At 36.6% G+C, this 144,179-nt stretch overlaps 7 protein-coding genes and 1 long non-coding RNA gene across 11 annotated transcripts; 4 read left to right on the forward strand and 4 right to left on the reverse strand.

Moving 5' to 3' along the window:
* Positions 1 to 6,943: 6,943 nt before the first annotated feature.
* Positions 6,944 to 45,105, reverse strand: sty (sprouty signaling antagonist). 3 transcript variants are annotated; one of them, XM_089732448.1, is made up of 2 exons: positions 44,990 to 45,105; positions 6,944 to 8,114 (listed from the first exon to the last, which is right to left on the reverse strand). In XM_089732448.1, exon 2 carries the CDS (start codon positions 8,055 to 8,057, stop codon positions 7,416 to 7,418), a length of 642 nt encoding a protein of 213 aa, XP_089588574.1. In that variant the 5' UTR covers positions 8,058 to 8,114; positions 44,990 to 45,105; the 3' UTR covers positions 6,944 to 7,415. The 3 variants fall into 3 exon arrangements, with proteins under 3 accessions (XP_089588574.1, XP_089588573.1, XP_028028562.1); XM_089732447.1 differs by lacking the exon at positions 44,990 to 45,105 and adding an exon at positions 13,143 to 13,712; XM_028172761.2 differs by lacking the exon at positions 44,990 to 45,105 and adding an exon at positions 13,460 to 13,711.
* On the forward strand, positions 23,926 to 26,205 carry LOC149501658 (uncharacterized). The gene is made up of 2 exons (XR_016324097.1): positions 23,926 to 25,245; positions 25,345 to 26,205. It is a non-coding gene; the product is annotated as an uncharacterized LOC149501658 (long non-coding RNA).
* Positions 45,106 to 48,453: 3,348 nt separating the features above from the next.
* LOC149501659 (uncharacterized) lies at positions 48,454 to 52,914 on the reverse strand. Its single transcript, XM_089732542.1, has 4 exons — positions 52,900 to 52,914; positions 49,612 to 49,665; positions 49,333 to 49,507; positions 48,454 to 49,253 (listed from the first exon to the last, which is right to left on the reverse strand). Exons 1-4 carry the CDS (start codon positions 52,912 to 52,914, stop codon positions 49,180 to 49,182), a joined length of 318 nt encoding a protein of 105 aa, XP_089588668.1. The 3' UTR covers positions 48,454 to 49,179.
* eIF5B (eukaryotic translation initiation factor 5B) lies at positions 52,472 to 84,505 on the reverse strand. Its single transcript, XM_028172642.2, has 18 exons — positions 84,388 to 84,505; positions 84,243 to 84,302; positions 83,851 to 84,008; positions 81,361 to 82,511; positions 80,960 to 81,127; positions 80,385 to 80,522; positions 78,012 to 78,230; positions 77,329 to 77,442; positions 76,827 to 77,054; positions 74,932 to 75,114; positions 74,315 to 74,476; positions 72,987 to 73,117; positions 70,899 to 71,031; positions 70,071 to 70,178; positions 68,456 to 68,620; positions 67,236 to 67,343; positions 66,914 to 67,075; positions 52,472 to 53,674 (listed from the first exon to the last, which is right to left on the reverse strand). The coding sequence occupies exons 1-18, from the start codon at positions 84,432 to 84,434 to the stop codon at positions 53,567 to 53,569; spliced, it is 3,543 nt and encodes a 1,180-aa protein (XP_028028443.2). The 5' UTR covers positions 84,435 to 84,505; the 3' UTR covers positions 52,472 to 53,566.
* Positions 84,506 to 85,720: 1,215 nt separating this feature from the next.
* Suv3 (Suv3 RNA helicase) lies at positions 85,721 to 101,321 on the forward strand. Its single transcript, XM_028172737.2, has 15 exons — positions 85,721 to 86,244; positions 86,827 to 86,947; positions 87,791 to 87,959; positions 88,570 to 88,759; positions 88,926 to 89,003; positions 89,342 to 89,433; positions 89,519 to 89,658; positions 90,749 to 90,883; positions 92,992 to 93,098; positions 94,322 to 94,515; positions 96,114 to 96,293; positions 98,077 to 98,225; positions 99,290 to 99,388; positions 100,177 to 100,321; positions 101,151 to 101,321. Exons 1-15 carry the CDS (start codon positions 85,824 to 85,826, stop codon positions 101,247 to 101,249), a joined length of 2,319 nt encoding a protein of 772 aa, XP_028028538.2. The 5' UTR covers positions 85,721 to 85,823; the 3' UTR covers positions 101,250 to 101,321.
* Positions 101,322 to 104,264: 2,943 nt separating this feature from the next.
* On the forward strand, positions 104,265 to 108,719 carry LOC114241776 (uncharacterized). 2 transcript variants are annotated; one of them, XM_028172739.2, is made up of 5 exons: positions 104,265 to 104,474; positions 104,551 to 104,692; positions 105,957 to 106,259; positions 107,221 to 107,387; positions 108,345 to 108,719. In XM_028172739.2, the coding sequence occupies exons 1-5, from the start codon at positions 104,405 to 104,407 to the stop codon at positions 108,587 to 108,589; spliced, it is 927 nt and encodes a 308-aa protein (XP_028028540.2). In that variant the 5' UTR covers positions 104,265 to 104,404; the 3' UTR covers positions 108,590 to 108,719. The 2 variants fall into 2 exon arrangements, with proteins under 2 accessions (XP_028028540.2, XP_089588457.1); XM_089732331.1 differs by having other exon boundaries at positions 104,343 to 104,474; positions 105,965 to 106,259.
* Positions 108,720 to 110,057: 1,338 nt separating this feature from the next.
* On the reverse strand, positions 110,058 to 113,179 carry LOC114241755 (transcriptional adapter 1-2). Its single transcript, XM_028172711.2, has 3 exons — positions 112,501 to 113,179; positions 111,877 to 112,241; positions 110,058 to 111,182 (listed from the first exon to the last, which is right to left on the reverse strand). Exons 1-3 carry the CDS (start codon positions 112,894 to 112,896, stop codon positions 111,032 to 111,034), a joined length of 912 nt encoding a protein of 303 aa, XP_028028512.1. The 5' UTR covers positions 112,897 to 113,179; the 3' UTR covers positions 110,058 to 111,031.
* Positions 113,180 to 113,700: 521 nt separating this feature from the next.
* Positions 113,701 to 118,258, forward strand: mRpL27 (mitochondrial ribosomal protein L27). The gene is made up of 3 exons (XM_028172741.2): positions 113,701 to 113,878; positions 113,950 to 114,113; positions 114,579 to 118,258. The coding sequence occupies exons 1-3, from the start codon at positions 113,827 to 113,829 to the stop codon at positions 114,780 to 114,782; spliced, it is 420 nt and encodes a 139-aa protein (XP_028028542.1). The 5' UTR covers positions 113,701 to 113,826; the 3' UTR covers positions 114,783 to 118,258.
* The last annotated feature ends 25,921 nt before the right edge of the window (positions 118,259 to 144,179 follow it).

Here is a 144,179-nt window from a genome sequence, read left to right on the forward strand (position 1 = left end):
TCTACGAAATTTAATATTTTAATCAACATTTAACATCCAAACAACATTTTAATTTAACATCCAAAAGCTTACTTCGCTAACTAAATCGACTTAGACAATAAATTCACCACCCAGAAAACTATGAATACATTTATTAAGCAAGTGCCCTCTCAGAATGCATACCTTAATAATTTACAGTCAAATAATATGAAAATCAATGTGCTTAAAGCAGCAGGTACATTTATCTATTGACGAAGAGACGTTGAATTTTAAAACTTTCAATTTTTTATTATAATGAGACGAATAAAAAGGTGTTGTGCCATTGTAAATGACGTCAGAATTCGTCGTGGAAGTCACTTCCTCTGTGGCATTTCATCTTTTATTTATGCTTTTGATTGATGAAGCGAAACGTCGTATGTGAATGAATCGATTTATGATTAAGCGGACACTGTTTATGTGGCTACTTGACGTCAAGAATTCCAAATAGGATATGTATTTAGATGACTGAATTTTATTTCAATGCCGATCTGTTAGTGGTCACGTTATCTAAGTCCGCACTTTATTTGTCAACGTTAAAATTCTGGCCATTAAATATTAATGGACGGGGGTCAATTTATTTAGCTGTGAGTCGCGAGTGGATATCGCAATTGTATGTTGTGTATTTTATTTGTTGATCTGTCAAATGTGATGTATATTTCACGCAAGCGGCTCTGATTAAGAATTTAACATATTAAGGGACCGGTTATATTCTTGTTTATTTTATTTTTATTGCTTAGATGGGTGGACCAGCTCACAGCCCACCTGGTGTTAAGTGGGGCCCATAGACATCTACAACGTAAATGCACCACCCACCTTGAGATACATGTTCTAAGATCTCAGTATATTTACAACGGCTGCCCCACCCTTCAAACCGAAACGCATTACTGCTTCACGGCAGAAATAACCAGGGCGGTGGTACCTACCCGCGCGGACTCATAAGAGGTCCTACCACCAGTAATGTTTGGCACTTGGTAGCCGGCGATTACGCAACAGCTGGTGTTTAGCTCAGCAGGACGTTTCGTTTGTAGACCCGCTTCCTGCGCTATGATGTCTATTCAGTCTTTTTCTAAACTTAGCTCCTAACCTAACCGCGTTATTAATTATATTGTAACTTGACATATTTATTTGACACCGTAGCTAATTCCCAGGCTGAAGCTATAGGAAACTTTGTAAATACCGAATTGAATAATGGTATTCTAAAAGTAATTTTGTTATGAAAATTACATTCCAATACTGTGTAGCAATCCTTGCGATAATGATGCCATTAGAAAATTTGATATCAGTGAAATGAGTTTAATGTATTGATTTTTTTAATTCAAAAGTTAAAGAATGAAGGATTTATTTGAAACACCAACTTCATTATTTGTATTCCCTACCTATTCGCTGGTAACCTAAAGGGCTATTACAGCTACGCGCGGACGTGCAACTTAATATTGAGTTATCTTCAAGTAGCGCAGACGATATTTGAGGACGGTAACCACTCACCATCAGGTGGGCCGTATGCTCGTCTGCCTACAAGGGCAATAAAAAAAAATAAAAAAATGCCTGAATCGCACTAACAATATTCTCAAGATAGGCGTGCTTTTTTTTCCTACCTATGCTGATAGCCTTTAGAGGCTATTTCAAGTTCGCCCTAATGTGTCGGTGAGCTCACAGGGCTCAAACCGGAGTGCTGCTAGCACTGACCCTAGCAAGAGCAGTGTTTCGGAGAATCTACCACCGGATCGGAAATGCGACCCACTGAGAAGATCCGGCGAGATCAGTGGACTGTGTCTATGGGTTAATTCGCTCGTCGAGCCCTTCGTCGCAAGCGACGGGTTCGACGAGGACGGTGACAAGGCATGCGTTAATATAAGTTCTATAGCACTGTCGGACTGTCGAGAAGCTCCACCCGCTCGATGGAAGATCATCTCTTTGTCGATTCCTCCTCGAATTTATTTAATATATTTTTAGCGGTATTCATGATCCAATATACCTGGAATTTCTGGCTCCTTCAAACGAGGCTTGTGGAGAGTATTAAGCGGCAGACAGCGCCTTAGCTGTGCCCCTGGCATTGCTGAAGTCCATGGGCAACGGTAACCACTCACCTTCAGGTGGGCCGTATGGTCATCAGCCTACAAGGGCAATAAAAAAATTAAAAAACTCCTCTTAGACACTTCTACGTAGTGTTCAGAATTATCAGCGGGCTGCTACAATAGAAATCTTGAAAGTGTTGGAAAACTATCAACTGTAATGAGCATCGACTGTTTAACGAATACGTTGATTCGAAATTTCACAGAACTGACCATTTCGATACTTAAACGCTTTGTGTACACAGGTTTATGCATATATCGACGCTGGACATGCAAATGTCCATTCTTCATTGTTTGATAATCTCACTCGAATGAACGTATCAATATTTCAATTGTTAATTCCCGAGTCTCGGTATATTTTAATGTGTTAGAAATACAATAGCGTGTGTCACGGCATCGGAATGTACGACTGAACGAAAGTTCGCCGTTGTGTATTTTTTTTATTTTAAGGGGTTCTTGCTGTTTACTATATTTTTATACTTAATGTTTTAAATTGCTGATTTATCTCATGGCGTTTGTTTGAAGTGTCGACCGCGACTAAAGAGATGTCTTGTGTTATCTTAACACTTTTTTTTCTTTTTGTCTAGATTAGCAGACGCGCTCACGATCCACATGGCTGCCATGGCTTTTACTGGTGGTAGGACCACTTGTGAGTTCGCGCGGGTAGGTACCACCGCCTTACCTATTTCTGTCGTGAAGCAGTAATGCGTTTCGGTCTGAAGGGTAGGGCAGCCGTCGTAACTATACTGAGATCTTAGAACTTATATCTCAAGGTGGGTGGCGTATTTACGTTGTAGATGTCTATGGGCTCCAGTAACCACTTAACACCAGGTGGGCTGTGAGCTAGTCCACCCAGCTAAGCAATAAAAAAATACCTATAGATTTATTGCGATTTCCTCCTTGAAGCAAGAATTCAATATTTCAATTTTATTTCTAAATCGCTTATCAAACTCATAGAAGGATTCCTTCGACATTGACAACCCCAAAGAAAAGGAAGTTTTTTAAGATCATCATCATTATTATCACTAACGGGTTCGCAGGCTGATAATCTTTCGTTATCATTGCCTGTCTCTGTGTAGTTTTAACGCAAAAAAATACGAAATACATTAATTTTTCTTACAATCACACTACCATATAATTATGAACATTTGTTTTAAATCTAAAATGACAAAATGTCGACCAACAAAACATTGGAAATATTAGAAGATAGGGTCTCAACGTTGCGCTGAGTAGATTCCAGACCTTGTAGTTTCCTGGGCAACACCTATCTATGCCCAAAACGTTTTTGTGGGCATCCTTATTGAGATCGGAGTGCAATCGGGTTGAATTACAAAGCAAATTTAAAATTAATCCAAACTTTTTCTGCCCATTTTCAAATGTTTACATCTACATTCGATTTTATTTTTCTCCTTTATTCCTATCATTTACACCAATATTGCTACTAGTAAGTATTATTCAAAATGTATTTTTTTTTGCCATACGAAAGCTCGAGTTTGTATGCTCGGTCACACTTAGATACTTTCCCATTATTTGTGTCTAGTAATCATATCTTAACTTATTTGACTTCTAGTATGTGAGATAATATGCTATTAATGATCTAACTACTTTTAATTATTCACTAAAATACAATGACGTAAACATTTTTCTCATCAAACAAGATTGTGTAATGCATCGCGGGCAGTATAATGTTTCGCGGTCATAAATTCTTAGAAGGTTGAACGCAATCCAAAGAATATCGAACTGGCCACGCGAGATGCATATCGGGCCAGAGGTCAAGGAATGTGCTTGATAACTGGACAGATTTGACAGTGAAATAGCGAGCTGATGCAGTATACCTACATCAATACGGAAGACTGGACTCCGGTATCGTACATAAAGTACCTACTTCTCTTAAGATTATGTTTTTAAAATACATAATTATATATGTAGGTATATATATATGTAGATATATGTAGGTAGGTAATTATTATGTAATAAATAACAAAAACACCGTTTGTATTTTTGTTATTTCTTACATTTTAATATATTTTTTTGTTACACACTAGTTGTTGTGCCGTTTCGGATATCATGATATCTAATGCTAAAGTGGGAACATTTTAAGCATCCAACCTTAGCTTTTCTGACTTAAGTGCCTAATTTAAAAAGCGTTCGCGTTAAAATGACACCAAGGTATGCTGCTTGTAAAACCTGCCTTACAAAATAAAAGTAATGATTTATAATGAAAAGATTGACTTGTGTTAGCATAGAATAAATACCTACTACCTACTTAACTAAGATTCAAAACGTGTTCCTTAAAATACTGTATAGAGTGCTGGGTAACGTCCCACAATGGCAGGTTTGGTCACAAATCAACTTCACAAAGCTAGGAATGATCAATCTCTTTCGTATCATAGGTCAAAACGGAGCTCACGTATTTTATAAGGTGCATTTTTTATCTTAAAACATCACCTTTCTATGAACCGAATGCGTTCGTCTGGTTATACATCACGGTTGACACAATACAGACGTAAGTATCTAATTTGAAATAATGTGGCTTCTCTATTGGATTCTTCCTTTACAAAATATCTCGCTGGAACTATTTTTAATAAAATAGAAATTCAAAATGTATTGAACATTATGCATATGAATACGGATTGAAGAAAAGCTATGATCATAACTGAAAAAGTCCATAATAGCGAACTTGCCGAATAGTTTTAATGCTTGACATGACTGGATTTAAAAAAAAAACAGTATATTTTTACTTCTTCCAAACTAAAACCTGGATTATTTTCAGAGATTATTATTATTAGTGTATTTTTTTGGTAGTAGTAACCAAAACAAAACTAAAGTATTTAGCTCATTCTGCTTATAACAAATTTCTAATACTAATCTCTGGCAGGCCTCATCCGGTCATCAAACAATGCTGCCGACAGCTTGTCAACATCTGTTGTCCTAATTTAAAACGATCTTCCAGCTCACACTGCCCTGAGTATGTAATGTTATAGCAATAAGTAGACAGTTAGAACGTACAGATGCTATTATCTTTTGTTATTTACTGAGACTAATTTAGTTACATACTAATTATTTGCCTCATGTCACTATATTTAAATTTACATTTTATTGATAGATACATAACTCAAAAAACGACTTTCTGGTGTTTAAAAACATTATAACTGAATTACTGTACTGGTTTAAAACCATAAATAGAATCATAGAAGAATATTAAGCTTCCCTGAGAACAAGATACCGAGCGCAAGAATTCAGGAAACTTAAATCAACTAAAGATCATCAGCTATCGAAAAAATATCTTAAAATTTAAGCTATAAGGTTGATATTTCCAGTCAACGATAAACGGCCGCAGTAATTTTTGTTGTCAGCCATGCGTAGTACATCCCGGATGTAGGCGAAAGGAAACAAGCGCGAGGCTCACTGACGACTCCACGGCGCGCATCGATAGTTATTTCCTCTGAATTATTGTTCTTTTGATTATTATTTAATGGTGATTTTTAACTTCTGAATATAAGTAAAATTATATGCAATGTGTTTGCTTTAAGGTAGGTAGAATGTTTGTTATCTTTCTAGTTTGATGTGGTAAAATTTGAAATGTCAACTAATGTTGCGTGGCTGTTAACAAATGGTTATCATTGCCAAGATAATTGTGATATTAATTACCTACTTAGCCGTAAGGTGATTTCAGTTTATATTATTCGGTAAGGCAGTAAAGGTATGTAATCTTACGAACAACGTGGGTAGGTATGGTTTCTGAAGTAAGCGTATTTATAAATTAATTTTTCATTACAAGATCATTACGTTTTGTGAAAATTTGTGGAGATTGTCGCAATATGAATTTGTGGTTTTCAAATAATAAAATGTATTTCAAAAACGTGGTAGGTTTTCGTTGTAAGAGTTCAAAAGATCGATTAAAAAATTTGTTTTTTGTGGTGCGACTGCGTTCTTTTTGTCATGGCGAATGACAGATGAAATAGTGAAACAAATTAACGATTGTGTTTTATTCACAGGAAGTTGTTAGATTTATTTTGAACAATTAGTTCTGAGTACATCCTCTTGTATACTCTTGGGTATTTTACGGAGCAGATTATAATAGACGATTTTAAGGATGCATTGTTTGGAAATGATATTTCATAATTGAAAATATATTTTCTATTTGTGTATGTATTAGGTTATCTTTTACTACTAGCTACCTTTGTGCTTAGTGCGAGTTTCTTAACGTTCTCGATAGCGTAAAAGTTAACCCAATTTTGTATGCAGTTGGAACAGCGCCCCTAACGGCAAAGGAAGGATCGCATTCCATACAAACATAAGCTAACTTTTACGCTATCAAGCGCACTAAGCACACTTACCCTAACAGATGACGGTTACGATTTTTGGAATATTTCTAATCAGTCCACTTGCACAAGACAGTCCGGGTTTGATTCTTGATCGGAATAAATGTCTACGTTTAAGATATTTTCAATCTTATTTCAAATCCGAAATGTTGTAATACAAATGTCTATGAATCTGGCACCCGCAACACAGTTGATAATCTCAGAACTAGTTTGGTGCCATTGAATGTCGAACATTTAACTTCAACTTAATTTCCATAACGTAGTAAATGGACATGTGTTGTATACTCTTAAAATTTCATAATTGTAATAATTCATTGACAAGTTTGGAATTGTTAATTCTACAAATTTATAGACAGTTGTGAATTACTTCACGTAGGTATGTACCTAGCGATGAATGTTTGTCTTTATCTTGACTTGAACAATGCCTGTTTTTGTATGAAAATCATGTTTCTTCCATATTCAGATAAGACTGATAAAACTGCGTATTATATATGATATAATGGTCAAGGAAAAAGAAAACAAGAACAATGTAGTAAACATTCGTATTTATAATATAATGTTGTCGTTTTATTTACAAATAAATACAAATTCAGTTAATAAATAAATGGTAAATTATCTACATCTTAATAAGTATGCTTTATATCTCATTTCTTAATCTTCTCTGGATTTGCGTAGAATCCAAAATACTAACGTTAACGTTTTTTTTATGACACGTTACGGTCTCAAGAAAATTTGAGACTTTCGACGTTCGGGCGACACGTTCACATACATTCACACTATAAAACTATATTTACAAGGTACTCGTAGACGATTCACACAGCGAGCGCGGGGCGCACGTCCGACGCCGGCCCCGCGCCACCACACTCCACGGACAGGCACAGCGATCACTGAGTCCACCCCCGCGCGGTCCGAAGCCTGCCGCTCGCCAATAAATATTTGTACAACGCGGTCGCGCCGCTCGACTCGGCGCTTCGGAGGGCGCGGGCGGCGCGCGGCGGGACTAGATAATACTGGAGAGCCGCGGCTGAGGGTCCGGACAACGACAGCCGGAGCGGCGACACCGCGCGTACAGCGCCGCTCCCGCCGCCGCACATCCACGCAGCGGCCAGTACAGCCACAGGCACGGCAGCGGCACCGCCAGCGCACCCACACATGCGAGCCGCGGTCCGCACGCACACGGCTCGCCGGCTTCCTCCTCGCCGCTCCCGCAGTGGTAGAACAGCGCCTTCACGCAGCACATGCACGACGCGTAGTCAACGCATGCTTCCGCGCTGCATAGACAGGAGCCGCACAGCCAGCGCGAGGGTAGCGGCCGAGGTCGAGCGCACTGCTCGCAGCGACATCGCCCGCACGTTTCGCACACTATAGAATCGGCCTGGAGGGCGCCGGCGCGCCGCTTGTCGGCCGCGGCGGCCGGCTGCGTCGTCACCGGCTTGAGAGGTTGGTGCGCGCCCGCGTGTGCCGCTGCGGGTGACACGTGAGTTCGCCGAGGAGCCTCCACGTAGGCGTTGCGCTCGCGCTCGGCTTCAGGGCGCGGCCGCAGCAATGATACGGTGGGCTGGCGCGCGCCCGACGGCCTGTGGACGCGCGCCGCCGGCTTGGGCGGCCGGGGCGGCGCCGCCGGCCCGCCATACTCATCCATCGAGTCCGGCTAACGGCTCTCCGGGCCGTCGCCTTCCTGTTCCCTCATCGTCCCCACCTGCCAAGTAAAATAAAAAACATGAAAATAATGAATCTTGTTCATAAAATCCACATAAAAAAAATATTAGTCTACCCTCAAAATATTGAATTTTAAATATTATAATGACTAGTTTTCGCTTTTTGAAAACAACATGAAATGTTATTATTTTAATAAATGCTCGAGGTTCACATAGTGACATTAGCGACGATTGCTTTAAACCAGTTCTCTGTTTACTGGGATCATCTAATTAAAATAATAATAATCCGTCTGTATTATTATCAAAAAATTTCACCGGAAATTAAAAAAAACACGATGTTTGCATAAAGTGATACAAACACGTATGATTGGCTGAAACGTGAAATCTATGATCTAGCAAAAACATAATATGAACTTTGCTTATTGTGCACTTAGAACAACTTATTACAGTGTTTACTCATACACTGTATAGTAATATATAATTACCGTTCCTAATATTACTTCACACAATATTAAAAAAAAATCGAAATCGAATGTACTGGTTACAGTGGTCTTATGTTTTTACGACATGCCGAGCGTGAGCGAGGTGCTAATTATGGAAGTTAAGCGTATGGGTAAAGGGTAGTGACGTTGTGAACACCGTGACAGACGGGTTTAATAGTAAAATGCACTCTCCATTACATTTGTTGACCTTACCGATTTAAAAATCTGGACTTAGGTTTGTACTTTTAAGCAATACGAAAACATCTCACAGGAACGCTTTTTATATCAATATGTGTTTAAATAGATAGTAGTACTTTTGTAGTCCTTGTAAATAAGAATTTATATTGGAACTCAATTTAATGTTCTCATAAAACACAAATATTGAGCATTACAACGAGTCTCTATAATTCCAAAAAACAGTAAAAGATGAATACAATGTTTAATCTTATCATTGTCAAATTATTTAAACAAAAACCCTTCAGTACGCTTTCTTCCCACTATTTTGTAAATACGTGTCTAGCTTACGATAATTGTAACAAAGTCGTTCACTCAGTAAACACGTACCGTCTAAGTCGAACGCCTTCGCAAAATAGAGTCTGGATCTATTTATTTACGTTACTTTAAAAATCTCGTCTATAAATTCAGTCAGGTCAATAGTCATTACAAATTTAAATATGTTTTATCTCTTATTTAAGATGATAGCAGACACTAAACGTACTGGTTTAACCTGCTCACGTCTGAAATGTATTCAAAATTATTCCCATTAAACTAATTAAATATTTGTCTTCCATGTAAAAGACAATCGCGTTGAGTTTTTCAATTTAGAAGTCTAGGTTTTATATACATAAGGCAAAACATGATATTAACACATTTTTTCTGGTCTCACCCGTTAATAGCTATGGTGTATTGTTTAAATGATTTTTTTTTCTTAGATCGCAAGACGAGGTCACAGCCCACCTGTTATTAAGTGGTTACTGGAGCCCATAGACATCTACAGCGTAAATGCGCCACCCACCTTGAGATATAAGTTCTAAGGTCTCAAGTATAATTATAACGGCTGCCCCACCCTTCAAACCGAATGCATTAATGCTTCACGGCAGAAATAGGCGGGGTAGTGGTACCTACCCGCGCGGACTTACGGTCCTACCACCAGTAAATTACCGCTCGTTTATGAAATTTCAAGTGATAGCATAGGCTTACGTTTTTTATAATTTTTTGTAGAGGATTGCTAGCGTAGGACGATGTATAAAATAATGTTTGTTTCATTACTTAACAGTTACGATTATTATAATAGATACAAGAAAACGGCAACCGAACTGTGTCGTTACTAGCGCAATGGCCGGAATGTTTTTCTTAGGAACTTGTATATGTGGACATGTATGTGCTAATCTTGTAAATGTTATTACGCAACTCAGGTATCAAATATCATCCATTTTATGATAACTGCCACTACAATGGCTGGGTTTAACTATTCCTGTGGTACTAAGTTTTGTCGGTAAAATGTTTTGAAAGTTTCTGTTTATTTCGAAGTTAATAACATAGTTGTGGTGTTTATATTAAAACAATACTGTGATAATTTTATTCAAAAGTACCATCGATATATTAAGTTTTCATCGTGGTTACAACAATGACTGGATTTATTATTTTCCGTAAAAATACGATAAAATTCTTAAAACCGTGGATGTATTTTTACGCATACGCATTACAATGTGTTTTAAAGAATTTAGAATTTTTTTTTATTGCTTAGATGGGTGGACGATCTCACAGCCCACCTGGTGTTAAGTGGTTGCTGGAGCCCATAGACATCTACAACGTAAATGCGCCACCCAGCTTGAGATATAAGTTCGAAGGTCTCAAGTATAGTTACAACGGCTGCCCCACCCTTCAAACCGAACTTTACTAGTTCTTTGTTAATTCCATATCTACTAATACAGTTAAGATTACATTCCTGCTTTTATTATTCGCTAAATACAATGTCGTGGTAGTATGTTCGGGTATTAACAAAACATATGAGTCCTCAGTCCTTTTTTTAGTATGCTTATACTAAGCTATCATTCGTTTCCGAGAAACTACTGTATTTCATCGAATTTTCTTACTTAACTCAAACTTAACCTAGTTTATGCAGTCATCTAAGCTGTAGGCTTATATCGTATTATTCTCAAGAAGGTCGTTGATAAAACCGAAAGTCATATCTAAGTACTAAATCGATTCCAGTTGTCCCAATACCACCTAGTATATGCAAACAATTTGAACTCATCGGATCTCATGTTGCAAACGGAACCATTCTTTAATTTCCTACCTAACGCAACTCATTCTTTCATGTTTTGGCAGAGAACGGATTAATATACCTAGTTGAAACTTTCACTGTTTAATAGTGATATGTTATGTGTATATGAACGCCAGTTAGATATTAATCAAGTAGGCCGTGAATTCCTCTATCTATTGAAGGTAGTGAAAAAATTCTGAAAGATCAGAAACTTTCCATTTTGCATCGTAAATTCTCGTGTACTTTATATCAACTTCTTCTTCCTCTCCTTCAAACTTTTTCTTCAAAAGACCATCAAATTTGAGATCCATAGCTTTTTTTTACTATGCCATCCTTTTCAGTTCTTCTCAATGATTGTGTTAAATTTAATGGTGTCTGTTTAAGGAACCACCTTATATGTCCTAATCTAAATCTACTACCATTGCGAGTAGTATAGTATTTTTCTTGATAGTAATTACTTATTTCCTCTTACGATAAAAATCCGTTGAGTTCTTTGGATTCAAAGGTTATCGAGGGTCGATTAACGCCACAGCATGTCTGTCACCAGCTTTTCTAATGATAAAATCCATAATTTTTATTTCACGCAAAATATTACGAATCGATTTATCCATAAAGTTAACTCAATGATTAGTGCTACTTTTTGTAATTCCATAGATATAAGTTTAGTATAGCAGCTCACGGCATAATTGGCCGATAACCACTGCGGTTACCGATGCGTATTGACATCAGAAACGTGATTGCCGTCACCTATCTTGAAAGAAGTCGAAGTTTACGGCTTTTCTACCGTTCAAACCGATACGCACGGTGCTTCGCGGCAAAATCGTGGTAGCTACACTCTAACGCTACGAAGCTTTAATCAGACAGGCTTCTTTTAATGCTATACCTATACTAATGAACCCAAGATTATGAACATATAAAGAATTCTAATTGGGGTAAATACATTTGGAAAACAAACATGCAAATCATTACGCACTAAGATTCTGCAGGTTTAACAGGCATTCACAGAAAAAAAATATTGTTAATGACAAAAAGTTGGGTAAAAAAAAGAGAAACCGCTTTCTGGATAGTATTCGCAGAGACAAATTCAATGAGCCCAAACACGATCTATTTACTAGTCATGCAAGAGATACACCATCCAAATTTCAGTCATTCTGTCAATCAGTCGTTATCTGATTGAGTTTGACGATATAGAAAAAGGGTTCGTTCATATTTAGTTTCCCTTATTCACCTCTTCATGCATAATTATTAACTACTTGAAAGCTTGTAAGTTATACTATTTTTCAAAATTAATCAACTATATCTCATTTAAACTAAGTACTTTTCATCAGAAGTTGTTCTTAAAATCAATTGTCAAATAAAGACTCACGACTTGAAAAGTTTATATTATTATTAGTAATTATTGAATAAAATTATAGAAGTTTTGTAGACTCATTAAATCCAATCTGAAAATAAGTTAACCCACAAATAATTTCGATACATGTATCTTGCGTGAATTAGTTTCACGCATACCTTCCAAATGTTGTAAATAGATCTGCGGCATAGTATGGTCAGTATGGAATTAAAAGGATATTCTTTTTTGCTACTTGACTACGGAAACATTGATAAAAAGAGCAGTTTATTAAGTTTTAAAGTATTTTGGTATGTTTTAAGTAATTAGATAAAAATAACCACACTTTATAATATAAATTAAAAATTAAGTATTTAGATATACGTATTTATTTTTCATTCCGATTTTTTCGTGTTATCTTTGAAAGTTCGTTAAAATATTACGAGTTTATGTTGAAGCATTGTTTAAAAAAATATTCTTTATCTGCGTTGACTGTTTGTTATCAAGAATTATTGTCGAAATTCGTTCCACTGTTGCTATAATAAACTCATAACGTTTAAATTTCTCCTGTTATTTATTATTTACTTATTGTAACGTTGTATATTATACACGTTTTGTAAATTTATTTACGAATCGTGTTAGTTAAATGCAAATGAATAGTTTCATTCTTTTGTAACCTTTATGATATCAACATTACAATTGAAAGTGTTTTGGAATCTGTATTGTTTACGAAAATAAATGAGAGATGTGGTAGTATTATTAACGAGTTAGTTTAGAACGTTCTCGCGTTGCGCTGTTCGCTGCACGTGTGCCCGTCGCCAAGCGGCGAGGCGAGGCGTCGTTTCTCGTCATTCATCTTAAAGTGACTTCTTTGTAAATAATGTTAACCCTTTCGTAAATAATTTAGTGACCCGCCTAGTCCTAGCTTCTCGTAAGTTTGGTTTCCCTGACAAGACTACAGATTTTCGCTGTGGGACGTCGTTTATGTACTTACGAAACAAACGTTCCACGGTCACATCTCTACACAAGGACACTCGGACCAGGCGGTCCCACACACAACACTGATCTACAGAGGATTTATGATCGGATCTAATTGCCGATCGTGCCGCTACGAATCCACGCCGGAAGACTCACTTCCCCACAAAAATACGGTGGAATCACCGATTTTTGGTCGCGCAAATCCACGGGAAGGTTCATGAGACCGGCGCGGTCCGGAGCGGCACCTGGTGCGGGCGGGGGACGGCCCACGCACCGGCCTCGATTCTCGTCCGCCCGCCGCGCGGTTATCACTGCAATATGGCCGCTACTCACTTCCTCGCTGAAGTTCTTCGTTGATTTCTACTTCTGATCTCGACGACGGCGTTTTTTGTGACCGTTCCGAACTCGTGCGGATTCACTGCACTTATTCTTATACACATTTTAATGGAAAACCGGGAGCGCTAGCGCTACGCTCCAACGAAACGACCGTTCCGTTCGCTGGCACATTCCGCACTGGCTTCGGGTGCGGGTGCGGGTCGGCGGGAGACGCTGCGCCCTCACCGCCGCACACCACACCGCCCGCACCTCGCCTTTTTATGAATGGAAGGCGGCCATACTGAATGAACCGCGTACACAGAGCGGTTGGCCGCTATTTTCGCGGGCGAGAGCGACGTTAGGGGTCCGGGGGACGGAGGCCGGAAGCGGGCTGCGAGCGCTCACGGTGCCAAATTTTGCGGCGCGGGCGGCAGTAGCGGATGTGCTCGTTTACCAAGCTTCCGGTGAGATCCCCCCGCGCAACCACATCCGGGAATTAGGTTTCCGGTTGGCGAGAGTCGTGCCGTGAGGCTGCCATCCACATGCGTCTTTAAAAACTGTACAAAAAATATAATCCTTAAAGGCATATGTACTCGTAAAAATGAATCAATTAAATAAATTATTTTACAATAATTAATTAGTAAAGATCTGAAAACAAATATTTAAAGTAAGTACGCAACAGCCGAAGGGTGTGCTGTACTGATTAGTCGACAACTATGGCGTTTGTTATCGGTAGCGGTAATTTTCGCAAGGTTGCAGCGACAATAAAAGCGTTGTGCACGCGGCGTCTCTGTGTCAAGGACAAGCGATAACGCAACCATACGATGACAAAATTAAATGTCACAGTACCCATCGAAGCAGGCATCACAAATTCTATAAAACATGTCCGCCTAGTTATCAAACTATTCTCAAAGTAAGTAAAAACAAAATGTTGTTAATTGATATGCACTTTAGTTTTCTTTCGCAAGAAGGAGTCTAATTAGCAAATGAATAAAGTTTGTCAAAAGCAAGTTTTGAAATTAGCCTTTGAATAACAATTATATTTACATAACTTTGTTTTGTACAAATGTTGTACGTACATTATTGCTTTTTTAAGTTGGTAACGGTAATGTCGTAGTAGATACAACTATTGAATTCTGAACATAATAATACTTCGCCGCAGATGTTGGTATCTACATATTATTATCTACTCTGCAGGCTCACACACAGTCATAATAACTACGCTTTTTATTTTCTAATCTGAATAGTCTGAATGATCTGAATAATCTGAATTTAAACAAATTAATCATGTTGTTTATAACCTTATTTATTAAAGTTATCATATCTCCTTGTTTTGTAATTTTGATTTTAAATATAATTTTTTTCGATTTAATCGATTTGAGACTTTTGACGATTTTGAGGTCGAATAATCTAATAGATAATAATTACTCGTACCAACCAAGACATAACTTACATAATAATTCAATTAATTACAATTTCAATTAACGATTTGAAAAAAAAAAACGGATAGTAGTAAACCGGACAGTAGCTAAATTGTAATTTCATGAAGCCATAAATGAAATGCAGCCCGGTAAAATACAAAAACATCGTAGTTTTACCGAAGATACAAAATTTTGAGAAACCATTCGAAATCCGTAGTAGTTAAATAAGTACATTTTTAATTTAAAAAAAAAAAAGATGTTCGAGTGATTGTCTCCGTTATTAACTAAACAATACACTGAGATACAGTAGGCACAACTTCGAAGAATATACAAGACTCAAGTTATCACGTACTGCATACCCCATTGTCTATTGTTGGTTCGTGTCTACCTAACTTTCGTGAAATCGTAAATTGATGCTTCTGTAAATACAGGTACCGTGAATCAAGTTGAGTGAACACAGAATAAAATTTTAGTGCATTACATCTTCAACAATGAGATAGTTACGAAAAGATATGAATTTGAAACAAAAATCACTTATTGGCCTAACAGGAGCTACTAATCGCACCTGTGCTCATAGACTTCTTCTTATAGGTACTTTGAGACGAGATCGAATTTTTTACTGTGTATCGGCTGCCCTACATTGCTAAAGTATTTTCTATTTCGGAACATGGTAGATGAGATGGTAGTACCTACACGTGCGGGACTACACCACTTCCTATCACAATTAAAAATCCCACCCCTGTGTCTTTGTTCAATCCTATTCCTGTAATTATGCGTAGAAGACTTCTCATAGTCGAGTAGGCGTTTTAAACGATAGCCCACTCGATAGAAATCAGGTTCCGTTTGTTATTCTGGAGGCGGCGCAAGGCTAGCCAGGCCGGAAGTCTCTGCCGCCCGCACTTTCCATCCGCTATCGCCAGCACTGCATCTACGTAGCTAAATTGGTCCCATCTCTTACAAAATTACACTATTAATAAGACGAGTTTCTATTTTCTAAGTTAGTATTTAAATATTACCGTTTAAACGAATCGTTTTGTAAATTCGCTTAGATTAAATAAAGAATTTGATTCAGTAATACGATATACGATTATACGCGTCGAATTTAAATCTGCATTTTAGTTGACCTAGTAGACAAAATAAGACACTGCTAGACCAATATTTAAATAAATTTCTGAAGAATAAATTTTTTTGTTGGCTGGTAACATTTCCTACTATTTCTGTTTAGATTAACGTGTTATGACGCCATTTTTAAATCTTACGTATTAAAAAAAGACGCGTACCTACGTATTACGAACAATAAATGTACTTACACTATTTAAAAAAAAACATTACTTTATTGGCACAGAATAAACCATGAATCTCAAGAATCTTGGAATACATATATTCACTATGATCGAACAAAACGAATCACTGTTCAAATGATACCTCCCAGTAAAAATCAAACAGTCAAATCTCTTGTCGCATTTTAGGCAAACGGTACATCTTGAACTCGTTTATTAAGCTACTGTTACACGTTGATATTACGAAATAAAGCGTCTAGTTACCCAACAACGATAAACTATATTGTTTTGAACATTAATATTATCTTTCGCGAGCTTTAACAGCCGATAAACAGTTCATTTAAGAGTGCTGTTTGTCTAAAATTCTTATCTTTTAATATAATAGTCGTTTGAATTTGATATATTCGTTTGATACTGGCGTACGGGGCGGACGCGTCTACTAATAATACCGGATGTTTGCTACAGATAAAAGAAACGTGAACGAATACGTCGTGATTGTGAAGAGACGTGCGTATATTTCGCGCACATTCGATGGCGCGTTGATGTGTTTATGGCGAAACAATATTTTACTTTTTATTTTTTTATTGCTTAGATGGGTGGACGAGCTCACAGCCCACCTGGCGTTAAGTGGTTACTGGAGCCCATAGACATCTACAACGTAAATGCGCCACTCAACTTGAGATATAAGTTCTAAGGTCTCAAGTATAGTTACAACGGCTTCACGGCAGAAACAGGCGGAGTGGTGGTACCTACCCGCGCGGACTCAGAAAAGGTCCTACCACCAGTAAAACATGGTCCAAAGAGCCTTTACATATATTAATATATTAATATATCGTAGAAGTTTCCATGATAATAATGTATCAAGTTCTCTCTGTTTCGAGCTATTTATTGATTCTGTTTCCTCCTTCATAAGACCTATCTCCGCGTAATTGCTAACATTTTTGAATACCATAGATCCGTGGATCATCTCACGGTTTATTGTTAAGTGGTCAAAAAGGCCATAGACATTAAAACGCGGTTACCTCCATCTAACACGAGGTATGAGGTCGAAGTCTCATTTGTATCGTAAATCGGCTGTTTCACCTTTGGAACCAGAGTACACGACTAACTGCGGGCATACCTACATTACGGCCCACCATTAGTAATTGCGTGTTTCAGTATCTCAGCTATTGGATGTCTTTGAACGTGGAAAACCTTCGTCAACACACACTGGTAGGCGGTTGTGAGTTAACGCAATTGAACCACCGTCCTACATATTTCTACCACGAAACGATCAGTGGGCTTAGTGCGAGTTTTTTAACGTTCTCGATAGCGTAAAAGTTAACCCAATGTTGTATGCAGTTGGAACAGCGCCCCTAACGGCAAAGGAAAGCAAACGATCGCATTCCATACAAATATGGGCTAACTTTTACGCTATCGAGAACGTTAAAAAACTCGCACTAAGCACACTGGATAGTTATTTCAATGCAACCGATTTTCCAAAGTTAACGGCTGCATTCACTAGTTATAGTGGTATATGGACTATCCATAGTTAAAAAAAGAGTATGAACTAGCCATATGGCTAGTTAAAAAAAAGCTATGAACTCGAACTCAGCTAAATAAAGAGTTTCAAAGTACACAGTATCTTTAATTTTGTTCGCAGTTGTTCAAACTGCCATGTGGGGCCGAGTGAGGCGTTGTTAACACGACGAATAATGCATCGTTTTTTTTGTTTTTCGCATTCATTATTCGAGCCAATCTAAATACAATAGCAAAGTATCGTGAATGACACTTAAATCATCGTATGACTACACGCACACTACAACCGGCGTCATAACTACGAACACAGTCGCCGTCAGAAGATGAAACAACATTATTATTTTTAATTAATAAAAAAAATATATGAATTAAGCGTTACGTAATAACAACGCTATAATCAAGGATGAGCGAGCCGGTGACCGTGTACGATTGGGTCCATTCATGGCACTCACTCATCGACGATGACCTTAGTCGTGTAAACCATGTGGATTCCAATTCAGTTCAGTACAAGCGCGGCCGATGTGTGTAGTAGCGAATATTTGTCCACGCGCAATAAGAAACATTAAGCTGCTAATTCGACATGCGCTGCCATTTAAAAATTGTTTTACAACGGCATTCGTTTATAAACAAAGAATATATATTCGTGTATTCTTGTTTTAATTGAAGGCAATTATATAAATTCCACATAGCGGTTGGTTGAGGGCGAGCACGGGGTGCGGGCGGCGGGGCGAGCGAGGCAGTCGACCTTCCGTGAGGTCGTCCGTCCGGAGGCAACCGCGGCCCTCCCTACTTCGTGCGATCGTGGCACTCTAATGCCAACCGTCACGACCATTACATCTCCCTCTCACTACTCGACTGTTACAACATCACTACTGCTCACCTACAATCGAAAAACTTGATTCGTCAACCGTTTGTTAAATTAATACTTCCATCAAAGAGTAGGTATCCAACCACACTGAGAAATACATTTGACAAATTTTAATAAAATACGAATAAATATTTCATATTGAATATTGTTTAGGAAGCGAGATTTAAATGGCATGTTTTGAAGATTTGTGTGGAACGATTACAACTGTACACAGCAACTGTACCTACATATTCAAAAGTATTTTTGTCAAGATAATTCTTGACGAATGCATAGTTTTTATTTCAACCATAAAACGAATTGTGTTTGACAAAATTATTGGTCGTAATAAACGTGTCGAGACTCCAATTTTCAAGTTCCAGGTACGTTGTTAGTGATTAGAAAATACCAAAGTAATGACGTGCGCCTCCAGGATGTACGATGTTCACTCAAAAAGCAAAAGTAGCTGCGACAGAGAGCTAGTGGAGCGTCCACCGTCCACTGGCAGGCCAATGACACCTCCTCGCCTTGATTAAGTCTTAACAGTCCTCGCTTTGTCGTTCTAAAATGAACTTTAACGCTTAGGCAACAGAATTAAAATCAAAACTAAGTACAGTTCAACAACATTGCTTGCATCAACGGTTTTCTATTATTTTTGTAATCCTATTACGTACAATGTTTAAAATAAAAAGTTCCAAAAAGAAATACTTTCGATAGTACTGATAAGATTTGTTGTTGACGGACGGATCCTTAAAGGTTTTTAGTAGTATATTTCGGAGTGTCGTTTAGTAAAATATATTCAAAAAACATTTACACATCGTGAAATTTTGAATAATATTTATAGTCCACTTTTCACTAACAATCTGCTTTTAGTGATAACCGTTTTATTGTCAAGTGCATCACAAAATAGAGTTATCCGATACTAAAAATTTTAAGTGTTCTTTTTAGAGCATCATTTTTTATATTGCTTTTGTAGACTAACGAGCATACGGCCCACCTGATGGTAAGTGGTTACCGTCGCTCATGGACGTCAAATGCATAGAGCCAAGCCGCTGCCTACCGAAAATATCCTTTAAAAGTTTTTTTTAATGACATTCCATAGCACTTTATCGTCTATTAGTATTGGATGCCGTGAAAATGTCATAATATTATCGTGACGCTTGCAACAGTCCGGAAATATCGGTTCTTCACTAAACCTAATAATTTTAGTAAGAACTCACTAAATAATACTGTTTATAACGTAGATAGCCGCAAAAGTTTAAAGCAATTCGTAAAATCAAATAGCTCTCCTGTGTTGTAAAACGATACGCGCTCATGTGTATTCTCAAGTCAGAAATAAAAATATTCTGTGGCCGTCATAATGAACGAATATAATCTGATTGTCGCAGCTGGCAGCTAGTGGTAACTAGTGACAATAGAAGTTTTGATTTACACTATCGGCGGCGATGTGGCTAGGTGCGGCGCCGTGGGCGAACGAACTGTCCTCGCCCACGCTTGTGACCACGCATTGACGCGAATTCCGAGCCCACTAGAACCGCCTTGTCAACTCACCTGAGAACATAACAGCTCGAGTATCGACGCTAACTCACTCGCTTTCGTCTTCATTTAATACACGTATTTAACGTAAATTGTCTGGTTGAATAATCGATATTCAGTATCGATATGATATCGAGTAAAATTGTCATTAGATCATAATACTTCAAGTGTGTAAAGATCATAGGTATTAATAATAGTATTTAGTATATACGTGTTATAAGGAACGAACTGCGATGAATTATTTGTGTGCCAAAACTGTTTGAATTACATTAAACGACTTTAATTTGACTACTTAAAAATGCTTCGAAACTTAGCTTCCATTAATAAATGTAGATAACAACAACCAATACCGAAATCAGGCAGGCAAAAATATGATGCCTGCTACTATCACCAGATCGACCAGAGACTGATATTCTTTCTAATATGTACTGTTAAATATACATACATATTAGGTATTTACCTATGAAGTTGCCGTTTTACAATACTGGCTATTTGAAACGTAATTTATGCATGGTTGGTAATAAATTTAAAATTTCAAGGAATTTTACTATTATCAGATATGGAATTCAATTTTCAAATTCAATAATTTGTTTATTGATTCGTGTTTTGTTTTACTACATTTGTGTCTTTTTCATCAAAGTAGACACGACAAAGATACGAGTAATTGGTAATACGAGTTCCATTGCGGGGCTCCGAAGAGCTCGGGAATCTCCGGCGAGCCTTGGTTAATCGCCCGTCCCCACTGCTTCAGCACGAGAACGCTCGACCTCATACCACGCAACAGACAGGTTCGACACTACGAAAGCTAGGGTTGGAAGTTTTGCATCGTCCACTGTACTCGCCAGACAGACCTTGCGATGACAGTCTTCTACTTTTTCCAAAGCTTGGACAGCTTTATGACAGATTAAATACCTGAGAAGCAGCATGAAATGCTTTCGAAGAATTTGCTGGCTCCCATACAACTGACTTCTTCAAAAAGGGCATTGAAAAATTACCACCGCGCTGGCGATGCGTCTGCATCGATACCTTAACTTTAATATGAAGTATTTCAAAAAATTCTCAATGTTGACATTTTGTACCTTTTACGTAAAAAAAAATTAAATTCAACCGTATTCTTGATAAATAATTTAAATAATAAGATGGAAACTAGCTAAAAAATAAAACAATAGCTAGTCAAAATTAACATAATTGCACTTCTCAACACGTCGGTGGCTGTAACCATGAGGTTTATTTGAATAAATAATAAAGAGACAGTAAAAGACTTTACTTACTTAATTTTGAAATGACTATACATTTAATAATATTAAAAAAGCGATTCGCAGTTTGTGACACGCCTACGCCTGGGATATGCGAGGTCCCAATGGGGGGACCATGAAAATTATAATGATAATGACGGAAATACTGACAAGTTGAAACGTTTATCTTCTATACAAATTATTTTAATGTATTATGTCTAGGGTAGTTTAAAATTGACCTTATAACTAATAACTTACCAAGGTAAGGACTGGAGGTAAGGACGAGCTGGATGGATTGGACTTTTTTTATTACTTAGTAGGGTGGATGAGCTCACAGCCCACCTGGTGTTAAGTGGTTAGTGGAGCCCATAGACATCTACAACGTAAATACGCCACCCACCTTGAGATATAAGTTGTAAGGTCTCAAGTATAGTTACAACGGCCCCAACCTTTAAACCGAGAAACATTACTGCTTCACGGCAGAAATAGGCAGGGTGGTGGTACCTACCCGCGTGGACTCACAAGAGGTCCTACCACCAGAGGAATAATATAGTATATTGGTTTGTATATCGCTTGTTACAACGCCACAGTCGCATATTATGAGGCAGTATGTAAGTTTTGTAAAGTGGGCTAACTAGCTAGGAGTTAGTTTATTCCGCCTGCAAATCATGGAACAGAGCTTGTTTAGGATCAACGGGGTTCGGTCATGCATTTACCTAATGTGAGCACGGAAGAAACTATCTAGGATGACTCCTAGAAACGTTACGTTCCTATCCTAGGGCATTTATTGGTTGAAGAAGGTGGTCGAGGGGAAATCTAATTAGGTATAATTTGTTCATTTTACAGCTTACAGTTACCTTTTTTTTGTCCTTACAATAAGGGCTTTAGTGTTATCATTAAACAAAACCGAAACAGTTACTTTTTTATCAAGAAAAAAATATAACTAAACAAAAGAGAAATTATAAAATATAAAACGAATCTAAATCTTCTGGTAGTCGTGATTATAGTCGAATTTAGACCACTGCTGCATTGGCCGACAGCAGTAACAATAAAACCACATTTCTCATTCATGTTAGGTGAGCTCTCATTTCTAATTATTCCAAAAAAGTGAATAGAGCTGCCGGCACACATATATATTTTCTTCATTCAGCATAAGTAGGTTAGGTTAGCAAATAAATACTGCTTTCTGTTTATGTCAAAGTTATCAAAATTAACATATCGTAGTACTTTAGATTGGTCGCATATACTTATGTGATTTATTTTTATTGCAATGGCATCATTATTATTTCGTATTATTTAATTTAATTGATAATGTTTTAAGATTTTGAAATTATTATATACTTAATTAATTTGTGAATACCTATAGTATAATTAGTTGAACAAAAATTCTTAATAACGATTTAAAATAATTGAGTGTCTTTTTGGAGAACTTTATTTTACACCCTGTATCCAACTCCAGTAGTTCACTCACATACAGGGTGTATCCGAAAACAAATTGTGTCGACGATAGAATACGTGTGATTCCTCAAACAATTACACTAAAAACTAAAAAGTCACGATCAAAATATTATTTTAGTGCTGCTTTTTACATTGCACGCAGATTTACGTATTTCTTATTCGCGTTAAAAATTACTAGTACACAATCAGATGCTTCATTTAATGAACGAATTATATTTTCTATTAACATTACGAGACTAGTTTATTAGTCGTTGTTTTGAAAAAGGTCCTTACAATATGGTCTTACACTATCTATTTAATAAAAATACACTATATTTTGATGTTGTGCAAAATAGTATGAAAACCGAAATAAGCCTGTTGATCGATATCATTATTGTATTTTTTTTTTAAATCAAACATTCCTTGATAATTTACTGACATAATCATAAAAAGAATACCCAGAACCAAAAATAACCGAATTTTGCTTTTAAACATAATATTAAATGCATCCAAGATAATACCCATGTTATGTAACATTATTAAATAATTGTGTTTCTGTATTTTTAATACTCGGTTATGTTTATCATCTTAATTCGAATACATATCTCGGAATTTAATTATGGAGACAAATTAAAGCATAACAGCTTTTTAAAATATTATTTTTGAATTAACTTTACCTACGTGGTTCTGTAGTGTGCATTGTAGAATTTTCCCAACACTCAAAACTTCGTTTTTATTTAGTGTGATTATACGATGAGTTTTTGATGTATTGTGGCTTAGACCTAAGATATTATAGGTATTGTAAAATGCACCTACATTACATGTGGAATTTGGTAATACATATCTGTATCTGTGAATGAAAATAATTAAATTTTAAAATGTTCATTACTAACGTTTAATATTGAGCAGTGCCTAATGCCGTTACATTAATGAACTAATACGTATGTAGGTATAGTACGTAGTGAAATTCTTAAATTAAAAAGAAAGGAAAAAAAGTTTTTTTTCTTGGTAAGAACACACGTCAGTTACATACTTTAAACGGCTAAAATTGTAAAGCAATTATTCTCTAATAGTATAATAGTACGAGATTGATTGATACGTTCAATTTCATCATATCATTCTTCCCTGTTACCTATACAGTTCGCTCAGATCTATACTATAGTGAAGATCAATGTGTTTTTTTTCCTTAATTATAACTAATACTTGAGTTTTAAAAGAAAATTATTCATTATGAATGAATAAACAATCCCACGTTCATAGCGTTAATCAATGAGTTGCATGCAGGAAAGAGTCGAGCCGATGTCGAGCTCATTGATCGATCGGCTCGATAGAATACACACAGCCGCGTCTCGCTGTGTGCGCACGCGGGCGCGGCGAGCTCACACGCGCACAGAACCGGATGGCACACACTCGCCGCGGCCGACGCGCGTCTGTGTGCGTGCGCAAAGGATTTCCTACCGCCCCGCGCCCGCGCTCGTGCCGCCCGCCGCAGACCTGTTGCGCCGCTACCGGAGTTACGCCGCATAGTTACAGACTCGATATGCCTGCTCCACGCCGCACTGCGCGGGCCCACGCACACCACAACATCACGTTCCAATACTTAATTATCGTGGCGCACCACTCGTGAAATTGCCGTGCACCTCGGCCGCTCTCATCGACATCTTTTATTAATCTGATATCTTCCATTACCGGTTGCGCTAAGGTAAAATATCTAACTGGTTCGATTTATAGCCCCCCCTTATGGATGCAGCCGGATACATGACATCATGTGATGCTAATTCAATGAGCCGGTGCCATCGTTCAAGTTTATATATCGTTTCAAGTACCTATCTGATATATCGTTGTTTTAAAAATATGATCAACGCATAATTCACCTATATGCATGTACGTTTAGCTACATCGATGTAATTATTATTTTCCACAACAAGCAAACATAGCGAGCTTTTTGAATAAAGATTTATGCAATTTATACACTATCATCCAATCCAGTGATTAAATTTCAATTTCGACCACATACAGGAATATTTAAAGTTTATTTATTTAAGTACGTCGCCTTCGAGCAACTTAACTAAACTAGTTATATCTAAGTAGAGTCTTGACATAAATAAAGCCGTAGTACCTATATTTATTATACGAGGACAGAGCAGAGAAGCGCGCTGGCCACTGGAGCTCTAAGTACGACGAAAAAACAGGTAGCGCCGTCCCGCCGTATCGATTTTTATGTTATTTTTCTTATTTATCTTTTTTATCTGGGGCTTCGCTCCGAGACTCGGACTCGAACGGAAGTTGTAACGATTTTTAATCGTAGCAAGTATCTCGGCCGGCCGGTTCGTATGGCCGCTTTGGACATCGAGTTTAAAATATATAAATACGTTTTTTTTTCTTTTCTTTTTTTTTTTTGTAAACAACCACCGGAAACGAGCCAGAAAACGTACTGCTCTGGAACACACATATTCCATTACGTCTGTCTCTTGGTACGTGGTAGATGATAACGGAGCCAGATAACGTTTATTGTTAAAAGGATTACAAGAGGGTTCGTTTTAATTTAAAAGGAAATTTGAGTGTCGCATTTCCTGAGTTATCGCTTTCATCTACCAATCAGTTGGTTGTGCTAATGAAAAATTTTTTTTAGGATTGAAGGATTATTGGTGGCCCGGAGACTTTTCCAGTTTCACCAGGACAGGTGGGCGAGCAAAGGCTCAGCCACTCAACAAGCCAGCTCAACAACTCAAGAGCAGCTGCTTCGCGAATGAATCTACTACCGGATCGAAATCGCGACCCGCTGAGAAGATCAGGCGAGAAACTCAGCAAGCTGATGCATGGGTTGGGTTGCACGTCGAACTCTTTGTCGAGTTCGACGAGTACGGTTACCGGGGTCCCTAAGCCTGCTCCTAGAGTTAGAGCTGAAGGCGTCACTAATGAAACAATCGAATCATTGGATATAGGAGAGAGTCTGAAAACAATCACATCAGAATATTGAGATACTGAAGTGTCCACTTTCTCAACGACATCGCACGATCAATGTCATGGTCTAATCCCGACCAAAAAGTAGTATAATTTACGACAATGTATTTTTGAACATTTTTCTGCCAATAGCGTGGCGTGTGTGCGTGATGATATTCCGAAACATCCACGCTCTGTACACCCACACTTGCGACTAGAATGTTTTTCTACATACACAAATAAAAATATTTAAGTAACTGGATTAAATTATACTGAATGACAAAACAACTTATATTGAAACCCGTCTATATATTCGCATCTACAACGGAGTCAATAATGAATGCATTTGATCATCAAGGAATATTTTTTATCTGAATTATGTAATCCAATCAATAAGCATGTTTGTTTTTTTAAATTAGTATCACGATAGATCTCATAATTATTTTATATAGTATTATAAATATTATAAAGGAAGAAATAATGTAAAATACATTAAACGTAGACATTAAATATGTATCTCAATTTTTAAATATAGTAATTGGAAGAAATTCTTCAAAAGTTTTTTTTTTAGTTCATAACAATTTTCATCCGTCATAATCCTCAACTATTTTTCTATACAGGCATTAACCAGAAAATTTAGTAATAAGTATAGATTATACAAAAACTAAATGTTCATTACACAGACTGCGCTATGAAATTAATTTATTACGGTCTGCTCTACAGATTAAGAACTCGTAAAATGATGTTGATGATTACTTTCATAGAGTAATTAAATCTTATGTGGACGCTAATATTTCTTAATAAATAATCATATTGTTGTTTACTACTAAATGTAATTGACATTTTTTATTTGAAAACTAGCTTTTGCCCGCGACATCGTCCGCGTGGAATAGTTACTTTGGCATAACGCTAAATTTTACCTGCGACTTAATTTACAGTACTCAGGATTGGAACTTCATTACTGAACCGGTAGATGGCGTTGAAGAAGCTAGATTTTGAGATTTATTGACAAACAATTTCTTAATTTTCCGAAAAAAAAATTTTTTTTCTTTTCTTAATAAAAAGTATCCTATATTACTAATACCTCCAAGAATACGTGTACAAAGTTTCATGATGATCGGTTGAGTAGTTTTCGCGTGAAAGCGTAACAAACAAACTTACATTCACATTTATATATTAGTAGGGATATGCATGTGAAGCTCGTTTCTGAGGCGAACACAAAATTGTCCTATTGTTGAGTTCCTGGAAGACGGACCAAACCTTTATTTACAGAAGGCAGCAAACAACGTACATCTTGTATGAACAGCTGACTTCAAACAGAAAAAAAAAAAGCTTCAAGGATATATGATAATGTGGCAAATGAAAACCTTGTTTTGTATTAAACACAGTATACTCATTGTTCATAATCGTGCGAATCAGCCTTGATACTGTGGCTAATTTCGTGAAAATATTGACTCCTGCTTTTGAACTTTTACCAGGTCTCGTTAAAACAATAATTGGAGCAAGAATATTTTACGAAAGAAAAGATATTTTACTTTAAGAAAAAGAAAAAAAACAAATAAATCCGTCCTTTTTAGTAACGATAGTAAAACATATTTAATCCGTATTTTCTTTACATTAAACAATAAAAGAAAACATTCGTTGTATCTAAATGATGAGATAACAAAATTACATTTTATTACATAGTGAGATTAGAAAGATTATCGAGTGAGTTACATTCGAATGTGGGCAGCACGCAGCCCATCCGTGTTGTCGCTATATTCTTTCTAACAATATTACCTTTACAACGGATTCTGATTTGAGTCTTCATAGGATTTTCAACTCTAAGCCGCCAGAGTTAGAAGACATTCGATGTTTGATCAAGTGAATGTGGGTACATCGACATCCCGACAGGCGGACGGTGGAGAACCAGTTTCATTTAATCATCATAATTGCGTCCTCCGTTAAACCTATCCCGTGTATGTAGAAAGCACACTTAAACGTACACTTTGTACTACAAAATTAATGCCTTTTTATATGTACTAGAGGTCGCGCAGTAGTCGAAATTCGACTATAATTAATTGGAATTGTAAGTTTGTACACTATTATTATTGTATTTTTTCTTCTATAATCACAAATTTCGCCAAGACCACATTATAATAAAATTTTAACAAAGACAAACAATATTTAATGTATTCTCAATTTGACAACAGACGTCAAGAACCAAAGTTTGACAATAAATAGTATGCATGCGTGTGTGCGTCAAATACATGGTATGTAGTGTGTGTAATGTTTTCTTTATTGATTTAATGTATCTTTTATGCATTATTTTTAAAAAAATATTAGCATTGTGCACTTCTTCTCTATATTCTCTATAAGTGTGGAAAATTTCACACTCCTCCGTCCGCGCAGTTTTCGTAAAAAGGGATATAAGGTTAAAGAAAAAAAATAATAATAATATAATATTATTATATTAATACGTAAAGCAAAAACTTATTATAATATAGATATGGTCAATAAAAATATTGAAACTTGTAATAGTAAAGATATTATTATACAAACACACAATTTTAAATTTGATTATTTTATATGCTTCTGAATCCAATAATATTTGGTATATGCTGACTAAATTTATTCATTAAAATTCAATCTCTGAACAACCAGATTTAAAGTATAACTACCTCTTTCCATGAAACGACTCAACTTATTTTCCAATAAGAAAATAATCACAAAGACGTTATAATCAGTAATCACACTCTAATATTATGTTGTTTGTCCAATATTATTATGTCACAAAATATAGGTAATTAAAAATTGTATCACATTTTCAAATATAATCTACACGTTGTTGGTAGTTAAGATAAGATGACAATGCGTTATCTGTCTGGTGTACGAGGAGAAAAAAAAAACGTCATACTAAATACTTCAAGGCCATACGGAACTCTCAATTCGACAATAACATTTTTTGAAATACAAATTCGAAGGCAAGAGGACTGAGCAATGTCAAAAGAGTCACAAAGGACATTTGAATAATATTTGACACCTTATTTGACGTATCGATAAAACATTCCAAAAGGGTTCGCGTTTTTAATATCTCCTACGTTGTCCGGACACTGACTTTAATTTTTTATTTATTTTCAGAATGAAAAGTAACTCAATTAGTAAAATGTTCGAAAAAATAAAAGCTCTTTGTGAAACGTTTACATTGTTATTGGTATAATATTAACTTTATCAATTGGTTAAAAATATTATAAACATAACATGATAAAAAAATATTAAATCAAAGTTTACATATAACAAACATTCTAGAACAAAAAAAACAACTTCGTTTTTTTTAGTTTGTTTTTTCTTGATTTTTTTCAGGGCAAGCCTCGGATTTGTTAAAGAATTGACACCTTTAAAGGATTTTTCACTTTGAATTCAAAGGTTACCACTGGAAAATTATTAGATTCTACCGTTCACATCAACCATTGTTCATTATTCACTTGATAAGGAATAGTCTGGTAAAAACTCGTGCTCAGGATGTCGGACTACGAGGGCTAGTCACGACTTAATACTGTTCGTGTTATTTCCAGCTGCGTTTCGGGTTTCCCATGAATTACAATTTGGAATTTTGGAATTCTCTTTTTTAGGGTAAAGTTTCTGAATAACAAAAATCTCGCAAATCGGCCAAGTCCAGTTATTTACAAATAACATTTTGAAAACGACTAGTGAATACTATTGAATTCACGTAAAAAAAATTAGACATAACACTCTATGTAGGTAACGGTGTGATCATAAAATGCACTGCACATAATTGCGTGTCTAGATATGTCTTCGAGAGCGGATAGAGGCTTTAGAATGACTTTTGTTAAGTTCAAAGACTGTACGAAAAATTCTGAATAATACGAGGTATGTAGCAGAACTTTAAAGAAACCGTGAGGCTTATTAATCTTTTGGACTTGATTTGACAAACACCTGTCTAATACCTTATAATTTTATAATTTAAACTAAAAATGCAAGGTAGTTTAATAAAAAGTACATATTATTATCCGCAACATGCTTCGTCAAAAAGTACAATACCTACTTACTTTCAGCTGCAAGCGTCGTCATAACTGTCTAACTTGTCTGTTATACAAAGTATAGATTACCTACTGTTATGTGATTTACATTAAGATTCTTAAAATTAATTCGTATCAATGATCCAAATTTTATTTGAATAAATAATCAAAATTGATATATAATATTGCACCACAGTGGAAACATTTTGAAACGTTCCACATATGGTATTACGCGTGTAAATAGTTTTTGTTATTCGGATGGCCTCCTCTGTTGGCAGACAGCGGGGTAAACAGGAAGTGAAGCAAGCGCTGGCAACTCCTCAATTGCTCACCACGTGCTCGCGATGAGCGAATCAATGGTGCCTGCCACCTATAGGAAAATAGTGCAAACAACCTAAGTTCGGACTTATTATTTCATTCAAAAAAAAACAGTACCTACTTGATAGTATTTGAATCGAGATAAGATTTTCCAAGAATAGTTTGATTCAAAATCCCCTAATACCAATAGATAACAAAATACCAAACCAAAACTTTTACGCGTTAAAATCTACAAAAACTACATCACTTTTTTTAAATGTACCAAACATTAATTACTATTTGACGTGATCTGGTATCGGAATGTTTCATACATATATTTTGTGTTAAAAAACCGCGACAAAAACGTGTTAGTTTCGCTCGCAAGACACATGGTCAGGGTTCGAACAAAAGGCGCATCTGAATATGCTGTACAGATGTGTTATGTGGTCCACATGTCGCAAACAATGGGTGCCTTCACCGTCCGCGAGACATCACCGCTCTCAAGCACTAATGGCTCATTTTGCCTTATTATATAAAATCTAACGGCTATTTATAATGTTATTCCTGGACATATCATTAATATAGGCGTTTATCATCGCTCGTAAATGTGTACCTCCAATACATTTTATATATATACTTACTCGTATTTATTTATAAGGTTAGAAGTTTATCACTCGAATTAAGTTGAATATGTTTTATGTAAGAGAAGTTTTCGTTGGCTGTGATCAATTGATCATAAACGACTTTTAAATCTGTCGTGTGGGCACGTACCTATGTATCAACTTGAAAGTGATAATAGAAGGTTCCAATCAGTATGAGCATAAAGCCTTATATTTTTATTACTACTACCTACTTATGATGGTTTCCCGAGAATATATACACATATTTTCTTTTATTAAAACGATACACGCCTATGTTTCTGATGAAAGCTACCATAACGTGGGTAAATTAGATAGCTGATACGGTTCTCAGTATTCTTAATTTAGCTGTACAATCATTACGATCCTCGTAGTGACGTCAGCCGGTTTGTCATGTTTAATAACATAATACCTATACGGTCTACGAAACCGTTTCTTTAAAACGTCAATGTAGTTATAGGATGTAACGACTGCCGAGATAATGAGTTTAGGTCACTTTGTCAAATACAATAATCGCTTATGAATGAATTAGTGAATGACAGTTCGGCCATGTTGTTTGTTTACGCGTACGCGGGAGATCGGGACACGTCGGACGCGCTCGTTGCCTTTCGGCGCTCGCTGACTCGAAATAGCGCGACACCGACATCCAACAGTTCGGTCGACGACCCTGCGCCCTGCCACACCGAAATATTGGAACTTTACTCTGATTCAATCCTTTCTTTGATATGATACAGGTCATTAATGCTTCCACACTCGCTTCCTTTTTGATATACGCAGAGTTGTAGTCATAACAATATTTTATAATGTCGCGATTAATCGAGCTTGTAACGAATTAAGATATGTTGGGTGGGCTCTGCCTAATAAAAGCAAATGATATTTTATAAAATCAATTTTCTTAATATTTTCATTATTTTTTAACCTGCGCATTAAGATTTTATATTGATTGCTTCTAATAAACGATTTAAACATAAAATGGAATAGAAGAAAAAATGTTATTACTGGTGGTAGAACGTCTTGTGAGTCCGCACGAGTAGGTACCACCATCCTGTCTATTTAACCTCCGGTAACCACTTAACACCAGGTGGGCCGTGAGCTCATCCACCCATTTAATTTCAAACAAACAACAACTTCCGGAAGTACAACGAGGATAAAAAAACGAGCACTTATTAGTTTCATTTTATGCCAAATAATAAACTAAATGGCTAAAAATATGTCGTTTAATCGAGAACAATAATGTTCATCTCTTCCATCATAAATTGTACCTGCATATTTCGCATCAAGTGGCAGGCAAGCAAAGACAAATAATACAAATAAATGACAATGGGCTAATTTATTTATTGTATAAAAGAAATCACGATCTGAATAATTATGTAGAGATATTTTACTATTTAAGTGTTATTGCATTGCACGTAATGTAGCACAAAGAAATTAGCTGACACTCAACAGTCTTGTGGGACGCGGTCTGCGTCCATCAGCTGTTTTTGCTGTAGATTGCGGGTTCACCAAATATAAAGACAATACGATATGCTTGACTTACATACATTTCTCGTTTTTGTTATGCTAGTACATTCTGAGGAAGCGATCTCGTAATAAGCAATTTACGAATATTTTGTACCGTTTCTGCTTCGCAAAATTTTTCATACACTATATTAATAAGTGAAAAACTAGTGGATTTACTAAATGCTTCGAATTTTATTTAGAATTCATAATATGTTTTAAGTATTCAATTTTAGTTAGTGCTCTATCCAATTTTATGTTTCCAGAGAACTATTAATTATAATAACAACTAAGCAATTAGTGACAGTTTTGAGATAGAGATATTAATTTAATTAAATATAAGATAATCGTTTTGGATAAAAAAACTTATAGTTACAAGGCGATTGACGATTTCATTTCTGAACGAAATACATTCTTATAGCATTTTAATCTATTTTTATTTTTTAATTAATTAATGTTTTCATGATATTTATTGTTCAAGTAATTTCAATCTCATCGAACTTCTCGCCCGATCTCAGCGGCCGCGATTTAGATCCGGTGGTAGATAAAGCGAAAATTAGCTTTTGCTAAGGCAGAGGTTAGCAAATTCTTGAGCCCCGTGAGGACGCACACCATTCATGGTGAAGGTAAAACAACCCCTCAAGGTTACTAGCAGACCAATAGGAAAAATAGTATAGTACTACTTATTATACGTGCGATTGAACTTTATAATCGGATAATCAATTACATTTTATCAGTCATAATGACAATTTAGGACCTATTTTTTACCCTACTATACCCGTTGGGGGGTGATAGCCGTAAATTTTCTTTGCTTTTTTTATTATTATTATTTTTATTTTTTTATTGCTTGGATTGATGGACGAGCTCACAGCCCACCTGGCGTTAAGTGGTTACTGGAGCCCATAGATATCTACAACGTAAATGCGCCACCCACCTCGAGATATAAGTTCTAAGATCTCAGTATAGTTACAACGGCTACCCCACCCTTCGAACCGAAACGCATTACTGCTTCACGGCGGAAATAGGCGGGGTGGTGGTACCTACCCGTGCGGACTCACAAGAGGTCCTACCACCAGTAAAAAATTAGTTTGAAATGGGTAGACGAGCTCACGGCACTCCCGATTTTTAGTCGTTACAGCAGGCCATAGACATGACCTAGGGTCATGTCGAAATTTTATCATACTGTGTTAGGGCTGTCCCACCTGACAAACCTGAATGCCTATCGTGGCGGATCTAGGCACGATGGTCACGAGGGTCACAATCACTATTTATTAAAACAATTGATGAAAACAATACAACTGTTTGTAATAAGTACCCACATGTGATGTCTATAACAGCATATAACACATTAGGTGGTATATTTCGTACAATTTTGGGTCCATCACATTTTAAACTGTATATAAAGCTATTGTAGATGCGATAATGAAATCTTTACTATACATTATTATACAGAACTCTGTCTGATAGTATGCCGATGCACGATTGACGACATGACACACATTATCATACGATGTCATCATTGTATCGATGTTTTAGTGCACGCGGAACACATGGTCTCACAACTTCGAAAGCGAGTCTTAACAGAGTCGGTTAAGGATTCCCTCTATTTATTTCATTGTACCCGCAAACTCTTGTCAATACCGATAACGAATTATTTGCTTTGGTACGGTTACAGAACAAACAGTAAATCGAACGTGGTGTTCTCGTAGATAAACGAATAACATCTCAAATTCGAACTTATGTAACTAATCGCGTTCATTGAATCAAGTCTACATAATTTCCTAATAGATAAATAATAAATCGGTACAAACGTGTATCATCACAACAGCGCAGTTGTAACAAAACAAAACAAAAGTATCGCGCGAGATTAGTCACACGCACTAGTCATATCGAGTGCGTACCCATAATTAGCTTAACTACCTATTGTATTCATATAACGAATTCAATCCGATAGAATTAAACTACGATAACTTCAAAGCTTTAAGACCTAGATTGCTACGATGACCTGGGCTTTGAATCGATCCGAAAATATATGAAGTCAGCGTCGGAATGGTACTTCGATAAAGCTATGCGTCATGATAATCGCCTTATTGTTCCCACCGCTGACTACTCCCCGAATCCTGATCACGCAGGTGCCAGTCACCGTCGACGCCCTAGACACGTTCTTACGGATCCATCAGATCCAATAACCTTTGCATTAGACGGCTTCAGCTCTAGCACTAGGAGCAGGTTTAGGGACCCCGGTAACCGTACTCGTCGAACTCGACAAAGAGTTCCCTAACCTAACCCGTGCATCACTCTGCTGAGTTTCTCGCCGAATCTTCTCAGCGAGTCGCGATTCCGATCCGGTAGTAGATTCATTCGCGAAGCAATTGCTCTTGAGTTGTTAGGTCTCCTTCGGAGGCGCTCGGGTAGCTGTTAGCAAATCCCACCCCTCCTGGCTGAGCCTTTGCTCGCCCACTTGTTCTGGTGAAACTGGAAAGGTCTCAGGGTCACCAGTAATACTTCAAACATAAAAAAAACCTAGATTGCTATTTCACACTCTTTCATTCGACATCCATTTTATCAGGTACACGTTTCCTGGTATGGAGTATGAAATATCGAAAAGATACTCGATTACGGTCCTGGTATTGATGGGGGCGCACCCACATGTCTTTACCCACCTACCGAGTACTGTTAACTTATCCCTATTCAGAGAATGTGACTCCACCTACGACAACGAGTTGCACAAGCATCGATATTCAATTCACAGGTAAATTACTATCATAACTATTTTATATATATATAAGACCATTTTCTATTTTTGTACTAGGAATTGTAAGTTTGAAATAAACAATGGCGTTGCTCTGAAATTACAATTACACTGTAAACTTAAAATAGGTATCTCACCTGAAAACAAAGAAACGACATTAATTAAAGTCTATTCAATTCCTTTTTATAATAACTCTCCTATCTTATTTAATTTAGTAACATCTAGCAGCTCAGTATTTTTCTTTTTTTTGATAAATTGTGTTTTTTAGAAATTATATTCTTAATACAAATTACATATTGATAAAATGATGAAATATGAATATTATATTTTTGGATCTTACCGACAGAATAATGAAAAAATATTAACTGTATAAATAATTAAAGAAAAATTCAAAATCATCGATACAGTTGATTATTAAAAACACGAATAAAACAACATTTTCTGAAAATAAATAGTAGCTAGATCGATTTATCGCCTCCGAAATCCCCTGTATACTAAATTTTATGAAAATCGTTGGAGCCGTTTTCGAGATTCAGATTATATATACATATTTATATACAAGAATTGCTCGTTTATAGATATAAGATATGCACGAACATGTGTCGCCATTACCGAAAGCGTCATCTATATGATTATTTAACAGCCATAGAGTGCTGTACAAATGTACTCTAAAGAGGTAAAGTTTCTTTACATATTATTATACATAGTTTGTATATTGTCCATTATAGAGCGGAATGTTGAGGCTTAGCTCGAACGTTTTGTTTACAGGGCCGTAGGTAGATTTCTGAATATTTATGAAGGAACTACACCGCTCTCGTAGTTGTGGGTTTCATAAAACAAGTTAATGCATGTTATTTACTGTCAATGATATTTTACTACGTCGTTCACTTGTTCATGAAGTTAAGATAGTTATATTTTTAAATTAGATTAGTCAAAGCAGGCTCGCTTTGCTGGCCGAACTTTAACTTTGATCCAATCCCTACCAAACAAGGCGGAATCGGACATGCGTTATCGAAGTCTATGGAAGAACATACATACATATATAAATCGACTTTTGTCGTGTACAGAGACAATTAACAAAAACATGTTAACGTTTTATTAATAATACTATATTGAGCAGACAAGTTACGGGCCACTTGTTGCTAAGCGGTTACTAAAGACTACATCACACTGGGGAAGCCGCCCTGGTGGAGTTCTCGGACTAATTGGAATATCCTACCAGTCAAACGGAAACATAGGATTGTTTCCAGATAAAAATACACAAAATAGAACGACAGGGTTATTTTTCTTTAGAGACATTACAAAAAGTCCTTTTTTTAATGGACGTGGCACTACTTAATTAATGTACAAATACGGATTCCTTTATTTTAGAAATTCAACACAGTTCCTATATTAACTATGAAATTAAGAATGAACTACGAACTATTATTGTTCATGAAATAAACTTTTACGTTGAACATTACTTAGTAGATAAATCTGAAAATCTTGTTTTTTTACTTCGTACTACCCCCGTAATGTAATGTGAGTCAACTCAGGAAACTACATTAACTAAGTTTACACATTTGCGTACACTTGAACTTTGCAACTATTTAACGTAAATCCTCATTTAGATCGTCATAGAGTTTCACAAGACACGGATTAACATTTCTTAAGCGCCAATGAACAGAGTGGCAATAGCACGGATTGATTATTAAACAAGCCGTGGGTGCGGGCTGGTCGCGGCACCTACGTACCACAGTGCCTCCAATTTGGTCGCATTGTTTCGCAACTTGATTGGTACCAAATTCTTAACCCACAGACACCTTAGCCCGTGGGCAGGTGGAAAGTGGACTAATAACTGGTGATTATGCAACCAATCTATATGGTATGCACCTTATTTGATGCGAAAGCTGGCGTTGTCCTCCATACTAAGGCGATTGTTCGTAGCCTCATCGTTAAAGTTCAAACTAAAATAGCGCTAACTGATGATTATAGATAGTGAGTTACGACTACTATATTGGGAAACGCACATGTTCTATTTACACGTTTGAATTTTGTTATATGAAGCTACGGATATCATTCGTGGGAGTGTAAGCGCATGGTCAGCGTCTGTAATATTAAGCAAACTGTTTCCAAAGTTGGAACGGACATGATGTAGGTATTAAATCTAACATAAGCGAGTAATGTTAGTAGGAAATGTGCAATGTAAATGAATTGGCAGAGGTAAAGACGGTTCGTACAAACTTATCCAGGGCCGCTCAAGGTCGCGAATACCGCGCATTAGCTGCTTTACATTGCGTGCTGTATTTGTAGGTACCTACCGAAAAAATTTTAAATGTAATTTTTCAATTGAAGTACAATCTTTTAATCCAGTCATCTCTCGTTTCCCGTGAACAGTTTCTAGTAATTAATTAATTAACACACATTAATATAAAAAAATCATTTTCAATGAAATTTAATTCAAAATAGCTTATTATTGCCTTATCATAAAATATATAAATAATATCATTATTTCCTAAAGCAAATATGTACAGTTAAAACATAAGCAGTAGCTACAGTTATAAAGAGTTTTCAATACAATAAAGTATGTGCGAGCTTAATATGTTCTTCGGTTTTTTCGAGTCGTAGTGTGGCGGGTAGCCATCATACAACGCAAGATATTTGACAGATACCTGAATTTCGCTTATGACATTTTCAAGATAAGTTCGCATATATACAAGTTTCGAACGTAGGTATGTTAGGTAGTTGTAGGTATATAAGACAAAGGGAAGATCTTCCACCGAGCGGGTGATATTGCTCGGTAGACCGACGGTCCGAACGTTGTTGTTCGGAACTTGTATATTATATGCGAACTTATCTTGAAAATGTCGTAAGCGAGATTCAGGTATCTGTCGAATATCTTGCGTTGTATGATGGCTACCCGCCACACGTACATATAATTAAAAATACTTTTTCAATTTAACCTAGCTTTTATTATTTTCATTTTATTAATTCCGATGTGTCGGATATGTAGTTTATAGTTAGTTTTCGTCGGCGACTTCACGATCTCACTACGAACGACGAACGAAATGAAATCTGACAGGGTAACTAAATTGAAAATATTTGAAAATGTTTCGAAATCGAAAAATTACATAATCGTTGTTAAAAACATTGACAAGCTCAATACTACATTCGAATTTCCTTAGTCTACTTGTGTTACGGTGCTCGAATGAATCTATATTATTATATTAATACGTGAAGCAAAAAATTTGTATCCCTTTTTACGAAAATTGCGCGGATGGAGGAGTATGACATTTACCACGCTTATAGAGAATGTAGAGAAGAAGTGCACAATGCTAATACTTTTTTAAAAGAATGCATATAAGATACATTAAATCAATAACGAAAACATTACACAGACTACATACCATGTATTTGATGCACACAAGCACGCATATTATTTATTGTCAAACTTTTGTTCTTGACGCCTGTGGTCAAATTTAGAATAGATTAAATATTGTTTGTCTTTATTAATATTTTTTTATAGTGTAGCCTTGGCGAAATTTGTGATCATAGAAGTATAAAATACAATCATAATAGTGTGCAAACTTACAATTCCAATTAATTATAGTCGAATTTCGACTACTGCGGGACCTCTAGTTATAATTAGTACGACGAATATAAATGCATCTTTTTAAGTTTACAATTTGTATTTAATCGGTTGCAGAGAACTATGCCTTTGGAGGAACCATTTGCCGACACCTACGTACATATGTGTGCCGGCATTTGTTATATTATTACACTAGCTTTTGCCCGCGACTTCTTCCGCGTGGAATAGTTACTTTGGTGGCAAAACGCTAAATTTTATCCGCCTCTTCATTTACGTAGAAAGTGAAAATATTTTTGAATAATAGAATGTTAAGGAGCTATTTAAGGTACCAAAATCATGCTTTTTAACCGATTCCAAAAGAGGAAGTTATCAATTCGATCATAATTTTTTATCTATGTATGTTCACCAATTTCTCGAGAACGCTTGAAGCGATTCTGATAATTCTTTATTCTTTTTTTTGTTCCAAAGGGTTGACTTCCCGAATGGTCCTGTAATCATCAAGATCTGATGATGGGATCCTGGAGAAATCTAGAAAAATCTATAATTGTCAAAGCCTATCTTGAAGTGATTTGAGTGTTTCAATGCTGTAATGAATAACGTATTTATTTGGATAGGGATTCATATCATCTTTATAAAAACACCTTCATAAATAATGTTTTATTTTAGAACAATTTTGGTTAGCATAAAAAACGTTAAGTGGTTAGTAAGCCAACCTTTAAATATAGGTCAGACATATGCTGTCGCGGACTATTTTTTAAAACTTTTAAAGGAGAATGTTATACATTATTTTAGCGAAACTTTGACCGTTTCCGCAGCGCACGCAGCGGAAAATCTCAAAAGGGAAAAATACCCCTATTTTGAAACATTCTTTATTGGTGCTCCGCTTGTATTAGTCTTAGCGTCTTTAGTCTTTTCTACTGGTGGTAGGACCTTTCTACTGGTGGTAGGACCTCTTGTGAGTCCGCACGGGTAGGTACCACCGCCCCGCCTATTTCTGCCGTGAAGCAGTAATGCGTTTCGGTTTGAAGGGTGGGGCAGCCGTTGTGACTATACCGAGACTTTAGAACTATATCTCAAGGTGTGTGGCGCATTTACGTTGTAGATGTCTATTGGCTCCAGTAATCACTTAACACCAGGTGGGCTGTGAGCTCGTCCACACATCAAAGCAATAAAAAAAAAAAAAAAAAAAAAAAAGCGTGATGTTATATAGCGTATAGCCTTCCTCAATAAATGAGCTATCTGACACTGAAAGAATTTTTCAAATCGGACCAGTAAGTAGCTCCTTAGATTAGCGCATTCAAATAAACAAACAAACTTTTCAGCCTTATAATATTAGTATAGATTAGTATAGATTTAAAGCTGCTAACGATTTTTGTTATCCTTGTATGTTTCGGTAAATATATAGACGACCTACGCACCGCCTTTTAAGGATAATTTACATTCAATTTTCAGCAAGGCAAAGGTGACAAGTCACGTTTGAGTATTATACGTAGATACATTATTTGAACCACTTTTAACATCAAACCATATTTATCACGGACATATTAGAGCGAATTCGAGGAATTTCGATACCGATTTTAAGCGTTTTTTTACCAAATAACAGAGACGTTTAAAGACAACTGTCATAAAAAATGCTTACATAGATGATTCAAATCACAGTCCTTTTAGTGTTTAGTGGTTACCGGAATCCATAGATATCACAACATTAATACCGTCATCCATCTTGATGCATAATCTCCATTTTAATTTAACACTCTTTTATTAGCTCCGTGATTATGTATATATGAATGAATATGTGTAACGGAATCTTTGAACTTCATTTTCACCGACTTCAAGAAATCCGATTATCTTGAAAATTTTCTCAAACATAATTGAAGGTACAATAAATTTGTAACTTCGCTCTAATATCCTGAGCAGTATTAAGAAAAAGCTAAAATCAATTGTAAGTTGGGCTTAATTCAAGCGTGTTTTTCTAAGAATATATTTATATAAGGAACCCTCCAAATCAGAAATCACAGCAAATAGGCAAACGGTGTAAACCTTGATTGAATCAAAATTATATCCAAAACAATGATTAGGAGTGATGCCCACACAGAGCATAATGATATGTAACCTTGAGATTAAGAGATTCGCATACCAATAAACGTGTCTTGTAAAGGTAACTCAAGTTTGGAAAATTATATGAACACGTTGTTTGTAACTTACTTCAAGTTAAATGAACAAAATCCGAAATACTAAGCATACAAAATTTACATTGAACATTAGTTCGAGCCGGTTAAAGATAGGTATATCGAATATTTATCTTAAATATTAGATAAATGCTGCTTAGAATTAAACTACAAAAAAAATTAATTTAACCTTGAACATTCATCACAATTAATCACATAGAATATACATGTGCAAAGTCAAATTTTAGTTTAACTATAGGAGTATGTATAGCTGTCAAATAGTTGCAACATGAAAATTGCACGGGACACATCGTCTTTCCGCATTAAAAGTGTACAATTTCCAAAAATATTCGAAATTGAGTTAATATGCGGAATCATTTGGTATCTATCACCAGTATTTTTCTCATAAATACTGTCAAAAGAGCGTAGTTTAGTTTTAGTTTACCTATGTTTTGACGACTATTAACAAAATTAATACATAATTTTATCTTACTTTAAAAGATAGATAATGTTTTGGTTTTTGTTTTTTTTTATTGCTTAGATGGGTGGGCGAGCTCACAGCCCACCTGGTGTTAAGTGGTAGCGTAACTGGTAAAAAATAAATGTTGCAAAGATTATTAATATTAAAAATATCAAATATTAAACTTTTAAAACACTCTCCTGTGAAATTAGTAAGTTTTGAGATTATATTATAGTTTTAATACGAGAAGACGACATGTTCCGCGCGATCGACGTCAAAGCCAAAGCCTCAAAGATGTATTGCGAACGATATATGGATGGTTGGCATAGTCGCCGGTCGAGGCCAGAGTGCAGGAGGTGCTTCCTGTGCTTGTCCGACACGCGCTCCCCTTATCAGCTTCATTGATAGATTTATCTAGACGAACGAGGTCGACTCCGCACTAGTTACGAGCGTCTCCGCGCCAAAACTCACGTCCGTTACATCTTTAAACATACCTGTCCTATTTTAAATCGTGTTACATGTAACATTTTGTATATATAATATTATAATACTTATAACGGTTTTATTCGAATTCATTGATTCGATATTGTAAGCCAAATAGATTGGGCTACGTAAAAAAAATGTATTTAATTTTTTGTGAAAAATTGTTGATGTCAATCGATAATTGTTCGAAAATTTTATTGTGAATTTTCTAAATGCTGTTTTCTTTAATATAAATCTCGTCCTGGCCATAACGGACATTATGAAACATAAATATATGTGGTTTAAAAACTAAAAAAACACGCTTAGACAGCAAACCGAACTAACAATTAATTTCATCATTTTTTAGCCTGTTGATACTTGTAAATATATTAGAGCGAGGTTAAAAAAATATTGTATTATCATCAGTCCTTGACTATTTTGCAAATGCAGATTGCTTCCCTGCAGTGGTTTTGAAAACATGCGCCCCTAAGCTGACACCTGCGCTAACGCGTTTTTATCACCTCTCGTATAGTACTAATAGGGTTCCGTCTTCATGGAAGACTGCCCATATTCACCCTATCCCTAAAAAGGGTGATCGGTTGCACCCATCGACTTATAGGTCTATCCCTCTAGCTTCCTTGCTTTCCAAGGTGATAGAGCGAATAATAAACACGCAAATCCTGAAGTATCTCTAGGATCGCCAGCTGATCAGTGACCAACAGTACGGTTTCCGTCATGGTCGCTCAGGTGGCGATCTTCTTACCTATCTTACCTTACTCACAGGGGGGTTGAAGCCTTGGAGAACAAGGGCGAGACTCACGCTGTAAGCCTTAATGTCGTGAAGGCTTTCAACATGGTCTGACATAGGGCACTTCTTTCGAAATTACCATCTTACAAAATCCCCGAGAGACTCTGCAAGTGGATCGCTAGCTTTTTGGATGGGCGGAGCATCAATGTCGTTGTAGACGGTTGTTGCTCCGATATTATGACCATTAACTCTGGCATTCCACAAGGTTAGGAGCGCTCCTCCCCCATCCTGTGCTTTTCATCATCAATGACATGCTATCTATTGATGGCATGCAATGCTATGCGGATGTACGGGGGATGCGCGATATATCGACCATCAGTCTTTCTCGGAGCGTGGTGTAGGAGAGCCGATCTAAGCTTGAGTCTGAAGTGGAGAACTGATCGAGTTGAAGACACAAGTTTGCGCGTTTATTGCGAAGAAGGACCCCTTTGTCATGGTGCCGCAATTCCAAGGAGTAACCCTGCAACCTTCCAAGAGTATTGGGATACTTGGGGTCGACATTTCGAGCGATTTCCAATTTTTTTTTTTTTTTATTGCTTAGATGAGTGGACGAGCTCACAGCCCACCTGGTGTTAAGTGGTTACTGGAGCCCATAGAAATCTACAACGTAAATGCGCCACCCACCTTGAGATATAAGTTCTAAGGTCTCAATTATAGTTACAACGGCTGCCCCACCCTTCAAACCGAAACGCATTACTGCTTCACGGCAGAAATAGGCAGGGTGGTGGTACCTACCCGTGCGGACTCACAAGAGGTCCTACCACCAGTAATTACGCAAATTATAATTTTGCGGGTTTCATTTTTATTACACGATGTTATTCCTTCACCGTGGAAATCAATCGTGAACATTTGTTGAGTACGTATTTCATTAGAAAAATTGGTACCCACCTGCGGGATTCGAACACCGGTGCATCGCTCAACACGAATGCACCGGACGTCTTATCTGTTAGGCCACGACGTAGTCATTTAGAGGGCAAAGCCAAGTTGTCGTCCAAAATGCTAGTAGTCCTTAACAAAGCGAAGCGGTACTTCACGCCTATACAAAGACTTTTGCTTTACAAAGCACAGTGTCGCGTGGAGTACGGCTCCCACCTCTGGGTCGGGGTTCCCAAATATCACTACCATCCATTCCATTTGACTCCATACAGAAGAGAGCTGTTCGGGTTTTCGATAATCCCATTCGCACGGAGAGTTTGAAACCTCTGGGTCTGCGGAGGGACTTCGGTTCCCTCTGTATTTTGTACCGTATGTTCCATGGACTTCCCATTTGAGAAATTGTTTGAGAAGAATTTGTGAGAAAGAAAGAAAAAAAAAATAAGTAGGAAAAAAAATAAGAAAAAATTAAGGTTCGCAACAAGAATACACGAACGTTAATAGAATAATATTTCCACTAAAGAAGATAAACTGTACGGTATAATTTAATTTATGTAAACTTTCTTTCTTGGTGTAACAATGCAAGCTATTTAATAAAATCGGGTGTTTTATATATAATTCTTCGAGACGAACATTACCCGGACAAACAGATGGAAATAAGAACGACATTTTCATCAACCGAATTATAGATTTAAATAGCCTTTACTTCGAAATCAGAGAACACCACATTAATTTCGTTTATTAATACAGGCGATTACATCGTTTTTTAATTCTTATCAAGATTTTTAATGGTCGCAAAATAAATAATTAATTACGCGTTCTGACACCAATTAAAATGCATAATTTAATTTTGTGATAAATGTTAACGACGAACTGTTTGAATCTTTTAATCTATAGATAAATTTGTAAAAATAAATATATATGTTACTCTTAAAAGGTTTTGTTCCGCTTTAGAGACTAGTCCTTTGTCTGATACATTGGAATATTTTTGAGGCTGCACTGAATTATCTTAGCGGGAAAAAAACCGGCGCCACGTCGATATCTGTTTTAAACGTTAAAAGCCCGTCATATTGGTTTTAAGAAGATAACAAACGTTTTTAACGCATTCATGTCTTACTGGAAGCTCTTAAAATGATTCTTATCGTTTGCAACTGTATCCGGATGGCCAACTTTTCCTGTATTCGTCTGGGATTTGTTTTTTAAATAGATTACTCATTATTTAGCTACTTAATTAATTGTAATTTAATATAATTAATAGGTGAGTCGTTTTTACAATCAATTTTGAATAAATCAAAGAGGAAAATAACCTGATATTTGGAATGGCGGCATGAAACTTGGCCACTAGCGTCGGAGATTGCAACGGGACACCACTATTGCTAGCTCACTGACTCCGCTCGACGACAAACGACTTCCTGTCTATTTGATACCCGTCCGATCACATTCGTGTGACACTGTACATTGAATGCTATGTAGTTCGGATTGTTTTCTCATTGTCATTTGCTCAATTACAACATACAAATTAGGTATATTAGTTTGGCACGCAAAAGAAACGACAGATGTTCAACGGCAGAATTGGGTGCTAGTCACCCAATTAATATCGTCTTAACAACCGTTATAGATCTAATGAATTATCTTCAATCAACGTAACGTCCTTCGTCGTGCATTTAGCCGGGAGATTGCGATCGGTTTGAAAGCGATAATAATATTTTAATGAATGAAACCGCAGCACATCTATTCAAGGTCGGCGGCGTTCGAGAGATTTTTAAATAGTGATTATAAATAGATGACGCACCGAGTGAAGATCCGGTGGTGTGATGTGTCGTAGAGGTCGGACGCGGCGGCTGAGTCGCGCGCGCTAGGCGGGGCGCGAGCGACCACCGACTGTTTCAGTGGCCGATTCCCGCCTCATTCATTCGCGCTCATCAATGAACCACGTTCACAGCGCGCCCGAAAATTATACTGAAACTATCCTCGAACACCGCGGCCAGAGGAAAACCTAAACTTCCGCATCTACGCGTCTAGACTGCGTACAGACTTTGACGGCATTACATTCACATTATCTATTTAAATCTATAGTCTGTACATCTGTTCGCGAGAAATACCTATTAAGGCTTATTTATGACACATTTTAGCCAGATACAAAAAAAAGTCTTGTGCTATATACATATTGGTATTTTTCTTTTAGTAGATAGATCATAAGTCTAGATGTTATTTTAAAATCAAAATGTATTCGAAAAGAAATTATGACTTAGGAATATAACTGATTACAAGTAAATAAAAAAAAATATACTCAACATCGAATCAGTTAGTTGTCGTCTTCCTAAAACTTCCTAATAATTTACTAGCTAATAATTATTCTGTTTTCCTCGTGTCACAAGCAAAGATAATTAGACAATTTAAAATAAAATTTCCGTTTTAGCATGGTTATAGTACACCTTATTAAAATGTAAATAAGTATTTAATAATTTAAAACATGTAATATTTATTTATCCTGATTTTTACGACATGTAAATTTGTTTTAGTCGTCCACATATAGTTACTTGTTAAAACAGATTTATTAACTACCTAATAATATTATATTCAGATATTATTATATAATCTTATATAAATAAAGTTTAATAAATTATCTTTTTTTTTAAATAATATATTCATTTTAATTCGTAACTCTTCAATTATTATTTGCATTTGGCAATATTCTTCAAAATTTGAAGATGGTCAAAAGATCGGTTCAGTAAAATTAATGAGATAATTATTTCGATAAAAATTTAAACGCGATTCAAATGTTATGGTGACTTTAGATTAAGAATTTGAGTAAGTTATCTAAGTAAGGCCTATCTGCTATTTACAAAAATGACAAAAATGTGTATCTACATTGCTATATACATATGATATGTTATGATGTAGGTACATGGAGTCGTGACTCTTTTAATGAATTTATTATCAGCTTATAATTGAAATGTAGAACAAAGTAAGATTTGAAAGACTAATTTACCAATACGTAAGTCATTATTATTGTTTTTTTTTTGCATCCCTGTTAGATTAAAAAAAGATACCATAGAAGTATAGCAGATTTTTTTCACAATTAAGTGTATATAATCAGAATATTACTAGTATTCTTAAGAAGTTAAAATTACACTTTACAGAGCACAAATAATATTTCACCGACAAAATATATAATAACGACGGCCGCAACCGACGGTTAATATCATTTCTAGTTAGAAATTAAACATTAAAACTTCCGGCAAATAGCTGATTCACCGTATCCGCGGCAAAGAAAGCGACGGGAAACGTCACGTAAGCCTATCCTGTATGAAATGACCATTCGCTCGGAAATTTACTAGTTAATATTTAATAGATACATCTATAAATATGATATCCGGAAGTACTTACGAATTCTTCAGATTTTCGCGACTACCTTTGCGACTATCTCCGAAGTATTAACTCAGAAACAACACTCACGTTGTTACCACAAAACACGATCACTTTTAAAACCCACTGTTGAGATTTGGACGGTTTAAGCACTTGTTTCACGCGCACGGCTGCAGCTTCTTAACTTGAGGAAGGTTCCGACGGGCTCTGAACGGGGACTATTTCCTGAACGAGGCTCCTCGCGGTCCGCGCACGCGCCCCTCGTCCCGGGGCGTGACCTAGACCCTGAAAACAACACCCCCGCGCCCACGCTTACAGCGTTTCCATGGTTACGAACTGAGGATGCACTCGCAAACCTTCCTGAAGCCCGGAAATGAGAATTGAATTACATGAAAAATCTCCAACAAACAAATCTTTACCGCTTTTTGTTGCCAGAAAAATAAAAAAAAATGTTTTGTTCGCGGAAGTTTTGTTAATTTGTCTGTGTCATACGGAATCGCATTTGAAGAAAGAGGAGCGGTAGGTACTGAACGGCCTCATCCAATCAACGACAGAGCCTACTCCGCATTGGTGTTCCTAAGGCATGGTGTGCGATATTGTGACCTTCATAAGAGCTTATTGATGATAAACAAGACATAGATGGGCTTAACACATTACCGTATAATGTGAGTGAATATATTTGATAAAATGATTTTATTTTTATTTCCTATTTTTATTGCCGTATAGGCAGACGAGCATACGACCCACCTGATGGTGAGTGGTTACCGTCGCTCATGGACGTCAGCAATGCCAGGGGTAGAGCCAAGCCGCTGCCTACCGTTTAATACTCACCACAAGTCTCGTTTAAAGAAGGACTTGTCATAGCGCTCGAGAAACACCGTGAAAGGGAGCTCATTCCAAAGCCGGATGGTACGTGGCAAATATGTGTATGTGTGTAACTTAAAAAAACATGGTATGGACATGTGATGAGACGAAATGAAAATGAGGTTGTTAAGAGAGTGTTAACTATGAATGTGGAAGGATTTAGAGGAAGAGGTAGACCTAAGAAGAAATGGATGGATTGTGTGAAAGACGATATGGGTAGGAGGGGAGTGAGCGAAGAAATGGTATATGATAGACGAGTATGGAAGGAGAAAACATGTTGCGCCGACCCCATGTGACTGGGAGAAGGGCAGGATAATGATGATGATGATGTGTGTAACTTAAAAAAGTGAAATTATTGTCATTTTCAATGTATCATAGCTAACTGTATCAGTTACCTATCAGAAATTGTGACTGCGTGTTTTTTCTGTGCATCTGTTATTCGGCAACATATTAATGAAATAAATTAAAATTCTTTTCTTTATTGCCTAGAAGGGTGGAAGAGCTCACGGCCTATCAGAGTTTAAGTGATTGCCGGAGGCGACAGCCATCAACAGCGTAGGTACCTAAATGTTGATTCATCTTGAGACATGAGTTCTAAATCCCAACTTACGGTACAACGGCTGCCTCACTTGTCAAACCGAAACTTCATCTGCTTCACGGCAGAAACAGACAGGGTGATGGCACCTATCCGTGCGGGCGTAAAAGACGCCCTACCTATTGGTATTACCTACGCAAATTAAAATTTTTCGGGTTTTTATTTTTCTTACACGATATTATTGTTTTGAAGGTATTTGTGAACATGCCTGCCTTCTTATTGGATATTCTAGGAGCACAAAGAAGCAGCTATCTACAGCAAGAAGCCTCGTGTGATCCCATTCTAAAAGTACGTGTGCTGCGGTGCTATATAAAATGTAAATTGCTTCATCTCTTCGGAGCTATCTCACGGAATAAACGGGATGGAATATGTCCATTATACCGACGTTCATAGATGACGGTGTCACCCTTATAGCCCAGGAGCCCGTGGGCTCTACCTGTATGTATTTGACCAGACCTGAATTTTCGTACATTGAGACCCCTATACCTACCATGCATGAGGTGGGGACTCACTAAGCTCAAAGTGGTCGACGCGCCGAGCACTCAGGTAGGACAGGTACCGATTTTGACGGATTTTAAATCCATTTGACCACGTCTGCCGTTTTGAAATTTTGAAAATATATGATTATTATTATCGAAAAATAAGAATGGCAGACCATTATCGCGCATTTTACTTTGTGGCAGACCACTTTGAAAATGCTAAAAAAATAAAATTTTGTAAGTAATTGACCAGATCTGCCATTGATATAATAATATGTTGTTTATTATATATAGTCTTAAAAACTTATATTGATCACGGCAGACCTCTACATTGCGTACACACATCAACATATAATAAAATCTTAGCTACTACCCGGCCAGATGTATATTATGTTTTCCGTTCACTGTTTTAGAGGAATATAATTTACTTGCGATTTACTTTAGCAATGTATTTACCGAAATAAATATTTTTTTATATTCTATATACTAAACTTCATTAGTTAGACAATAAAGAAGTGAATTTTTTATGGAATAATTATAAATAATACGGTATAATGCTGATCAAAAAATAATTCAATTCCTCATTTTTATTTCGTCAAAACAAAATTTAAAAGTGTTAAATCAGTTAAAAAAATATATCATGCATGCATTACATATATATATATATATCAATCTTCATTCATCATCATCATCATCGGAGTCATCTTTATCGTTAGGCGACTCGTCTTCATCATCCATTGAATCGAATGCTGCAAAAATGAAACATAAATTGTAAAATGAACGTAAATTCATCTGAACATGTTCGAGAAAGAATTGTTATCAACTTACCAGGAACATTGGTGATTAAGTCACTCACAAAATATGGAAGTTGGTCACCTTCGAACCCTTTGAAGGCATATATGTTGTCCTGCTCAATCCAACCATACTCCAATGGGTCTAAAGTTGTGGGTTGCTTTTTGTAAGCATTTCTCCAAATAGAAGAAATATAGTGGGCCCTCAAAAGCTGTTGATAAAGCTCACTCTTACGCGGTTGATTGAGCTTGCCTCAAAATTTTGAATTTTTTTTCTATAATTTTCATTGATGTCTGAATCTTTATAGTTGCTTACGAATAGCTGGAACCTTCCATCATCTACATCACTAGATTTTTTGGCATTGTATAGCTGGCAAGTTAAATGTTGAATGACAAAAATGAGGAATTGAATTATTTTTTGATCAGCATTATACCGTATTATTTATAATTATTCCATAAAAAAATCACTTCTTTATTGTCTACCTAATGAAGTTTAGTATATAGAATACAAAAAAATATTAATTTCGGTAAATACATTGCTAAAGTAAATCGCAAGTAAATTATACTCCTCTAAAACAGTGAACCGAAAACATAATATACATCTGGCCGGGTAGTAGCTAAGATTTTATTATATGTTGATGTGTGTACGCAATGTAGAGGTCTGCCGTGATCAATAAAAGTTTTTAAGACTATAATAAACAACATATTATTATATCAATGGCAAATCTGGTCAATTACTTTCAAAATTTTATTTTTTTAGCATTTTCAAAGTGGTCTGCCACAAAGTAAAATGCGCGATAATGGTCTGCCATTCTTATTTTCCGATAATCATAATCATATATTTTCAAAATTTCAAAACGGCAGACGTGGTCAAATGGATTTAAAATCCGTCAAAATCGGTACCTGTCCTACCTGAGCGCTCGGCGCGTCGACCACTTTGAGCTTAGTGAGTTCCCACCTCATGCATGGTAGGTATAGGGGTCTCAATGTACGAAAATTCAGGTCTGGTCAAATACATACAGGTAGAGCCCACGGGCTCTTGGGCTATTAGGTGAGCCGTATGGTCGGCTGCTTAGTGACAATAACAAAAATACCTAAGGATTGGTTGTGACGGGCTGTTCGCAATGCCCGGGCCAAAAACAAAAGAAAAGCTTCGATACTTCTAACCGTCTACCGATAAATAGTTTGTAAATAAGTATTAGTTTCCCATTATCAGTAGAATATAGAATTGTGTTTCTATCTTACTTTATACCACGAATCTATGCATTTACGCACTGTTTCCAATATGTAATGTATGTAACAGTATTTATGGCCAGACTAGTTATATCCAGAACGATTCTCAAACGAGCCTCATGTCACACATTATAGTGTAGAGGTAGACATGGTACTCGTGAAAGAGATCCGATGCATGTAGGAACTATTCCTTTTTTTATGGTAGTCATAATATTGAATTCTGTTAACAAGTACTCGCTCAACCTAATAAGTATTTGCGTGAAGAGGAAACATGCGAAGCAAGGAATTAGGAAGAATAAATATTTTTTTATTACATTTTCTTTTATTAATAATGGGTTGATGACGTCACGACCCACCTGGTGTTATATAGTTGCCGGAGCCCATAGACATCTACAACGTAAATCGGATACCCACCTTGAAACATGAGTTCTAAAGTCTCAAATTTTACAGTAGGTACAAAGGCTTTTGCGGTAGGCAGCGGCTTGGCTCTGCCCCTGGCATTGCTGAATTCCATGGGCGACGGTAACCACTCACCATCAGGTGGGCCGTATGCTGCTCGTCTGCCTAAAAGGGCAATAAAAAAAAAATGGCTGCCCCACCCTTCAAACCGAAAAGCATTACTGCTTCACGACAGAAGTATGCAGGGTGGTGATACCTACCCGTGCGGACTCACAAGAGGTCCAACCACCAGTACTTACGCAAATTACGAGATATACAGAAAGATAGGGGCAACTATAACTTGGATTAATATCCAGTAACATTTTGTTTTCTCAAGCCACATCCAACAAAACTGGACGAATACTTTCTCCAAAATAACATTTTCTTTCTTAATCAGAGCTTGACTGTAAGTCTTAATGACTGTTAGTCTTATTTTATAATAAGCACTCATGAAATGTTGGCTAAATTTCAGAAAACGACGGAATATCATAAGTTATACAACTGAAAAGCACGATTTAATAGCAAGCCGAAGTGAAAAGTAAAAAAAATGAATAATTCAATGGATTTGGAATCGGGGACCCGTTGACAAGATTCGACGAGAAACACAGTGGCCTCTTGTTATGTGCCGACTCGTTCGTCTAACAGCAATAAGAGTGGATCAGGTGGCTCCCTTTTTTTATTCCATAGCAGAAAATCGCCGGATCCCCACCCGCGCGGCAGGTGAGGTATGTGGGAGTTAAACCTCACTAAAAACTCCTGCCGCTCACAGTCGGCGCCGTACCTGGGCGCCGGAGCCCAGTTGGGGCTATTGAGACGGCGAGACAGGGTTGACGCAGAGCACATTACATACATCCCAGGTGGCTCCCTTAGAACGTGTCTAGGGTGTCGACAGTTGCTGGCTGCTGCTAAGGTAAGATAAGGTTACCATGTCGCGAAATAGTGCTCCGACGCTGATTTCATTAATAATGAAATTGTACAGAGAATCGCGTAAAATTATTCTACTACCATCAGCCCACGGGGGTCCACTGCTGGACAAGGTCTTCCCCCAATAGTCTTAGGTACCATTACATGCATAATAATATCTTATATCCTCCAACGATTTTAATAAATATTAGTATATTTAGATTTCGGGGGCGATAAATCGATCTAGCTCCGATTTATTTTCAGAAAGTGTTATTTTATTCGTGTTTCCAATAATCAACTTTATCGATAATCAACTTAAACATAAACTTTTTTTTATTGAAAGAAAATAACAAATAATATAATATAATATAATATCAACATGTAATTCGTATTTGAATATAATTTATCAAAAACACAATTTATCAACAAAAAAAATACCGATCTAGAACCTTTTTTAAATAAAACACGCTTTTATTTTGGACTCCTCTTTTCTTATGCCATTGTACCAAATTAATAATTAAAAATTGTACAAATCACCCAAATGTCTTTAACTTACACCTTCACACCTCAATAAGCTACTTAACGGCAAATGAAACACATAATTGAATTTTATAATTTAATAAAACTTCTTCATTATAAGAATATGTCTGATTCCATCTATATAATACAAAGCTTTTCGAAAAAGGAAATATCTACGATACAAAATTACAACCTCGCATTGCTATTGACGCCGCACGCGCTCACGTCAGGCTGGCCGGACGTTGAATCCCGAGAAAGATATTTTTAGTGCGAGTTTTTTAACATTCTCGATAGCGTAAAAGTTAAGTCAAATTTGTATGGAGCTGGAACAGTGCCCCTAGCGGCAAACATAGGCAAACGTTCCAACTCCATACAAATTTGACTTAACTTTTACGCTATCGAGAGCGTTAAAAAACTCGCACTAAGCACACAGATCTCAACTAAATTACACCGTTCCTGTACAATACACGACCTCCACACGCCGAAGAAGAAAACACCGAACGAAGCTAACCTCATCCGAACACATCACTAGTCGTCAACTGATTGACAATATATCCAAGTTAGATATTCTTCAATATACACCCCTAATAAATAAACTTTTCAAATTACGTCACAACGCAATTCAGGCGAGATCGTTTATTGCACAATGACATTTTTTTTATTCAAACACACAGAGACAGAGAAGCTTTTAATATATTTACATTAGTCAAATTTATTGTAAATTCATTCGAGTCGTATTTACAAACGATATAATAATTTATATTAATGATGCTGGGAGACGTTGTTGTTTCGTATTCAAAAGAGTTTTCCATCAAAATCGATCGAACAAAACACGAATTAAACGAAAAAAAAACATTAACTAAATTTAAAGATGACTTTTCATTAACCGATAAAACTTGTTTGTATTTGATATTTACAAATTATTAGAAATACAAATGGAATTGTTGTGAAGATATCTCTCTACGGGAGTGCCGACACTCAATAGCATTCTCACGTTATTCAAATGTACAAAACGGTAACTGAATTAGGGATTATGATGTATATAAAACTTGAGATTCTATATTACAACGGATTAAGGTCTGCTGGTAGATGGAATAGACAAGATTTCTTGTGGAGAGGCCACGTGGCGTGGCGGCGCGGAGAGCGTTACATGAGATCCAACGGCGCGAAGGGACCTCTTAGAGGATCTGGAAGAGTTTTTTCAGTTCCACCATCAACTGCCAGTCGGTCTTGATGAGGTCGTCACGGAAGTAATCCTTGCACGCGTCGATACTGGCACGCGATATCTGAAACAAAACGCTTTTGTTGATCACCAATCCGGTATAGAGATTTTCTATCCTAGTAACCTCGAGGGGTTACTCTAGATTCGCCGAATTAGTACGTGAGCTCGCGAGGCTCAAGCCTGATGACGTTGCTAACACGAACTCTAGCAAGAGCCGTGCTTCGCGGAATCTATCATCGGATCGGAAACACGACCCACTCAGAAGGTCCGGCGAGAAACTCAGTGGGCTGTGTCTGTGGGCCGGTATAGATATATAACGCAATCACGAGGCAGCAAGTTATCAAATGGAACCTTCAAATGTAATATCATAAGTGCACATCGTATCTATACATGAAATAAATAAAAAAACAGGTGCAATTGAAATTGGGATATGATCGTCAATAAGGTAGATGGTAGGACCTCTTGAGTCCGCACGGGTAGGTAAAACCGCCCTGCCTATTTCTGCCATGAAGCATAAATGTATTTCGGTTTGATGGGTGGGGCAGCCGTTGTAACTATACTGAGACCTTAGAAATTATATCTCAAGGTGGGTGGCACATTTAAGTTGTAGATGTCTATGGGTTCCAGTAACCACTAAACACCAGGTGGGCTATGATCTCGTCCACCCATCTAAGCAATAAAAAAAGGGATATCTTTCAATCTATAAATAGAATATAATAAATGTAGGAGGGGATTTCATTCAGATTGACCTAGTTTTGCTCGCATCGATTCAGCAGAACGAGGTGAATGGAGGGTTGACGTCAGAGTGCAGGTCCAAAACTGGGTCGCGAACCCTCCGTGACCCGTAACTGTGCAGGCTCATCCCTCGTGGCCTTGTTAGCAACGAAGAGATGGGTAACAAATGGCGTTTCGATTCAGGGAAACTACGTCTATTTTTAGACAAAAGGACCAGAACTTAATAGGCTCAAGGTGAGTACGCTTAGGAAGGATTCGTTTGATTTAATCTCCTTACATTTAATCTCTTATTGAATAAATAAATATTGAAGCTAAATATTTTATACTTCTAAACAGAAATTATATTGGTATTCTTATCGACTCTCGCGAGGGCAATAAAATAAAAGTCGTAGAACTAATGAAAATTATTTTTACAACCTCATTCCGAGACTACATTGTCGTGTCAGAGTGACCATGAAGATTGTAGAGTATTCGAAGCATCGGAAACAATATAATCTATACTAGTAATAAATTCTACAGTGGTTTTTACGGATGTTCCATTATAACTACGGAACCATGCATCCGATTGACTTGAAACTTGGTAGGTATCCATATAGAAAATACATGTACTTAATGGATAGGCTAATATTTATATAAGTGTTGGACTCCCTAATAATAATGACTATAAATAATGTTAATTTTAAAGGTAATTAGGCCGTGAATAGGCCTTAGTAAGAAGATAGCAGAGAGAAATCGACATAATCACCTCAGAGCACCACGCAGGGCGCCAGTGACCTACATAGCATTCAACGTGTTAAAAATGATACTAGTCCGTTTCATTAATATCAACGTAATGTTATATTATATAAATACAGACGAATGTTTTATCAGTTAAATGTTTTTTTTTTATTACGAGTATTATTTATTCGCAAACTGTCATTTAGATACGAACGTCGTCCGAGAAAAAAAAAAGAATGTAGTGTGTGATTCTTGTCACGAATAACTTATATAAAGTTTTTTTTTTTTTGTTCACTTGAAACAGAGCATTGTAATGTTATATCAATGAAACTGCATCTCTGCGAAATATCAATGGAGCTCTAGAATGGGGGTCCGACCCGGTCGGCGCGTGTTCGTCTGGTATAGGGGATACAATGTGTGCCGCTTTTGCCAATTCACGACTGGCAAATGGGAGCCTTATGCTATAGCAATAAAGTCGAAGAAAGAATACCTCAAAATTCGTTAGGGGGAACTGAGATGGCCCAAATGTCGTTGTGAATAAAGCTGCACGAATTGACCTCGCGGAACTTGTGAATGACAATGAGAAACGTTTCGCTTGCGTGATTCAACGGCATAGACATTTTATTTCAGTTCCATTTATTGGCGTATTAAAAGTAGGTACTAGTAGTTATTTAATCTATAAATATATAAAAAAATAATCTTTTTATTTATTTTATTGCTTAGATAGGTGGACGAACTCTCACAGTCCACCTGGTGTTACATCTCCAACGTAAATGTGCCACCCACCTTGAGATATAATTTGTAAGGTCTCAGTATAGTTACAACGGCTACCCCACCCTTCAAACCGAAACGCATTACTGCTTCACGGCAGAAATAGGCGAGGTGGTGGTACCTACCCGTGCGGACTCAAGAGGTCCTACCACCGGAAAAAAATCTATATGTATGTGAGTGTTCATCTAAGACTCGAGAACCGCTAGCCCGATTATATAATAGCTAGAAGATTGCACAAAGTGGGAATGAGTTGCTCGCTCCGGGCATTTCAATATTGTAATAATTGTTATGTTATTATACTCATGTAAAAATGAATATTTAAAAAAAATCTAATACTAAAAAATAATCTAATATTTAAAAAAAAAAGACATGCCCGCTGAGTTTCTTTTCTTGCCAATTCTTCTCAGGACGGAGGCTCTTGTTAGTTCTTGTGAATTGGCGGTAGTTCTTTTGACGTTCAACAAGTATGTACTTTCATTTATGTCGAATAATTTTTTTTTGATTTGATTTGAATGATATTAAACTTTGCACATACATGCATATATGAAAACCGACATGACCACTCTGACGAGCATAGTTACGTTAGTGCCGGATAGGGGGCGCCGGTGGCAGTAATTTATATCTTTTGAACCATAGGTCGAATTGATATGGAATCTATATACATATATAAAAGAGAACGTATGTATTTGTGTATGTAAATTCACCTAAAATTATCTTACGTAGTTAGCTTTCTGAAATTGCATTTTCTTGTCGACAAAGCCGCGGGCGCAGCTAGACTAATATAAAATGTATTTGTTATGATATTAAATATTCGTATTTTTTTTTTTCGAAATCTTTCGATTAAAAGTTCAACGGAATGTTCATGTCCCTGTGGTAGTGGACACGGCTAGCTTAACGAAAGCGGTGACGTCACCGACGTCCGAAAATACACCGGCCCACGACGCGGACGGGAAGCAAGTTCTGAGTGGTTTTTGTACAGCAAAAAAAAATAAGATTGATGTTTACAGCGAATCGAAAACAATGTTCGTGTTTATATTATTATCTTTTTCAAATGTATGCTATTCGTCTTTTCCGATTGACTGTTAAGTACACAAATATTGTTTCTCTATGAGATGCTAAATACGTCAGATTTATTGTGGCGCGTAAACAAAGCTATGTTCACGTTTATCGATTTAAAACATCAGATTCTGCGATTGATTTGTACAGAAATGTGGGTTTTTAAGATCCATTTATTCTATCATATCGGTCTGCTTGCATTCGTTTTCGATACTTTTACATTAATACGTTTCCTGAATTATGTTCAATGAGATTTGTAAACATTGTCGTAATATTTACGACTGAAAATCCCTTGAAAGTTAGAGTTAAGGTCAATAAAATAAAATAAAAAAACCTAAACCGTCCTTTATGACGTGCGCCACCGCAGGCCCCAGATGGTTCAAGGTGACCCCTCGAAAATAGGTTATTATGAAAATATAATTAATCTGCGCTGACGATCAAGATTTACGTGAAACATTTTTAAAAGCTGTGTTTCGTGTCATGAAGCATTTTCTCGCACGTCGTATAATTTAGATCTCAAAAAAAAAAACACGAAAAATATAGGAGCGTGAATTTTTTTACTGTAAACAATGAAATATTATATTTTATATCTATACTAGCTGACCCGGCAAACATTGTTTTGCCATATATAAGATTTCTAGGGAATTTCTAGTGTAGAAAAAAAAAACTAACTTATTGTAAGTGTGTAAGGATGTGGTAAATGAGTGAAAGAGGTATGTAGTGCTGTAAACGATGAGGGAATATATAATAAAAATAACAAAACCTCATTCAACCACATAATACCTCATTACAACAAAAAAAAAATGTCCAAATAAAAAAAAAATGTTAAGGGCGGACAACCCTAATCACTTAGGGGTATGAAAAATAGATAGTAGCCGATTCTCAGGCTTACTGAATATGCATAAAAAATTTCATGAGAATCGGTCAAGCTGTTTCGGAGGAGTATGGGAACGAACATTGTGACACGAGAATTTTATATATTAGATATTTATGATATGTATATGTATATATTTATGTATATGTATTTATTTAAGTACGAGTATTTGTATCTATAAATATTATGTATCTTATATATACACATATGTTTAAGTAATATCACCTTCACACTACAAGGTTCATCTCTGCACTCCCCTAAGGTAGACTGTTAGAGAATGCCTATGGCATTAAGTCCGCCTTTATACTTTCTAGTATATGAAGATATAAATAAATAAATAAATTTCGTGTAGGCGTGTAGGTTGGTAGCCGCGCAATTACCGTCGGTGCGATATGAGTGCACCCGCAGTGGCGTGACCGGCGCCAGTTTCCCCTCGACCTAGTGACCTGGCCGGGACGTCCGCCTGCGTGCCTCACCCCTAGCTGCAGCGATCAATGAATCCCCAGAAGGAGAGAGGGGAGAGGGGAGGGGGTCATCCATTCACCCGTCCGCCACCCCGCTTGCATTCATACTTTTTGCAACAATGAACGATCCAATATCTTTCACAGAGACCGAATCTCAGCAGCTCGATACGTGACCCGTAACTATTCAACTGATATGCAATATAAATTATTATTAATATTTCAATAAATGTTAGAAAGAGTCGCATAGTTAGAATATCTTCTTATCTCTCTAGCACTACGACACGAAAAAAAATTATTTTTTATTAAATAATTTCCTTATAGATATAAAAATATTTTTCACAGCTATTTAATTTCTTATTGATATATATAAAACTCCTATTAACGTATAGTTGCTACAAATTGTTATTGTCATATCGGTACAGACACGTCGATGTGATGAACAAACAGGTGTTACATTGTAAAATGTACTGTAATGTAAGTTCAGAAATAGATCGGCCATTTATAAACGGTAGATGTCGATAGAACTGATGTCGAAGTATATAATTTAAAGCAAGGGCTTTGTCATTTTGTTTTACAATTAACGTAAAATGTTTTTGTTTTTTTGTTTTATTGCTTAGATGAGTGTACAAGCTCACAGCCCACCTGGTGTTAAGTGGTTACTGGAGCCCATAGACATTCACAACGTAAATGCGCCAACCACCTTGAGATACAATTTCTAAGGTCTCAAGTATAGTTATAATTGATGTATTCATCACCTAGTGCTCCGATGGGCTTGTACCAGGTGCTATCAACTACCAGGAGCTTCATAGACTTCGTAAGATTTTGCAGGGCCGATGTCACATCGACAACAGTAATAAAAAAACCAGTTGGTCAAGACTTCGAAAACGACAAATTCCGCTCAGAGGCGCGTTATTTAATTTTACCAACAAGCATGTGAGCGTCCGCTCATCATCTCATCTAGAATAAGTATTAGAATTTTATTATTTTCATTTAAAGATAACATAACCTAGAAAGGTTGAAGGTATCTCGTATAGGCCAAAAGTGATATGAGATGAAATAAAATAAGCATCAATTTAAACGATTTATGAATATTTTCTTGTAGTAATCGAGAAGCCGTGTTCATAACGGCCGCCTGGTGTAGTGGTAAGTGACATGGTCACTACATAAGGGGGTCGCGGGTTCGAATCCCGCCAAGGGAAGATATTTGTATGATAAATGTAAAATGTCTTTTCCATGGTTATAGATGTATATTAAATATATGTATGTGTATAATAAAAATCTTACATTTATTTCCGTTATCTGGTACCTGTAACACAAGTTCTTTACGAACTTATCACGGGACTAGTTTACGTGGCGTGATCGTTCGTAATTATTTATTTATTATTTATTGTCTTCGTTCCATTTTCGAAGTTCATAATCGTGGCACTATCACAAATTAAACCGTAGCTGAAGTATTTTTGTAATTCAAAAAATATTACGGGGTAATTATAGTAAACTAGAGGTCCCGCATTAGTCGAAATTCGACTATAATTAATTGGAATTGTAAGTTTGTACACTATTATGATTGTATTTTATACTTCTATAATCACTAATTTCGCCAAGACTACTCTATAAAAAATATTAACAAAGACAAACAATATTTAATCTATTCTCAATTTGACAACAGACGTCAAGAACAAAAGTTTGACAATAAATAGTATGCATGCATGTGTGCGTCAAATACATGGTATGTAGTGTGTGTAATGTTTTCTTTATTAATTTAATGTATCTTTTATGCAGTATTTTTAAAAAATATTAGCATTGTGCACTTCTTCTCTATATCTATACTAATATTATAAAGAGGAAAGATTTGTTTGTTTGTTTGTTTCGAATAGGCTCCGAAACTATTGGACCGATTTGAAAAATTCTTTTTCCATTAGAAGCCGACATTGTCCCTGATGAACATAGGCTACTTTTTTAAATTTTTATTTTATTTTATTTTTTTGGTTTCATGTGTGTTTTAATGTTTCCGAAGCGAAGCGAGGGCGGGTCGCTAGTTCTCTATAAGTGTGGAAAATTTCATACTCCTCCGTCCGCGCAATTTTCGTAAAAAGGGATACAAAGTTTTTGCTTCACGTATTAATATATAGATTTTATCATATAGACTAAATTTTAGAGATTGTTCGTTCACAATTCATTCGTTCTTTTAATTCTAAATTTCCTTCTAATTATCAGAGAATTTCAAATAGTACTAAAAAAAATTCGTTATTTTTATTGTATAAGTCTAGTGACTAATGATCACTTTGAGGTCACAGGAACAGCCGAAGTCGGCCATATATGAATAATTTCTCAATATGGAACTGTTATGCATTAATTTGACAAAAAAAAAACAATCAAATTTATCACACATCTCGCGTTCCTTTTAAAAACCTACATTAGATACATCGTATACTGTGTGTTACCGGAATTTTGTACAACAACAGCCATAAATGTTTTTCTCGACACCCACACGCACACAGATGATTCGATAAAATAAGTAGTACCTACTATTTTTGGTTAAATGTTAGTGATAATGTTCTTTTTGTTTTATCAGTCTTACTGTTTCGATAAACATAGTATTATTTCTAGAAGAGTGTATTAAACACATTCGGGAGGTAAAACGGATTCGTATTATTTAGGGAAAGCATTGGCAAACTGGAGATATCTAGTCGTCGTGGCCTAAAGGATAAGACGTCCGGTGCATTCGTATGAAGCGATGCACCGGTGTTCGAATCCCGCAGGCGGGTACCAATTTTTCTAATGAAATACGTACTCAACAAATGTTCACGATTGACTTCCACGGTGAAGGAATAACATCGTGTAATAAAAATCAAACCCGCAAAATTATAATTTGCGTAATCACTGGTGGTAGGACCTCTTGGGAGTCCGCACGGGTAGGTACCACCACCCCGCCTTTTTCCGCCGTGAAGCAGTAATGCGTTTCGGTTCGAAGGGTGGGGTAGCCGTTGTAACTATACTGAGACCTTAGAACTTATATCTCGAGGTGGGTGGCGCATTTACATTGTAGATGTCTATGGGCTCCAGTAACCACTTAAAAAAAAAAGTTGAACATCGGAATAGAGTAGAAAATTTAAGGACAAAATTTTGATTACATTATAATTTTTATATAATACATTTTATTTCTCGGTCGTGTCTTTAATCTGCCACTTCTGAGTCTTCTTACATCTGTAACACGGTCTACGTTGTGCTCTGTTCTGCCGCGGAATGAAAACGACAGTTTTTCTATGTATTTCTCCATAAAGGGGCTTAAAAAAACGCCTGACAATAAACTCCACAAAAAACTAACTTTTTTAACAAATACGAACTTAACGAAATAGAATAATAAGACACATCCTAACGTGCAACGTAAGCATGGTAAGTTGTCATCGTCGCCTGAACCTCAATAATGTCGGACCGGAAGCACAGCTAAGACACTGTCTATATATTGTACATGTTTACTTTCTATTTACTTATTATCCTTGTAGGCTGACGAGTGTACGGCCCGACTGATGGTGAGTGGTTACAGTCACTCAAGGACATCAACGCTGTCTACGGCAAAAATTTACTGTTATATTTGTTGTATGAGTTTTCTTAAATTATTCAATTATTCATTTTACGCGGTTACATTTGATTTGCTTATTCTACACCAAGTCGGGGAAATCCATTGAATAATAAATTCACGCAGATACGTTTTAAGCCGAACGAATGAATGAAATCCGAATTAATGTAAGTATATTTTTCCTTATCAATGTCGTTTACGTTAATACAAACGTGCATTGTTTGTAAACATAAATAGAACGATTCGAAATAGCCATCGATGTACTGGATTGTCGTTCGACAACGACAGTTCTAAATTTAGTCGGTATCAATCGGTGTCATTTGTCTAGTGAGCTAAAAGCGTACCGATATCGTGTGCAATGTGCAGTCCATTCATTACAACGTCAACGATGACATACGGCCGGAGTAGCAGACCGGCGGTTTTAGTCAAATTTTAACGCGCGGTCCTTTTGGACGCTCATAAATTAATAAATTTTAAATTTAAATGAAAAAAAAAATTAGAGAAAATTTTAATAAATATTATATTAAATTAGGAGAAAAAATTATATTAAGTCATTTTTTTAATAAGTAGTAAACAACAATGAAATTTTTTTTTGTTAAAACACAAAGGAGACTGAAACGATTACATACATTTTTGGGCCCGAATGTAACGTGACGAAACTAGTATGAATTAATAGATTCAGATTTATCAGTACCTTGCTGAAAATTTTAAAAGTTTTCTCAATCTGAGAGCAGAGTTAGTAAAGGTTTAGTAAAAGTTAGGTTATGTTACAATCTCTATAAAAGAGCTGAATAATAACTTATTTAAGCATAAGTAAATGTTTATTATATCCATTGGATAATCTTTTAAGTGTCATATTATGAATGAATATCAATGATATATATCATGTATGGATTTACCTAAAAGGCGTCGAAAAAAATAAAACACGACGTATTGTATACCTAGTGTATTCTTCACCTTCAATTATTATTAAAATGTCGTTCAGGAAAAGTGCAAGGGGAACAACAGGTATTATCTTGGTATGCACCCAGCTAAGTTACCATATAATACTGTCCAAAGGTCCAACCATATAATATAATCCAACCATATAATACTGTAACACTGTCCAAGGGTCGACGGCCTATGGAATTGCTATGATTAATTGCTATCCCACAATTCACACAGCGATCTATAATTTCAACAGAATCCGTAATAATAAAGCAGTGATCGTAGAAAATAAATAAAAACAGCCAGATAGATACACACTCAAAACGCGTCGAAAATACAAAACGAGTAGAGCAGAAAAAACCAACAAGCGCCAAATATTAAGTGTATAATCTTTGAACAAGCGTCATGTCAGCTTATTGTCAAAGCTGTCATTAAAAATACAATTGATTTTAATCGATTTGAAATTGATAATCATATTACTTTGTTAAGTAATAATAGACTTTTTCTTTATTTATGTATATAATCGCAATTAAATTCGCCGTATACCGCACTTGTATACAACAAGTATAAATCTCTCATTTAATTACTTTGCATTCATTGCCTAGTGCAATGTTTTTCTTTTTATAATCCTGTAATCGATTAATTAAATCGATTACACCGCTAAACTGAGAAAAACTAACTTTCTCATTTTTCTCCGGTCCCAGGAAAAGGATTGAGGTGATTTTTTATATCCTTATATAAAAAAATATGACAAATTTTTTAGACTACATTCCAAGTTATTACATTTTTGGCCCACGATTTTCCGTCTCCTTTGCTGTTTCCTTTAAGAACAAAATCGTACAAACATTCTAAAAGGATTTAGCGTTAACATGGTTGTTTGATCGTGTTTGTCGTGGCCTAAAGGATAAGACGTTCGGTGCATTTGTATCTAGCGATGCGAATGTCCCAGTGTTCGAATCCCGCAGTCGGGTACCAATTTTTCTAACGAAATACGTACTTAACAAATGTTCACGATTGACTTCCAGGGTGAAGGAATAGCATCGTGTAATAAAAATCAAACCCACAAAATTATAATTTGCGTCATTACTGGTGGTAGGACCTCTTGTGAGTCCGCACGGGTAGGTAGGTACCACCACCTTGCCTATTTCAGTGAAGCAGTCATGCGTTTCAACGCATTACTGCTTCACGGCAGAACTGAAGTTTGAAGGGTGGGGCAGCCGTTGTAACTATACTGAAACCTTAGAACTCATAAGGTGGGTGGCGGCATTTACATTGTAGATGTCTATGGACTCCAGTAACCACTTAACACCAGGTGTGCTGTGAGCTCGTCCATTCATCTAAGCATTATTTTTATGTACATTGGAAAGGAATGAAATAGTTATGGGTACAAAGATGACATTTCTCCCGTGTTAAGTGGTTACCGGAGCCTATACGTATCACAACCTGAATTCCGCTATCCACCTTGAGACCGTGGATCTAAGTCTTAATTGTAAAGTACAAAGACTGTGTCATCCTTCAAACTGAAACGCCCTAATGCAACATGGCTGAATTAGACAGGGTGATGGTACCAATCCATGCGAGCTTATAAGACGCTCTATCATCAATTGTTACGGAAATTGAAAAGTTTTCGCGTTTAATTTATATTACCTGATGTTATTCTTTCATACTGGAAGTCTTTCATGAATTCGTGGAACGACGTGTTATGAAACCGCATAAACCACAATCCAGCAAATTTCACGAAGGCATTTAGTAATTTAATACAGCAGGATAGGGATTATTCTAATGCAAGTGAGATTTTGATATAATAACTTATAGCAATTTTTTTTTCGTGGTGGTCATTCGTTAACGTAGGTTAGGCACAAATTAGGAATATTGCTAGCGGAATATGACCACCTTTTTTTTCCTACCTACGCTGAAAGCCTTGAGAGGCTATTTCAGCGTAACCTTAACTAGTAGGTGAGCTCACGAGGCTCAAACCTGACGACGTTGCTAACACGAACCCTAGCAAGAGCCGTGCTTCGCAGAACCTACCACCGGATCGGAAACGCGACCCACTGAGAAGATCCGGCGAGAAACTCAGTGGGCTGTGTCTGAGGGTTAATTTACTCGTCGAGCCCTTCGTCACAAGCGACGGGTTCGACGAGAACGATGACCGGTACTTGAGGTACCTAAAAGCACCTTTAGTGGATCGGGAGGAACCGAAATGACGTGTTTGGGGCGACGTTGACTGCTTTCCATTCTGTCCGCAGGATCGAGAATGACCACCGGCAAGACACCGGCAAGACACCGATACATCATTCCGACAGCAAAAAAGAATTATAACAGCCTGATTGATAAATGCAACGCTCGCCACTACTAAAGCCGTTCGAAACTGCCCGTCTGCACTGCCCCCCCGGGCTGCTACCAACGGATTAATCAATCGCCGACTTCAATTGGCTCTCGTGATGGACAGTGTCGTTCTTTGTGCGCCTCGTACTGATAAACTTATTAATTAAATATTCTAATGCGCCACTCATTGTTATGACATAGTTTCGTGTTCTGAAACACAGTACGATAACCGTTTTGACGTAGGGTTTTCAATTAAATTATGTTATAATTGCATTGCTCTGCCCCTGGCATTGCTGATGTGCATGAGCGACGGTAACCACTCACCATCAAGTGAGCCGTATGCTCGTCTAGCTATATAGGCAATAAAAAAAGAACGAAGATTGTTGTTTATTTTGAGTTAAAGTGCAAAATTTATCTCTAATAACATCTTGGATCCCAGCGATCGCGTAGTGATCGAATTTCGCACTTAATGACTGACGCATCAAGATTTAAATTCATTTAATGAAAAAAATTTATCATTTGTTATTTTTTTGTATATGAGGGAGAATCAGGATAATACAATCAGAATCAATCAGAACGCGACCCTCAGCATTGAGGATTATCGACACAATGAGGAGAGAGTTCACGTTCCTAGAAAGGCGGTATTCCTAACATGATAACAGACTCAACATTTACTAAGTAATGGTAGAAGATGTTGGACATGAAGAATCTGTGGTGTCAGTGTGCTTAGTGCAAGTTTTTTAACGCTCTCGATAGCGTAAAAGTTAACTCACATTTGTATGTAATTGGAACAGCGCCCCTAGCGGCAAACGTAGGCAAACAAAGAACGGGACTACAGTTTGGTTTACATTGCGGGTTCACGAAATATTCTTTCATTTTACTAAACCTACCCAGTACACAAGTGCTCACATCGATATAAGCAGCTTTGTTGAGGATTGCAGCTTGTTTCCGATTCGGCACGGGGAATTGCCTCTTTACACTATATATTATAATATCTGAAGAACCCAACTAGAACGTGGTTAATGACTAAGAAGATGATGATTTAAAATGGTCGGGCCATAATATTTTCTCACTTGAATAGTTGGACTAGCTCAAAGCCAATTTAGTTTTAATCGGCCACTCAAGTTCACAGGTGCAACGTCTAACCCGCTGCTAACATGGCGATTTGTAGTTGAAGCCTATCACAAACCTTTGGAGCCTTACTGGTGGTAGGACCTCTTGTGAGTCCGCGCGGGTGGGTACCACCACCCTGCCTATTTCTGCCGTGAAGCAGTAATGCGTTTCGGTTTGAAGGGTGGGGCAGCCGTTGTAACTATACTTGAGACCTTAGAACTTGTATCTCAAGGTGGGTGGCGCATTTACGTTGTGGATGTCTATGGGCTTCAGTAACTATTTAACACCAGGTGGGCTGTGAGCTTGTCCACCCATCTAAGCAATAAAAAAAATATAATAAAAAAATACTTATTCTTTCTAATACCTCGAATTCAATATTATGACTACCATAAAAAAAGGAATAGTTCCTACATGCATCGGATCTCTTTTACGAGTACCATGTCTACCTCTACACTTACGCAAATAATAATTTTGCGGGTTTCATTTTTATTACACGATGTTATTCCTTCACCGTGGAAGTCAATCGTGAACATTTGTTGAGTACATATTTCATTAGAAAAATTGGTACCCGCCTGGCGGATTCGAACACCGTTGCATCGCTTCAACACGAATGCACCGGACGTCTTATCTTATCTTATTGAGAAGCGTTCCGTATATAACTAGTCTGGCCATAAATACTGTTACATATATTACATATTGGAAACAGTGCGTAAATCCATAGATTCGTGGTATAAAACTTACCTTGCTGACTAGCATATCGGTCTCGTCGAAGTGTCGTCCGAACATCTTGGGCGACTCCCCGGGTATGGGCTCGATCTTGATGCAGACCTCCTGGCCCTTCCTAGCGGTCTCCACTTGTTTGTGGTTCACCTCTATCGACGTAACGATGCCCAACTCCACGAACTGCGATCAAATTGTTATTCTAATGTAACAAGCATTAAGGTACTTTTTCGATTGAACTAAAAGAAATGTAAACGATCAACGGTTGGACTAGACGGGCCGTGACCCGAATGAATGAATGAATAAATGAATGAATGAAGGAATGAATGAGTAATAAGCTTACCTCTTTACTAGGAACACAAATAGGGGTTCCCTCTTTGACTACGCCAGCCTCGACCATGATGCCGGCAACGATGGGGTCACGGGAATTGAAAACGAACTGCGGCAGGATCTACAAAAACAACAAATACATTTAACAAAATAAAAATATTGAAGGGAATCATAGAAAACAAAAGACATTTATCGGCGAAACAAACGTTATACATTGCGTACCGCAACTGTAACGTGTATATGAACACTCATATCAAATCCAAGTTTTTCCAGTCCATTATAGTTACCAAATCCAGTATAGTTACAACGGCTGACCCACCATTCAATCCGAAACGCATTACTGCTTCACGGCAGAAATAGGCAGGGCAATGGTACCTACCCGTGCGGACTCACAAGAGTTCCTATCACCAGTAATTACGCAAATTATAATATTGCGGGTTTGATTTTTACTACACGATGTTATTCCTTCACAGTGGAAGTCAATCGTGAACATTTATTAAGTACGTATTTCATTACAAAAATTGGTACCCGCCTGCGGGATTCGAACTCCGGCACAGTCGCGTCGTTAGATACGAATGCACCGGGCGTCTTATCCTTTACGCCACGACAACGATATGTAACGTGATCAGAAGGTATGCTGCACCGACCTCACAGTGTGGGACAAAGCCAAGAAAAAAACAGTAAGATACAGTATGCGCGCGAGTTCATGTCCATCGGGGCCAGAGAGGAGACGCGCGGGGGACAACTCGCCCCGCCTTCGCTCACCTCCCGGCATTTGTCTGACGTCGAGTGTTGTCCTTGACGGTTGTGACGCGCGCTTATCGATATCGAAAATTTACGCTAACGCTATTGTGTTATTTTATTGTGAATAAACCATGACTACTCCGCTGCCAACAAGTTCAGGTAGAAAAAAACTTACTAAAAAAATATACTATACTACTCTGATCTATCGGTAGTCTTTTCATCTGATAAGTGATTAAATTGGAATAAAATATTTTTTCTTTTTTAGAAATAAATAAGTTATTATTTATCACATTTATTTTATTTCTAAATTTGCAAAATTACCTTAAGTTATATTAAACCAAATTGACAGCTTTTGACTAAATCGGTAGTTATTATCGACATTACCATAATTAACTAGGTCACAGCACTACCGCATTCCTTAGGATGTACAAGAACTCGCGCGCCTACTATATATTTACGATCGGAAAATCATGAAAACATTTATCACACCTTGAGTTTGCAAGGAAACACCGCGATATGTTTGAACTCCTCTCGTTTCTTTTGCTTGAGTTCCTCCCGGTACGCCGTGAACTTGTCGAACAAGTGATAAATGATGTCGGCCGCGAATATCTTCACGCCGAGCTGGTCGGCTAGCTCTTGGGCGTCGCGTTCGATCTGTTCAACAAAGTAATTAGTAGGAGATTAAAATGCGTAGCGTGAAACAAAAATATTCTTCTATGGGTGTGTATGTTGGTGAACTCCTCTCCTAAGCGGCTGGACCGATTTTGAAGATTTTTTTATTGCCCTTGTAGGCAGACGATCATACGGCCTACCTGATGGTGAGTGGTTTTTTATTTTTTTATTGTTCAGATGGGTGGACGAGCTCACAGCCCACCCGATGTTAAGTGGTTGCTGTTGCCCATAGACATCTACAACGTAAATGCGCCACCCACATTGAGATATAAGTTCTAAGGTCTCAGTATAGTTATAACAGCTGCCCCCCCCTTTCAAACCGAAACGCATTACTGCTTCATGGTAGAAAAGACAGAGTAGTGGTACCTACCCGTGCGGACTCACAAGAGGTCCTACCACCAGTAACCGTCACTCATGGACGTCAGCAATGCCAGGGACAGAGCCAAGCCGTTGTCTACCGTTAAGTACTCTCCACAAGCCTCGTTTGAAGAAGGATATGTCATAGCGCTCGGGAAACACCGTGGAGGGGAGCTCATTCCAAAGCCGGATAGTAAAAATGTGTGTTCCAGTGGGTTCGAAAATGGTTTAAATTCACAATTGAATATTTTAATATTTTTTTAATTTATCAAAACAGATTATTACAATTTATTCAAAAAGGTTTGAAATTTAAAACGTGCCTACAGTATAACAACGTCTGTCGGGTCCGCTAGTAGGTATAACCAATAAATGAATTTATTATTTTTGAAAAATTCATATATACTATTTACAAGTTTCGTGCATTTCATTCAACAGTTCTCTCATTAGGGTAAATAAACCAAACCAGTATCACTAAGTATTATAAACATTTAGGAAAATGTGTTTAGTGCCGTGGACCGTTTTAATTAGACTTTACAACTCAAGTTGTCTTTTCGCATTAAACTGTATTATCTCAAAACTTAGGTACTAATTTTACAGGAGAGTGTTTTAAAGGTTTAACATGTAATATTTTTAATATTAACTATCTTTGCAACCGTTCTTTTTTTATTTTTTACAGTTACATTATCTATCTTTTAAAGTAAGATAAAATTATGTATTAATTTTGTTAATAGTCGTCAAAACACAGGTAACTCAAAAAAAAAAAACTGAATCTAAACTACGCTCTTTTGACAGTATTTATGAGAAAGCATGTTGAAAGCATTGTAGCATGAAAGCATTGTAGACAGCGGCTTGGCTCTGCCCCTGGCATTGCTGAAGTCCATGGGCGACGGTAACCACTCACCATCAGGTGGGCCGTATGCTCGACTGCCGACAAGGGCAATAAAAAAATACTCGTGATACCAAATGATTCCGCATATTAACTCAATTTCGAATATTTTTGGTAATTGTACACTTTTAATGCGAAAAGGCGAAGTGTCAACATGAGTATGAGATAATAATAAATGAAAGAGCTCACCTTGACGTCAAAAGCCAGTATAGTCGCGTATTGAGAGTCATGTTCCAACATGGCGGAAGCCTTCATGACGTCACGCTTTACTACCGGTCCTATCCTAATGGCTGAGTACTGAAAAAAAAAACCGATTATGGAATAGTTTAATTGTTAATTATATTGTAATATGACTGTCTCGGTAGTGCAACAGTTATCGCCTCTGACTGCTGTGCTGAGGGTCGCGGGTTCGATTCCCACATCGGGCAAACATTGTGTGATGAACAGATATTATTGCTCTATGTCTGGGTGTTTGATATCTATATATGTATGTATATATTTAAACGTATATAAGTATGTTTATCAATCCCTGTTACTCATAACACGGGGAATTCTTAATTGAGGCCGGATGACCATGCCTGATTAGCTCCCAGTTATTGTCATAAATTACACTAATACATGGAAAAAATAAACGTTTTCTGTCATCATAAATCTTGTTTTAATTCAAGTTAATATGTTTACTAATTTAAATAGTTTAATAATAATTGGAAAAATTAATGCAATTTCTACATCAAAAATTAAACTCATCAATAAAAAAATTAAACACATCACTTTTAATTATTATTCTCATAATCCTCTCGCAGGTCTGCTGGAGGAAATAAGCAGTGCCTTTGTACTTAGTTTTCCTATTACTCTGTACTATGTCTTCTTTTTTGTGTGTACATAGATAAATAAATAAATAATTGTAATTTAAAAAAAATGTAATGAAAAAGGAATTCGTGATATTGATTTTGGGTCAAATCCACCACTCCTCTAATGCAGTTGACTCGTGAACGCAATAAAAATTAAATTACTTACCGGAATTTTGCTAGCTTTGAGGAACTCCAGAAGAGCTTCAAGCGAACCCAGAGTCGAAGCTTGGACGTAAACACCTCGTTCGGATAATTTTATAGACGACAGGGCTGATTTCAATTCTTTAGCAACCTCCTCCCTGAATTAAATATGAATACCAAATTTTAACGAAGTCGTCGTGGCCTAAAGGATAAGACGTCCGGTGCATCCGTATTGAGCGATACACCGGTGTTCGAATCTCACGATTGACTTCCACGGTGAAGGAAAAGCATTGTGTAATAAAAATCAAACCCGCGTAATTATAATTTGCGTAATTACTGGTGGTAGGATCTCTTGTGAGTCCGCGCGGATAAGTACCACCACCCTGCCTATTTCTGCCGTGAAGCTGTAATGCGTTTCGGTTTGAAGGGTGGGGCAGCCGTTGTAACTATACTTATGACCTTAGGACTTATATCTCAAGGTGGGTGACGCATTTACGTTGTCTATGGGCTCCAGTAACCACTTAACACCAGATGGGCTGTGAGCTCGTCCACCGATCTAAGCAATAAAAAAAAAAAATACTATTTCTACAGTTAAAAACATAGTGATTCGCCGAAATAATTTAGAATTCAGGGTTTTTGAACTCCGAAAATATTATACATTGAATTTAAATTCATTTAAATTTGACAACATCATCCGAGGGTATTTTGTTGAGCGTGAATTGAAGACATGAGTGGATGAAGGGGATGTGATACAATTTGTTAATTTTGAGAAAACGGGCAACAAACTTTGGTTACTTGTACTTTTTCTTCGTACGTAGCTCCTTTATCACATGCAATTTCTAAAAGTAGCCTTTAAACCAGAGATTTAAGGTCTAATATGGTTTACAAGCACATACTTCGTAATAAAAATCAAACCCGCAAAATTATAATTTGCGTAATTACTTGTGGTAGGACCGCTTGTGAGTCCGCATGGGTAGGTACCACACCCCGCCTATTTTTGCCGTGAAGCAGTAATACGTTTCGGTTTGAAGGGAACGCTGCAGCTGTTGTAACTATACTTGAGACCTTAGAACTTAATATGCCTCAAGGTGGGTGGCGCATTTACGTTGTAGATGTCTATGGGCTCCAGTAACCACTTAACACCAGGTGGGCTCGGCACCAGGCGCTCGTCCATCCATGTAAGCAATAAATGAAAATTACACCTTTATTCAATGTAAAAACTCAAAAATCTTAAAAATGGTACTTAACCCCTTCATCCACTCATGTCTTCAACTATACGCTATAAAATAAAAAGGGAGACGGAATACTGTACGTAATGTAAATCAAAGATTAGCATGAACCAATAAATAATAAGAATCAATAGATATTTGTCTAGATAGAAACAACATAATCACTCGAGGGTTTTGTTCATCATGAAAGAAAAAACCTGATACTTTTTAAACGTGATACCGTTTCATTAAATCTATATTAAATAAATTCCAGTTTATTGCTTCGTTTAGCGTCTGTGTATCTAATTACGTAATTAAATTATTCTGATGACGGACTGAAAAGTAAGGTATTTTATACAAAATCGATTCCATACGAATCGACGATAGGATAGATATCATCGTGGTCTAAAGCATAAGACGCCTGCTGAACTGATCGAATTTTGCAGGCAGAAGCATTTTTTTAATGAGATATAAACTCAAACTCACAAATAACTTCTATGATTAATGAATAACAGCGAGTACTAAAAAAAAGTGGATTAAGAAAAGTATAATTTGCGTCATTACTAGAGGCAAGGTATTACTAGAGTGTTAACTATGAGTGTGGAATATAGAGGAAAAGGTGGACTAAGAAGAAATAGATGTATTGCGTGAAAGACGATATGTGTAAGAGGGGAGTGAGCGAAGAAATGGTATATGATAGAGGAGTATTGAAGGAGAAAACATGTTGGGAGAAGGTCAGGAGAATGATGATGACGAGGAGTAGGGCGTTTTGTGAACTCGCGCGGGTAGGTACCACCACCCTGTCCATTGCTTCTATGCAGAATTTCGCAACAGTAATGCATTTAAAAGGGCCACCAGGTGAGTCGTTCACTAGACAAGCAATAAAAGTATCAGTTAAAACTTACTTCAGAACATCAACTTCGTCTGGTTTCTGAGCGACGAGCAAGTTCAGTCCAGCGATAGCCTTTTCAAGTTCCTTCGCTGCGATCTTAACACCCTGTGCTCCTACGACTTCTTTGTGCTCGATGTATGCGTTCTGTATTAATAAATACGTTTCTCATATTCTATTATCTAGATAAGTCAAGTCTATATTATTGATATGGAGGATAGATTGGTAAGGAGCACATTCTCTGTGTTCGAAAAAAGTGTTTGACTAAAAGCGACCAATTAGGGGGGTACCACCGTGTATTTTTCAATGATAACGCCAAATGTTAATCGGTAAAATTTTGTAAATCGGCACACCTCACTATGCAACTGCTATCAGGCCGCTTATCCACTGGTGGTACCACTGGGCAAGTGGCCTGCCTAACTGCCGAGTGCCGACTGCCACCCTGCCTAACTCTGCCGAGAAACAGTAATGCGTTTCGGTTTGAAGGGTGGGGCAGCCGTCGTAACCATACTGAGACCTTAGAACTTATATCTCAAGGTGGGTGGTACATTCACGTTGTAGATGTCTATGGACTCCAATAACTACTTAGCATCAGATGGACTGTGAACCCATCTAAGAAAATGTAAAAATAAAAAAAAACATGCTACGCTAGTGCTATTTTGGGCGAATTTTTGGAGTTGTAATTTGCTACTCACAGCTGGCCCCTTTTTGAAGCCCCCATTTCACTCAAACATTTTACATATTTAATTTTAATACATGACGTTGGAATTCAAAAAGGCACCCCGCAAAAAAAAACAGATCGTTATCAGATAAATCGACATTAAGATTTTAACAATTTTAACCTCTGACAGTGGTAATGACTACGTTAAAATCGATGATGGCACACACACACACACACACACACACACACACACACACACACACACACACACACACACACACCCACAACACACACACCCACAACACACACACACACCCACAACACACACACACACCCACAACACACACACACACCCACAACACACACACACACCCACAACACACACACACACCCACAACACACACACACACCCACAACACACACACACACCCACAACACACACACACACCCACAACACACACACACACCCACAACACACCCACCCACAAACACAAATCCTTTATTTCAAACCAAGTCTGATTGAGTATAGAATACACTTTGATATCTAAAAGTAAAGCGATAAAGATTTAAGACATTATTTATAATCGATTTCACTGCCTTTCGATACAATTATCGTAACGTCCCCGAGCTCTAAATCAAATCGATTCGTAAGGAGTACAGAGCAAAGAAGAGTGTAGACATACCTTAACTCGCAGCTCCTTCATGGGTTGCGGCATGAGGAGGGACCGGATCTGTGTGACGATGGGTCCGTCGGTGCCGGCTAGTACCATCGTGTCGCCCTCGTGCAGAGTACCATTAATAAGGATCGCGTCTATGGTTGTTCCCAAGCCGGGGATCGCTTTCACCTGGACACATTTTTTAATTTTTTAATACGCTTTTATTAGCTTCAGACGTATGTATGTTTGTAACGGAATCTTTGAACATGATTTTGACCCCCTTCAAAACGTCAGATTAACTTGAAATTTATAAGGACCGATGACAATTCAATTTTAAAAAAAAATGCAAAAAAGATATTGAAAAATTTGTAATTCACCTAAAAAATGACCAATGAATAATAGTTTAAAAAACTAACAAAATACGCTTTTATAGAAAATCCAACTAAAAAATAGAAAATAAATTTTAATAAATTTGATTTAAAAATAGTATAAGAAAAAATGATTATTAGAACCTCTTTTTGTACACACAACAACACACTGTATATATCTATTTCAGTCATAAATAAAATCAAATTGAACCCAATGATAGATAGATACATACACATATTTATTTATAGACATAAATCAATTTAAAAGTTCCTTGCCTCGAGTACAGTTGCGAGCAGCTGCTGCGAGAAGATGAGTCGCTTGTGCAGTGGTCCCTCGCAAGCCTGGATGATCATCGCCAACAGGTTGCCCATACCTTCGCCGGTCACAGCCGATGTCGGCACCAGAGACACGTACGTACGCGGATCCGGGTTATCGTAGAACAGAGCTGCGTTTAAGCCCTGTCAAAATATGTTTTATAATATGTAATTACAAAATTTAAATTGTAAATTAGAAATAGGTGACGCGTATTACTCGTATGTATTATAATTTTGATTTATAATACATTTGTCAGTTAAAGCAATTTGCACGCCATCTATTATCATTGATGATACTGTAGCTTCCATATAAGTACTATACATACTTCCGGTCACCGTTCTCGTCGAACCCGTCGCTTGCGACGAAGGGCTCGACGAGTAAATTAACTCTCAGACACAGCCCACTGAGTTTCTCGCCGGATCTTCTCAGTGGGTCGCGTTTCCGATCCGGTGGTAGATTCTGCGAAGCACGACTCTTGCTAGGGTTCGTGTTAGCATCGTCGTCAGGTTTGAGCCCCGTGAGCTCACCTACTAGTTAAAGTTCCGCTGGAATAGCCTCTCTAGGCTACCAGCTTAGGTAGGAAAAAAAAAAACATACTTTCTATGGACCACTTAACACCGGGTGGGCTGTGAGCTCGTCCACCCATCTAAGCAATAAAAATAAAAAAAAAACAATGATGACAGTATATTGTTTACTCAACACAACAAAACAAGTAAATATTGAAGTGTATACTTCTTGTAACATTATTAATGTATTGTATACTGAAAAGAGATAAAAGATGATAGTACTAATGACACATTTGAAGATGGAGCTCTTTAGACAAATGTTGTAAATAAGTGTTAGTGCGATCGCGCGAGTCTGCGCCGCGCTGCGCTCGGGCGTTCGTTGATCCGAGCATCAGCTGTTTTTGATTTTGTGTTTAATTGCTGGGTTTTTTTTTTTGTAAGGTAATGATTTTTTTATGAAACTATCGTTTTATTTAGCCATACTAACATAATGAAGCATAAATAACGCTAATAAAACGTTTTAAATGTTTTTTTAAATTCAGGATTGATTTTATTCCGTCCCATCATCAAAGGTGTCATTACTACAATCGTCTGTATTCGTTTTCGGAAACGGTCTCCTAACACCCAGTATATTGATAATATTATAAGTAATATGCATTGTGATCGGATGTGAAGTCCGTGACATGATGTGTTTTTGGTAGGTAGCAGCTTGCTTTTCCCTCTGGCGTTGCTGACGTCCAAGAGCGACGGTTACCACTTTTATTATTTTTTTATTGCTTATATGGGTGACGAACTCACAGTCCACCTTGTGTTAAGTGGTTATTGGAGCCCATAGACATCCACAACGTAAATGCGCCACCCACCTTGAGATATAAGTTCTAAGGTCTGAAGTATAGTTACAACGGCTGCCCCACCCTTCAAACCGAAACGCATTACTGCTTCACGGCAGAAATAGGCAGGGTGGTGATACCCACCCGCCCGGACACAAGAGGTTCTACCACCAGTAATTACGCAAATTATAATTTTGCGGGTTACCATCAGGTATGCTCAACTGCCTAAAAAGGCAACAAAAAATAAATAAAAAACCTCGGAATTACAACCGAAGTCCTTAGACTTCATTTCGTCATATTACCAGCCCATTGTTTTGTTGAGCTGAGTTATGTACTGCTAAATTATTACTGAATAATCCAAAATTTTTTTTACGGATATGTTATATTTGTTGCCATTTGAATTCCGAAAGCGTTTCCTATTTCTTCCATACTGTACAACATATGATTTTAGATAAGCTCTCAAATTACTGCATATTATGAAAGATTATTTTACAGTGTCTAGTTCTATTATCAACTTACCTGTTCAGCGAATTGCAACATTACATCTTTACTGCGTTTTTCAAATTCCAGCTGAGTATTTGGCTGCTGCAGTTTCAATATGTCCCTTATATCTTTACGTTGAGCACTCTGCCAATCGTACAAACGATCTATCTTATTCAGGGCCACTAGGAACGGTGTCTTCTTCTGTTTCAGTAAATTGATAGACTCAATAGTTTGCTGTTCCAATCCGTGCATTATGTCAACTACCTGAGGATTGAAAACAATATTTTATTTATCGTACAATAAAAAAATAACAATAGTATTAATAATTATGAATTATAACTTAAGAGAAATTAAAAATATTTATGAATAAGTTTAAAATAAATTCTCTAAAATTTTGATAAGTTTTTGACTTGATTATAGTCTCTATTATTATTACTTCTAAGGACCAACACTATTCAACTACAGTAAATTTCTCTAACATGTCGGAATAAATGAAATGCCAATATTTTGTAGAGATTATAACAAAATTCATACTTACAAGGATAGCAATATCACAGAGTGATGATCCTCTGCTTCTTAAGTTACTGAAGGACTCGTGGCCTGGTGTGTCAATGATGAGTAGTCCAGGCAACTTAAAAGCTATTTCACTTACCTGAAATAACACAAAAATATTACTGCAAAAAAGAGATATCAGCTTAGTAAATAAAGTAAATTAGTTTTGCTGTGAAGCAGTAATGCATTTCGGTTTGAAGAAAGTGGTAGCCGCTATACTGTAAAAAGCTAAGACATAAAACTCATGCCTCAAGGTGGGTGGCGGCATTTTATGTAATAGTTAATGTCTATGGGCTCCGGTGATCACTTAACACCAGGTGGGTTGTGAGCTCGTCCAACCATACCAATAAAAATAAAAAAAATCCTTTTTTTCAATGATAAACATTACTATACTTATTTGATAATGAAAATACCTAGTTTTTTTTTTTGCATATTGTGTTTGTAATATATGGATTTCTAAGTAATTCACTAATTGTAAGAAAAAATTATAGACGGTTTATGTACGATAGGTGGCGCATGTGCAGTTCATCAAATGTGTGTATTTCATACATTTGGAGAGCAGTCCGGAGCGTAAGCGAATTTCACTACTACAATATAAAAATAAATATATATAAAAGAAACCAAAACTGACAAATATAATTTAAAAAATAATTGTAAAAATCGTCTTACCCCTTTGACGTGTTTTGTTTGTTCCTTAATATTCTCAATGGGAACATTAGTTGCACCGATCTGTTGAGTGATGCCACCAGCCTCGCCGTCTTGTACGTTAGTCCTTCGAAGTTTGTCCAAAATCTTGGTTTTTCCTGTATCTACGTGACCGAGGACACATACTACGGCCGCACGTAATGGATTGTTGACTCTGTTTGCTTCGTTATCCTGACGACGTTTCTGTTAGAACAAACGGTTACCAAATCTTTATATAACTAGTCAGGTCATAAGTATTGTCACACAGTAAAAACTTTTCCTTTAGAATGCTGGCCACAAAAAAGTTTATTGAATTCGAATTTCGTATTGTTCATGAAAATAAAAATGTATACTTTTAGAATTTTACTCATTTTTAAATATGGAGTGGACGCTTAAAGAAGACCGTGTTGCAGTTATTGCGTTGCATCGTTGCGGTTACGCGCCAATTCAAATTTTTAACATACTGAAAAATTTGAATATAACCAAAAGATTCGTTTATCGTACCATCAAACGATACAATGAAGACTCTAGTGTAGATGACAGGTCAAGAAGTGGTCGCCCTCGGTCTGTTAGGGACTCCAGCAGTGATAAAAGTTGTGAAGGCGCGAATTCAAAGAAATCCCAAACGTAAGCAGAAACTGTTGGCCCTTCAGATGGGGTTAAGCAGAACCACGGTGAAAAGGGTGTTAAATGAAGACTTAGGGCTTCGGGCATATCGACGAAAAACAGGACATCGTTTGAATGCTCGTCTAATGGACCTAAGACTGAAGAGATGCCGCGCTTTGTTGAAGCGGTACGCGGGAAAAAAATATCGGGAAATTCTTTTTTCGGATGAAAAAATTTTTACCGTAGAAGAGAGCTACAATAAACAAAATGATAAGGTGTACGCACACAGTAGTGAAGAAGCGAGCAACCGTATTCCGCGTGTCCAACGAGGTCATTTTCCATCCTCGCTCATGGTATGGTTGGGAGTTTCTTATTGGGGCTTAACAGAGATACATTTTTGTGAGAAAGGTGTAAAAACGAATGCAGTTGTGTATCAAAATACAGTCCTGACGAACCTTGTGGAACCTGTTTCTCATACCATGTTCAATAACAGGCACTGGGTATTCCAACAAGACTCGGCGCCAGCTCATAGAGCGAAGAGCACACAAGACTGACTGGCGGCGCGTGAAATCGACTTCATCCGGCACGAAGACTGGCCCTCCTCCAGTCCAGATTTGAATCCGTTAGATTACAAGATATGGCAACACTTGGGGGCAAAGGCGTGCTCAAAGCCTCATCCCAATTTGGAGTCACTCAAGACATCCTTGATTAAGGCAGCCGCCGATATTGACATGGACCTCGTTCGTGCTGCGATAGACGACTGGCCACGCAGATTGAAGGCCTGTATTCAAAATCACGGAGGTAATTTTGAATAAACTTTAGTGTCATAAGAATCTATGTTATGTTAAGTTCATTTTGGTATATGAATGGTTACATAATGAATAAACTTATTTCAATTATTTTACATTAAACATGTGACAGAATTTATGACCTGACTAGGTACATATATATATTTCTTCTGTGCGTGTGTTTGTCACTGAACTCCTCCTAAATGGCTGGACCGATTTGAATGATTTTTTAATGCGTTCGGGTGACACCCTTGATGGTTTAGATTCACAAATCAGCCCGGCAAGTGGCGCTGCAGTCGGTATCTAGGTTATTTATCTATACTACAACTAAACGATGGGTGGGACTAGGTGGGTGGCGCATTTACGTTGTAGATGTCTATAGGCTCCAGTAACCACTTAACACCAGGTGGGCTGTGAGCTCGTCCACCCATGAAAGCAGTAAAAAAAAACGGCTCGACTTGAATGAATTTTTGCAGGACAACGTATGTCGGGTCCGCTAGTATTGTTTATCAAAGTTTAACACGTTATACAGTTGGCAGATAGACACTCCAAGGATCAAATTGATTAAAAAAAAAAAAATGATGTTGAAAACAATTTAAAGTTTATTGTGATATACGACCTATATAATTTAAAATGACGAGTCGAAGGTCACATACTATTGATGTTGGCTTTCGAAATCGTAAATCTTAAATTTAATTTATAATCAGTTCTAGTGTATTTGTGTAAGGTTTCTTACAATAATTGATTGAATGTCATTTATAAATCCCAAAAAAAGTCGAATTTATTCTTCTGCTGTCGAGTTTTGTGAGATCTACTATTCTCGCATGATTCTACAAATCTATAACTATCTACAGTTAGAGAACCCTGGATCAAAATATTTGCATTAAGCTAAATGGAGTATTTCAATTTACGAATTGTACAAAAAAAATCAACTTCAGATCCTCACAAGTAATAAAAAACCCACCTCTAATCTCTTTAATACTATTTCTCTTTTCTTTTCTGCATCAGTCCTCTTTGTGTCTTCATCATCTTCATCGGAGCTGGTCTCTTCGTCTGAACTTTCATCTTCATCTTTAGAACTTTCCTCTTCATCATCATCCTTCTGAAAAGAAGTTTGAGATTTCTTTGAGATTATATTTCACAAATTATATTTATAATTTTGATAGTATTATAGTTTAATTGCTTAGATGGGTGAATTACCTCAATGGTCACCAGAGCTTATAGACATCATAACATGTGTGATTTGTTTTGTAATTATGCAGAGTAATATTTTTGAAGTACAATATTTTATAAAACAATGTTATTTAAGTACCTGGTACCTGGTACCTTGGTACCATATTATTAAGTTATTTATGGACATGAGCTATAAACATATTTCATTAGAAAAATTGGAACATGCCCATGGGATTTGAATACCGATATAATTGCGTTACTCGATATGAGTACACTGGACATCTTATCTGTTATGCTGTGATACTTCTGGTGCTCTATATAAGATCGAAGGAATCGTTTATAACTATACTATTCTATAAATCTAACCGATTTAGGTTCGGGCGTGCCTGGCTTCTTTGCATTGACTGGAGTCACAGATTCTTGTTTTGTTTCGGGCTCTGTCTCATCTTCAGAAGATTCAGCATCCCAAGAATCTTTCACTAAGTCTACTTCTGACTCTTTTTTTTCTGAATCAAGTTTTTGGAGTTCTTCCTGCTGTATAAGAAATTTTAATTAGGTTACTTAGTAGGTTTTTTTTTTTCTTGGTATGACTTTCGATGTCTTTGTTTAATGTGTTTTACTGAAATTTGAGTATATGTACATATATGTGTGTAATTAAAATTCAATTTTCTTTGAATAAAGCACATCTCAGTTTTCCAAAAAAATAAATTTGCATAGTATTATTTGAGTTAAGAAAATCGAAATGAAATGTTTTAATTAAAATTTACCTTAGCATCAACAATCTCAAGTTCAACTTTTTTCTCTTCCATGGGAGTCAGTGGGGCATCTTGCGACATTTGACTTTTAAGTTTTCCAGGTTTAACCCTTGTTCCAGGTCTAGGTGGTTTCTTTTCAGTTGATCCAATTTCAACACCACGAGCTTTTAATGATTCTAACAAAGCTTGAGATCTAGCTTTCTCAGCCTTTTGTTTAGGAGTAAGTAGTTTACCCTCAGCTTTAAGTCTTTCTTTTCTCTCCTTCTCCTTTTGCTTTTTTCTTTCTTTCTTCTCTTTCTCTAATCGAATAGCTTCTAACCTCTGCTGCTCACGCTCTTCCTCCTGCTTTAATCTTTCTTCTTCCTCTTTTTGTAAACGTTCCTCTTCTTCTTTAACTTTCTTCAATGCTTCTTGCATAGCAGCAATAGTCTTTTTTGTAGGCCCCTTCTTGCCCTTATCTTCTTTCTCTTTTTCACCTTTTTTCTTTTTCTTTCCTTCAGCGGCAGGAGTATCACCTTCCTCTTTATCTTCTGAAGGAGGTATAAGTTCTTCTTTAGGTTCTTCAGTGGGCTTAGGTTCTATTTTTTCAGTTGCCTTTTGTTTTCCTTCACCAACTTCTTTTCGGTCTTCATGATCTTTTTCTTTCTTTTTGGCTTCTTGTTTCTTCAACTTTTCTCTTTCTTTCTTTTCCTTTTTCTTTTGAGCAGCTGTTTTAACTTTAACATCAATTTCATTTTCACTATCGTTTTTATTATCATCAGCCTCCTTTACCTCTACAATTTCTTCTTTGGGTTCATCCTTTTTACCTTTCTTTTTTGTTTTAAGTTTTTCTTCAACAGGTTCTTGAGGTTTTGGGGCAGATTCTGGAGCAGGAGTAGGTTCCTTTTTAACACCAGCATATTCCATTTCTAATTCAGCAAGGACTTTTTCAATATCATCATCACTATCATCCTTCTTTCTTTTGGCTTTCTTGCCTTTTTTTCCGGTGGTTTCTTTCTTTTCTGGTGCAGCTTTCTTCTGGACCGGTTTTTCATCTTCAGACGACATAGGTGCTTCAGGTGGGGAGACGTCATCCTCTATTTCTAATAAAGAAAAGACACTTTTCTTTTCATCTTTTTTCTTTCCCTTTTTAGGTTTCACTTCTAGTTCACTATCTGACTCATCTGCATCAATACAAACATTATTGAGTAAACAATCATTTTCATTACTTTTTTGAAACAGGAAAATCAAACTGATTTAGTGAATTAAAAAATTCCCATTTTCCAAAAGGGTCAGTTTATATTTGGAAGATAAGTGAAAGTGGAAATAAATTTGAATTTCTTTATAGGAAGCCACAAATACTACAAATTGGTATTAGTATTTGTGGTAATTAGGATTTACAAATTAGTACACAAACTTGTCAAGTAGCATATAGCTATAATTGTGCAAGATTTAATACCACTGTTCATACCACTGTTCCACTGACTTATTGTGCCTATTAGTTAAATTAGGGAATTGATTAGATTTGCTGTTTCATCTCTAATTAAATTAAAACACAGCCACTTATTATAATAAAGATTTTTACTTGAAGAAACAATTAAAACTATATCACTGAAACAATGCTTCTGGAGTTTATTTTATCTTCTAGTTTTATTAATACTAGATGATGACCGAGCTTTGCTTAGCTTTTTTTTTTTATAACTCCTCTTGTTGTGTCTTTAAAGCAGTAAAAATAGTATTATTATTTGCCAATAGATGTTGGGAAGAGTCATAAAGTTGATTATCGTTAATTGAAAACACGAATAAAACAACATTTTCTGAAAATAAATCGTAGCTAGATTGATTTATCGCTCCCGAAATCCCCTGTATACTAAATTTTTGAAAATCGTTGGAGCCATTTCGGAGACAGATTATAATATATATATATACAAGAATTGCTCGTTTAAAGGTATAAGATTACAGATATGTTGTACATATAAGTTCTAATAGTTTATAACAGTCAAGTTTAATGAACTAATAATAGATAATCTTATAATTAACCAAGTCTTAATCTACCTGCAGTGGTATTCTCCACCATCATAGCTGATTCTGCCATGAAGCAAATATACATTCAGTTTGCAGAGTAAGTCAGGTATTATACAATGCAATTGAAACTTTGACCTCAGGTCAACAGCATTCATGTCACATGTTTTATAACAGAAGGGTGCAGATGAGATCCACCCATACCTCCACATTTTTTTAATTTATTTAACTTCAGACATTTTCTGAGAGCTTGAAACTGTAAAGTTTTAACTCATAATGATAATTATCAGAATCAAATAAGACTGAAATTTACAGCAAGCTTAGATAAGACACGAAAATTGGAAAGATTATTGGCATAGTATCATTTGCATAAAATAGGTAAGATGATAGCTAAGTAATAATATGACATTTTATTTGGATCAAAGAATAATAATATACTTAAGAACAAGTTCCCCAATTTTGCATTAATTACATTTATGTTTGATTTAGGATAAGACTCACCTTCACTAGTTACATCAGCTTTTTTCTTTTGAGACTTGTTTGTTACGGATACATTTTTTAAATTCTTTGTGACTTCCTTTACATCTTCATCAATTGACTTTTTCGATTTTGTTTTTGTCTTAGGTTTTTCTTCTTCACTTTCATCAGAATCAACAATTCTAAAATAACATGATGTTTTCGTAACTGTAGTTTTAACTTTTTTATAAGAAAGGAACAATTCAAAATACAATTATTTGCAAAATATACCATGGTCATGTTAATGTTAAAAAAAGAAAGAAATAAAAGTTCAGTAAACTAACGAAGTTATACATGTTTCAAGATGAATTACCGAAAACAGCTGTTATGTGTGGCAATGACCAGCACTCTAACCTACAAAATACTAATCGACTCACTTTTTTACTTTCTGAACCGGCTTCGCATTGCTGATATTTGTCGTTTCAATATCGCTGTCGCTAAAACACACACAAATTCGTTAGATATCATCGCAGTGCTTGGCAAACTTCATAGAAAACATATGCCAAGATAGATTTCGCTCACCCCTCTTCAGTGGTTTGATTCTTCTTGCCCTTTTTTGCTTTACCCATATTGATATTCAATATCTTTATTAAGTCACAATCCCAGTGTTATAATGTTCCGTTATTGCGTATTTTGCGATTTCTATCATGTGAATTGAAATAAGCGCACTCAGCACTACAATTTATTCTTGAAAAAATGTAATTTCCGACTATTCGCCTTCGTGTCCGTTCCACTAATATGTCATATGTCACTGGCACTAACAATTCTCATGTCAAATTATTTTGTGAGTTTTTTTCTTTTAATCTTTCTAACCTTACGGCGTGGTTTTTTGTCATTAAAGCCAAATTTTATTTAATGTGTCCTTTTTAAAGGATGAAAAAAATGGCAGTGAAAAGTTAAAAAGCCACTGCCATTTCTATGATATTAAAAATAAATTTAAATTAATTCATCTAACATGATTGTGAGATAAAAAAATATAGTAAAAATATATTAAATAATGGAAGTATTTTTTTAGAAATATAACTACGACAACCTGAGAAGTACGACTATTTTGATCAATTTCAAAAATGAACTTCAGCTATTTCTTACTATCCTACATTTTTACTTGAGGAGCTAAGCGGTTAAGAATTTCATATGACACCATTTCATGTTTACATGATAAAAATAAAATAACCCTTCACTCCTAACGTTTCAGCCAAAAACGTAAGGACTTTTTTCCAGCGAGCGTGTAGTTTTTCATTAAAACCCGCATTTGGAAGCACTGGTATTGTATTTCATAAAATTTATCTTCATTCGTTGTCGTAAGTTCTATAAAGCTAAAACTGTTCCGTTTATAGATACATAGATACAAAACTTGAAATTCCGTTGTACCTACGGTTTGTCAAGTTTCGGACAATAATTTTATTAGCTCTCAAAGAGTATATAATCACTACGTTTTGCTCTGGTCGGAATGCGGTGGCGTATAATCGTTAACTTATTTGATCTCCGTTGTATCTCCGTAGAATTATAAATCAATAGTACTATAAATTTTAATAGAACGCTACACGACTAGGTACATAGCATTAATCAAATTAAATGGTTTTTACGTATCAAAGAGTGAGTTAATTTAATATCGGTTTGTATACGACGGGATAAAATAATGAGTTCTAAATCTAAATTTGGTAAGTTTGAATAATTAGAAGATTTATTCAAACTTGTTTCGAAATGTTATTGGTTTGTTTCAGGCTCGCTATTATTAACATAGAATTTTAAAGTACTTCAGTGATTATTATCATTTAAATTAATATCGTCACGTAGGTACTATGACATTTTGACATTGCATAAATTACCTACATACCACTGAAATTTGGCAGCACTGGGTCTCTAATATATTAAGTGTATAATCTATGGCACTGGGCTATCGGAATGTGACAAAAACGACATAAATTCTTAGTCAATTTACTTTTATTTATTTCAAAATGTATAAAGGGTTTTCCAGAATATTAGCCCTTCATAATGTAGAAAAATTACAACTTAATGTATCAAATCTCAGATGTAATATCTTGTGCGCCCGTAAACTCAAACCCGCCGGTATAGGTTATATTTTGGTAAGAACTAAAAAACATGATCGGAATCCTTCTGCTTTATTTGTACCAGTGCCAGTGAAACCAAACTCCGATGACATAAACATTGGGGAAGAATTTACAGGACGTCTAAAAAAACAAGACCTGTTAAAAATTCTTAACAAATTTTACCAAAAACCTGAAATCAGAGTGCTTGCTTCAGAAAATGGATTGGATGATCAATTGTTACATCAAGCTTTCCTTTCATTCAGACGGCATTGTTTAGAACATGATTTACCACCAGACTTACATATTACGATCAGTGATATACTTCAAGGTAAGGTTAACTGAATTTATATAGTGTAAACTCCCATTCGTTGATTTTATTTTGCTATTAGATACTGCTTAATAAATAAATCTAGATATCTATAGCAAACCTCAGTAAAAAAATATCCCAATATGTCGATGCTTAACATAGATTACTTTTAAAACTAAATAGAAGAATATTAACATAACAGTTGTAAACAGTGTTAATGTTTTTGTGGTATTAACGGTTTATAATAAGTGAGGACTGGCAAGGATGAAGAATGGATTCCTGGAAACCAAAATATGGTTGCAGTCTCTGAGCATTATTGTTACACATTTTGTTACTTTGATTGACATTCTAAATGTGCTCATTTAGTCCAATTAGTATGAGTCTTTTAATCTGTGAATGAATCAAAACAGTTCATTCTCATTTCATTGTTGCCCTTCTATTTGCCAATTGCTTGATGGTTTATTTTGGTTCTACCATGCCTAGGGACCAACCTCATTGGTTGACATTACTGAAGTCCATGGGCGACGGTAACCATTCACCATCAAGTGGGCGTTATGCTTGCCTACCTACAAAGGCAATAAATGTTTTAAATATCCATTTTAGGTGCAGGACATGTTGATGATTTGTTTCCATACTTCTTGAGGCATGCAAGACGAGCATTTCCGCACCTTGACTGCTTGGAAGACTTGAAAAAGATATCAGATTTGAGAACACCAGCAAACTGGTAAATATATTCTAGTTCTAATAAAACTCACCCTTCCCCCTCTAATCCCAAAATGTAAAAGTTAAAGATTTCTAACTAAAGTAAGTAGCTTAAATAGTGAATTACCTGAATAATAATTTGACTGTCAAAATCAGTAGAAATGTGTCATTACGGATCTCCCCAATCCATTAATGGTGCTTTTACATACCGCAAGCACCTGTCACCGTCTTCGCGGAACTTGACACTTGCAATGAAGGGCTTGACGAGTAGATTAACCCATAGACACAGTCCACTGAATTTCTCGCTGGATCTTCTCAGTGGATCGCGTTTGCGGTCCGGTGGTAGATTCTGCGAAGCACTGCCCTTGAAAAAGGGCCAGTATAAGCAGCACTCCGGTTTCAGCCCCATGAGCTCACCTAAATGTCAAGGAGAAGCTGAAATAGCCTCTCAAGGGTATCAGCATAGGCAGGAAAAAAAAGAATGTGAATTTCATTGTGTAGTGTTAATCTAAAAAAGCACTTCTCCTTTTCATAATAAATGTTCTAAGGGATTCAGCTGAGAATGGGCAGCAGCATTCATTAAGTATTATCTCAGTATACTGTACCTTTTACTGGCATATTGTAAAACAGCTTTGGTAATCTGGTTGAACATGGTGTCAGAGAGCTGGAATAATGCACTGGTGGGATAATCAGTTTTGCATAGAACCTGACCTAGAAGAGTGTTTGTAATTGCTTAAGTTTTTGTGCATTGGATATTTAGGTTTTTTTATATTTTCCCCACTCCATTGTTTTGAATGGGCTATTTCTAGACTATGATCATGAATGATAATTTCAACTAACACTAATAATTCAGATAAAATTCCAGGTATCCTGAAGCTCGAAGTATGGATCGCAAAATTATATTTCACGCAGGTCCCACAAATTCAGGAAAAACTTATCATGCAATGGAGAGATTCCTAAAATCGAAATCTGGTGTGTACTGTGGTCCCTTAAAGTTACTAGCAACTGAGATATATCATAAATCGAATAAAAGTGTAAGTGTAATATTATTATGTATATCATAAATTGAATGCTTTTAAAACCTAGATAATTTAGGGATAGTTGTTAGGTTTTACTACTATATATCAGATATTATAAATGTGGGTTTATAGCATGTACATATACATTTTTGTCTTGACATTATAGCGTCTTATAAATCGATTTCGTGCGTGCAGTCGGTGTTCGATCACCTTCGATCGAAACGCACGCACGAAAAAGTGTCACGTTTCACATGAGCATGAAAGCAAGAGCGCGGAACAAGCCATAGAGGCACGATCGGCCCAAGCGTTAATTTAACGAAAAAAATTTTTTTTCAATTAACTCCTTCCTTGTATTTTACCAATGTACCGGTTAGATCCGCAAAAAAAGAAATCTCTAACTAATTTGCAGTTAGAGATTTCTTTTTAGCATTTTTGGGTAGCATTTTTTAATCCGCGAATGAAAAAAGCGCTAATAAGCTTTTACTGTAATTCTTAAAGCATTGTTAAGTACTTTGATTCCAGCAACAAAAAAAAAATTAATACAATGTTCATTATTGGTGATTAAAACTGAAATTAATGTGAATGAATTTGAATTGTGTGCTGCAATATACACTTGCATTTCCAGGGCACACCCTGCGATCTAGTAACAGGAGAAGAAAGAAGGCATGCTTCATTATACAACACCTTAATAAATGGTACAGATGATAATGACATAGAGACATCAGATGTCGAACCTTATTTGTTAGAAGAAACCGAATTAACACCGTCTGGTCATGTTGCATGTACAGTTGAAATGACTTCTCTAAATAATAAGTGTAAGTTGTTCAGGTTGTTGATCTTATGACGTTGAATGAAATGTAATCCTGGCCATGAGTTATCACATCTAAGACGAACTATTGATGATATAGATTTGTATTTGTAATGACTCTCGCAATGGTGTTTGTTAGTTAAACAAGATTTCATAACATTATTCTTTCACAGATGAAGTGGCAATCATAGATGAAATACAAATGATAGGAGATAGAGGAAGAGGGTGGGCATGGACTCGAGCTATATTAGGTAAAGTATTTTGTTAATAAGAGATAGCAGCTTTTTTATTTTTTTTTATTGCATAGATGGATGGACGAGCTCACAGCCCACCTGGTATTAAATGTTCACCGGAGCCCATAGACATCTACAACGTAATTACTGCCACCCACCTTGGGATATGAGTTCTAAGGTTTCAGTATAGTACAATGGCTGCTCCACCCTTCGAACCGAAACGCATTACTGCTTCACGGGAAAAATAGGCAGGGTGTTACCTACCTGTGCGGACGCACAAGATCTCCTACTACCAGTAAAGCTTTTTTTCATGTAAAGTGAAAAATGATTTGTAAAAAATATATCACCTTTTGTAGGTTTGCAAGCAGATGAAATACATTTATGTGGGGAGGCAGGTGCAATAAATCTCATTGAAGAAATTTGTAATACAACCGGTGAAGAAATGGAGGTAAAAATGTCAAAAGATATATTCTTAGGAAAATAGGATATTGTTATTTTTAAGGTATTCTAATATTAAAGGTTTTGATTTTCAGGTTCGTTCGTACAAAAGATTAACACAGCTAAAAGTCGAAGATACCGCTTTAGGATCATTAGACAATGTTCAGCCAGGAGACTGTATTGTGTGTTTCAATAAAAACGACATTTACAGTGTAAGTCGAGCCATTGAACAGAGGTCAGTCCTATATTGAGGCAGGTATCCCATTAGATAAAATTTTATTTTAGATTACAGAATAGAAATTTAAGTTTTCTTCAACATTATAATAAGGAATGTTGCCATATCATGACCATAGTGAGAATGTGTGTTGAATACATGATACATACATATAATTAAATGAATTTTAGTATTTCGACATGGACCACATTTTCATTCTAATCTGCTCATAGTCCTGCCATTACTTATGATACTGTTAGTATTAGTTAGTATTATGATACTAAAAATGTCAATATTTCTAGACAACTTTTTTGTTATTTCAAGTGTTAATAAAATATTGTTCAGCAAAATTTCTGGGCTAGTTCTATTGTTGTTGAATTTTATGTTACATATTGATGAAATGTTTCTGATGCAGCTATCAATGTTATTGTGGTAAGAGTTACTGATGTATTCCCATTTGTAAGAGGCAATGCAATCATATTTTTTTTTCCATAAAAAAAAGGAATTTAACTTAAATGTTGGAAATTGTTCTAAAGTTCCAATAAAAAAAAGGAATTTAATTTAAATGTTGGAAATTGTTCAAAAGTTCCAATAAAAAAAAGGATTTTAACTAAAATGTTGGAAATTGTTCTAAAGTTTAAATAATTATATATTTGGCATGGCTTATTTGTGTAATTTAAAAGAATCCAGGTTAGGGACCTTTTTTATTAAGATTATTTAAAGTAGTAAAAGTAAAAGCGCAATATGAGCTGTTTTACTAGTGACAGTCTTTGCTAATTCTATAGTTTGAACTATTCCCTAACTAGGTAGTTTAAGCGACAGATATTGTCAAACTACAAGCAAGTCAATTTTTTAAATTGAAATAATTTATGATTTGTTCAACATATGTGGCTTTTATTGTAAATGTTTTTTTTTCATATGATTTCAGATACACAAATAGGAATGAAAGCCACTTGTAATTTCTTTTGTACCATTCTGTGTAGACTGAAATGAAATTGTGATCTGTTTAGAAGCACTTCCATATTTATGTGTGTCTGTGTGTGTGTGAAAAAATAGAATTTAATGAAGGTTGCATAAAGTAAAAAAGACTTGATTGAAAGATATATTTCAGAGGACATGAGGTAGCAGTTATCTATGGCAGTTTACCACCAGGTACTAAATTAGCTCAGGCCAACAAGTTCAATGACCCGGAGAGTTCGTGTAAAGTTATGGTTGCGACAGACGCCATTGGACTCGGTATAAATTTGTGAGTATTTTTGTAAAGGACAATGCCCAAAAGTGGGCCAATTTTATGTCAAAACTATTTGTACTTGAAAAACTATGCCTTATTTTTTCACGTTCTTTAGTTTATGTATCAACATTTCTTTCAACCTGGCATTGTTTTCCAAAAAAATAAATTGCTTATTTGATAACATACCAAAACTATCCATGCCATAGTTTTTAAATTCGCCAATAGGCAAAGGGCTTAGCCCATACAGCCTTATCGCAAACCTATATGCTGTCAAACAAAAGAGTTGTTTGTGACTTGAACAACAAATAAAAAAAAATAGCTAATGCTTGTAATTCACAGGCTTCTTAGTTTATTTTTGTTCAATTCAATATTTATATATTATAATAATAATTATTACTTAAAACCATGAATTATTTAATATTTTTAGATATTAATGATTCCATTAGTAAAAATATCGATGGCCTACCATTACTCTATTCTTATTATATATGATCAGAGAGTTTTGGCAGCAACCCGAGTGAAGCGTCACTTGAATTTTAATTTTAATGTTTTTTTAATAGTTTATTGTGTAATTTGTATTATTTGTATTTGTAATATTGTGTATAAAAGGTCTGCGTAAACTCATACTCAGTCAATGTGGTATTCGTCGAGTTGACGTCAAAACTCCCAAAAAGCAATAAAAAGAGATACACCGGCTTTTTATTGACATAAAAATATATATAACTTCGACAGACTAGGCTGTATAGGCTACGCTCTTTGCCTGCTTATTGGTGAATTTAAAAACAACAACAACAATATCGTTGCCGGCTTCCGGATTTTCATTTCATTTTATTATTATTATGAGGATATAATAATAATAAAATGTACGTAAGGGCTTATTTCTAGCAACATTAACCACAACTAACTTATTTAATACTGTAAATAATTATGAGAGCGATTATTGATTTCGAAGAAAACAATTAACAACTTAATTTTAGCTGCAGAAAAAAACAGATTTCTCTTAAACCTGGGTGAGAATATAAAAATCGTTTTCTGAATATGAAACGATATTTCTTTGTCTATTAAATTAAGTTAAAACCATCATGACAGGACAATTTTTTTTAGGGGCCCAAACGCCCATAGAAAATGGGCATTGTCCTTTGTTAGTACATGTATAAATTTGTAAGTATTTGCATAAATTTGTATGTAAACGTACATAAACAGGAGCGTTAACTGCGAAGTGAATAAAGCTATGCAAATTTAAAACATTTGTTATTGGAATTTAAAGTCGGAATTTATTTACTGTTTTTTTTTATAAGATTTTCAAGTTTCAAACAATAAAAAGGCTTAATGAAACACATTGGTCTTCTTAAATCACTATTTGAATGCAGTAAACAGCATTATTTTTTTCCCTACCTATTCGTTGGTAGCTTAAGAGGCTTTTCCAGCTACGCTCGGATGGGTAGGTGAGCTCACGGGCTTAACCTGAGAGAATTTGCTAACACTAGCCCTAGCAAGAGCAGTGCTTCGCAGAATCTACCACCGGATCGGAAACGCGACCCACTGAGAAGATCCGGTTAGAACTGGCCGCCACCACAGTAGAGTTCATCCATACTAGCTGGAGCCACTGCGTTCATCCACAGTGCGTTTCCAGAGATCTTTTCTGCCACGTACCATCCGGCTTTGGAATGAGCTCCCCTCCACGGTGTTTCCCGAGCGCTATGACATATCCTTCTTCAAACGAGGCTTGTGGAGAGTACTTAACGGTAGACAACGGCTTGGTTCTGCCCCTGGCATTGCTGAAGTCCATGGGCGACTGTAACCACTCATCATCATGTGGGCCGTATGCTCGTCTGGCTACAAGGTTAATAAAAAAAAAACTCAGTGGGCTAAATATACAGTATCTTATATCATAGTAGCTATTGTGTAGGAACACCGTGGTATCTCTCTCTCTCTCACACGCGCCCGTTTTAAATGTAACGACGCATATATAATCATCATCATTATCATTTTGCAATCGTATTCGTGAAAGAAATGAAAGAAACAAGAGAAGAATGTGTAGATTTTGAATAACAAACATTTTCTTTAAATATACCTATGTATATGCATATTATTATTATTGTGTAAACATCTTTATTTTACAGGAGCATCCGGCGGATAATCTTTTACTCATTAATCAAACCGGTAATTAATGAAGACGGTGAGAAAGAGATGGATGTTATCAGTATATCACAAGCGTTGCAGATTGCAGGTGAGTAGTACTGCCAAGAAATATTATGGAATCTGCTTATTTAATTTTCGGTTTGACCCAATTATTATGTTATCTTCGTTTTAAACCTGTTAAAACTGTTATAAAATAGAACAATAACAATTTCAATGCGGTTGACGTGATTTTCTAAAATTCATTTTATAATTTTTTCATATTCATTGAAGTTCCTCGTTTCGAAAATGTATTTGTTGCACTGTACAAACAGATAGGAATACAAAATTACATATATCATTTTTTTTTCCTATCTATGCTGATAGCCTTGAGAGGCTATTTCAGCTTCTTGACGCGTAGGTGAGCTCACGGAGCTCAAACCGGAGTGTTGCTAACACTGTCCCTAGCAAGAGCAGTGCTTCGCAGAATCTACCATCGGATCGAATGCGCGACCCACTGAGAAGATCCGGCTACAACTCAGTGGGCTGTGTCTATGGGTTAATTTACTCGTCGAGCCCTTCGTCGCAAGCGACTGGTTCGGCGAGAACAGTGCCTGAGGTACCTAAAAGCACCGTTAATAGATCGGGAGGATCCGTAATGACGTGTTTAGGGCCGTATATAAATAAATAAATTTTACTGGTGGTAGGACCTCTTGTGAGTCCGCGCGGGTAGGTACCACCGCCCTGTCTATTTCGGCCGTGAAGCAGTAATGCGTTTCGGTCTGAAGGGTAGGGCAGCCGTTGTAACTATACTGAGATCTTAGAGCTTATATTTCAAGGTGGGTGGCGCATTTACGTTGTAGATGTCTATGGGCTCCAGTAAGTACCTAACACCAGGTGGGCTGTGAGCTCGTCCACTTAAGCAATAAAAAAAAAAGTAAATATCTTTTCGCATTAAAAGTGTACAATTTCCAAAAATATTCGAAATTGAGTTAATATGCGGAATCATTTAGTATATCACCAGTATTTTTCTCATAAAAACTGTCAAAAGAGCGTAGTTTAGTTTAAATTTTTTTTTTAGTTTATCTTAATTTTGACTACTATTAACAAAATTAATACATAATTTTATCTTGATTTAAAAGACAGATAATGTAACTGGTAAAAACTAAAAAAATAATGTTGCAAAGATGATTAATATTAAAAAATATCATAATAATATGTTAAACCTTTAAAACACTCTTCTGTAAAATTTATTAAGATTTGAGATTGTACAGTTTTAATGCGAGAAGACGGTATATTATATGCTATTGGAGCTCACGGGTTTTTGTTCGGCAGGTCGGGCCGGTCGCTACGGCAGCGCGTGGGAGACCGGCCACGTAACCTCGTATCGGCCCGAAGACCTCGCGACGCTGAAGACGCTGCTGTCCCAGCCGCCCGAGCCGGTCACGCAGGCCGGCCTGCACCCCACCTCCGAGCAGATGGAACTGTACGCCTATCATCTGCCTCACGCCACTCTCAGCAGTCTGATGGTGAATGCTTGTTTCTGTCAATATTAAAGTTACATTAGACTTATTAAAACGCCCATACCACATTTATTTAACTATAACTATAGTAGAATTATTTTGTCCGTGCAGTTTGGGTCATAAATAATCGGAGCGGTGAAGCGAGTATTTCGCTCTCTAACGATAAGCGTTATCGATAGTGTATTTAGTTTTGTCATTTTGTGGGTTAGTGATAAAAATGAAAGAAAAAAATACATGTGTGCAATTCACACGTGGTAGAAGTGAAACCTTCCAAAATTAAAATACAATTATCCTAAACGTCTTAAAATTTTGTCATTAGTAAATAATTGTAAGGTAGCGCCCTCTGTGAATTAATATTTAAATTTCACGTATAATCCTAAATTAAAATTCACTACAAGAGCTTTCATACACACGTTAGTATTAAAAAAATCTCACAGATGGCGCTGTATTAAATAGTATGTATATTTCTGTCTCATTCTTTTGTATTTGTGTCTCTTACCTGTCGTTTTTTCCGTTGCATCCGGTTTGAAATCACAACGATTCTAAAGAAGTTTTCACTTCAAAAATCACTAATCGAACGAACCCTTACATCACATATCGGCGCAGAAAGTTAACGAGAACGTCAGAAATTAACTTTTTAAATTACTTTGTAACTTTTCGGGATCCGTTCTCATTTCAGTAAAAAATTTAACACATTTTGTAATGTTGTTAAGAACACGTGCAAATATTATTTTGAATAAATTCTGCCGTTTTGATACAAAACAAAGGAGTAGCCATTGTGTCACTAAAGAAATTCAGAGAACGAATGCACAAAATCACATTTCTCTTCGACATATGTCCTATAATTTGCAGGTAAGTACAACAAATGACGCATAACATAACAATGTCTCACCACCCTTCGTATACCCCCCGCCGCCGTATACCTGCCTTCGATTACTCATTTGTTTTTATCGATAATGGCGTTGCGCCCGCGCAACATGCTTCCCGCCCTAGCCGGACTATGTTTTATGACCCAAACTGCACGGACAAAATAATTCTACTATAGTGGTCCCCCGGTAGTCGAAATTCAACTATAATTGAGAATTGAAATTATAAATTTGTACACTATTATGATTCTATTGTCAAAGACTTTTTTTAAAGGATTTTATGACTTGGTAACTAAGATCTTTAAGTCATGTCTTATTTTAATTTATATTCTTATTTTTATGAAAAATGATAATATGGAGTGAAATGAAATGATATGATATGAAATATAATCTCAGTAAAATGGTGGTCACTTACTGTGATTATTTCAGTGGACTTTTTGGAGGATCCCGAGAAGTTACGTCCAGTAGCTTTGTTTCATTTTCCCACACTTGTGCACTTTCACAGATATTAAACAGTTAATAAACCACCGTTATCACACATTTAAACCTGAAGAAACGCTAAATAGACAAAATAAACAAATCACACAACTTTACTATTATTATTATTATTATTAATATACACGGTGTAACATAATCATTCTAGAACAAGATTTGAAATCGTTCAGTTTTCACATAAATATGCGATTGACAATGCCCGATCTCGCACGACACGATCACCGACACCTCTGAATGTTTCAGGACATATTCGTTCACTTGTGCACGGTCGACGATTCGCTCTACTTCATGTGCAACACGGAGGGGTTCAAGTTCTTAGCGGAGATGATACAGCACGTTCCGTTGCCGCTGCGGGCGCGCTACGTGTTCTGTTGCGCGCCCATCAATAACAAGCTACCGTTCGTTTGTGCCACCTTCCTGAAAGTGAGTATGTTCAAGTTCAATATATATCAAAAAACTAGCTGACCCGGCAGACTTCGTAGTGCCTCAATCCATAAATAAAAGACCTAAACTTTTCTATAAAATAAACTTAAAACAAACAAAAATAATCCGTCCGACGGGGGACACGTCAAAGGAAAAACTAAATTGTTATTTTTTATTTCATTCCGAGCATTTTCATATTTATCTATCTTTTAAACCTTCTCTGGACTTCCACAAATAATTCCAGACCAAAATTAGCCAAATCGGTCCAGCCGTTCTCGAGTTCAAACTAAAGCTAAAGCTAAAGTAAAAGCTAAAGCGAGACTAACGAACTGCGATTCATTTTTATTTAAATATATATAAGATAAAAACACGTGTCGCACTCGGGGAAAAGCTGTGCCGCGGTAAAGATATTGCAAAGCATTTTTTTATCAACTTATGCAATTATAATTGGTCCAGAATAATTGAATATTAAAACAATAATAAAATTGACCGCGAGACCCCACACAACGCGACACCTCATACAACGCGAGACCTCATACAACGCCAGACCTCATACAACGCGAGACTTCATACAACGCGTGACCTAATACAACGCGAGACTTCATACAACGCGAGACCTCATACAACGTGAGACCTCATACAACGCGAGACCTCATACAACACGAGACCTCATACAACGCGAGACCTCATACAACCCGGGACCTCATACAACGCGAGACCTCATACAACGCGGGACCTCATACAACGCGGGACTTCATACAACGCGTGACCTCACACAACGCGGGACCTTATAGAACGCGAGACCTACTACAACGCGAGACCTCATACAACGCGGGACCTAATACAACGCGAGACCTCATACCAAGTGGATAGCCATTTATGTGTGTTGGACTCCCTACACCAGTTGCGGGGGCGTTAATGAGAACGTTTGTGGGGGTGAGAAATAATGATGTTAATTTTAAATGCCCAGCGAAGCGAACGGGTACAGCTAGTCTATAAATATAAATAAAATTGTAGTGTCTGTTTGTAATATTGAAATAGCCTCTTTTTACTACATGCATATGAATATATACGGTACATACACCAAAATAACATTTTTTACAATTTTTGTCTGTCTGTTTGTTCTGGCTAATCTCTGGAACGGCTTGACCGATTTTAACGGGACTTTCACTGATAGGTAGCTGATGATATAAGGAGTAACTTAGGCTACCTTTTTTAGACTAGCTTCGCCCGCGGTACGACAATAACCGCGGGTAACATCGCGGGACTCAACTATCAATAATAAAATTTAATGTTTCCGAAGCGAAGCGAGGGCGGGTCGCTAGTTGGTGCTAGAATTCATTATAGCAATCAAATTTGTAATAAATAAATAAATCTAATTGATATTTAAAAGTGTTACCAATACATACATCTGTTTCTATCAATAGAACAAATTACAATTCAATTTTAATACTATAAATTTTAACTCTATATGCCGAAACGTGGATGTCTTTGCAATTGACATGAGTGAATGTATAGTGTAGTCTGTGGCACGCGTCACGCGGCCGACTGGGCGTTTTGTCCGGATATCTTTGCCATTGGCATGCAATTGGTTGTTATAATGAACGAGTGAATGTATAGTGTATTCTGTGGCACGCGTCACGCGGCCGACCGGGCTTAGTGTCCGGCTATATTTACAATTGTTTGATATAATGAATGAGTCAATGTATAGTATAGTCTGTGGCACGCGGCCAGCCGCACGTTGTGGCCGGTGCTACTCGCTACAACCGCCGCGTCGTTCCAGATGGTGAGGCAGTACAGTCGCAACGAGCCCATCACCCGGAACTGGCTGAGCGGCACGGTGGAGTGGCCGCTGCCCTCTCCTAGGACCATACTCGACCTCGTGCACTTGGAATCTGTCTTTGACGTCCTAGAGCTTTACTTGTGGTTAAGGTAATTTTATATTCTGAAACTATGCTACGATTCTACACATGTTTGAAGTCGTCGTAGCCTAAAGGATAAGACATCAGGTGCATTCGTGTTGAGGTGCGTTCGTCGTACCGGTGTTCGAATCCCAGGCGGGGGTACCTATTTTTCTAATGAAATACGTACTCGACAAATGTTCACGATTGATTTCCACGGTGAAGGAATAACATCGTGTAATCAAAATCGAACCCGCAATATTATAATTTGCGTAATTACTGGTGGTAAGACCTCTTGTGAGTCCGCACGGGTAGGTACCACCACCCTGTCTATTTCTGCCGTGAAGCAGTAATGTGTTTCGGTTTGAAAAGAGGGGCAGCCGTTGTAACTATACTTGAGATCCTAGAACATATCGTCTTCTCGCATTAAAATTGTATAATCTCAAAACTTACAAAATTTTACAGGAGAGTGTTTTAAAGGTTTAATATTTGATGTTTTTAATATTAATCATCTTTGCAACATAATTTTTTTATTTTTTACCAGTTACATTATCTGTTTTTAAAAGTAAGATAAAATAATATATTAATTTTGTTAATAGTAGTCATAATATAAGTATACATTAAAAAAGAAAACTAAAACTAAACTACGCTCTTTTGACAGTATTTACCAGAAAAATACTAGTGATACTAAATGATTCCGTATATTAACTCAATTTCGAATATTTTTGGAAATTTTACACTTTTAATGCGAAAAGACGACATGTCACTGTCACTAAATGCGACAACAAAACCTATTTGCTAAAACTACACGCGCGCCATCTGTCATAAGTTTTTTAAGAAAGTCGTAAGAAAGTATCGTATCCCGCCCGTCTGGGTACCACGAGCCTGTCCATTTCAGCCGCGAAGCAGTTACTCATGTTCCAAGGCGGCTCAACCACGTATACTCGACTCATCTATAGCTAATAAAGAGTATTTCAAGTTAATGTATATTAGGAAGGACAATATCGAATAAACTATTTGGTGAAGCTTCCAACTTAAATTAGTCATAACACATTGTAATAGTGCTCATAATTGTTATTACGCTTTTATTGACAGCTATCGATTTCCGGACATGTTTCCGGACGTGAAATTAGTTCGTGATATGGAGACTGAATTAGATGCTATCATTCAACAAGGAATTTTCCAAATAACTAGGTGAGCTATAAAAACTTACTGCTGAAATTGTATTATTCCTTGAAGATGTATGTATGGGTACATGTTTGGCCATAGGTTTGGCCATTGTAGATATTGGTACTTATTAATATTTTCTGAGAAAAAAGCTTTCAACACACAAGATAAAAAGAAGTTAATTTGAAGTAGTTCAATAACTAAAAAAGCATATATACGTTTTAATAGAAAACATAACTAATAATTAAAGTACCTAACCACATTTCTGTGTCAACTTCTTCTTCCACCGAGTGCATGAAATTTCTCGGTAGACTTCGTTATCTTGATTATTCTTGATTATTCTCGTAAGCGAGATTCAGACATCTGTCAAATATCTTATGTTCTATGGTAGCTACCACTACAGTATTTTAAGTTACATCTCCAACTCCAAGTTGGTGAAAGTTACGTTTAAAGATACTGTTACATACATAGAGGTCAAGCTACGTAAAGTGTCCAAAAAAAAAAGATTGTGTGGTTTTATGAAACCACAGTAAAAGTAAAACTTTTTTTCACATTATAGATATTTAACTCTGACAAACAACATTTACATGTGGAGCACTGGCACAAATGAGTAATAGTCTATACACTACACGGTCAGCTGCTGCGAACTATAGGCGCCGCCATATCGGCCTTGGCTGCTCTGACGAGCGCCTTTCGCTTTATGTTTCTATTCCGCGGCCGACCGTCACGCGACATGCAACACACAGACGAAAAAGTTTGAGTCGATATAATAAAAGTTTCACTTTAACAATCGCAAATGACAATATTTGTTACAGGTTACTAAGAAATTCTGAACAGATGATCCGCGATGAGGACAGTGGCTTTGCGATCGGCCACGGCAGCAAGAGGGTTAATAAGATGCTGGTCGGACAATCAATGGGCGAGGAGAAGGGAAAATTGTCGGAATTACTAGTTGCCAGGGTAAATAAAAGTCAACTATCCAAAACAATGAGTGGTGTTTGTTGTTAAGCGAATTATATGCGATATAAGCGATTTACATGGTTTTTTGGGCAGGAAAAGTTCATCGATTTTCTCCGTAAAAACTTAAAGTTTACAAAATTAATCTTTTTTTTTTGTTTAGATGTGTGGACGAGCTCACAGCCCGCCTGGTGTTAAGTGGTTACTGGAGCCCATAGACATCTACAACGTAAATGCGCCACCCACCTTGAGATATAAGTTCTAAGGTCTCAAGTATAGTTACAATGACTGCCCAACCCTTTAAACCGAAACGCATTACTGCTGCTTCACGGCAGAAATAGGCAGGGCGGTGGTACCTACCCGTGCGGACTCACAAGAGTGCCTACCATCAGTCTATTAAAAATACTCCGTATACGAAACCGTATCATTTCAATGAAAAATAAAAGTAGCAGTGCTAGTGATCACGACGTATACACGTCTGTCTATAAATCCAATAAAAGACTTCATTTTTTAATTACCTGATGCATATAAAAAAAACCCCACTGCAGTCTTGTTGATTCGTTCATATTTTCCCGCTGTTTTTTTTCTTATCCGTTGACCTCTATCGTTTGTTAAAGTAAATTTAAAATTCAAAGTAAATTAGAAAATAAACTAAATTCCATTTACATTTCTCATTACTAATATTTAAGATAAGAACTGTGGGTAGCGCTAAAATATTCAGAGCGGAACGGAACGTCATATTGACATCGTGAGGTCGTTGACCCGTTTTTTTCTGATTTCATAAACTTCACATGGCATTTTCTGGCATAAACCTAATCGTTCGTTTACTCAGGGACTCATAACGCCGCAGATGTTGAAGAAACTTCAGCAAGAACTCTCCACCGACAAGAAGATAGACAGAACGAAAAAGAATAGGAACAGAAGGAAATAAATTGTGGCATAGCGTTGTAAATAATTTTAATTATGTTGTTGAATGAATGTGCGATTAAAACGTTTTACGAAATATTGGCTATTTTATTATTTACTAGTGGACCCAGCGAACTTTGTTCCGCCACACGGTTTGTTTCAAACACGTCAACCGGTCAACTTCAAAATTCTACTATATTTAACCATAGAATATATGAGTCGTCTATTATCAAAGGTGGCAATCTGTGCATTTGGACAAAAATTTTTTATTGATATTTCAATACAGATTGATTTGAATATAATCGTCTCCTTCAAAGAATACGGTTCAAAACCTGTTATTTATCTAAGATGTCGTTCAGAAGAGTTTTGTGACTGCCAATGGAATACAAAGTCAATAATTCGTTTTTCTGATTTACCAATAATTATCCACAAGTCACATTGCCGGCTTTGATACTAGTCGACTCATATTATGTTTAGCTGGCAGTTGCGTTTTTTTATTCCATATCAGTTGCGTTTTGCTATGCCACGTTTTATATCACGTCCCATGGGAACGTGATAAAAATCCTATATCCTATGTCCTTCTCCTGGTTCTAAGCTACCTCCTCACCAATTTTCAGCCAAATCAGTTCAGCCGCTCTTGAGTTATAAATAGTGTAACTAACACGATTTTATTTTATATATATAGACTAGCGACCCGCCCTAGCTTCGCTTCGGAAACACGAAATTTTATTATTGATTATTTACGACATCACATTAGAAACCTCAAAAATAACAGTATTTCTCCACTATTTAATGGATGTTATTATACATATAAACCTTCCTCTTCAATCACTCTATCTATTAAAAAAACCTCATCAAAATCCGCTGCGTAGTTTTAGATTTAAGCATACATAGGGACCCGTGTTTTGATACTACATATGTTTTTTTTTATTATAGCTGCAAAGGAATCAGTTTTAAATCTACTTATATGAAATCCGTTACACGTTAAGTCGTCGTGGCCTAAAGGATAACACGTCCGGTGCATTCGTACGATGCATCGATGCAACGGTGTTCGAATCCTGCAGGCGGCGGGTACCAATTGTTCTAATGGAATACTTATTTGACAAATGTTCACGATTGACTTCAACGGTGAAGGAATAACTTCGTGTAATAAAAATAAAATCCGCAAAATTATAAAAATATATGTCTAGATGTGTGAAGGTATGTACGTAGTTGACGTCTAGGCGTCCAGTAACCATTTAAAATCAGCTAGGCCATGAGTTCGTCCATCAATCAGAGGTTTTGAAATACCTTTCAACTAACAAAAATAAACTCAAATTGTTTTGTTGATTATACTGATGGTTGCCCATGTGATTCTCGAAACAAAATATAATTTTTGACTATGAAGCGACTTAAAAAAAATTATTCCGAATTCAGGTTCAAGTACCTTTTCAAGGTGGACACGGAAAACCTTTCATTGTAGTAGAAACTATTTACCATTCCCACATATGTAAGTATATGACTTAGAACGCTTCTTTCATTCAAGCGAACGAGTTTGCGCCCTCCGTGTTTTAAGTCGGTATCAGAGACATTGCTATGTGTGAACAGTATGCATAATGGTAATCCCATTTTTTTATTTTCCTACCTATTCGCTGGTAGCTTACGAGGCTATTCTAGCAACACCCGTACAGGTAGGTAAGCTCACGGGCTCAACCTGAAAGAATTTGCTAACACTACCCCTAGCAAGAGGGCTGCTTCGTAAAATCTACCATCGGATCGGATTCGCGACCCACTGAGAAGATCCGACGAGAAACTGAGCGGCTATCCCGTTTTCTAAATAGGAACGCACGACTGCTTTGCGGAAGAGAGGCTGGTAGTGCCAGACCAGTAATTTCCGACCAGAAAATTTTACTTGCGTTCATTTTATAAAGTACTGTTCAAACTATAAATATCCAGCATTTTTCTGAGCTACGCGCTTATCTGCTTAACCGAGAGGTGTAAGCTATTAGAAATAACGTGTTCAATTAGCGTGTTCATAGACTTACCGTATCAAATCACTCAATTATTCAGAAACTACACTTTAGTTTAGATGTGCTGAAATTCAATATAAACGCTAAATTTTTTTTTGGATTTAATTCGTGAGTGTTTCCTGTTGACAGAACTAGGAAATTTGTTTCAAAACGCGACCGCTTGTGCTGAAACCGAATATTGTTTTGTTTAAAGGTATTATGGGATTTTGGGTATGCGATTTCGCCTCTCTCAATTGGATACTAACCTACTTACTACTTCCCGCTGATTTTAACAACCTGCCTATTTCGAAACAATACTTTGGTCTGCTAGAATAGCTATTTTTTATTTATTGCTTATATGTTTGGACGAGCTCACAACCCACCTGGTGTTAACTGGTTACTGGAGCCCATAGACATCTACAACGTAAATGCGCCACCCACCTTGAGATATAAGTTCTAAGTTCTCAGTATAGTTACAACGGCTACCCCGCCCTTCAAATCGGAACGCATTACTGCTTCACGGTAGAAATAGGCAAGGTTGTGGTAGGTACTTACCCGTGCGGACTCACAAGAGATCCAGTAATGACGCAAATACTAATATTGCGGGTTTGATTTTTATTCCACGAAGTTATTTCTTCACCGTGGAAGTCAATCGTGAACATTTGTCAAGTACGTATTTCATTAGAAAAATTGGTACCCGCCTGCGGGATTCGAATACCGGTGCATCGCTCAACACGAATGTACTGGACGTCTTATCCTTTAGGCCACGACGACTGCTGCAATTATAGGGTAGAATAAACAACGATTTCATGCCTTAGGGTTTTATAATCGATAAGCACCAGAGCTCGTGTGCCGATATAAGTAGGTAATTACAATTGTTATAGCCACATTATACCATAACCTTCACACATTACCAGTCATTATAATAATAATGTAAATATGTACATAAGTGCGACTGAACATATGACACGAAATAGAATTGTGTATTAAAGATAACAAAAAGTAATAAATTAGAAGTTGTTAATGATAAAAGGTGCCATAAGTTTTGTAAGAATTCTAAAATTATTGATATCGATAGTTCAAACAAAAAAAAAACGACCCTTTGACTTATTTATCAATGAGATGAGATGTAAGAGGGTAGTTAGTCAAATTTTAGTAACGGGCTGGTTCACTCGTTAATTTCTGTTTGAAAATGAGTAAGCCGATTTGTATAGTGCTGTTAAGTTTCTATATATTATTTAATTTTCCAGCGTCAATTCAAGGTATGTATCGATTGATTAATTCTAATTAGTTCTTTTTTAAATAAACAAAGAGGTGTATGATGTTAAATTTCTGCAGGCTACAGACATTTTATAGACTTGGAAACCGACGGTGTCGAGACAATATTTGCGACTGAAAATGAAAATGTTAACATAGAATGCAAGACGGATGTGCCGATGGCGTATTGTGGATTCGTGCACCCGTCTGGGAAACGATACTCGTATGTAGTAGACCAATATTATCTACAAAACAAATCCAGCAAAATATTGCATATTAATTTAAATTTGTTATTTTGTGATTACAAATATTATTTATAATGCACGATTCAATAATATAATGGAGGTATCAATATACTTAAACTTGACTGAGACCTTAGAACTCATATCTCAAGGTGGGTGGGCGGCATTTACGTTGTAGATGTCCATGGGCACCAGTAACCATTTAACACCAGGTGGCTTGTGAGCTCGTCCACCCATCTAAGCAATAAAAAAAGGACATCAAATATTATTTTAATAAATAATGTTGTTATATTTGCATGTATATTGGTCGAACATACGGCCCACCTGAGGGTTAGCTAATGAACATGAGCAAAACTAGTGACACAACAAAGCTGCTACCCACCACTGAGGATAGTTTCAAACTTGTTGGAAGGATATGTGATAGCGGTTAGGAAATATCGTGGAGGGGACTTAAGAGTAGACAGTGCTATGAAACATTGATTAGATATTTTTTTTTGTTATTGCTCTTGTAGGCAGACGAGGATACGGCCCACCTGATGGTGAGTGGTTACCGTCGCCCATGGACTTCAGTAATTCCAGGGGCAGAGCGAAGCCGCTGCCTACCGCTATTAGATTAGATTAGTGTTTTAATCTCGATTAATGAGATTTCACTGTTCCACCTAAATTAAGACTTCAATTTCAATGCTAAAGTTGGTTGAATGGCATGTCATGTTATAAATTATATGATTACTGCTAACCATTAAACCAAGTGGTTTTTTAAGCTGGTCTGTCCACCTTAAAATGACCTTAATTATGTAAACCTTATTACATATTTAACTACTCAATATTTTCCCATGCGCGTTATCTTATATATAAAATTCTCGTGCCACAATGTTAGTTACCATACTCCTCTGAAACGGTTCGAACGATTTTTGTGATAATTTATATGTATGTTCAGTAGGTCTGATAATCGGCTACTATCTATTTTTCATACCCCTAAGTGATAAGGGTTGTCCACTCTTAACATTTATTTTTTATTTTTTGGACAATTTTTTTTGGTTATAATGAGGCATTATGTGGTTGAATGAGGTTTTGTTATTTTATATTCCCTCATTGTTCACAGCGCTGCATGCCTCTTTCACTCATTTACCACATCCTTACAATAAGTTTTTTTTTCTACACTATAAATTCCCTAGAAATCTTATGTATGGCAAAACAACGTTTGCCGGGTCAGCTAGTTTAAAATAAGTCTAAATGAAATAAAAGATTTTCAGGAACAACGCTAAGCGCCGGTCACTGCTTCAAAAACATCACAGTGACACCAGAAGATGACGGAGAATGGCGCTGTCACAGCGGCGGTCACGAAATGGGCGTCGAAATAATAAAAACAATCGAATTAAGGGTCGTCAACGAAGTGACCGCTTTATGGAAGAACGTTACGGTTCTTCACGCGAAATCTGTCTCGTTGGTTTGTCTAACAACAAAACGACTGACGCCGCTTAGCTACTGTCGCTTCGAACCTCCCAAGGGGAGACCGTTTAACATAGCCGAAGATGTGACGCCCGATAAGTGAGTAGCGACTCTGTTTTTCTTATTTTAGTGCCACCTACTGAACTTCAGTAATCATTAAAGCAACTTGAATCGCTTGTTTTTCTTATTTTAGTGCCACCTACTGAACTTCAGAAATCATTAAAGCAACTTGAACCCTCATCATCATTCTTTCCTATTACCCTCTGCTGGGGTGTAGGGCTCGATCAAATCCTTCCATTTACATCGGTCTTGGGCAGTCTGTTCTAGCTCCTTCTACTTGAACCCTCAATAGCTCAAAAAAACAACTATGTATTATAAGTGTTTTTGCGAAACTAGTGGCGTATTTTTTTTAACTATGCAGTTAAAAATTTCCTAGGTCCTCGATCATTTTGTTCGAATGATCATCATTAGCTTTGATAATAACATATTTTGTATTTTTGTTGGATATTTCTTTTTGTTATAAATTATCCTTTTTTTTTTTAAAACTTTTATTTTTATTGCTTAGTTGAATGGACGAGCTTTCGGCCCACCTGGTGTTAAGTGGTTACCGGATTCCATAGACATCTACAACGTAAATACGCCACCTACCTTGAGATTTGAATTCTAGGGTCTCATATTTACAACGGTTGCCTCCGGCCCTTCAAACCGAAACGCATTACTGCCTTAGGGCAGAAATAGGCGGGGTGGTGGTTATACCCGTACGGACTCACAAGAGGTCCTACTACCAGTAAAACGGATGAGCTCACGACCCACCTGGTGTGAAGTGCTTACCGGAGCCCATAGACATCTACAACGTAAATTCCACCACCTACTTTTAAATACGAGTTCTAAGGTCTCAGTGTAATTTTACCCATAGGCTAGTGTGTCTCACTGTAGAATCCGGTAACTACTTAATATCAGGAGGGCCGTGATCATGCCTACCCATCACAGCGCACAGAGTAACATTATCATTAAATACTTTAAATACCGAACGTAAACATAAAAACTGCAATTCTTTCAGCGCCATCTTAGGTAGATTCTACTTTCCAACGAACATGAGTTTGGATCGCGGAGACTGTGCCGTAACTATAAGCAATGTGAAATACGACGATTACGGTACGTGGACGTGCGGTGCTGGACTCGACGATGGAAACGAACACACTGATACTATAAATTTAAAAGTAAAAGGTAAAAAATAATCGTAATGATTTTTATCTTCAAGTAGTAATGCTAATTGGCCGCGTTACCCTTTTTAATACGCTTTTATTAGCTTCAGACGTATGTATGTTAGTATGTAACGGAATCTTGGAACATGATTTTGACCCCCTTCAGAACGTCGGATTAACTTGAAATTTTATATACTTATTAAGGACTGATGACAATTCAATATTAAAAAAAAAAATTGCAAACAAAAAATTGACAAAATTGAAATGCAACTACAAAATGATAAATAAATAATAGTTTAAAAAAACTAACAAAATACGCTTTTATAGAAAATACAACTAAAAAATAGAAAGTAAATTTATAATAACTATTATTTATTTATGTTTGAGATATAACTGGTGGCCCGGAGGCCTCTCCAGTGGCCAGAACCGGTGGGCGAACAAAGGTTCAGCCAGAAGGGATGGGATTTGCTAACAGCTGCCCGAGCGCCTCCGAAGGAGACCTAACAACTCAAGGGCAGCTGCTTCGTGAATGAATCTACTACCAGATCGGAATCGCGACCCGCTGAGAAGATCCGGCGAGAAACTCAGCGGGCTGATGTTTAGGTTACGTCGACCTCTTTGTCGAGTTCGAAGAGTATGGTTACCGGAATCCCTACTCTTAGTGTTAGAGCTAAAGGAGTCTGCTGCAAAGGTTATTGGATCTGATGAATCCGTAAGGACGTGTCTAGGACGTCGACGGTGACTGGCTCCTGCGTGATCAGTGCGTGACTATGCTCCCACGGAACCCAGGTTCGATTTCAGATTGGAGTCAGTCATTTTTAAAGTCTCAGCATATTTGAACTTATCTCGTAGTGTTTCCGGGACGAGTTTATTCAGATCAAGAATGTAACTAATATCAGATTATTCATCACAAGCACTTTCGTGTTTACGGATTTTTAGTAAAGTGAGTATAATATTATTTGTTTGTTCGCTTACACAGGAATTTACACCATGTCGTTCGCAGCCGCAGCTGGTATCACAATAGTGTGCATAGTGATAATCGCATTAATCGGATTTCTCGCCTGGAAGAGACGCGAGTTTTTGGGCAGCACGCCGCGACCGACGCCTGAGCCGGCCCACGAGTTGGAACCCCTACAGGGCCACTCGGCGAGGAGAGGCGATGTTGATGTTCCGGAAGTCAGAATCGTACCTCCGTCTGAAGCAAGTTCTTCACAGTCAACGTAGTAGTTTCTCGAATATGTAGCCGTGCATCGAGCTAATGCAATAAAAAAAGATCAAGGCGGAATATGAATTCTCCCACACCTACTACAAGGAATATCAAAGACTACAAATAACAAATAAATAAATAAATAAATCCATATCATTATCGTATTGTCACGAAAACCTAATATAGTTCGTGACGCTTCACGACCTCTTAGACTTTTGCAACCATAAAGAAAAAGTTGGCGATAGATTATGATGCAGGTGTGTGGAAGAGTAAATATTACTATAAATAAAATAAATATTACTATAAATATATTATATTATAGTTTACTGTTAAGATCGTTCATAAGTGTTAATCTGAATTTAAATCCAATAGAAGTTATTAAAATGCGATATTATTAATTAGATTGAACAATGTTTTGCATGTACTTTAAATAAATTATACAATATATAACATTGAAATAAATAAAAATGGTACTTATTAATTATTCTTTTACTAAGCAATCAAAAAACCCTTACAACATAAATTTTAAATTAATGAGCTAAAATAAGCTATTTTGAGCCTTGGCACTTTATTTGAGGACAGCTTTAATTAAATTTAATTTAATTTGTAGTAAGCTAATACAGTTGACATTATATTAATTCGCAATTAAATGCCATAAATATATTTTTTTGTTCATAACATTGTACTTTTGCTTGCTTTGTTATTTGGATTTTCTTTTTCTTAAATAAATATTTAATACTGTTTGTTGTTGTTAACGTTTTAATAAATAAATTGAAAACATACATGCCGTGGCGGGCAACCTCTTTGACAGGACATAAGACTTACAACGACTAGACACAGACTAAGACAGACACTTGACAAGAATTAAAAAATAAAGAGAAAAATGGAACGAGGGCAGACCATCTATACTTCAGTGGGGCGGACGTAACTACCGGCAGGTGGTACTTTTTTTGACTTCCACGACAAAAGACGTACACGAACCAGACGACAAAGGAACGAATTGACCGTTCTCATCTATACATATAAATAAAATTGGAGTGTATGTTTGTAATATTGAAATTAACGCTTTTTACTGCATGCATATGAACATAATATATACGGTACACACACCAAAATAGAATTTTTTACAATTTTTGTCTGTCTGTCAGTTTGTTCCGGCTAATCTCTGTAACGGTTGGACCGATTTTGACGAGACTTTCACTGATAGGTAGCTGATGATATAAGTAGTAACTTAGGCTACTTTTTTAGACTAGCTTCGCCCCGCGGCTTCACCCGCGGTTCGAGAATAACAGCACGTAACATCGCGGGACTCAGCTATCAATAATAAAATTTAGTGTTTCCGAAGCGAAGCGAGGGCGGGTCGCTAGTATGTACATAAAATAGACGACGAAAGAACTAACCGACCTACCAATACATCTTTTAGTTACATTAAGTTGCATGTCGTGACTTTAGCAATATATTAGGCTGATAATAAAGACAACTAGATGCTATAATAATACAAGATTTTATTACCATATGACATGTATAAATCATAGTCTACATAATGACTCTCTTAAAATTACAGATATAACTGGTACATGCACAGATATAGCATATTTTCATGTGTATACTCCATAATTGAGACCTGTTTTCTCAATCTTGGTAGCGATATTAATGTTGTAATGGTCTCAGGTAACCATCCAACAACATTTAGTACTATCTACCAAATAAAAGTAATGAAAAAAGATATAATTTAACACATTCGATCTTCGTTAAATAAAACGTACCTTACAAGCGGTGCAATTAAAGTCAAATATAAGTCTCAACATTTTTATGAGATCTCTTCCGCTTGAAATTTGAATGAATTTTTGATATTATTTAAACTAGTAAAGCGTACACTAGAGAGACAATAACAATAATACACATGCACCAGTGAGAAGGTTGTATACAGTCAGCATCATTGCGCCACTTCGAAAAGGCGGCACGACATGAAAACTCTCTTGTCGTGGCCGACGGGAATTACATACCCGATCCTGTAGACCGAATGTAAACAGTCGACGTCGCCCTAAACACGTCATTACAGATCCTCCCAATCCATTAACAGTGCTTTTAGGCACCACAAGCACCGGTCACCGTCTTCGTCGAACCCGTCGCCTGCGACGAAGGGCTCGACGAGTGAATTAACCCATTGACACAGCCCACTGAGTTTTTCGCCGGATCTACTCAGTGGGTTGCGTTTCCGATCCGGTGGTAGATTCTGCAAAGCACTGCTCTTGCTAGGGCCAGTGTTAGCAACACTCCCGTTCTGAGCCCCGTGAGCTCACCCATACGTTAGGGTGAAGCTGAAATAGCCTCTCAAGGCTATCAGCCTAGGTAGAAAAAAAAAAGTTGTCTTCGACCATTCTGTGTCAAGCTAATAAAAATGTGTTATTAAACTTAAGTATTATGCAACATCCATTAAGTTACTACATAAATTTTTGCTAATAACTAGGATGATTTAACATGACCGATAACCTCTCCATATTGATTGCATAGATTGAATGACATGCAATTATATTTCTGTGTGTCAATAAGGTATTGTAGAATTCATCTATTGTTAGTCTGTCCTCATTTGGTTCTGGATTTGGGGCACTGAAAAAAGGAAAATTGAACTCAATTAGAATTTTTTTATCAGTAGACGTAAAAGAAAACTTTTAGAAACTAGAATGATAAATGTTCTCTACATTAAAGAAGAAAAATGTTTATTTGCTTATTATTATTTCTGACGCTCAAATAATTTAGTTTTCATAGGTGTAGACTGCTAACTTGTTATTCATTGATATTTAAAATTTGTGCTAATTACATTCTAATTTAATATAAAATAATAAAATCAATCTAAATTTCTAGATAATAATTGTAGTTCAACAAATCTGCAGTACTGCAATAGTGTAATGCTATTAACATTAAATTTTAAATAGTCCTGAAAACTTCCAGTCGGATATACTGAGTAGTGTGCTTAGTGAGAGTTTTTTAACATTCTCTGTAATTTTTTATTCAAATTTGTGTGCAGTTGCAAGAGAGCTCTTTCCAAACATTCCAACTCCATACAAATTTAAGTTTTGCGCTATCGAGAACATAAAAAAACTTAGACTAAGCACACAGATGTCTCCACCTACCTGAGCCCCACACACTGTAATTTTCCTATTTTTATTTAAAATCATTTATACTTTGTTTTTTTTTTTTGTTTATACATGTCATATAATTTTTGGAAATGGTATGGTATTGATTTGTTTTGTATATTAACAATACCACTCGATAATTTAAAACTATAATATAAAGTTTTTACCTGCAGGCAATTTCAAAAACAGCTGAATGTTCCATTTCATCAATTGTAGGAGGACATCTGGGACCAAGGGAATCCACACCATCATCTACATTCACCCTTCCCCAACTCTGCGGATCATATAGTTTGGCTGAGTTTCTCAGCCACATATTCGGCATGTCACCACCAATATCATACATGAAGTACTTTCCATGAGTTTTGTAGCCTTTCCTTTGTGCTAAAACAGCACTTATTACATTTTTGAGGAAATTCTGTACAGCTACCACTACAATGTCAGCAGCATCATCATCCGCTCCTTCTAAGCCAAGTTCCCAGGCGGCCAACATGAATCTGCCCACAACTAGAGCATGATCAGGTAGAAATATTTCCTGAAATTATTTAAAAAACTTATTTACCAGCATTAAGATATTATTTATTAAAAATAGCACTTTAATTTTACAAAATAGTAGCTTCCTCACACTTTATTTGAAGAGTAAAACACTTTAAATAGTTTTGATCAATACCAGTTGTTGAATATTTTATTATTTCATACAGTTCAAGTAATAAGATAATGAAATTTGATTGAAGTAGAAGTATGACAAAAAGGCACTAAGCCAGAATAAATAGGTAGGGAAAAGCAATAATTACTTGTGTTGCATATTTGACACCGTCACTGCCAGCTCCTGGTGGTGAATTAGGCGGCAGATACTCAAGTATATCAACTGGTTCAAAGTTACTCTTCTCAGAGGTTCTAGAGCTTCTCTTATGTCTCCGACTATTTCTGTTGTGTGAATTAGCTTTCTCTTGGGCTATTGTAATCGAAGTTTCTGCTAAGCCTTCAACTTTGTTCAATAATGCTAACAAAAACTCGTTATGGAAATGTACTTGGTCGTTACTTAATAGTTTCCTTGCTTCTCCGTCGAATTCTTCCTTAGTCAGTTTCATACGAAACCACAATTTCATTTGATTGAAATACTTTGTTGACTTTTCACCGAGTACTTCATTTAATTTTCGCCGTGCTATATTTAATGTATCGGAAGCCATTTTTTGTTTGTTTTTAATTTCTCTCACTTTTCGTTGTTAAAAATTCATTCACAAAGAAAATTTGTATTATGTATTATGCGCTGTAAACATAATAAAAGTAACAATAGGTGTAACTAAGTGTAAATAAGTGTTAGGTAAATAACCAAAAGCATTTTTTTTTGGTACAATTTTTCCTTATTAGTAAAGGCAAGGGGATCTAAGCCCATATATCCTTCTCTGTTCTATATAATTTCTGAAATTAATCAAAAGCAATATCCATGTTCAAAATACACTTTGGATGCAGTGCTGCCAGGTGAAAAGATGCTGCAATCGTACCACAGCACAAAAAAAGTATTATTCGTACTTAAATATTATTCATCATTTTATTCACTTTTATTAGAAAATTCATAATAAAAAATACTATGAAGATAGTAAGTACGTAAATATTATATTATAATATATAGTAAGTCACTTTTTTTTTGTATAAATTTTCCGTATTCATTAGTTTGATCATCTTAATTGGTTTAAAATCGGTGAAGCTTGCAGTGGCTCTTACGTTTTCTTTGCCAGTAAGGTTCCATTGACAGCTTCGTTAGCTAAACTATTTCTAAGTTTGGTTTAGTGAAGTTGATTTTGCCAGGGTTATTGGGCGAGCACGTGCTCAGCTAGAAGAGGTAGAATTTGTTTCACAACTGTCCGAGTGTGTTTCTAAAGACATTTGACAGTTCTAGGGTAGATGCCAGTGGTTCCAAATACATTTTTACACAACAGACAGACCATTATAATATGAGAATGGACTATATTTCCTTTGCCTATTCATATTCAATGGAAGAATCAAACAAATAAAAAATGTCAATGTCAAAAACCTTAATCCAATAAATTTGATTAAAAAATTCAATAAACCATAAATACATAAATAATTACATAATAGTAAACACATACCGATTAACAATGTCATTTAACATTTTACTCAAAACATCAGAAAGAGGTGTTTTTCTAAAAGGTGTGTATCAGATAGGCCCAACGTTTTAGGTTATGTTTAGAACGAAACTGAAACATACATTATTCTCGTAGAATTTGTCCGGAATGCCAGTAAAAAAACCGGAGGTAGTACGCAGAATACTAATTGTAAAGTAAAACCAAAGCACAGAGGGTGGAAAGTACAAGATGGGCATTTTGTTCAAGCGGGACATATGTTAGCTACTCAAAGAACCACTCGTTTTCATCCAGGATTGAATGTAAGTTGGTTTGCCAGTAATTATTAACTGATGAAGCTTTTTAATGACATGCTTTAAACTTCAATTTGATGTGGATTAAAAAATTTCATTTTTTGAGCTTTCTAGGAACAGTAATAAGCAATAAAAATATATTTTACGTTATAATGAGTTTTACCACCCTTATGAAAAGTACCTGCAAGTAAAAGTGTCGCAAATCTATCTTGTAAATTTACTTTATATGCAGCACAGATAAAAAAAATCCCAATTTTGTCTCTGTTTTAGATACACAGCTTGATCTCAAAGATACACAGCTTGGGTTAAAATTTTTCCAAAACTGCCTTTGAAAATTTTTTTATTATTAACGCTATTTTATTAGCTTGACCTGTATTTACTGTACATTCTTCTTTTTTTTAAATATTTTAATTACTGTAAAAATTGTGTTAATCATTTTTTTTGTTTGACTTGCTTAAACTATGTTTCTTTCAGGTTGGTTTTGGTGTTAATGGTACTTTGTTTGCAATGGAGGCTGGAAAAGTAGTTGTCACATGTGAAAAGTTTGATCCAAACTGGGATCACACTTGGGTCCAGAGGATGTACAAAGGGCGCTATGACCAGACCATCTATAAAAAATATTACAATGTTATACCAGAGCCCCAACATCAGAGATTTAAACTTATTGATGAAGTGTAAATAGTTCTGAATTAAAGATGAAAAGTTAGTTTAATAGTTTGTTGGTAGTTTTTATAGGAAAATGTGTCATAGTACAATGGTTAACAGTCGCAATTTATGTCTGGAGCTATTGAGTAAAAGTAGTAGTAGTAGGACTAAAAAGTAAATTTTTGGTAGAAAAAATTTACTTTTTAAATATCAAATCTGTAAAGTTTGAAAATAATTTAATAATTCAATGACATTTAAGTGAAATTCTAAGAAAAACACTGATGGAATGGTTTCATTTTTCAATTATCGCAATTATCGTTGCTATAAACAATTGACACCACATTCACTTTTCACTGAACTTCATACTTGACGAAAACTGTATTATTGTATAGCAGCTGTCCACGCGGATGCATCGCTCACTCAAGTAGGAGAGAGACAGATGTCGAACTCTGCCGAACGCGGAGGTCAATTGTGCCTCTTTGTCGCTCGTTGCGCGCTCTCGCTTGCACTTCAAGCCTTAAATGTAACGCCTCAGAGCGAGGTAACGCCGCATGAGTCATGTTTTTCGTGCTTGCAGCCGGCTCCATCGAATTATAAGACGTTGTCACGTCAAAAACAATTGAGACTTCGATTTCAATTTTCAAGGTGGAAATAAAATCTACGCACGATTAGGTACTTTATTGCGTAAATTATAGAACATTAAAATAGTTAATAATTTGGATACCGACTTTAAGAAAAGAGATCATCAACAGTACGAATATTGACAATATCAGTGGCCTGCTCATCTCTCAATGTAAGCTGGAAAGGAAAAATAACAGCGTTGAATAAGCGTATGCACGTTACGAACTTAATATTCGAGCGAAGTACTGGGCTATAATGTCCCATATATTACGCTCGCGTACAATATTATGCAATTTACACTCTTGTGCCAGGTGAAGCAGCCCAAATGAAATATGAAGAAAGTGGGAACCAGCCAGCTAAGGACAAATTTTATTGGACTAATAAATATATCACGGCGATAAATCATGCATATTGCCGACTGCGATGCAAGCGTCGGATTTTAAATGGAAAATATTCGGTTTAGCTTGAGTAATGTCGCGAATCGGGTTTTGGTTTTTGTGTTTTTTTTTGGGGTGGTCTATGATCGTTAAATCAACAAAATTTTGTTTTGAAAAGTATGAAAAGAATGTATGTTATACAACAATTAATAAAACAAACACAAATAGTTCAACGTATTTAGATGATAAAAAATTGGTATCAGAAGATTATGGAGAGTTATTTTCAAAATGTAAATAATATTTCATATACGTTTCATATACGTATATATGTGTAATCGGAATCCTTTTGCTTATTATTTTTCTATTATTTTAAAAACATTAGTGAAAGATATGGTTAGGTGTTCATTATCTATGGCCGAAATAATACATGAAAAAAGTTTGCGATTGGATGATAAATAATGAAATTCCAATTTCTTATAACTACTGGCTATTATAACTACTGCCTTTAAGCTATTGTGTTATAAAATCCATTACATTGCAAAGTTTCATCAAAATTCATCCAGTAGTTTCAGCGGGAGAGAGTAACAAACAATTCATCCTCCCTCACAAACTTTTTCATTTACATATACCTAAATTACATCGAAGTACTAGATACAATTTTGTTACAAGTATGAAAGAAATGTCTGGGCTTAATCTAGCGCCATATGTCAGTAGCACGGACGTGTAAAATAAAAAGTCCCAGGGGAGAGGAGATTGGCGATTTTCCGTTTCTGAAATGACGTCCGGCCGGTCCGGATGTTGACCGCTGCAGGTAGTCGTACTTCACAGAATCACGCCAGCGAACCGAAAGAATAAAAATCCTGAATTCAGAACACGTTTTTTAGACAACATACTTATATTTAACCAAACAACCGATCGTTATATCAAGACATTTACTTCGATAATTGAAGTACCTAACTACTTCCTATTATTTCTTAGTATTGAAACTTATGTTTTTTTTTTAATATTTAGATGTGTGGACGAGCTCACAGCCCGCCTGGTGTTAAGTGGTTATTGGAGCTCATAGACATCTACAACGTAAATGCGCCACTCACCTTGAGATATAAGTTCTATGGCCTCAAGTATAGTTACAACGGCTGTCCCACCTTTCAAACCGAAACGCATTACTGCTTCACGGCAAAAATAGGCAGGGCGGTGGTACCTACCCGCGCGGACTCACAAGAGGTCCTACCACCAGTAAGAATATTTGTTGTATAGCATCTGAAATTCTAGTTGTGAACAAGCTCCGATACCATAGGTAGAGTAGATAAATCTTCAATTTAATTGAGTGTTCGACCTTATGTTTTAAGGTGGGTGACAGCAGTTATATTGTAAAGTTAATGCGTTCTGACAACCCTTCATTGTTTTACCTTTAACCGTTATGTAAGTTTCTAAGAAGCGACCTAACAGTGGACGTGACCGATCCCCAGGTTCAGTAGCGTAGCGAGGGGGCGGCAAGAGGGGGCATCATACCCCGGGCACTCCTCACAAAGGAGCGCCAAATGGTCCGCAAAACAAAAAAATGGCTGGTTTTTTCTTTTATAATTGATTTCTGGAAAATTTTTTTTTTTTAAATTTAGTGCCAGATTAATATATTAAAAAAGGCGAGGCGCTAAAAAGGTATTGTGCCCCTGAAGTGAGTTTAGATCGCTAGCCCCGTGAGCTCACCTACTCGACTAGTTACGGTGGCATGACCTCGTAGTTTACCAGCGTAGGTAGGGTTTAAAAAAAAAAGAACGTGACCAAAATATTTCTTCTAACCTCCATTTTACTTTGTGTACACATGTAATGTGGTCGTGATTTATATTAATATATCTATAAAAGTAAATGTATTTTATTGCCATTGATGGGGAGAGACAAGATCTTGGCCCACCGGGTATTTGCTGTATCCGAATCCATGTAAAGATTCAACACAATTGGTGTAACTTGTTTTGACGCACGCGTCGTAGATAATATTAAGAGTTTTAAAATCAGGGCTCCCGTAAAAATTAATTTATAAATATTCCACAAGGCACATGATGCCCTTGCATGCCCAATTACCTATTTAAAAAAAAATCATAATGTCATGATTGTATACAGCTAAAATGTTTAAAAGCCCCTAATTTTATTCAAAATGTGTTAAAAACGAAATTTTTACAACCGTCGTTCGGCAGGCTCCGTAAAGAATAAAAATATTCTTGCCGACGCTTTTTATATTAGGAGAGATGATGGCCGCGGTGGGAGAGACGCTGGGGTCTACTACCGAAAAATGTTTATACGTAAAACGTACCTTTTAAGATTTCTAATTTAAAAATAGGTAAACGGAAAGTAAAAATAGGCGAAAGGTAACATATAACAGTAGTGTTGCAAGTGTTGCGACAGTTGTAAATTTGTCTCTATTATGATTAGTAATATTACTATCTAATCCTATTCTATTGATATTGTACGTAGATGAAACATGGACGATGATTAAATACAAATTCCATATTCAAACATTCTTTTTCATTCCATTTCAAAAGTTGCCGTAATATCTTCGATTTTATGTCGGCATAATGGATAATTATGTCATGGCTGTCAGGCTTACTTACATAATAATATGTAAAAATAGAATTTAATTTCGATTTTCTTTCACATAGTAATCCCCTATAAAGGTCGCACCGCACGCAGGGCGCTCGAGATTTCCCACTTGTAATTTTTCGTCAGCCATATTGCAGTGTTCGCCCAATAACTCCCAACACCCGCTGTTGGTTATAACTCAAGGGCTAAATTAAACTTTTTGCTTGAAAAACTTGTCATGTGCGAACGGCTTTTATGGATTGGTTTTGTTTCGGCGAAATTATTACGTTTTGTGGGACCTTAACTGTATATTTAAGGTGTTTATTTCTTATTAGTTCAGGGTCTAATTTGATGTTACGCGAAAAAAAAGAAAAAAAGTCTGTAATTATGCATACAAAATTCTTAACCTAAATTACGAAGAAGTTAAAAGAAAGTTAACAAAAGAACTGCTTTATTGGTCCTACTATTTTTCGGAGGAGTTTCTGAAATGCATTAAGTGACCCTAATAGGTACGTGCTATGGTAAAAATCATTACACCTGTTCCTTTTCTTTTTATATATATGTGTATGTGTGGGTGTGTGTATGTATGTAAATATATATATATGTGTGTGTGTATATATACATGTATAATATTCGCTTACCTATTTTGATTTTCTCGTATATTCAGCACCGTTATTACTAGTTTTAAGATACTCCTGTAAAAAACTCTCCACGAGACAGGCAGTGCCTAGTGTGGAGAGTTTTTAGCAAACTGTTACGTGTAAATGTTTTTCAAGGTTAATAAATAAATAATTATTATATATATTATTATTATACATTTCAACTATTAGTCAGAACTCCCTGGAATATTCATAAAGTATACTTTCATCACCAAAACACAACATTAAAAAACAACAGATAGGTATAATTGTAACAATAGACGGCAATTATCATATGAAACAACATGTGCCTCCTTTTACAAGGTATACTGATTTAACATATTATGTTAGTAACAGTAGTTTCCTCTCCTTATATTTTTACTTAATACACTCTTTTTCTCCCAATTTCTGTACAAGTACGTCTTGTGGACCAGTACGGGCTAGTATCAGAATCCTGCTTTGTTCTCTCCTTTACCGTAAGATGAGCCGTATATTTATGTGGTTCTCGTAAAGCTTGCCAAGCGCTACGTCATGCTTAAAAAAATAAAAAATGAATTAAACAGAATGAAATGTCACAACTTTAATTATATTTATTCGGGATTAATCTGTATAATTTGACATAAACAAGGGTCACAGCCTAGAGCCGCTATAGGACTCACCCTTTTTAATCCATCTGCACGTGTTTTGAGATCGTCAACTTTTTCATATAAAAACTTTCAACATCCCCAGTAATAAACATCACTGTTATTATAACGATGTACCTTTTCACTTGTTGTTTTTTATGTACTCACTTATTGTTTTAATCTTTTAAGCTCTCGTTCTAATTATTAAGGTGCTCGGGTTTACCGGGAAATTTTTAATTAGGCTCTGATGTAATTTACTAAGCGTGGTATTTCGTGGAACGCAATTTACAACGTTTATGGGTGTGTTTACAGTGTGGTCTTGACCTAAATTAGGTTTTGCTATTTGTCGCATATACATTTGTTTTGTTATCTTTAAATTCGATTGAATTTGGCTTGTGTTATTAATGTACAATAACTTCCATTACTGGTTACTAATGCATGTTAATGTGTCGTGTATTTGCAAGAGTACTAGTGTTTTACGAGCAGGCTAATTCGAAAATGAAGGTCGCTAGTCAGATACTTCGTATGTATTTATCAATAATGTATACTTTAGTGTGCTCTTTTTATAAATGGTCGAAGATAAATTATTATTAGTGATTAAAAAAAAAGTACAATTCTTTTTATAACGCGACATACTCGTCTATACTAATATATAAATCTACAGTGGTTTTTGCCGATGTTCCGTTATAACTACTGAGCCATGCATCCGATTGACTCGAAACTTGGTATCCATGTAGAAAATACATGTACTTAATAAATAGGCTAATATTTATATGAGTGTTGGAGTCCCTAATAATAATGACAATAAATAATAATGTTAATTTTAAATGTCCAGCGAAGCGGGCGAGTACGGCTAGTAGTTGATATGAATAGAGCAGTTTTATTCATTGAGAAAGCATTAGCCTGTATTGATCCAGGGCGGCCACGTGATTTACATCGAGGCCTCTGTAATTCCTTGGCTGACGGACGCACAGTATAAATCAACGTTGGACCCCCGCTAACCGGACATTTATCTCGGCTCTACGATAAAAAACTACTGAATCGGGCCCTCTGAAAACGTTGTACGCATTAACGAATGCGCTACCTTCATTATTGGTCTTTCACCGTTATTGATGTTATTTGAAGGACTAGGTTTGGATATGTTAGGTTTTTTTTATGAATGCTTCTCTTTTGTACGTAAGATGTAGTCCACAGAATTTTGGTATTGTCTTTACAAATTACCGACGTTACGAATACTTTAGGTTTTCGTGGTCAAGCATCTTATCCGGATATCTTGTTGGATCCCCCGGGTTCACTCTAGGTGCTTTTAGGCCGCTCAAGCACCAGTCACCGTCCCCGTCGAATTCGCCGATTACGATTAACTAACCCATAGACACAGCCCACTGAGTTTCTCGTCGGATCTTCTCAGTGACCCACTGATCCGGTGGTAGATTCAGCGAAGTACTGCTTTTGCTAGGGCTAGTGTTAGCAAATTTTCTCAGGTTGAGCTCATCCACCCGTCCGGGCGAAGTTGGAATAGTCTCTTAGGCTACGAATTGGTAGGAAAAGGTTGTAATTACGTTTAAGACTCGTCATAACTGAATGTTAAAGGTTCGGGATTCGAAATATTATTTAAAAAAATTTTTTATAATATTTTAAGTAGGATATATCCGTATGTGTTTCGGTTTAATTATTAAGAAAACCTCTTTTGTAGGACAATTGATATCGACCTCTTTTTTAATTCACTAGTTCGATATATTGATGGATGTTTACAATCCACCTGGTACTAACCCGTAACTGGAGCTCGTAGATATGACAATTCGAATGGCAGGCTCTCTAACGCGCCCTAACACTAGTAATTACGCAGATTTTACTACCATACCTTATTGATACTGATCCGCTGTTTTTATCGGCTGCGGTAACTGGGTAGGTCTCATCTGCTCTAGTACAAAACCTAGCTTAATGTAAGACCATAATTACGTACCACAATGTGAAATCGCTTTAATGCTTATCGCAATGAATCCAAGCGCGTTTCCAGAGACGTTCAAAAGCGATATTAAGGAAAAAACGGTTGGAAACAACACAAAATAACGGCAACATCTAGTACAATATTCATAAGGAGACATAATTTCATTCCCGAGACATTCTGTGCCACTGAAGATTACTCTCCTGTCTCGGGTAGCGCGTAATGAAGGAAAAACATGAAATTATAGACTTAAGGTTGATATTTCTTCGTTTATGGCTTACGTTGTCGTATTGTGTTTGTGATAAGCAATTTTCGTACACATTCAATGTTCATGAATTTCTTAGTAGTAACAATCGGTCAACGTAGTTACAACGTTTTTACTGGTGGTAGGAACTTTTGTGAGTCCGAGCGGGTAGGTACCCTGCCTATTTCTGCCGTGAAGAAGTAATGCGTTTCGGTTTGAAGGGTGGGGCAGCCGTTGTAATTATACTTGAGACCTTAGAACTTATATCTCAAGGTGGGTGGCGCATTTACGTTGTAGATGTCTATGGGCTCCAGTAATAACTTAACACCAGGTGGGCTGTGAGCTCGTCCACTCATCTAAGCAGCAACAAAAAAAACGCTTTATTTAACATTAACTTTGAGTAGTCGTCCGTGATTACGAAAACTGTAGTGTTCGAAATATTACAAAATTATAATTACAATAAAAAATACGAGATTAAATCGTAAGTGTATTTCTATTGTTAACGTCTGCTGTGGATTACTAGGTCATTTCTAAATTAATTCATTCGATCGTTTACTAATAATCGATAAACAATCGATTTTGTGTGTGCGTCATTTTTTAAAACACTAGTAACTAACTAATAAAACTAATGGTACTAGTAGCCCGTTCCAGTCTACTTCCAACTGCTAAAGCTGAATGTCTCACAGTCGTAGCAACAACAGGCTATTTATTGATATACCCAAAACTACTTAAAAATTCCTAATATGCAGAAGTTTTTTTTAATTGCTTACATGGGTGGCCAAGCTAACGGCTTACCTGGTGTTAAGTGTTTACAGGAGCCCATATACATCTACAACGTAAATGCCGCCACTCACCCTAAGATATGAGTTCTAATGTCTCAGTTTTTAAAGTACAACGGCTGCCTTACCCTTTGAACTAAAACGCATTACTGCTGAACGGCAGAAATAGGCAGGGTGGTACAGCACCTACCCGTGTGGATTCACAAGATTTCCTATTACCGCAACCACTGCCACTACCAGACCTATAATATGTAATGAGAGCTATAAAAAAAGAAAGATAAACAAATAAATTAATTAGTACATTTCGCGTTTTTTCAAGATTCAAAGGTGCGATAGCCATTTTATAATATTTTGACTTCGATCTCACAACTCCAGGTCGGTGGCGGCGTTCACCTTAAGATGTCTCTAGGTTCCGGCTACCACATAACCTTCGCAGGGTACTCATCCTCTTATCCGTCTACAAACGCAAAAAAGCGCTGTTAGTGCGTTATAGCGTCTCAACAACGTACCTAAGCAATCAAATAATATATACTGGACTTAACATTTTCGGTACGAGGTTATCAAAATTATGACGCGTTGTTTTTTTATTTTTTATTGCTTAGATGGGTGGACGAGCTCACAGCCCATCTGGTGTTAAGTGGTTACTGGAGCCCATAGACATCTACAACGTAAATGCGCAGCCCACCTTGAGATATAAGTTCTAAGGTCTCAAGTATAGTTACAACGGCTGCCCCACCCTTCAAACCGAAACGCATTACTGCTTCACGGCAGAAATAAGCAGGGCGATGGTACCTATCCGCGCGGACTCACAAGTGGTCCTACCACCAGATATAATCCAGACTACTCACGTCTCAGTTCGGGTTCGATACCGGCTCGTAGTTAGTACGTTTTTTATTTATTTATTTCGGACGTATTATTATCTGTCTCTGTATGTGAATGTATTCGGCAGCCATATTGCATAAGCAAATCCCAATACGAGACCGGTATTTGTGGAACGTAATATTGTGTAAAAAGCTATGTCTGTCATTCAGCATCTATAAACCATCGGTTTGCAAATTTGTTACTAAATGAATAAGTCCTTTTAAGTGTGTCGGGAGTAGTTTTCGAGATTCACTAATTAATAGATACCAGTAGATACAAAAACTGTACTTAACCTCTAATATTGTGTAATATTTTAAATAAATAAGATTAGCGTCACGAGAGAGACAGACGAGAATCAACGAGGGATATCCGGCAAAATTTAAAGTGTTGCGCGAAATCTAATAATCCTTCCTCCCGGATTGCGACCGGGGATCAGCCAATTGATCAATGACAGGCCTTTCGCGAATTATAGAGATATTTCATTTTGTATTTGATAGAAACTTGGCATTTATTTGACGACTCGATCGGATATTTGAGTAGCTTTCAATAAATATTCAATGATATTAAATTTAGAACACGCTCAAATATATTCTGGAATCCTAACTGCCCTATTCTAGTAGATATTTATCTATCTATACGCCTATAGTTGATTCGGGTTTTTTGTGAACTGTTACGTTATTTTTTTTAATCCACTAGTTAAGTTTAAATATTGGTAAATCCATTTACCTTTCAGGCAATTAATCGACGAAAAGGACAATGCCCATTTTCTATGGGCGTTTGGGCCCCTAAAAAAAGTTGTCGCGTCATGATGGTTTTAACTTATTTTGATAGACAAAAAAATATCGTTTCATATTCAGAAAACTATTTTTATATTCTCACCCAGGTTTAAGAGAAATCTGTTTTTTTCTGCAGCTAACATTAAGTTGTTAATTGTTTTTTTCGAATTCAATAATCGCTTTCATCATTATTTACAGTATTAAATAAGTTAATTGTGGTTAATGTTGCTAGAAATAAGCCCTTACGTACATTTTATTATTATTATATCCTCATAATAATAATAAAATGAAATGAAAATCCGGAAGCCGACAATGATATTGTTGTTGTTTTTAAATTCGCCAATAAGCAGGCAAAGAGCGTAGCCTATACAGCCTAGTCTGTCGTAGTTATATTTTTTTATGTCAATAAAAAGCCGGTGTATCTCTTTTTTTGCTTTTTGGGAGTTTTGACGTCAACTCGATGAATAGCTCATTGAGTGAGCATGAATTTCCGCAGACCTTTTATCTTGAAAAAAAAAACAGTCACTGCTATGCTAGACACAGTTTTATTCCAATGCCTCAGTAATCGTGAACAACGATTATTGACGTTTAATACACAAAACAACGCCCAATTTATATATGTATTATACATCACAATAAACTATTAAAAAAATATTAAAATAAAACTTCAAGTGACGCTTCACTTGGGTTGCTGCCAAAACTCTCTGATCATATATAATAAGAATAGAGTAATGGTAGGCCATTGAGATTTTTACTAATGGAATCATTAATATCTAAAAATATTAAATAAAATAACTCATGGTTTTAAGTAATAATTATTATTACAATATATAAATATTGAATTGAACAAAAATAAACTAAAAGTCTGTGAATTATAACCATTAGTTATTATTTTTTAATTTGTTGTTCAAGTCACAGACAACTCTTTCGTTTGGCAGCATATAGGTTTACTATAAGGTTGTATGGGCTAAGCCCTTTGCCTATTGGCGAATTTAAAAACTATGGCACTAAGTTTTGGGATGTTATCAAATAAGTAATTTATTTTTTTGTAAAACAATGCCAGGGCGAAAGAAATGTTGATACATAAACTAAACAACGTAAAAAAATAAGGCATAGTTTTCAAGTACAAATAGGTTTGATAGTTGGCCCACTTTTGGGCATTGTCCTTTATATTAAAGATATTAAAAATAAGGAAACTATCTACACAACCCGAGATTTTAGCATGCTAAAAAAGCCTTACAGCTTTTGTGTTACAAAAAGCTTACAGCCAAATAACAATATCGAGATAAATTACATGTACCAGTAAGCATGCCCGGGAAGCTAATGAGCCATTCAGGAAACCACTCCACGCAGTAATGGCAACACTGCAAACGCATTACTGCATCATTAACAGAAACAATCATACTCGATGTGGTAGAACGTAAAGAAAATCAAATGTAATTAAGTAATAATAAAGAAATGGAAGTGGTCGTTTTGTTTCCTAACATGGTGTAACAATATAACCTAATCAAAAACCATAATCGAGCAGTTGAGCGATACTTAAATCGGCCTTTTTGTATAATAAATGTGACAATTGATAATTAGCTTAAAACTATAACATAATACTATAACATTCGAATTCTTTCAATATCTAACAGAGTAATGTGATAATTAAGAATAAAATTTTTTTGTATAAAATTCGATCAAAAGTCGGGTATCATTATACCTACATGACGTTCAGTTAAGGTTATAATCTAGTCTGCTTAGAATTTTTAAACGAAGAACACGCCCCTACCATCGATAACCCAATAAGTCCATTTTATAAAATGAGTTTCATTCGATTCAAGTAATAAGTTATTTGATGATATTCCTGGTCGATGTTGTTGCGAAGCGGCACGGGCCCGCGTTGGCCCCGGGGACCTTTTTAATTTTCCGCTAGCCTTCAGATTTATATGTTTTCAGAGCGACGTCAATTTTCACGATTTTTAATTTGAGCGGTACGCTGCTTCCGAAAAACGCGGTCGTTTTAATTTTATTCTTTTTTATCTCACACAAAAGTTTTCAGCGTTCATTGTGATTAATTGACGCCGCGTTTTTCTATAGCAGGTCAACTGTTAATTATTTTTCTCTGTCATGCTTCAAGGAATAGCGAATGAAATCTGAATTGAAAGCAGTACCTAAAATTCGGTAACGGCTCTTTAATTGGTAACTGTCACGACTACATTACATTACGCGCGATTAAAATTAAAAATTAACATGGTTCAACAATATTGAAACTTGTTTCCTTAATCTTGATATCCGTCAATTACATTAACTGAGGTATTGTTCAAACGCCAAGCAATAATCTCAAGTCAAGTGGAATAGCTCCTTTGATCTACGAATGAATGGTTTCACTGAATGGCTTTGACTGAGCGCAGTGCACATCTCTAATTAGGCAACAAACTTGATGTTTACTGCTTCCGTCGATGATTGGGCAAAATAACGAACTCTTCGTTCAAGATTCTTAGTATTAGTTCAGGACTTATTGATGATTTTTGCATTGCAAATTTGCAAATGCATTAAATGTGCCGCCTAGCTTATGGCCGACTTAGTGTTTAGTGGTTACCTGTACCCACATGTGAATACGCGTTTTTAGATTTCGAAATTGTAATTTTTATTATGTTATTCGTGTTGGTATATTTATAATATCTAAAAACTTCTAATTGTACTGATTGCAATAATTTTAAATGAGAATGCAATAGGTTGTTTCGTAAAAAGAAAGGAACAATATTTAAATATAATACTATTTTATATAATATATAGTAAATTCGTTCTCAATTGAACATAAAAATTAATTTTATAAGTTCATATATTCTGTCACCGCTACTTTATTGACATTCCGCATTAATTCGCACTGATTTTCAAACAGCGTAACCGTGGAAAAAGTTAACATTAAAGGAAGTTCACTTTCTTTACATATTGTTAGTGAATACGTATGATAACTTCCTTCCAAAAACTGTATGTAACCGCGGATTTGTTAAACAATTACCGGGATGTCATTAATGTGCATCCCTACTGTTATAAACGGCGTATCTCAAAAAGAATCAGGGCTCAGCAGAATTCAAAAACATGAATTTATTAATGTCTAAAAAGTTTGTAAATAAACATATTTTAGATTATGCTCGTAGAGAGAACGATCTCACAAGGCTTTAGGGGGGTCTTGACTAAAATTGCAAACATAAAGTTTCTAATCGACGGATCTTTTATTCCGTAGCTTTCGAGATGCGGCCCATTAGCCTCGTAATGGGGGGATGTTCAAAATTTATTTTATCATCTTTTGGCACGTGATGTCTTTGTTTCAGAGTCGGGATGATGCCAGACTGTGATTTATGAGACTCGTTACGTCCTTAGATTGGAACTGTTTATCGTAGATAGTGGTAAATTTATCAATTTTCATTCGTCGTTAACATTTTGAGAGATCTGTGAAACTACGAAAGATTTTACTTACATCTTTAATGCCTGGATTGACTATAATTCAGACGTTAAGTAACTCGCATTGGCATGTTTGAGTTAGCTGTTCCCATCTCCAATCTTTTCTAGTGCCTTCACTACTAAGAAGTTTTTTTACTAAGATTCTCCTGCTTCTTGTTTTTTATTTTGAAAACTGTTGTAGTAGGATCTACCGGCGCAGAACACAGTCCCTGAGTCGGGGACGGACGCCCGGCCCGTCGGCTGTCGGTCGGTGGAGGCGTGCTGCGCGTCATCTGGCGTACGCCAAGTGGAGGAAGCGGTTGCTGGAGGAGCTTGGCCAAACTTCAGTCACTCGCCGACGCACCCTCGAGGCCCTGGTGCCCGTGCTGGAGGCATGGTCAGATAGACTACACGGCGTACTCTCCTTCCACCTAACGCAGGTCCTCTCGGGGCATGGTTGCTTCGGGAGGTACCTGTGGAAGGTCTGCAGGAGAGAGCCACATCCGGGTTGCCACCAGTGTGGGCATCCGGACGATGACGCTCAACACGCACTCGAAGCGTGCCCGCGTTGGGAGCGCTCGCGGCGAGACCTCATCGCGGTGCTGGGGAGAGACCTCTCCTTGCGGGCTGTCATCGCCCGCATGCTAGAGGACCAGAATTCTTGGGAGGCCATGACCAGGTTTTGCGACCTGGTCATGGCGTTCCGTGAGGCTGAGGAGCGCGAAAGGGAGTGGGATCCCTCTTCGGCTTCTCAGCGAAAAAGGCGGAGTGGGCGGCACGGGCGCGAAGCTCCCGTTCGTCTCCCGTAGGGGCTGTCGGGTGCCGGGTGCGGGGGTGCCCGGTACTCGGCTGTTGGTCCGGTAGTGAGGCGGCGCAAGGTGGCTCCTGTGCACCGCTCACGGTGTGTCTCCGAGACGACGTCCTGCGGGATTTTCCCGGGGATGGAGTGCCGTCCTATTAACAGGATGGGTACCGGCGACGGCGAGCCTTCGGCGCGCACTGTGCAGTACCGTGGGTTTCGTGGAGTCGGAGTGGTGGGGCTCGATGGGGTTCTCATTTAGGACCCACAAGAAGCTGATAGTTTTAGCTTGGTCGAAACATCACATAAACCCTTTCAATAGCAAGTAAATTGAGATGTCGAATACCCAAGAATAATCCTCTTAGTTATGGTTGCTACGTTTCCTGACAATTTCGATTCAATGATATGCTCTGAATGCTCACGTAGGTACGTTCGTATGCAATTTATGCGTCTCCTGCAGCGGGTGCCCATACATTACGGGCATTAGAGGAACCGCGATAACCGACTACCCTGAAATGGTACTAATTTACAGTGTCCAAATAATCTGAAGCTGCTTAAAGAGTTCGCATTACAAAGAAATGTAAAGAATTTATTATAGAGATCATGAATCCTCTGTCCTTTGTAAATGCATATAGCCTATAATTTTTTCGTTGGATTGGCTTCTGAACACATTTTCACGGTATTTAAAAACAGTCTCATCAAACATATAATATTTCAGTTTTCTTTCTCTTCTTTCTCCACAGTAACGTGAAAGAATAAACCAACAAGCAAATTCTATATCATTCATAGGTATTAGTAATAATAGTTATTGGTTATACTTTAAGTTTTATGGAACTCACGATTTCAAAGCCTTTTGAATTATAGTAAGTCTGAAAAACTTAGCGTGTTGGTTTTTGTTTACGATTGAACGTGTAATTACCGTGATTCGCGATAACGAGTGTGTATCAACTTGACATATAAATTGCAGCATTTTAGCTACATAAAATAATGTAGTTACAAAGATAATTAAAATTACTTTTGCGGGTTGATATTTGCGTTTTTCGTTGTAATTACCATATTACATTTTTTAGGCTTTCCGTGGTTGCGGACGAAATTTCAGAGAGAGAGAGAAATAGGGAGAAGAGAGTTTCAGATGTTTTCTGATAGTTTTTATTAGATTTTCAACATTTTTTAAGCGAAATAACAATTGTCAATACCGTTTATGTGGCCAATGAAGAATAGAAAATTATTTTTGGGTGAATTTAAATAAAAATGACAAACGTATAATATAATTTTGTCCATAAATATCTTTTTTATTTCTAAAATTCGTTCGCCTCAAGAATCCCCTTATCGAAATCGATTTTAATTTGGTTTGAACCTATTATAACATTACAAATTCAATAGCGCCGAGTAAAACCGTATTTGAAGTTATATTCAGATCGCAACATGGTGAAGCGGTTTAGAAAACAAAGTTATCGCTGCGCACTAGTAGATATTCCGTGACCACTTTCCCGGCGATTCGCCCTCTAAATTTATAGATTAGACAATCGAAGTTGCGGGGAGAGCTTAGATAAAAATACCGTAAGCCCACCAAGCCATATAAAGTTTACTATCGTTTAATGTTTGTATCTCGTGATTCATTTCGTTGTAATAACAGGAAAGTTGATTTGTGTGTTGCAATAGGAAAATAACACTGTTACAACACTATTTATTTATTAACTATGGTTATTGTTGGTTTTATTAGTTTCTTTCGTGGAATTCTAAATAAGAAAAATATTATTAAACTGTAGTAATGTAGACAACAGAAATTTCCATTTACTTTCATGTTTGTAAGTGCAATATAATTTAGCAATTACGTTCCCGACATTAACAACTGACGGACGAAATGAGAGCGACTTCAAAAGTTGTAGTTCCTCTATAAATCTAGGCATGTTCCGGCCAATTTACCGGTATTAATAAAAACGTACGATATTGAGCTTTAAACACTGAGAATAAGGGATTCGATGAGTGCTTTACGGTGATTGTACGTGTACAGGCCCAAGGGAAAGTGTTGTCAAGGAACAAAGATAAGTCGGGATTGTAGCGGGACTCGTCGTCGAGAAAATTACGACTACAGCACAAAAGAGGCTTTATTTAGGCTTTACATCTATATTAACGGTTGTTTCTAAAATAAATATATAATAATATAATGCTTTACGTTATTAACAAATAAAAAAGGGGAAGTTTTCAATTAAGGGTCTATTATTTATACTAGAGGTCGTCCAGTGGTCGAAATTCGACCATAATTAATTCTATATTATAAACTTGTATATTATTATGGTTCTATTGTCAAATTTCTATAATCATCATTTTTATAATAATATTTGTTCTATAATCACAGATTTCGCCAAGGCTACATTATAATTTCTATTGTCTATAGACAAATAATATTAAAGACAAACATTATTAATCTATTTTCAACTTGACCGCAGACTTCATTAAACAAAAGAGCATAAATACGTGTGTGTTTAAAATACACGATAGTGTGTGTAATGATTTTTTATTCATTTAATTATTATTTTTTGCATAATTTAAAAAAATATTAGCATTCGGCACTCCTTCTCTATATTCTCTATAAGTGTGGGAAATTTCATACTCCTCCGTCCGCGCAATTTTCGTAAAAACGGGTACAAACTTTTTGCTTCACTTATTAATTCATTTATATATGTCAATACATTTAATATAGGCTACGCAAATTTGAAAGTTACCTTGTTTTAAGTACTTTCGATCGATTTTTAATGAGATTTTTATTTAATCGCAATTTGGGTAGACGAACTGACGCTCTCCTATTTTTAAGCGTATATTTCACGTTATATTGTTTGTAAGCTTCGGCCTTACATGTTAATAACGTAACCAACAATGAAACAATGTTTAATAATTTTTAATAAAATAAAATGAATGCTCTCGGATTTTCCTTTGATAGACGTGACGCGATTATAAGGTTTATACCGAGTGAGGCGTAAAATGATCGAGGAAATATTATATTTTACGGAACAGTTGGCGTATTAGATATATATCGTTTATTTGTTTACCTTATGTAATATATTGTTTAAGTGTTTCGAATTATAATAAATAAATAAAAATATCGTTTTTGTTTTTATTTTGATGGTTTTTACAATATTCTTTCAACTGTATGTACTTACTCTAGTATTGATATTCTTTTTCAATAAACTGATTTTTTTAAATTCATTCCATAAGTGCGAAACTTTTTTTATTAGTTCTTAGCATCTTATACCGCTTACGTTCAATTCTGAGTTTTGTTCAAGTAACTGCTTCATAAGAATTTGTGATCTGAAAAATAATAATTACATTATACCTAGTCAGGTCATAAGTATTGTCACACAGTAAAAACTTTTCTTTTAGAATGCTGGCCACAAAAACGTTTGTTGAATTCGAATTTCGAATTGTTCATGAAAATAAAAATGTATACTTTTAGAATTTTTACTCATTTTTAAATATGGAGTGGACGCTTAAAGAAGACCGTGTTGCAGTTATTGCGTTGCATCGTTGCGGTTACGCGCCAATTCAAATTTTTAACATACTGAAAAGTTTGAATATAACCAAAAGATTCGTTTATCGTACCATCAAACGATACAATGAAGACTCTAGTGTAGATGACAGGTCAAGAAGTGGTCGCCCTCGGTCTGTTAGGACTCCAGCAGTGATAAAAGCTGTGAAGGTGCGAATTCAAAGAAATCCCAAACGTAAGCAGAAACTGTTGGCCCTTCAGATGGGGTTACGCAGAACCACGGTGAAAAGGGTGTTAAATGAAGACTTGTTAAACGAAGTTAAATGAAGTGGCTTCGGGCATATCGAAGAAAAACAGGACATCGTTTGAATGCTCGTCTAATGGACCTGAGACTGAAGAGATGCCGCGCTTTGTTGAAGCGGTACGCGGGAAAAAAATATCGGGAAATTCTTTTTTCGGATGAAAAAATTTTTACCGTAGAAGAGAGCTACAACAAACAAAATGATAAGGTGTACGCACACAGTAGTGAAGAAGCGAGTAACCGTATTCCGCGTGTCCAACGAGGTCATTTTCCATCCTCGCTCATGGTATGGTTGGGAGTTTCTTATTGGGGCTTAACAGAGGTACATTTTTGTGAGAAAGGTGTGAAAACGAATGCAGTTGTGTATCAAAATACAGTCCTGACGAACCTTGTGGAACCTGTTTCTCATACCATGTTCAATAACAGGCACTGGGTATTCCAATAAGATTCGGCGCCAGCTCATAGAGCGAAGAGCACACAAGACTGGCTGGCGGCGCGTGAAATCGACTTTATCCGGCACGAAGACTGGCCCTCCTCCAGGCCAGATTTGAATCCGTTAGATTACAAGATATGGCAACACTTGGAGGAAAAGGCATGCTCAAAGCCTCATCCCAATTTGGAGTCACTCAAGACATATTTGATTAAGGCAGCCGCCGATATTGACATGGACCTCGTTCGTGCTGCGATAGACGACTGGCCGCGCAGATTGAAGGCCTGTATTCAAAATCACGGAGGTCATTTTGAATAAACTTTAGTCTCATAAGAATCTATGTTTTGTTAAGTTCATTTTGGTATATGAATGGTTACATAATGAATAAACTTGTTTCCATTATTTTACATTAAACATGTGACAGAATTTATGACCTGACTAGGTATAATTGCACTCGTACAGACATGCGTGAAAGCGAGTTGATAAAAATGAAGTACATTGTATAGGTTATTTGTAATAAACCTATTTATAAGACAAACTAATGGTCGACTGATAATGGCTATTGCCATACAAAATATGTCTGTCAGTAAATTGCTCACGGTGATTACTGACCATGTGGTCGACTGAATATAAGTATGCCTAAAACGGCAATATAAAACTTAGTTCACAGCCGTATTACATTATCATACAGCAAGAACATTATTTAATTTAAATGAACAGCCATAAAAGTTTAAGCTTCATACGTATTCAAAGTTTGGATGCGTCTCCTAATCTAATTTCATTCAGAACGTAATGAGTACCATTAAGTATAGGCTAACTTCTGCATTAAGATCTATATGCTACAATTATTTTTGACCTTATTTTCTCATCGTTAGCATTCAAAATACTATGAGATTTTACAGGACGGATCGTCGATAGAACATTCGTAAAGATTGCCGTACAAAAATCAAACAAAACGAGCGAGCATAAAGTTGAAATCACTGTGGCGTCTAACTCATATGCAATTTATTCCAGACTTGAAAAGATACTCCGTGTTCAGGCAGACGAAATATGAGGATTAAATTCCAGTACTAAAATTAACAAGACTAATTTATGAGACGCTTGTACCGTGAGCGGAAAAGTAAGCTAATTGCCTATTAATAGAATGTTTTACTTTAATACGTTTTGCAATAATGTAATATTGTTATGTTTCTACAACATTTTGGCCACTAAGCGAACAAGTGGGACGATGAACTTAGACACGTTAGGCCTCGGATTGGCTAATTAAAGTATAAGGTGAAGAAAAAAAACTGAAGACGGAAAATGTGGAAGTAACAAAAGGTTGTAGCTGGAGATTGGCGGTGTCGCATCTTCTAATCAAAGATATTATTACAATTATTGATTTACACTTCAGTGTACCTACTCTTCTTCGTCGCTTTCTTCATTACTGAAGGTCGTGTCCCTGAAACGTGACCGTGGTCTGTCTCGTGAGCTGTTTCCACCTCGCCCAGTCCTCAGCTTCTCGTAGGGCGTTTGCGATTGGCAGCCCAGTCAGCGTGGTTATTTGGTCACACCAGCGGCTATGTGATCGGCTGCGTGGTCTCTTTATTTCCACCTTGTCCCAGCCCTTCAGTGTACACATGACAGTATTCCTAATTTAATAGCTACTAGCACGAAAAGGCTTTGGAAGATATAGTTAAGGCTACTCGAAGAAATAGTTAGTCTTGGAATCATAAACAAACTACGGTCGGTGGCGTAGGAACTTACTTTCCCATTACTTCCGGGAAAACTCGAGATGCGCTGAGCCGGAAAGGAGCTACTTAATGCGCTGATAAGTTAAGGCTATAAAATAGCAAAAAACAAATAATATTAGTCCAAAATAGCACCTTATACTATCTGCTCTGTTATAAATTGATTGCAATTTTTTAGGAACGCCTAGATTAGTTCACGGTTGTTTAGTTTGAAGCCTATAGACAGTTGCGGTCCACAGTAGCAACGAATGTCCTCCTATTCAAATCTGCCCTTCTGATTACCAGCACAATAAGCAAGGATACATAATGAATTTATCAGTTTTTGTTTATCATCGCAAGGTGATATTCAGCTTGACACATGAGATCAAATTCTCAATTGTAAAGGCTATCTCACCTTTCAAATGAGCTTGATGCTTCACGGCAGAAATAAGCCCGATGTTGGCTTACGAGTATACTTTATTATTCCTGTGGTGTCTGATAGTCTCTGACTTGATTAAAACGTTCTCGAGGATTCAATTAATAAAGTAAACTGGATTAAGTCGTAAAGGTATTTTTAATGAAGTATCTATTTGACTTAGAGTACGGCGACGTGGAGTGGAACTGTTAAATTTTATGTATTTAGCGCTAAACGGCTACGCGCAACTAGATTGTCGGCAGTTTTAAGTTTACGGACCGCTTTAGTTTTAACTTAACGATGTTGGGTTGCACCTTATCTCGGTTTATGTTCTACATCTGTTATAATATAATAATAGTATTAGTGGGAATTGTAAAAAAGAATTTCTGCAACATATAACAGTTAAGTCAATGTCCGTGCATAAATATTTAGTGATGCTATTCTCGTTTCAAGTTTTATTTATTTATTGCTTAGACGGGTGAACGAGCTCTCAGCCCATCTGGTTTTAAGTGGTTATTGGAGCCCATAGACATCTACAACGTAAATGCGCCACCCACCTTGAGATATAAGTTCTAAGGTCTCAGTATAGATACAACGGCTGCCCCACCCTTCAAACCGAAACGCATTACTGCTTCACGGCAGAAATAGGTGGTGGTCTCTACCCGTGCGGACTCAGAAAGTATCACAAGCATCGTTTCATTTCAAAATGAATATTCTTTTTTTATTATTATCATTATTATTAAATTCTTTATTTTAGATAATAATTCATATAAATGTTAGTAACAGTTATTTCTTAAAAATAAGTTAGTAAGGGCACAGTTTTTTGTACTTTGGTTGTATGGTATGGTTGGGCGTATGTAGGATAATACGCCCGATCATAGAGTAATTATTATGATATTTTAAAATTTTGCCGATCTTTGTTACACAATATTATTCATTCATTGTGGCAGTCAGGCAGAACACTACGTGTTTGTTAAGCTGTATCCGGAAAATGGTTCTTTCTGCGGAAACTGAATCTTGTTACAATAGTTCCATATTAGTACACCGACCATCTTAGTCCCTCTCCAAGATGATTTAGGTAATGCATTAAAAGGATCTTAAAATATTTCTTTTGTTTTATAGCTTTTACAGTCAGTCAGCTTAGGTTTGTTGGAAAATTTTGTGGATCTTTTCCTGCATCGCACGCGTTGGTATATGTTAAGTGGCTACCGTAGCTCAAAGACTTATTACCGTTTGTTTTTTTATTATTACTTTCATGGGTGGACGAGCTCACAGCCCACCTGGTGTTAAGTGGTTACTGGAACCCATAGACATCTACAACGTAAATGCGCCACCCACCTTGAGATATAAGTTCTAAGGTCTCAGTATAGATACAACGGCTGCCCCACCCTTAAAACCGAAACGCATTACTGCTTCACGACGGAAATAGGCAGGGTGATGGTACCTACCCGTGCGAACTCAGAAAGTATCATAGGCATCGTTTCATTTCAAAATGAAAATTTGTTTTTGCACTTTTGGTTAAATGGTATGGTTGGGCGACCCATAGATTTAATAATGTGAAAATGGCCTTTGAAACATGAACTCGACGTGTCAATAGTATTGTCTGACTGCTGTCCGAACATTAGAATCAGATCAAGCAAGAGCAAGACTCTTCATGCGGAAGGAAAAGGATAATACGCCCGATCATAGAGTAATTATTATGATATTTTAAAATTTTGTCGATCTTTGTTACACGATATTATTCATTCATTGTGGCAGTCAGGCAGAACACTACGTATTCGATAAGCTATATCCCGAAAATGATTCTTTCTGCGGAAACTGATCTTGTTATAATAGTTCCATATTAGTACACCGACCATCTTAGTCCCTCTCCAAGATGATTTAGGTAATGCATTAAAAGGATCTTAAAATATTTCTTTTGTTTTATAACGTTTTATGATCTTCTTAAAGTCAGTCAGCTTAGGTTTGTTGGAAAATTTTGTGGATTTTTTCTTGCATTGCACGTGTTGGTTGATAAATTTGGTGTTAAGTGGTTACCGCAGCTCAATGACTTATCACAGTGTAGAAGCCGTCACCCATTGTCGAACAACTTCCGACAAAAATGCAAAGTAAACGTCCTCAAATACCAATGAAATTAAGTGTAGTAATAAAACATAGACAAAAATAAATGATAGTTTAAAAAAACTAACAAAACACGCTTTTATAGAAAACCCAACAAAAAATTTTAATAAATCTGAATTAAAAATTTAGTTGAAATTAAATTTTTTCAATTGTTTTTTTTTCTTTTTTTTAATATCGAATTGTTATCGGTCCTTAATAACTATACCAAATTTGAAGTCAATCCGACGTTTTGAAGGGGATCAAAATCATGTTCAAAGATTCCGTTACATACTAACATACATACGTTTGAAGCTACTAAAAGCGTATTAATAAATTTTAGTACAACGATAGTAACAAATAATCTTATTCAAAATGATCGCTGAGGGCAGATATCTTTAATTTTATGACGTCACGAAGGAAGGTATAAAATTTCGATTGTCACGTTAGGCTTATTTGCTGTAAAGAATTACGTGAAAACGGCCTCACGACGTGGCGTTAAATTGGTTCCGGATAGCGATGTTCTATCAGGAGCTGAGGCATGTACATACAGTCTGTCAGAAGAATTTAAGCAACGAGAAATAAGAATTCATTTTTACTCATTGATTATTTTATGGTAGGTACTTGTGATCTAATAGTGATGGGCGCATCTTTCAGTAAATAATTCTTACTGGTGGTAGGACCTCTTGTGAGTCCGCGCGGGAAGGTACCACCACCCTTCCAATTTCTACCGTGAAGCAGTAATGTGTTTTGGTTTGAAGGGTGGGGCAGTCGTTGTAACTATACTGAGATCTTAGAACTTATATCTCCAGATGGGTGGCATATTTACGTTGTAGATGTCTATGGGTTTCAGTAACCACTTAACACCAGTTGGGCTCTGAGCTCGTCCACCTATCTAAGCAATAAATAAAAAAAACAGTTTTAAAACTATTTTTTTATTAATGATATTACAGTTTTCCTGGTCAAAGACGACCGTATTTACAAGTTGTATTTATAATGTCTTTGCTTTCGATCAAAGCCGCCGAATGCTTAATAACATGTTTCAGTTTTTTTTGAAGTAGTTGAAGTGTTTACCAATCTTCACGACAGCTTGTTCGCGACATATTGAAATAATCAGCCAGATACAAATAGTATAGCCAAAGAGATTTTATTACAAGTTCATACATACTATAATGCGAAAAGACTTTTTCTCCAACCTGTGACGTATTGGTGTTTGCGCGAATCTCAATATTTCTACGACTTTATGTATCCACGAGATTCATTAACAAACTACTACGTGGTGACGTAATTCACACTTTTGACGTTGGACAGTAGATTTCAATATTGGTTCTCTATGCGCTCTTAGCTGCTTGATATAAGACAAGCGTGTTGCCGATCTTGACTAAATAAAATGTTGGCAGCAAAAGCAATGGTCTCGCATTCGGTTCGTATCTTTGAACCACGTAATTTGCAGGGTTCAGTTTATTTGATCAGTCATTATTACCGTCAAATAAAAACCTTATGTCGATAATAGCACAGATGTACCTATCTAAAGAAGGAGCAATATTTCCCGCTTGAATTTAAATATCGAATCGAAAATTATCTCTGCCTCAAAAATCAAAAACGTCTCGGGGCTATTACATCGTAAAACTTCTAGTGGCCAATAACAAAATTGCGAAAAAAAAAAAAAAACGAACGGAAACAATAAATAATTCGAATGTTGCGCTTTTATATTAAAAGTGCGGTCTGAAAAGATTGTAAAAAGCTTTCAGCGCGGCCGTAAGTCAGCACAAAGACGATTATGCTTGTACTTCGAATGTTTAAGTGTTAAATAATAAAGGGAGGGATGCTAGCTAGCTCTTTGAGTTGCTGAACTAAGATTTACGAAGTTCATTGTTCATATTTTGCTTGTAAATTGATAATTTGGTTAATGGACTTCGATCGTGAGTGAAGGAAAAACGCTTCTTTTGTAGCATTAACAATGGGTTCGTTATCTAATTTCCCGAGTTAAGAAAAGTATTGTTTTTTATTGCCTTGAGAACTCGGCCCACCTGATGGCGAGTGCTCAACGTTGATTATGGACGTCAGTAATGGATGGAGATCAAGACAATTAGGCTATCGGCGATGGCGAAATACTGTTGAAGCCCTCTTCCACACCTGGGGGCCTTAGGACCTTAAACGGATAAACAAACAATATCAGGGACAGTTGAGCCGCTGCCTATTGACGTTCGAAAAAGCGTTCTTATAGCGCTTAGGAAATATGGAGGGAAGTTCCATATTTGGATGGTACGTGGCAAAAAGAAATGAACTATAATGTCCCGGTTCTAGGTAGCGTGGATGAACTCTGATGGCAGGCGGCGCGATGGATAAAACGAGATGACACGAGTATCGTAGATGTGAGGATAGGAATAAAACAGACATGCCAGGTTAAGTTCATATTAATCCACGACTAATCATTGCATCCAAATTATTGTGTACTAGTTGACCCGGCAGACTTCGTAGTGCCTCAATTGATAAATAAAAGACCTAAACTTTTGTATAAAATAAACTTAAAACAAACAAAAGGAATGCGTCCGACGGGGGACACATTAAAGGGAAAACAAAATTGCTATTTTGAATTCTTTTTTTTATTTCTTTTTTTTTCTTTTTTTTTTTTTATTGCTTAGATGGGTGGACGATCTCACAGCCCACCTGGTGTTAAGTGGTTACTGGAGCCCATAGACATCTACAATGTAAATGCGCCACCCACCTTGAGATATAAGTTCTAAGGTCTCAGTATAGTTACAACGGCTGCCCCACCCTTCAAACCGAAACGCATTACTGCTTCACGGCAGAAATAGGCGGGGTGGTGGTACCTACCCGTGCGGACTCACAAGAGGTCCTACCACCAGTATTTTTTACCAGTAATTCCGAGCATTTTCATATTTATCTACCTTTTAAACCTTCTCTGGACTTCCACAAATAATTCAAGACCAAAATTAGCCAAATCGGTTCAGCCGTTCTCGAGTTTTAGCGAGACTAACGAACAGCAGTTCATTTTTATATATAGAGATGGATGGAACACAAGATATTTTTGCAGATGCTTGAATTTCGCTTACGACATTTTCAAGATAAGCTTATATACAAATTCCGAACAACAACATTGGGACCGTCGATCTACCGAACAATACCACCCGCTCGGTGGGAGATCCTTTCGTCGTTAAGCATTCTATAATGCATTATTATCCAGATACATATTTTTTTTTACCATATTGGTGGAGGATGTAGATACTGGTAGAATCAACAGAGGATGTTTCGTAACGTGTTTCAGTAATCATTCGTGGCTTTACATTTAATGATAGATAGTAGGATTTTAGTTAAAAACATTCATCATCATTGGTAACCTCATGAAATTAAAAGGTATTTTAAAATGAATGCTTCGTAAAACGAAATTCTCAAATGTCCCAATAAAGGGGATATTTGTGTAACAAAACCAAATATTGTGAACGTGTTCATTTGCGAGATTAAATTCCGGTTGCCGTCCGGAGCCTGCGAATTCTCGATAACGGGTGTATTAATATATTGAAAATGCTCAAATACTGAGTAAATTTCAGAATGTTTCGCTTTTAAAGATACGCTGATGTTACACAATGGAATTTTTATTGTTTTCGTTCGAAAAATTTGCGATAGTCATCGAGCAGATTCATAAGCATTTTATCGCCATTTCTCATCTACACTATTGAACAACAGTTGTAATTTTTTAGACTTACTGGTAGTAAGACCTCTAGGGAGTCCGCACTGGTAGGTACCACCACCCTGCTTATTTCTGCCGTCAAGCAGTAATGAGTTTCGGTTTGAAGGGTGGGGCAGCCGTTGTAAATATAGTGAGACCTTAGAACTTATATCTCAAGGTGGGTGGCGCATTTACGTTGTAGATGTCTGTGACCTCCAGTAAGCTTTTAACACCAGGTGGGGTGTGAGCTCGTTCACCCATCTAAGCAATAAAAAAAAAACCTTACTAAGGAACTTACTTACTGTAGGATCACAATGCATTCATTTGTCAATAAACCTCTTCATTATCCGCCCAATTAAAATGTGCGTTTCGATTTATACAAGATAATACAAAAATGTATTGCTGTTCGTTAGTCTCGCTAAAACTCGAGAACGGCGAGAATGGGCCGATTTGGCTAATTTTGGTCTTGAATTATTTGTGGAAGTTCAGAGAAGGTTTAAACGGTAGATAAATATGAAAATGCTTGGAATTAAAAAAAAATTGCAGTTTTGGTTTTCGTTTTATGTGTCCCCCGTCGGACGGACTCCTTTTGTTTCACGTTTTAAGGTTATTTTATATAAAAGTTTAGGTCTTTTATTTATCGATTGAGGCACTACGAAGTCTGCCAGGTCAGCTAGTACAAGATAATAATTTGATTTGATAATATAAAACCGTTCCCAGTGGAACTATCAATGGATCAATAATTCATAGTCTGTGCGGGTAGGATTTAATCCGGTTGTCTGTGACGTAAGTGCGACACGACACGCCATCAGCGACCGTCAATCCTGTAATTTCACATTCAGCTTAATGGACGTCGGAAAACATACGTGATATTATCAATATCGATTATGGTCAGTGATGGTATTGACTCGTAGCTATCTATACTAATAACTAGTCAGGTCATAAGTATTGTCACACAGTAAAAACTTTTCTTTTAAAATGCTGGCCACAAAAAAGTTTATTGAATTCGAATTTCGAATTGTTCATGAAAATAAAAATGTATACTTTTAGAATTTTACTGATTTTTAAATATGGAGTGGACGCTTAAAGAAGACCGTGTTGCAGTTATTGCGTTGTGTTGTAGAAGAGAGCTACAACAAACAAAATGATAAGGTGTACGCACACAGTAGTGAAGAAGCGAGCAACCGTATTCCGCGTGTCCAACGAGGTCATTTTCCATCCTCGCTCATGGTATGGTTGGGAGTTTCTTATTGGGGCTTAACAGAGGTACATTTTTGTGAAAGGTGTAAAAACGAATGCAGTTGTCTATCAAAATACAGTCCTGACGAACCTTGTGGAACCTGTTTCTCATACCATGTTCAATAACAGGCACTGGGTATTCCAACAAGATCCGGCGCCAGCTCATAGAGCGAAGAGCACACAAGACTGGCTGGCGGCGCGTGAAATCGACTTCATCCGGCACTAAGACTGGCCCTCCTCCAGTCCAGATTTGAATCCGTTAGATTACAAGATATGGCAGCACTTGGAGGAAAAGGCGTGCTCAAAGCCTCATCCCAATTTGGAGTCACTCAAGACATCCTTGATTAAGACAGCCGCCGATATTGACATGGACCTCGTTCGTGCTGCGATAGACGATTGGCCGCGCAGATTGAAGACCTGTATTCAAAATCACGGAGGTCATTTTGAATAAACTTTAGTGTCATAAGAATCTATATTTTGTTAAGTTCATTTTGGTATATGAATGGTTACATAATGAATAAACTTGTTTCAATTATTTTACATTAACCATGTGACAGAATTTATGACCTGACTAGATAAAAATATAAAGAGGAAAGATTTGTTTGTTTGCTTGTATTGAATAAGCTCTGAAACTACTGAACCGATTTGAAAAATTCTTTCACTGTTTGAAAGCTACACTCTTCGTGAGTGACATAGGTTATAATTTTTTTTGAAAAAAATTATGGAACCTTACTACAACTCCAATAATGTAATCCAAGGTGTAAAAAATTACCTAAAATATTCTTTACATCGCGTGCCCTGCGAAAACTACTGATGATAGAATAAAATAATGTACTACGATTTTGTAGAACACATTATTAAGTACAAAAAGTGTCGCGATAGCATATGTCTAACTATTATAGCTATGCCGCCATAAGTGTTCTTTTATTTAAAAAATAAAAACAACGTCGTTCAAATTTTTGTTAAAGACCCGAGCGGAGCCGGAGCGAGCCGCTAGCAGTTCTTATTTTACTTGTGGTGTGAAAATTTGATGTGAAATTAACACCTACAAGCGAGGGTTAAAGTCTATTTGGTTTATGCAACATTTTTTCTACTTTACTGGACAGTCATTTAAAACTTTAAAATTTAAAAAAATATATCATAACAAAAAACTTCTTCAGCTACTTGAATGCAGTAAATTTAATTAAAGTTCAATTAATATTATCTAACTGTTAATGCTAAAATAAAATAAAACGCACCTATAGTCACTATATGTAGTATATAGATAAATGTTGCTTATTAAAAGAAATGTCGCAAATGACCTTTGTCCCGTCGATATTATGGATTGTGTTAATAAATTCAACTCAGCAAAACTTAGAAAAACAGGCATTATTTTAGGATACTACGCGAATTTAGTATTTGATTTATCCTATATATCGACAGACAGATATCGGACATAGCTAGTCGTTGTCAACTGCTCATTGCTGGGGTATCTGCGACAATAGTGAGCATCGGGTTGATGGACCAGGTGATCTATTTCTTGTCAAAAAGATATATTCGATGCTTGGATTGTGTTTTTACGGCTTCAGTTTAGCTGAGTAACCTTTAAATAGTAACATTAAAATTTTATTTTGTATTTTTTAGACGCGTGGTCGAGCTCACACGGCCCTCCTAGTGTTAAGTAGTTACTGGAGGTCATAGACATCAACAATGTAGGTAAATACCGCCACCCACCTTGAGATGTGAGTCTAAGTTTCAGTTTTATAATACAGCCGCTGCCCCACCCCTCAAACCGAAATACGTTAATGCTTCACGGCAGAAATAGGCAGGATGAGGCATCTATCCGTGTGGGCTCACAAGACGACCTAACGCCAGTAATTACGCAAATTATAAATTTTGGGGGTTTTCTTTTTATTACTCGATGTTATCCCTTCACCGTGGAATTCAATTGTGAACATTTGTTAAGTATATCTTCTTCTCAATCGTGTCACTCCTGACAGAGTGGTCGTGATCGTCATGTAGTGTTGGAAGGGGCAGACTTGATGCGTTTCACGATGTCCCGTCATCTCTCCCTGCTCGAGGCCATTCTACTGTACTCATTTAGGGGACCTCCCACTGCAGTTTTAATTTGGTCGGTCCATTGGAAAAATCGGAATCTGCTTGTACGATTTGAATAACGTCATTCTCATATCCTTATGCCCTTTAGGCTACGACGACTTCAGACAATTTTAACAGTTGTCAATTAATATCGAAATTGTTAGTACCTGATTTCTTACGCTCAGGATTTCATGTATATAGATTTAAAGTATCAGTATCAGTTCAATATCAGTTCAGTATCAGTTCAGTATCAGTTAAGTATCAGTTAAGTATCAGTTAAGTATCAGTTAAGTATCAGTTAAGTATCAGTTCAGCATCA

Source organism: Bombyx mandarina, chromosome 13 (genome assembly GCF_030267445.1).
Source record: "Bombyx mandarina strain Sakado chromosome 13, ASM3026744v2".
Lineage (NCBI taxonomy): Eukaryota > Metazoa > Arthropoda > Insecta > Lepidoptera > Bombycidae > Bombyx > Bombyx mandarina.

What these genes read in the sequence shown, in the direction of transcription:
- sty (XM_089732448.1), bottom strand. Translation starts at nt 8,057, where the DNA reads ATGGATGAGTATGGCGGGCCGGCGGCGCCGCCCCGGCCGCCCAAGCCG.
- LOC149501659 (XM_089732542.1), bottom strand. An exon ending in ATGGAAGGTTCCAGCTATTC is followed by an intron (nt 49,508 to 49,611) that starts GTAAGCAACTAT and finishes CTTTATCAACAG; the next exon opens with CTTTTGAGGGCCCACTATAT. An exon ending in CTTAATCACCAATGTTCCTG is followed by an intron (nt 49,254 to 49,332) that starts GTAAGTTGATAA and finishes TCATTTTTGCAG; the next exon opens with CATTCGATTCAATGGATGAT.
- eIF5B (XM_028172642.2), bottom strand. Translation starts at nt 84,434, where the DNA reads ATGGGTAAAGCAAAAAAGGGCAAGAAGAATCAAACCACTGAAGAGGG. An exon ending in CCGGTTCAGAAAGTAAAAAA is followed by an intron (nt 84,009 to 84,242) that starts GTGAGTCGATTA and finishes ATGTTATTTTAG; the next exon opens with AATTGTTGATTCTGATGAAA. An exon ending in TGAAGGAGCTGCGAGTTAAG is followed by an intron (nt 73,118 to 74,314) that starts GTATGTCTACAC and finishes TTATTAATACAG; the next exon opens with AACGCATACATCGAGCACAA.
- Suv3 (XM_028172737.2), top strand. Translation starts at nt 85,824, where the DNA reads ATGTATAAAGGGTTTTCCAGAATATTAGCCCTTCATAATGTAGAAAAA. An exon ending in CAACCGGTGAAGAAATGGAG is followed by an intron (nt 89,434 to 89,518) that starts GTAAAAATGTCA and finishes TTTGATTTTCAG; the next exon opens with GTTCGTTCGTACAAAAGATT. An exon ending in TTTGTGCCACCTTCCTGAAA is followed by an intron (nt 96,294 to 98,076) that starts GTGAGTATGTTC and finishes GCGTCGTTCCAG; the next exon opens with ATGGTGAGGCAGTACAGTCG.
- LOC114241776 (XM_028172739.2), top strand. Translation starts at nt 104,405, where the DNA reads ATGAGTAAGCCGATTTGTATAGTGCTGTTAAGTTTCTATATATTATTT. An exon ending in TTTTCCAGCGTCAATTCAAG is followed by an intron (nt 104,475 to 104,550) that starts GTATGTATCGAT and finishes AAATTTCTGCAG; the next exon opens with GCTACAGACATTTTATAGAC. An exon ending in GAAGATGTGACGCCCGATAA is followed by an intron (nt 106,260 to 107,220) that starts GTGAGTAGCGAC and finishes CAATTCTTTCAG; the next exon opens with CGCCATCTTAGGTAGATTCT.
- LOC114241755 (XM_028172711.2), bottom strand. Translation starts at nt 112,896, where the DNA reads ATGGCTTCCGATACATTAAATATAGCACGGCGAAAATTAAATGAAGTA. An exon ending in GTGTCAAATATGCAACACAA is followed by an intron (nt 112,242 to 112,500) that starts GTAATTATTGCT and finishes AAATAATTTCAG; the next exon opens with GAAATATTTCTACCTGATCA. An exon ending in GTTTTTGAAATTGCCTGCAG is followed by an intron (nt 111,183 to 111,876) that starts GTAAAAACTTTA and finishes TCCTTTTTTCAG; the next exon opens with TGCCCCAAATCCAGAACCAA.
- mRpL27 (XM_028172741.2), top strand. Translation starts at nt 113,827, where the DNA reads ATGTCATTTAACATTTTACTCAAAACATCAGAAAGAGGTGTTTTTCTA. An exon ending in AAGAGGTGTTTTTCTAAAAG is followed by an intron (nt 113,879 to 113,949) that starts GTGTGTATCAGA and finishes TTATTCTCGTAG; the next exon opens with AATTTGTCCGGAATGCCAGT. An exon ending in GTTTTCATCCAGGATTGAAT is followed by an intron (nt 114,114 to 114,578) that starts GTAAGTTGGTTT and finishes TGTTTCTTTCAG; the next exon opens with GTTGGTTTTGGTGTTAATGG.